Raw genomic sequence first — 144179 nt, 5'->3', positions numbered from 1 at the left:
TTTACAAGACTTCATAAAATTCTTAGGCAAATAGATAGAACTGGAAAATATCATCTTTAGTGAGGTAAGCCAATGACAGAAGAACACACATGATATGCACTTACTGATAAGTGAATATTAGCCCAAAGACTTAGAATTCCCAAGATAAAATTTGCAGACCACATGAAGCTTAAGAAGAAGTAAGAAGTGTGGATGCTTCAGTCCTTCTGAGAAGGGGGACTAAAATACTCACAAAAGGAATTATGAAGACAATGTATGGAGTAGAAAGTGAAGGAAAGGCCGACTGCCACCCCTGGGGATTCATCCCACATACAGTCACCAAACCCAGACACTATTGTGCATGCCAAGAAGTACATGCTGACAGGAGCCTGGTACTGTTGTATCCTGAGATGCTTTACCAGAGCCTGACAAATAAGGAAGTGGATGTTCACAGCCAAACATTGGACTGAGAAAGGGGTTCCCAATCAAGGAGTTAGAGAAAGGACTGAAGTAGCTGAAGTAGTTTGCCACTCCATAGGAAGAACAACATCAACCAACCAGACATGCCTGAGCTCCCAGGGACTAAACCATCAACATATGCAGTAACCCATGCCTCTACTCCCATATGTAGCAGAGGATGTCCTTGTTAGGCATCAATGTGAGAGAGACTCTTGGTCCTCTGAAGGCTTGATTCCCCAGTGTGAGGGAATGCCAGGGCAAGTAGGTGGAAGGGAGTGTGTGGGTGGGTGGGGAAGTACCCTCATAGAAGCAGGGGGAGGGGGGATGGGCTAGAGTATTTCTGGAGGAGAAACCACCTGGAAAGGGGATTACATTTGAGATGGAAATAAAGAACTTATGCAATTAAAAGTAATCTAAATTATAAAGGCTAAACTACAAAATGAGTACAGTTAAAGACATATGACCAATTTGGGATTTCTTTTTTAGAAAAAACACAATACATAAACAAAAATACTCATTGTAATGGTGTTCATAATAGAAAATTTCCCATAGATTTAGAATCATTTAACTTTAGTATTTATTACTAGGGCTTTAAAAGAATCTATAGTATCTCTAATTAGCAAAATGTTAGGGAAAAAATACACTAATTAAGATATATAATGAAAAAAAGCTTAGAAATTTTTCTTATGAAATTGTCAAAATTGGGGCCTGTACTATGCCTTATCATGTGAATGTGCTTGCCAAAATTCTAATAACTGGAGTTTGGTCCTTAGGAACCATATGGTAGAAAGGGAAACCCCACTCATGAAGGTTGGCCTCTGACTTCCACCATGTGCTCTGTCACACATGTGTAAGAAATACAAACAGGAGAACATAAATAATAAAACAAATTTGTTTAGATTCCTTCATTTTGTTTTATTTGTATGAATATTGTGGCCGCCTGTATATATGAGCACCACCTGAGTTCCTGGTGCTTGCAGAGGTGAGAAGAAGACCTTGGAATGTTGGGAACTGAAATTACAGCACCGTGTATCTGCTGGTAATGGCAGCCTGCTTTTCAACAGGAGCAACAAGTTACTTCACTGCTGAGGCCTCTCTCCATCCCTCAATTATTAAAACTTAGAATAACATAAACTAGCAAATATATGTATCTGTTTTGCCCTGGAGACTGCCAACTGACTGTTGGGCATGTGATGAGTACCATCTCTCTGGGAAAACATGCCTGGCTCTCCATCATGGTAAGTGTTCTCATTTAGTCATCGATACCCATTTGCCTTTACCACGTGCTACTTGAATAATTCATATTTACCAATAAGCATATTTGTGAATTTTTCTTAGAATTTTGGTTACTCTCATATTTATAAAGAGGACGCTATAATGGAAAAGCACAAGAGTTTTGAGATTTACTCTGCAGTATCCCTAACACTCTCCATTTATATTAAGTATATAAATTAATTATATGATTACTCTCTATGCTTCACATCTCCTTGTCCTGAACTAATCACACAAAATTTGTTTTCATTCAAAAGCAGAGTATAAGCTGGACTTGAATGACAACTAAATCAGAAAAAGTTACACTAGGATGTTAAATCATCCTAGATTGGACAAAATTCATGACTCAATGCACTTTAAGCAAGCAAGCGAGATCAAGGTCAGTGCAGCCAGGTGATATAACTTGAGTTGAGGAAAGTGTTAAAGGGAGAGGCCAAGGCAGAGCCCATTGGGAAAGCATTTGCTTAGTGAGTTCACAGACCTAGTTTTTATCACCAGCATGATGAAAAATAAAGGAAGAAAGGGAGATTACGTGAAGATGAACACATGTTTAGTAATTAAACAAGTTTGAAACATTGTATTAAAGGAGTCATTGTAGTTCATAGGTTATGTTCTATGACTGTTTGCTGTAAAATATTATAACTGATACAGTGCTCATAATAAAAAAGTAAATTGTTATAGTTATTCATTTTTTCACCAGAAGATATTTTTAATCCTCAAATGAAGAAAGAAAATGTTAGAATGAACAAGTTCTGATATTCTGTAACACAGTGTTCTCACCATGATTCACAATAAACTTTATGTTTTTCATGAAATCTGGAAAAGAAGAGATCTAGTGGTCCAAATGCAAAGAAATGTTTTGTTTTATCAAACTATATGACTTGGAGAGCAGTGACTTGGAACCATTGAGAGAGAAAATATACTGTTAAAATATGATCTATCTCAGGTTCCTTATGAGGACCCATCCACAGCTTAGAGAATCAAAACTTCTCCTGCTCCAGCTAAAAAGGAGGCTGTTGTAAAGAGTAAGAAAGCCAAACCATCATTTAAGTGGCTATTACCCCAAATGCTTGAATTTCCCTAGATGCACAGAACACATGAAACTCAAGACAGATGATCAAAATGCGAATGCTTCACTCCTTCTTTAAAAGGGGAACAAGAATACCTTTGGCAGGGAATAGGGAGGCAAAATTCAAACAGAGGCAGAAGGAACACCCATTCAGAGCCTGCCCCACATGTGGCCCATACATATACAGCCACCCAATTAGACAAGATGGATGAAGCAAAGAAGTGCAGGCCGACAGGAGCCGGATGTAGATCGCTCCTGAGAGACACAGCCAGAATACAGCAAATACAGAGGCGAATGCCATCATTAAACCACTGAACTGAGAACAGGACCCCCGTTGAAGGAATCAGAGAAAGGACTGGAAGAGCTTGAAGGGGCTTGAGACCCCATATGAACAACAATGCCAACCGAGGATGGGAAGGGAAACACCCACATAGAAGGGGAGGAGGAGGGGTTAGGGGGATGTTGGCCCGGAAACCGGGAAAGGGAATAACAATTGAAATGTAAATAAGAAATACTCAAGTTAATAAAAAGAAATAAAGAGCACAAGGTATTCTGAAAGGTATACAGGAATTATATGTTTAAACTTAGTGCTGACAAAGTAGAACACATCAACAGAGGATTGCAGTTGATATTATTTTCACACTTACCTTGAAATCATTTTCTTTTGATAGATATTTTATTTTCAATTTTATACTGATTGACGGTATAGGCTATATTCGATTTAAGTGTATTCCTATGTCTTATTGTGTTTAATGTTGTTTTGAATGCAATGGTATATTTTCTGCTCTCTGAGTATTAATATGGCCTAGGCCATCAAAAATAGGCTACTCAATTAAAACCCACCCACCACGACAGAATAGACAGTCATACCAACAGATGTACAAATGGAAACACAGAAAAACAAGAAATAAGAAAACAACAACGACCAAAACCATATGCCCCGCCAACCTAGAACAAAGACCAAAACACCTAAAGTTATGAAGTCAAAGAAACTTGTACAGGTAAAATCCCAGGTGCAGATTCCAAAAGGATTCTAATAAAATAATAAGTGACCTGAAGGAGAACACACAAGTAGCTGAATTTAACACAGAGCCTTGACAGGACAGTTAAAAACACAGGGTAAAAGTAAAACAGAAATAATGGTCAATAAGAGAGAATGATAATTCAGCGAGCAAATTGAGATTTTTGAAGAAAGGTGAATATAAGTTTTGGAAAATAAAAACAATTTGAATAAAACAAAAACTTTGCAGAAATTATTACTAACAGAAAAAATAACTGGAACATAGTGTATCAAGGATGGAAGCAAATTTGATAAAATAATATACAAATATCAATAGAGGAAAAAGTAAAATTACAGGGTTCAAAGCTCTGGAATAAAACCAAGAGATGAGAACAAAAATTCCACAGGACAGAAGAAACTGAGATTAAAAGCTACAGCACAGAGAAGCTTTTAAATAGAATCATATTACATTAATACATAAAATTAGAGGAAATAGACATTAAAACATTAGACACAATTATAAACCCAAATAGGCATGGTCACAAGAAATCCACCATATATGACAAATATATAAAGAAAATAAAATATTAAATTTTAATATAAATATACGAACTCAGATCAGATCACTAATCAGAAACCCACTAAGATAAAAAGCATGACATTTTATATATCAAGATCCAGAATAAATAATTGACAACTCAGATTGCAGTATCAGATAGAGTTTTCTTTTAAAAATTGGTAAATAAATTAGGAAACTTTAAGTCAATAACCAACTAAAGCAGCCCTGAGAAGATACTTACATGAGTACTGTTCATGTATCAGGAAGACAATCTTTAACATAGAAACAGTGGAAAAATGCATTTATAAAAGGAGTTTCTAAATAAAGGAAACACATCATATCTAATAGACTAATCAAACAAAATCTTCATACCAATACGAAAGAAAGTAACTAAAAACATTAATGCAGCAAACATGAAAACTAACAAGCAAGATGAAGGGAGTTAGTCCACATCTTTAAAAAAATATAACAATAAGAGTAAATTGCTTTAATTCATCAAGAAGGAGGCAAAGACTGCACGGTTGGACTAGAGAACTGAACAACTATCCATTGCCTTCAAGAAGGACAACACGTGGTAAACAAGCTTGCAGACTGAGAAAAAAAAAGGATAAAGAAAATATAACATATAAGAGAAACTGAAAACAAGCTGGTATACCATTCTAATTACCAGAAGTAGGTTTTCAATTGAAATGATTAAGAAGGAGGGATATGGTCACTCACACATCTCAAAATGTGAATCCAGAAATGTTCCTGTCCTAAGGAAAGACAGGGACCAAATATGGAACGGTGACGGAAGGAAAAGGCATCCAGACTGCTCCATCTTGGGTCCATCCCACCTGCAGACACCGAACCCAAACACTATTGCTGATGCCAACAAGTGCTTGCCCACAGGAAGTTGGTACATGGCTGTTCCCTGAGAGGTTCTACCACTACCTGACCAATACAGATGCATATATTCACACTCAACTATTGGACTGAGCCCAGGGATCCCAGTGAAAGAGCTAGGGGAAATACTGAAGAAGCAGAAAATATTGCAACCTAATAGGAAGAACATCATCTACTTACCAGACGACCCAGAGCTCCTAGAGACTAAACCACCAAGTAAAAAGTATACATGGAGGGATCTTGTCTCCAGATCCATGTGCAGCAGAGGATGGTCTTATCTGGAGTCAATGGGAGGGGAGGTCCCCGGTCCTGTGGAGGCTTGATACCACAGTGTTGAGGAAATGTTAGAGCAGTGAGGCAAGAGTGAGTGACTGAGTGGCACATCACCTTCATGGAGGCAAAGGGGAGGGGGACAAGAAATAATAGGCCAAGGAGTATACAGAAATGGGAATATCATTTGAAATGTAAATGAATAGAATGATTAAAAAATAGAAAGGATGAAGAAACTCTATATTAATAAAGAGACCAACTCATCAAGAGGAGATAGCACTTGTAAATACTTATCCACTTATGTATGTCATATCCACTTAATGTCCGAGCTCTCAATTTCATAAAAATGAATGTTGTGTTTTGTTGCTTTCCTCATTCCTTAGTTGCCTGTTGATCTTTGTATAGGATTCTCATGGGTTTTCCATGGTATATATTAATATGCCATATATATAATTTCATTAATGTAAATTAATGAAAAAGAGGATATGGATTTGAGACAGAGAATGGAATAGCATATAGGGAGATAGAGAGAGGAACTGGAGGGTAGAAATGATGTAATTGTATTATAAACTCAAAATATAAAAAACTTAAAATATAAATTAGGAAAAGGGTTTATAGGTCCTGATAAAAATAATAGAAATTTATTTCAATATCCATCTCATCTTGAGATAAGTCAGCTAATTTAAAGTAAACATGGATCTCTTAATTGATCTACAAAACAGATCAAATGGATTTAACAATTTCTACAGAATAGTCTACCTAACAGAAACAGAATACATATTCTTCTTAGGAGTCCAAGGAATCTTTTCAAAACTAACTACATTCTATTCTGTGTGTGAAGTATTATTACTTTATCATGTTCTAGTACAATAATTGCAAAATCAGAAATCTATAAACAGTACACAGTTGTATAGAAATGAAATAATATACCTTTGAATGGACATGGGATATGAATTAGAAAGTTCCTATAATCATATAAAAATGAAAGCTTACCTGAACCTTGTGAATACAGCAAAAAAAAAAAAAAACAACCCTGGTAAAGTGTATGTGTGTGTATGTATATATATATATATATATATGTATATATATATATATATATATATAATATATGCTTACATTGTAGAACAAGAGAATTTCATGCATAAGTTAACTTAAAAATCCACCCCAGGGTCTCATAAGAATAATTCCATTATAAATCAGCAAACATAGTATAAAAATCATGACAAAATTATTGAAGTGGAGAATAAAGGAGCACATCATAGATTCAATCATACAGAGAGTCATTTTCTTAAAGAAATAAGGAAGGTTGACAAAATTATAGAAAAACCAACTGCAAGAAACTTGATACATAAATTAGTAAAATATAGATGAAAAGGAATTTTCTCCAGAATTCCATGAAATACACACAAATTTTAAGGAATGCTTTGAAAACTTATGTTCAGAAACATAGAAAAATAGAAGAAACTATCAATGTCTTAGACAAAAGATACATCAAAATTAATTAAACAAAATGAGACAAATAGGTTCACCACAATCACTGAAGCAGAAATTAAAAAATTCTCATCAAACTGAAATGACTTCTAGATTGTATCAAAATTGTGGGAAAAACTGAAGAAGGAGGGCTACCAATGTTGCACAAATTTATTTGTAAAACAGAAAGGTATTGGGCACCACTGATTGCACTCCCAGGGGCTAGCAATATTAACTAGATAAAGATACAATTGAAAAGTAATTTCGTATCAATTCTTGCAAATCAAGCACAAGAAATATTGAGAATACATAGGTGATTTTATTAAGATGTACTAGGTGGGTCCACCATGTGAAAATATGTTCAGAGCATAAAGAGATTTAAGTACAAGCGTTCTATTATCATTTATGTTGTTACATAAAACACAAGAATGTTCCGCATTACTTCATGATAATATCATGACAGAAAAATAGTAAAAAAATGGAACATATGACAACATAATAAAGGGTGCTCAGCAAGTCTATGGCCAACACTAGGCCAAATGTGCAAAATCTGATATTTTCTATACAATCTGTAATGTTCTATGAGTGTCCATTCAAAGTCTTTGTTATGGAAATAAGTCAATAGAAAGAAATTGAAGGATGTAATAGGGCAGGAACAAGTCAAACTATCCCTATTTGTAGATGACCCAATGATTTCTATTTAAAAGCCATAACTACCAGAAAACTCTTGAATTTGATAAAACCTATTAGCAAATTTGCAGACATAAAATTAATATGCAAAAATGTAAAATTTTGAGTACGCTAAAAATGAACTCACTAATGTATCAGAAGAAAATCCAGTTTATATCAGCTTTGATTAAAGCTAATAATAAATATGTAGGGATAAACATAAGCAAGGAAGTTAAAGGCTTCTACCATTGAAGACACAGAAGAAAGAATTTGAAGAAGACAGTAGACGATAGAAAGAACTTCCATACAAATAGATAGGCAGAATTAACATGAGAATGGCCATGATATTAAAATCAATCTACAGATTAAATGCAATCACCATGTTATTGTTTATAAGAGTAGGAACAATAGCCCTAACATTGATGTAGAAACACGAAGGATAGCAAATAGCCAACAAGAGAAAGAAATGCTTAGAGATACTTGGTCTCCAATAGCAAGCATATCTGATCATAAAAGCAGTGGATGCCAGCATGAAAGCAGATATACACAAGTAGACCAAGAAACAGAATAAAAGACAGAAATAAACCTACATTATTACAGCCACCTAATTTTGGACAAAGGGGTTTACAAACACATTCAAGAGTCTGGTGGTGGTATTGCATGCTTTTAGTTTAGTTTTAGTTTAGTTTAGTTTAGTTTAGTTTAGTTTAGTTTAGTTTAGTCTTAGCACTCAGGAGGCAGAGGCAGGGGGATCTCAGAGATTGAGGACAACCTGATCTATTGAATGAATTCCAAGAAATCCGAGGCTACACAGAGAAACCTGTCTTGAAAACAAAACAAAGCACATAAACAAGAAAATACTGCTTTTTCAAAAGGTAGCATTGAGCAAAAAGGTTCCTACACGTGAAATAATGAAGCTAGAGCTATATTTCTCATTCTTTAGAAAAATAATCAATTTAAAACATATAAAAACAACCAGTTCATGAGATCTGAAACAAAGTAATTGTTAGAGGAGTATCTATGGGCAATACTTCATGACATAGACATTGATAGGGTTTTCTGTAAAGAATCCCAATAGCCCAGGAGATCATCCCAAAATTGACAAGTAGCATTTTATGAATTAAAGAGCTTCTGCTCAGCCAAGGAAACCACTGAAAATGTGGAGCAGCCTATCACCAGGAAGAATACTTTTCAACTACATGTTAGACAAGATTAATATTGAGGATTATATAAGAATGTCCAAATATTAAATGCTAAAGGTTTATCCATTAAAGATAGAGACTAACAAAGTTCTCAAAGGAGAAATGCAGATGACCAGTGTACACTTGGCCAGTGTCCATAATCCATCAGAAAAATGCAATGAAACCATCTGATATTTCATTTCTTCCCAATTAGACTGGATATTGGGAAGAAAACAGATAACAACAAGTGCTGGCAAGTATGGGGAGGAAGAATCACTTACTGGCTGCTACTGGAAATATAAACTTGTTTAACCACTTTGGAAATCAAGCTATGGCTTCTCAAATGTCTATAATTTAAACAACTTCAGTAGCCAGTCTTCACTACACAGGATATGCTCAAAGGACTCTCAGTAAACACACCACAGAGATGCTTGCCGCTACATATAGCTACTTTATTTCTAATAGCCAAAGTCAATGGTACAAAAACCGTCAAAGAAGGGAAGGGTGGGTGGGATAGGGGAGTTGTGGGGAGGAAAAACCAGGAAAGGGGATAATATTTGAAATGTAAATATATAAAATATCCAATAAATAAAACAAAAAGATCAAAGCTGCCCAGATGTTCATCAACATTTGAACACAAAATAAAATGCAGTACATATGTATAATGAAATTTAGATGAACATCATAAATGAAATCATGGTGTTTTCAGGAAAATTGATGAAAAAACCTAGAAAGAAAGATATTGCACGTTTTCTCTCATATGAGTAATATATTTAAATATTTAAATCTCAATCTCTCTCTCTCTCTCAGTGTGCGTGTGTATGTGTGTGTGTGCATATGTGTGTTATTGTTTCTATGTGTGTTTAATGATCATGGAACTAGTAAATGGAACTTGTGAAGCAAGAAAGAAATCAATAAGCTCCCAGACCCCGTGGGAGAGAGACCCCACTGCCTGGACGGGTGGGCACTCCTGAGACTGCAGAGCGGAAGAGACCACCAACACTGCCCACCCCAGCTCACATCCCTGGCCCAAGAGGAAACTGTATACGGCCTCTGGGTTCCCTTGGGTAAGGGCACAGGAGCAGGAAATCCACTGCCTCTGAGACACCATCGGAACCTGAAGGGACCGACCAGATAAACAGTTCTCTGCACCCAAATCCTGAGGGAGGGAGAGCTAAACCTTCAGAGAGGCAGACACTCCTGGGAAACCAGAAGAGTCTACACTCAGCCACATCTCTGACTCCAGAGAAAAACACCAAACGCCATCTGGAACCCTGGTGCACAAAAGCTCCTGGAAAGGGCGGTGCAGATCTTCCTGGTTGCTGCCACTGCGGAGAGCTCACAAGCAACACCCCACGAGCAAACTTGAGCCTCAGAACCGCAGGTAAGACCAACTTTCCTGCTGCAAGCGACCTGACTGGTGGTCTTGGGACACACAGAGGCAAAATTCCTCTAGGACCGGACACTTCCAGTTTCTAGCGGGAGTTCCAAACCCGTGGATCCCTGCTCGCAGCAGCTCCTTGCTCCCAAACCCCGTGGGAGAGAGACCCCACAGCTTGGACGGGTGGGCACCCCTGAGACTGCAGAGCGGAAGAGACCACCAACACTGCCCACCCCTGCTCACATCCCTGGCCCAAGAGGAAACTGTATACGGCCTCTGGGTTCCTTTGGATAAGGGCACAGGTGCAGGAAATCCACTGCGTCTGAGACACCCCTAGAACCTGAAGGGATCGACCTGATAAACAGTTCTCTGCACCCAAATCCTGAGGGAGGGAGAGCTAAACCTTCAGAGAGGCAGACATGCCTAGGAAACTAGAAGAGTCTACACTCGGCCCATATCTCTGACTCCAGAGGAAAACACCAAACGCCATCTGGAACCCTGGTGCACAAAAGCTCCTGGAAAGGGCGGCGCAGATCTTCCTGGTTGCTGCCACTGCAGAGAGCTCACAAGCAACACCCCACGAGCAAACTTGAGCCTTGGGACTACAGGTAAGACAAACCTTCCAGCTCCAAGTGACCTGCCTAGTGAACTCAAGACACAGGCCCACAGGAACAGCTGAAGACCTGTAGATAGGAAAAACTATAGGCCTGAAATCAGAACACTCAGTCCCCATAACTGGCTGAAAGAAAACAGGATAACAGGTCTACAGCACTCCTGACACATAGGCTTGTAGGACAGTCTAGCCACTGTCAGAAATAGCAGAACAAAATAACACTAGAGATAATCTGATGGCAAGAGGCAAGCGCAGGAACCCAAGCAACAGAAACCAAGACTACATGGCACCATTGGAGCCCAATTCTCCCACCATAGCAAACACAGAAGATCCAAACACACCAGAAAAGCAAGATCTAGTTTCAAAATCATATTTGATCATAATGCTGGAGTACTTCAAGAAAGACGTGAAGAACTCCCTTAGAGAAACACAGGAAAACATAAATAAACAAGTAGAAGCCTTCAGAGAGGAATCACAAAAATCCTAGAAAGAATTCCAGGAAAACATAAATAAATAAGTAGAAGCTTATAGAGAAGAATCACAAAAATCCCCGAAAGAATTCCAAGAAAACACAACCAAACAATTGAAGGAAATAAAAATGGAAATAGAAGCAATCAAGAAAGAACACATGGAAACAACCCTGGATATAGAAAACCAAAAGAAGAGACAAGGAGCTGTAGATACAAGCTTCACCAACAGAATACAAGAGATGGAAGAGAGAATCTCAGGAGCAGAAGATTCCATAGAAATCATTGACTCAACTGTCAAAGATAATGTAAAGCAGAAAAAGCTACTGGTCCAAAACATACAGGAAATCCAGGACTCAATGAGAAGATCAAACCTAAGGATAATAGGTATAGAAGAGAATGAAGACTCCCAGCTCAAAGGACCAGTAAATATCTTCAACAAAATCATAGAAGAAAACTTCCCTAACTTAAAAAAAAGAGATACCCATAGGCATACAAGAAGCCTACAGAAATCCAAATAGATTGGACCAGAAAAGAAACATCTCCCGACACATAATAGTCAAAACACCAAATGCACAAAATAAAGAAAGAATATTAAAAGCAGTAAGGGAAAAAGGTCAAGTAACATATAAAAGCAAACCTATCAGAATCATACCAGACTTTTCGCCAGACACTATGAAAGACAGAAAATCCTGGACAGATGTCATACAGACCCTAAGAGAACACAAATGCCAGCCCAGGTTACTGTATCCTGCAAAACTCTCAATTAACATTGATGGAGAAACCAAGATATTCCATGACAAAACCAAATTTACACAATATCTTTCTACAAATCCAGCACTACAAAGGATAATAAATGGTAAAGCCCAACATAAGGAGGCAAGCTACACCCTAGAAAAAGCAAGAAACTAATCGTCTTGGCAACAAAACAAAGAGAATGAAAGCACACAAACATAACCTCACATCCAAATATGAATATAATAGGAAGCAATAATCACTATTCCTTAATATCTCTCAACATCAATGGCCTCAACTCCCCAATAAAAAGACATAGATTAACAAACTGGATACGCAACGAGGACCCTGCATTCTGCTGCCTACAGGAAACACACCTCAGAGACAAAGACAGACACTACCTCAGAGTGAAAGGCTGGAAAACAACTTTCCAAGCAAATGGTCAGAAGAAGCAAGCTGGAGTAGCCATTCTAATATCAAATAAAATCAATTTTCAATTAAAAGTCATCAAAAAAAAGATAAGGAAGGACACTTCATATTCATCAAAGGAAAAATCCACCAAGATGAACTCTCAATCCTCAATATCCCAAATACAAGGGCACCTTCATACATTAAAGAAACCTTACTAAAGCTCAAAGCAAATATTGCCCCTCACACAATAATAGTAGAAGATTTCAACACCCCACTCTCATCAATGGACAGATCATGGAAACAGAAATTAAACAGAGACGTAGACAGACTAAGAGAAGTCATGAACAAAATGGATGTCAGTTATTTATAGAACATTCTCTCCTAAAGCAAAAGGATATACCTTCTTCTCAGCTCCTCATGGACTTTCTCCAAAATTGACCATATAATTGGTCAAAAAACGGGCCTCAACAGGTACAGAAAGATAGAAATAATCCCATGCGGGCTATCAGACCCCCATGGCCTAAAGCTGGTCTTCAATAAAAATAAGGGAAGAACGCCCACATATACGTGGAAGTTGAACAATGCTATACTCAACAATAACCTGGTCAAGGAAGAAATAAAGAAAGAAATTAAAGACTTCTTAGAATTTAATGAAAATGAAGGTACAACATACCCAAACTTATGGGACACAATGAAAGCTGTGCTAAGAGGAAAACCCATAGCTCTCAGTGCCTGCAGAAAGAAACAGGAGAGAGCATATGTCACCCGCTTGACAGCACACCTAAAAGCTCTAGAACAAGAAGAAGCAAATACACCCAGGCGGAGTAGAAGGCAGGAAATAATCAAACTCAGGCTGAAATCAGCCAGGTAGAAACAAAAAGGACCATAGAAAGAATCAACAGAACCAAAAGTTGGTTCTTTGAGAAAATCAACAAGATAGATAAACCCTTAGCCAGACTAACCAGAGGACACAGAGAGTGTGTCCAAATTAACAAAATTAGAAATGAAAAGGGAGACATAACTACAGATTCAGAGGAAATTCAAAAAATCATCAAATCTTACTATAAAAGCCTATATTCAACAAAACTTGAAAATCTGCAGGAAATGGACAACTTCCTAGAACAGATACCAGTTACCGAAGTTAAATCAGGAACAGATAAACCAATTAAACAACCCCATAACTCCTGAGGAAATAGAAGCAGTCATTAAAGGTCTCCCAACCAAAAAGAGCCCAGGTCCAGACAGGTTTAGTGCAGAATTCTATCAGACCTTCATAGAAGACCTCATACCAATATTATCCAAAATATTCCACAAAATTGAAACAGATGGAGCACTACCGAATTCTTTCTATGAAGCCACAATTACTCTTATACCTAAACCACACAAAGAGCCAACAAAGAAATAGAACTTCAGACCAATTTCCCTTATGAATATCGACACAAATACTCAATAAAATTCTGGCAAACCAAATCCAAGAGCACATCAAAACAATCATCCACCATGTTCACGTAGGCTTCATCCCAGGCATGCAGGGATGGTTTAATATACGGAAAACCATCAACGTGATCCATTATATAAAAAACTGAAAGAACAAAACCACATGATCTTTTCATTAGATGCTGAGAAAGCATTTGACAAAATTCAACACCCCTTCATGATAAAAGTCCTGGAAAGAATAGGAATTCAAGGCCCATACCTAAACATAGTAAAAGCCATATACGACAAACCAGTTGCTAACATTAAACTAAATGGAGAGAAACTTGAAGCAATCCCACTAAAATCAGGGACTAAACAAGGCTGCCCACTCTCTCCCTACTTATTCAATATAGTTCTTGAAGTTCTAGCCAGAGCAATCAGACAACAAAAGGAAATCAAGGGGATACAGATTGGGAAAGATGAAGTCAAAATATCACTATTTACAGATGATATGATAGTATATTTAAGTGATCCCAAAAGTTCCACGAGAGAACTACTAAAGCTGATAAACAACTTCAGCAAAGTGCCTGGGTATATGATTAACTCAAATAAATCAGTAGCCTTCCTCTACACAAAAGAGAAACAAGCCGAGAAAGAAATTAGGTGAACGTCACCCTTCATAATAGACCCAAACAATATAAAGTACCTCGGTGTGACTTTACTCAAGCAAGTAAAAGATCTGTACAATAAGAACTTCAAGACTCTGAAGAAAGAAATTGAAGAAGACCTCAGAAGATGGAAACATCTCCCATGCTCATGGATTGGCAGGATTAACATAATAAAAATGACCATTTTACCAAAAGCGATCTACAGATTCAATGCAATCCCCATCAAAATACCAATCCAATTCTTCAAAGAGTTAGACAGAACAATTTGCAAATTCATCTGGAATAACAAAACACCCAGGATAGCTAAAACTATCCTCAACAATAAAAGGATTTCAGGGGGAATCACTATCCCTGAACTCAAGCAATATTACAGAGCAATAGTTATAAAAACTGCATGGTATTGGTACAGAGACAGACAGATAGACCAATGGAATAGAATCGAAGACCCAGAAATGAACCCACACACCTATGGGCACCTGACTTTTGACAACGGAGCCAAAACCATCCAATGGAAAAAAGATAGCATTTTCAGCAAATGGTGCTGGTTCAACTGGAGGTCAACATGTAGACGAATACAAATCCATCATGCTTATCACCCTGTACAAAGCTTAAGTCAAAGTGGATCAAGGACCTCCACATCAAACCAGATACACTCAAACTAATAGAAGAAAAACTAGGGAAGCATCTCGAACACATAGGCACTGGAAAAAATTTCCTGAACAAAACACCAATGGCTTATGCTCTAAGATCAAGAATCGACAAATGGGATCTCATAAAACTGCAAAGCTTCTGTAAGGCAAAGGACACTGTGGTTAGGACAAAACGGCAACCAACAGATTGGGAAAAGATCTTTACCAACCCTACAACAGATAGAGGCCTTATATCCAAAATATACAAAGAACTCAAGAAGTTAGACCGCAGGGAGACAAATAACCCTATTAAAAAATGGGGTTCAGAACTAAACAAAGAATTCACAGCTGAGGAATGCCGAATGGCTGAGAAACACCTAAAGAAATGTTCAACATCTTTAGTCATAAGGGAAATGCAAATAAAAACAACCCTGAGATTTCACCTCACACCAGTGAGAATGGCTAAGGTCAAAAACTCAGACGACAACAAATGCTGGCGAGGAAGTGGAGAAAGAGGAACACTCCTCCATTGTTGGTGGGATTGCAGACTGGTACAACCATTCTGGAAATCAGTCTGGAGTTCCTCAGAAAATTGGACATTGAACTGCCTGAGGATCCAGCTATACCTCTCTTGGGCATATACCCACAAGGTGCCCCAACATATAAAAAAGACACGTGCTCCACTATGTTCATAGCAGCCTTATTTATACTAGCCAGAAGCTGGAAAGAACCCAGATGCCCTTAAACAGAGGAATGGATACAGAAAATGTGGTACATCTACACAATGGAATATTACTCAGCTATCAAAAACAATGCCTTTATGAAATTCATAGCAAATGGTTGGAACTGGAAAATATCATCCTGAGTGAGGTAACCCAATCACAGAAAAACACACATGCACTCCTTGATAAGTGGCTATTAGCCCAAATGCTTGAATTACCCTAAGTGCATAGAACAAATGAAACTCAAGACGGATGATCAAAATGTGAATGCTTCACTCCTTCTTTAAAAGGGGAACAAGAATACCCTTGGCAGGGAAGGGAGAGGCAAAGATTAAAACAGAGACAGAAGGAACACCCATTCAGAGCCTGCCCCACATGTGGCCCATACATATACAGCCATCCAATTAGACAAGATGGATTAAGCAAAGAAGTGCAGGCTGACAGGAGCCGGATGTAGATCGCTCCTGAGAGACACAGCCAGAATACAGCAAATACAGAGGCGAATGCCAGTAGCAAACCACTGAACTGAGAATAGGACCCCCGTTGAAGGAATCAGAGAAAGAACTGGAAGAGCTTGAAGGGGCTCGAGACCCCTTATGAACAACAATGCCAACCAACCAGAGCTTCCAGGGAGTAAGCCACTACCTAAAGACTATACATGGACTGACCCTGGACTCTGACCTCATAGGTAGCAATTTCATTGTACATCCTAGTAAGAGCACCAGTGTAAGTGAAAGCCCACTAGAGCACCAGTGTAAGTGAAAGCCCTGGGTCCTGCTAAGACTGAACCCACAGTGAACTAGATTGTTGCGGGGAGGGCGGCAATGGGGGGAGGGTGGGGAGGGGAACACCCATAAAGAAGGGGAGGGGGAGGGATTAGGGGAATGTTTGCCCGGAAACCGGGAAAGGGAATAACATTCGAAATGTAAATAAGAAATACTCAAGTTAATAAAAACAACAACAACAAAAAAAAACAAAACAAAAAACAAAATAGAAAAGAAATCAATAGGATGTAGAAAACACAATGCATAAAAAATATATTAAACATTAATCAGCGGACAACTTTCACGGGGGAAACAAGAAGCCAAAAAGGACATAAATCAAGACATAAAGAGGAGCAGTGAAGTAAAGGGTGCATTAATAAGAAGTAAAAATGATGGTATGTATGAAGACACAAAAATAAAACTCATTACTTTCTGTATAACTTAAATAAAACCCAATTTTAAAAAAGAAACAATGAAAAGTAATATTTCCTTACCTGGCTATACAATCAGTGTGTGCATGTGTGAGAAAATCATATTTCTAACTAATTCGTGTGATTAACTCATGTCACCTTTTCCTCCCACAAGAAATACAGAGATATAGCTCTATGTAAAATTGCTTACCTCAGATGTTCAAGGCTCTAGCTTGGTCTTTATCATGAAAATCAATAATAACAGAAACTACATACAACTGAAATACAGTCCTTATATTTATGTAGAATTTTGAAGAAAATTTTGATTTTATTTAATATATAAACATTTTATACAACAAACAACTTGAATTCATATGGGATGAAATGTTTCACAATTAATAAGCTATATTTTCTGTTTCTACACATATTATATGACTCAGGTTATGAATTTGCACAATAAATTTACAACTATTTAGGAACAGAAGAAAATAACTCATCCGTTGCTAATTTTGTTTCAAAACAACAAAATATTAATGTGGCCTAGTTACAATGTGCAATTATTAAGGAAGAGAGGTATCTGCTGATTGAGGCTGGGTATTCAGAACTGAGAATTAGAAGGAATGAGGAGGTCCCTTCATCAGAAATCTTGGCTAAAAATTGCATGTACAATTGGTTCAAATGGAACTTTGATATGAATGTCGATTTGAGGTCATGTATGTCCAAAACTGTAACAAATAGATAAGCTATTTGTTTATCATTTGTTATTACAAAAAATGACAGATGATATAATTCCAATAACATTTAGGCAGGAACGTCCAGGAAAATTTCACTCTCACCATCAGTAAAGGAAACAAGAACAATAAAGATACATTTCATAAACTCCAGATTCTGCTGGGTAAAAGCAGACATTATGTTACATATTAGCTATGTAAAACCATATATGCACATTAATACATTCCATTTTAAAAATAATATTTCAGTTTTATAGATATTTTCTCATATATCTTGTTAATTAAGGTATCCTTAATACAGGCAAATTGAGTCAACAAATACTGATACCAACTCTTTCTAACACAACTATGATATACAAAATTCAAACTATGGACTTCTAGTACTAGATTGCACAACTTTTAAAAAACTTTTATTTTTTATTTAGATTCGTGTGAGTGTGTTTTACTGTGTATATGTGCACTTGTGTGCTGGTTGCTGTGGAAAGAGAAGAGGACATCAGGTCTTCTAAAGCTAGAGTTACAAGCAGTAGCTACTTTCTCTATGTTGGTGCAGGAAAAAGAACTCCAGTTCTCTGAAAGATCAACAATCACTGAGCCACCTCTCCAATCTCTTTTGCATTACTTCCTGGCTCTCTTGCTTTTAATAACACACTTAATATCAAAGCCAATGATTAGCATATAGAATTTGATAGATAGAAAAGGTTACAGACTCAAGCAAAATGGTTCTCAAGTTGTGGGTCATGTCCCCTTTGGACATGGAAAGACACTTTCATTGAGCCACATATCATAAATTTGGCATAACAGTTATTTACATTATGAGTCATAATAGTAGAAAATAACAGTTATGAAGTAGCAACAAAATAATATATGGTTGGTGGTCAACACATATGAGGAACTATATTAAAGGTTGGCAAGATTAGGAAGGTTGAAAAGTACTGCCCAGGAATATAGAAATTTAAAACATTAGACGGAACAACTAAAAGTTGCCATTATTCCTGGTTATATTTATTGTTTTAAATCTGTTGATACTATAGATGCAAATATTAAAACCAGGAACTGTCAACATTAAAGGTTTAAAAAAATATTCACTCTAGATTGCCTCCAAAGTTCATTCTGTGCTTTAATTTTTAAATTTATTCCACTTGTGATTATATTTTCTATTTAAGGTATGTTAAATGTTACCTGATATAACTTTATCCATTAATACAAACTCTAATAATGTAGGAAACATATCATCCACTAGCCTTGGAAAACTATTTTTAAATGAAACAATAGTAAAAGCTTTTGACATATTTCATCTATTACAACTGCATACCCCATTTTCCTTTCTGAGCATATTCTAAGGAACAAACTTCATATTAATAGTAAGATACTTTGTTGAAATCTGCTGAGAAAGGCCCGCAATTTTACCAGTGACTTAAGAGGGAAAAAAGGCATTGCTTTATTTAGAAGAATAAGACTCAGCTAAATTACAATGAAAACTTTTTTCCACGGCAAATTTCAATTTGATGGTAGCACCGAATCGAATTTGCTTTCATTAAGTAGAAGTTAGGTCTCCTGGGGCACATCACTCTTGCAAGCACAATGATTTTAGAAATGGTTTGAATAGCAGCCGAAGGAGGTGTATAGGAGGACCATGGTTCTATTGTCTCTCTTCCACATAAAGTCTGACAGTGTGGCTGCTTATAGTGATGCTCCAAAATATGGCAGATTACTGATAGAGAAGATGAGGACAACTAGTCTGTCATACTCTTATAAGAAATGACAAGGATTATAAAGAAAAGTTTGCCTCTCAAGCTTATTTAACTTCTAAGCTCAAGTCACTATAATATTCCATGTTGTCAATGGGAAAATCACTGTAGCCAAATGTAGATATTTAAATGTATATTCTGATAAAATACAATACTCCAACTTTAACAGGCATAATTGTTGCCAATAATTATACATGATTGTGACAAAGTAAGGATCTAGAGTTCAATTACAAAGTGTCTTTTATTGATTACTGATCATCTGACTCTTAGGATAACTTAACATTACTGGGGACAACTGAAATTACCATTTTAATGTCTTGGACACAACTATGTCTTCCTACGTTGTCAGTATCCTTGATGTTATCATACAAAGCTATTTGTTCAGCAGATCTGCTGCTTCTTTCTTGAAATACAACACAAGTTTGTTCTTTCTTCTACACTGACATTACCTAAACTTCCTTTAAGCATTGACTAATGTTGAATACCTTCTGTGTCAGTATTTGTTACTCACCTGATTCTTCAAACTTCCCATCAAAGTCATGTTGTTCTACAGTAATAGTATGTTTTCACGCTGTTCATGGATAGACTACATATGAGAGGAACTATTTTACATAGTCAAAAATGTAACAAAATAGCCAGCAGAATTGAAATCAGATCTTCCTGATTCTAATTCTCCTTATAAATGCCTGCACTAATTAATTCTTATCTCCTTTGAAAGTTAAATTTAAGACAGTTGATATTTGCAAGAAATTGTGAAGTATGCAATCAATATATCTATTCTTCAAGGAACTTTCACTTAGGGGCTGTAACATATACAAATGCATTCACTAACAGACACTAACATACATTACAGACTAACTAGCATGCTAATCCAGCCTTTTGATGCAAAGAAGATTGAAATTATATATTTAAATGTCCATAATTTTATTAAGTAAAATTATGTATAATATAGTGACAACACAAAACAGTTATCTCCAACTTCAAAAGGAATAATAGTTCACTCTAGATCCAAGTATGAGTTACAATAGCCTGGAAATACAGATGTATATTGCCCCAAGTACCATGTTTCGACATTCAGGATATCTGTGAGCTTTTATGGCAACAAAAAAAATTCATCATTGTTGGAAATATCAGATAAGAGGGTAACCTCTGTAATATGCCTCAGATGCTGCCTGATGACATTCTTAGACTTTAGATTCACCAGACGAAATCCAACAGTATGCAATAAAGGGCTATCAAGTGAGCTCAACATAGTCTAAAATTAATCTGCTGTAGAACTGAAACATCCCAACTCTATAATATATAATATATGATATAGAAATGTATAATTATATTAATTATTATACTTAGTATACAATAAAACATATATTATTAAAAATTTAATATTAATTATATTAATATGGTTGATACAGAGTATAATTTCTTCAATTAATATACAATTTATATAATGATGTAGATATATGTAATTTTATAATTACACAAATATTACCTATGTAGCATATTATATACATTTTATGCATGTTATATACATATGCATAATAATATACATTATTTTATGAAATTGTACATATAATATGTTAAAAGATATACATATAAAATGTAATTATATATTTAAATTATATTCATTATAATGATTCAGTTTCATTCTTTCAAAGAATAGGAATTCTTATGAGATAGTTATATATAGTGAGTACCAATTGCATCAGTAATTTGACCAATGCAAGATGGAAGGTAATTAATTCAGGTAAGTTGGTGGATTAGTTACTTTTCTTATTGCTGTGACAAGAGGCAAGCTGAGGAAGGAAGGGTTTATCTTACCTCAGAGTTCCAAGGTCAAATCCAGCATGTTGGAAAGGCCATGGCAGCAAGAGCTTGAAGCAGTTGATCACATTGATTTCCATTTCATCGGCAGTCAAGAAACAGGAGACAGAATGCTTGTGGTACTTCTCAGCTCAAACTCCCTTCTAGTTTTTTTTCTTTTTTTTTTTTTTGGACCCTATCCTTTTGAAGAATGTAACTTCCTACTGCCAAGTTGGGTCTTTCCATGTCAATAAATCAGTTTCAACAACCCTTCACAGGCATACTAAATGAATAAGCAAAGCTATATGTTCTTCTTGCACAGGTACCTCATAAGCTTCTCTGTTAGCTGTTTCTAGATTCTGTTAAGTTGACGTAAATATTCACCATCAGAGTTAGTAAATAAGCATTGAGATTTGAAACCTTCTTATCATTTTCTATTAAATATATTCCAAATAAAAGAGTTTTCTCCAGGTAAAAATATAGTTCCATTTTTGTCATCAGTCTGTAAGTTCCTCAGAAATTTGTACATAGTACTACCTGAGGACCTTGCTATACCACTCCTGGGCATATACCCAAAAGATGCTCCAACATATAACAAGGACACATGCTCCACTATGTTCATAGCAGCCTTATTTACTATAGTCAGAAGCCAGAAAGAACCTAGATGTCCTTCAACACAGGAATGAATACAGAAAGTGTGGTACATTTACACAATTGGAGTACTACTCAGCTATTAAAAACAATGACTTCGTGAAATTCTAAGGCAAATGTGTATGGCACTAGAAAATATCATCTTAAGTGAGGTAACCCAATCACAAAAAACACACATGGTATCCACTCACTTATCAAGTAGATATTGGCCTGAAAGCTCGAACTACTAAAGATACAATCCACAGACCACATGAAGCTCAAGAAGGACGACAAACTTGCAGATGCTTCAGTCCTTCTTAGAAAGGGGAGCAAAAATATTCATTGGAGGAAATACAGAAGCAAAATTTGGAGCAGAGACTGAAGAAAAGGCCATTGAGAGCCTGCCCCACCTGGTGATCCAGTCCATATTCATACAGCCACCAAACCCAGACAATATTGCTGATGCCAAGAAGTATATGCTGACAGGAGTCTGATATCTCTGTCTCCTGAGAGGCTCTGCCCGAGCATGACAAATACAGAGATGGACGCTCAGTTCAATGGTTGCTCTTGCAGGCAACCATTGAACTGAGAACAGGGTGCTTAATCAAGGAGTTAGAAATAGGATTGAATGAATCTAAGGGATTTGCAACCCCATAGGAAGAACAATAAAAACCAACCAGAGCTCCCAGGGACTAAACTACCATCCAAAGAGTACACATGAACAGACCCATAGTTCCAGCTGCATATGCTGCAGAGGATCCCTTGCTGGGGATCATCCTGCCAAGGCTCAATGCCCCAGTGTAGGGGAATGCCAGGACTGGGAGTAGGGGAGGTGTGGGTAGTGAGTTGGGGAATACCCTTACAAAAGCATTGGGAGGGGTTTTATGGACAGGAGACCTGGAAAGGGGATAACATTTGAAATGTAAATAAAAAAAACTCCAATAATGAAAAAAACAATCCAATTCAAAATAAAAACGGAGTTTATTCCCTGCTCATGCTACAAACGTAAGTAGCCATTCTTTCATATCTTCAAGAGCTATGATCACTATCATAAGTCGGACTTTGATCATATTATTTTACAGACAGAAAGTGTGATCATTTCTCCTTTAGTGTAGACCAAAATTTATCCATAAAGACCTTCCATTATCAGTTTTCATAATATCTGTACAAACTGCTCATCTGCCTTTCCAAAACTCTGAGTTTATGAAGATTATTTCAAATATATTGTCATAAACTCATATTTTCAATCCCTAATCCCTCCTCACATTCTTTTACAAGCAACTTGAAGAAAATATATGCCTTTATGAGTGTATATTACTACGTTAAATTATTATGATCAATGTATTTTTTTATATTTATTTCTTGGGGGAAAGGAAGGGATTTACTTTGGCTTACAGCTTATATTCCATTACTGAGGTCAATCTGGGGCAGGAACTCCCGGTAGGAACCTGGAGGCAGGAATTGAAGCAGAAGTCATGGAGGAATGCTACTTACTGGCTTCCTGCTCATTTTTTTCTATTCTTTTATTTGATAATTTCTTTATTTACATTTCAAATGTTAGCCCCTTTCCCTGTTTCCCCTCAGAAAACCCCCATCCCTTCCCACCATCCCCTGCCTCCATGAGAGTGTCCTCCCACCCACCCACACACTCCCTCCTTCCTCCTGGCCCTGGCATTCCCCTACAGTAGGGCATCCAGCCTTCACAGGGCCAAGGGCCTCTCCTCCCATTGATGCCCAGCAAGGTCATCCTCTGCTACATATGCAGCTGGAGCCATGGATCACTCCACGTGTATGCTTTGGTTCATGGTTTAGTCCCTGGGAGCTCTGGGGTTTCTGGTTGGTTGATATTGTTGTTCTTCCTATGGGGTTGCAAACCTCAGCTACTTTCTCTAACTCCTCCATTGGGGACCCCTATTTGTCAGGCTCTAGCAGAGTCTCTCAGGGGACAGTTATATCAGGCTCTGTCAGCATGCACGACTTAGCATCCCCAATAGTGACTGGGTATGGTGGCTGCATGTACTAATAGAATCAGTTTAATGAGCCTGTGAACTAATAATGTTCACTTCTCTATATATTCCTTTTATACTGGAATAGTATTAGCATTTTGAGTATCCAGAAATTTTTACATGTAATAGTTAAAATTCATTTTGTATATTAAGCTTATTCTATAGAGCATACACACAAAGAAATAACCATACACATATGTATTAGTTGCAGAAAATATTGTGAAAATTCCTATACCAAACTCATCAAACTCCTAATATACTCTATGTTTTAACTCAATGCAGTGCTTTTGGTATATCTATTTCTATAATAATTGCATACCTATTTTGTTTAAAAATTTATTTTACAGATGACATGGATTCTCAGGTGGGCTGGTCTCTGGATGGCTTTTCCTTCAGTCTCTGCTTCATTTTTTGTCCATCTTTCCTTCAGGAAGAACATTTCTGGATTAAAAATTTTGAGATGGGAGGGTGGCCCCATCACTCGTGTTGGGGCCATGCCTATCTACTGGAGGTGATCTCTACAGGTTCTATCTCTCCTTTGTTATGTATTTTGCCTAAAGCCATCCCTGATTGGGTCCTGGGAGCCTCTTGCTTCCCTGGCATCTGGGCCTTTCTAGTGCCTAACCCCAGTTCCTCATTTTCCATTGCTACATATTTTATTTGATTTCCTGACACTCTGTACTTCTCTCCTGTCCCTTCCAGTACCTGATCCTGTCCCTCTTTTTTTTTTCCTTCCCCTGCCTCTCTCGCTCTCACATCTCTACCTGCCTCTACCTTCTGTCATTGTTTTGTTCCCCCTTCTATGTAGGATTGAAGAATCCACACTTTAGTCTTTAGTCTTCCTTCTTTTTAAGCTCCATTTGGTTTGTGGTTTGTATTGTGGATATTCTTAGCTTTTGGGTTAATACCTACTTATCAATGAGTATGAACTATGTATACTCTTTTGTGTCACCTCACTCAGGATGACATTTTTGAGTTCCATCCATTGCCTGCAAATTTCATGAAGTCGTTGTTTTTAATAGCTGAGTAGTACTCCATTTGGCTGAATGTACCACATTTTCTGTATCCATTCTTTTATCGAGGAACATTTGCGTTCTTTCCAGCTTCTGGCTCTTATAAAAAGGCTGCTTTGAACATAGTGAAGCATGTGCCTTGTGAGATGTTGGAATATTTTTTGGGTATATGCCCAGTAGAGGTATAGCTACCTTCTTCCCCTCCCAAGTTCATTCCCCCTGCTTTTGGTTGCTTTCTTCTCCCTCCCAAGTGGAACTTAGGCATCCTCACTTGGACCCTGCAGCCTGTTAACCTTTCTGAGTTCTGTGAACTATATCTTGGGTTTTCTGTATGTTTTTGGCTAATATCCACTCATTAGTGAAAACATATCATGCATCCTTCTGGGTCTGAGTTACCTCACTCAGGGTGATATTTTCTAGTTCCATCCATTTGCCTTCAAAACTCAGAATGTTTTTTTTTTTTGTTCTTTTTTTCGGAGCTGGGGACCGAACCCAGGGCCTTGTGCTTCCTAGGCAAGCGCTCTACCACTGAGCTAAATCCCCAGCCCCCAAAGGTTGTGCTGTAAGCAAGACCGTAGAGCATTTTTTTTCCTTTTTTCTTTTTTTTTGGAGCTGGGGACCGAACCCAGGGCCTTGCGGTTGCTAGGCAAGCGCTCTACCACTGAGCTAAATCCCCAACCCCTCAGAATGTTTTAATAGCTGAGTAGTATTCCACTGTGTAAATGAACCACATTTTCTGTATTCATTCTCTTGTTGTGGGACATCTGGGTTGTTTCCAGCTCCTGGCTATCATAAATAAAACCGCTATGAACATAATGGAACATGTGCCTCCGTGTCATGGTGGTGCATCCTTTGGCTATATTCCCAAAACTGGTATTTTTGGGTCTTTTTCCAATTTTCTGAGGAACCTCCAAATTGACTTACAGATTGGTCATAGCAGTTTGCAATCCCACCAGCAATGGAGAAGTGTTCCTCTTTCTCCACATCCTTGTCAACATGTGTTATCACCTGAGGTTTTGATCTTAGCCATTCTGACCGGTGTAGGGTGGAATCTCAGGGTCATTTTGATTTGCATTTCTCTGATCACTAAGGACTTTGAATATTTCTTAACCATTCGATATTCCTCTATTGTAAATTTACACTTTAGGTCTATACCCCATTTTTTGATTGGGTTGGTTGTTTTTTTGGTGGTTAGCTTCTTGAGTTCTTTATATATTTTGGATATTAATCCTCTATAGAATGTAGAGCTAGTGAAAAATTTTTCCCAATTTGTAGGATGCTAATTTGTCTTAATGTCCTTTGCCTTATAGAAGCTTTCCCGCTTCATGAGGTCCCATTTATCAATTCTTGTTTTTAGAGCATGAGCCATTGGAGTTCTGTATAAGAAACTTGTCCCTGTGCCAGGGAGGTCAAGGACCTTTCCCACTTGCTCTTCTATTAGATTCAATGTATCTGGTATTTTTTTGAGTTCCTTTATTCATGTGGGCTTGAGCTTTGTTCATGGTGACAAATATGGATCTATTTTCATTTTTCTACATACAGACAGCCAGTTAGATCAGCACCATTTAAATGTCATTCATACAGCTAAAATTTAGTTAGTCTTTTTGTTTTTACTACTTACTAAAAGCTACTCATATCATGTCACTTCAAAAGAGCTATTTCAATGAAGATGCCAACACATAAGAATCAAATCATGGATCTTTCAACAGAATGTGAACATGTCTCTACCAATGCTGTTCCAATACTCATATAAAGAATAGTATATTGGTGCTATTACTCTGAAGTAAAACTTTAGTATTTTTTTCAGTTAGCCACCATTCATAATAATTAACTTTCTATTATCTAAAGTTGGCAAGTCTATGAAAAATCTCAGTGAAGAAAGAAACTTACCATCGTAATGCAAATAACATTGAAAATTCTGTAAATTATTAATAGGTATTATAAAATGACAATGTATATTTGCACTTTATCTACTTGTCTATTTAATTTGTTTAATATATTCAAATAAAAGATTTAGTAATACAGAATCAAGATTGTTTTGCCAATGATCTTGATGTTTCTGTCATTAAAGTCTCCAAAAGAGCAATTTTCCAAAGTAATTTCCAAATTCTTCCAACTTCTGAGTTTTTTTTAAATGTTTGCTTTGTTTATGTTTTGTTTTGTTTTTGTATTTCTCTTTTACAGAAGATAACCAAGAACACTTCAGGAAATTCATTATTATCCTCTGTTATTGATTTCTTAATTTGTGACCAATTATTGGTCTACTACCTTGGACTTTCAGTTTATATGTTCTCCATTTAATGAATTCAGAGACAAACAACATTTTGTAGGCATGGAAGAGACTTATATAGCAAAGTGGGGCACCCTTAAGTGTACAAATGTCCAACAGTGTCAGATTTGAAGGTAGGGTTAGGGAAGGAAGGTGCCAAGTCATGTCTAGGACTTCATAGCATGTAGACAGGCAGCACAACACAGCAAGTGTTTAAAGGATGAGGTTTCGGTTCATCCAGACAAACTTAATTTGACTCTTACATATAGTTGAGGAGATGGAGGGAACTGCACTGTGAAAAGTCAGGTTCTGTTAATATGTGACCTATTCTATGTGACAGGGATAGAAAATTAAGACACATGTGACTCAGGCAATATGAAAGAAGTCACTCATTTGTGGGTAGGGTAATGGTTTTAGTGTACCATCCATATGTGTCTGCATTCAGGCTTTTAAACCCCAGGGTCAGGATCTTCGTTGTGTTCTTAACCTCCTCATAGATTTCTCTGTGTAGGGTTTGCAAGACCAGGCTGCTCTAACAAAAGAAACAGTTGCAAAAGAAATTGTCATGGTTGAGAATGGACAATGGGCAGAGTGTCTACATGTTAACCTACAGGTTCAGACAAGCTTAATACTATTTTCAGAAGTATCACATGGCTTTTCTAAATATTGTTTTCCTGGACAGATTGTTCTTAAAGTCATTTGGATCAACATTTAAGGGTTGATACAATAATATGCTTTTATTCTCTCATAGAAACCCTTTTTGATAAACCATTCTAATGTAGCATTTTTTTAAATATTAAGGTAAGACTAGTTTAAAAATCTATAAAATAAAGTATACATTACCAAAGTGAACTAGCTATTCACTAATAAAATATGGCTACCTGCTCCTTCCAGTTTGTTTTTTTTTTTTTTGTGTATTCTGTCTTCACACAAAACAGGTATGATAGTTAATCTCTCTTCTCACATGTGACATAAAAAATTGTGTGGATAATGGTGATACTTTCTGTTCCTTAAAATTGCTTTATAACAGTAGAGGCTAGAAGCATAACCTCTATGTCCTTTAAGACTACTCATTTCTTTTTTTAATTGGTTATTTTATTTATGTACTTTTCAAATGTTATCTCCCTTCCTGGTTTCTCCTTTGAAAACCACCCATTCCACCCAAATCACTGCCTCCACAAGGGTGCTCCCCCACCCATTCACCCACTCCTGTATTACTGCCCTATCATTCCCCTCTGCTAGGGCATCAAGCCCTCACAGAAGCCAGGGCTTCCTCTCCCATTGATGCCAGACAATGTCATCCGCCGCTACATATGCACATGGAGCCATGGGTCCCTCCGTTTGTATTCTTTGTTGGTGGTTTAGTCCTCGGGAGCTCCTGGGGTTTGGTTGGTTGATACTGTTGTTCTTCCTATGGGGTTGCAAACCCCTTCAACTCTTTCAGTTCTTCATCTATCTCCTTATATCTAACAAGCTTCCCAACAAAATTGCAGCCTCAGTACATAGAGACAATCAGTATACATGTAAGATGAAAATATATACACAGAAAGACACACACACACACACACACACACACACACACACACACAAGGGAATGTTATCATGGTGATTTCTTCTGGGACTACCACTATCAATGGCTATGGAGAAGAATGTATGTTCTATATTGTCTCCATGGTCAACACACTGCTTCTGGTGATCATAACAAAATAAAGACATCAATTTAGTGATAACTAGGTCCATTGCCTTGGCAATGAGTCATTAATACTCAATACTAGGAGAGTTGCAGAATCCTTATCCTTAATTCTGACATTGGCCTCCTGTCTCCCTGATACACAAGGCCTACAGGGTGATCTATAATATAAAGGAATCTAGCTGGTCAACTGAAGGCAAGATTCTATTAATGTAGCTGTCATGAGATGATGTCATCATCCTTGCTTGGTGTACTGATATCTAGTTCATTTCTCATAATTCCTGTTTTTGTAAGTGAGCCCAACAAATCATTGGTTCAGCAAGCTACACTTAGACTTGATCCTTTAGTTTTTTTCATTGTTGTTTTATCTGGGAGCTATTTACTCTCATCTCCAACAAGGAAATACGTCCTTTGAATTAGAAGAATTATTCACAGTGTACTGGAGGAAGCAGCAGTCTATTGGAAAAGCCATAAATTGAAATATAATAATACATATATTGTAATGTAAAATGTACTAAAATATTGTAGACATTGACCCCATTATTTGGGAAAAACAGGATCAATTGTTTTGATTTCAGGAGGATAGGAAAGTTTGGACTTTAAGAACAAGACAAAGAGGACTGTAGAATCCTCCTTTTTTGATGTTTATAGGATGAGAAGATGGATTTTAAAAAAATCTTTGCAAGAACTAAAGTAAATATATTAATGACTTTTTTTCTGGAACTACTCTTTCACAGATAATGTGGCCAAACTTGTCAACAGTTAGAGTCAACAATAGATAAAGATGTAAATCGGGTCTGATATGTGCAAACCTAAACTTGTAGTCTCCTTAATCTCTATCACCATGGAAAATAAAATAGGAAGAAAGACCATATAATATAGGAAAGGCCTACATATAGCCATATCCCTGCATTCATCCTTAAAGGTTTTCAATTCCTCTCATATTATGTATCAGTCAATAGTAGCATAATGATAATTTAACAGTAGCACCATGATCATTTATCCAAGACAGCCAACTAGGATTCATCAGCCTTTCCAATTCATTCTTTATTTACACTAGAAATAGGTTATCTAAATCAGGTTTCTCTTCTCTTGCTTGATGGTCTTAAATTCTTCCTTACTGATATGAGAATGGAGTATGGAGAGTTCGGAAAGACGTTCTCTCACAAAGGCTACTAAACTGGCATATGTCAAAGGGACAGGCTAGAACACCACCCACCTGCAGACATCTGCATGAAACAGTGAGTGCAGCCAAATGTCCAGAAAGCTGAGGCTTTGTCAAGGAGCCTAATCCTGTAGGCACCTTTGCTTCTATTTCAGCTTCTACAGTTCTTCCCACTCAGTGCACTTCCTACCTGGAAATGGGTTCCTTCAGAAGTAATTATTTTCTTCCCTGGATCCTCTTCTTGTTTCTCTGTACAATTCCTTGTTCCACAATCGAAAAACCCTAAAAGTGCCAGAATGTATCTGCTAAATGCCTATATCCACCAATGTCACTTTGCAAGCAATTAGCCAAAAGGTAGACTTTATTCTCTTAATCTCTTAGACATTTGAATCATCCCTTTACGGACCACTCCAAACTGTAGCTGAGTTGTGAAGGCAATCTGTGACCTTGGGCAACTATTTCACACAGCTCCCCAGTAAGGAAAAATAACTTTTTTCTGTCTTTTCACTGATGATTGACCATCAGGAACCCCAGCCGTATGTGTAGCCAGTTGTTTCTAGGCCACAAAATGACAATAGCCTCGACTCAATGACATATCATCCTGGTATCAACGCTGCTATATACTGCCACTCTTCAGAACTCCCATGTATGTCAGGGAGTATAACTTCACTTCCACACTTCCTTACTGTCATTTGTGTCCTCACTTTTGTTTACCTCTTGCTCACCATATCCTTTCTACACTCTTTTCCTTCAAACTCTTTTATTGCAGACAACCCCATGCCTGAGAAAACAGATCCTTTTGCCCAGCTGGTAACTCACTCCCTTGAACAGGTTGTGCATCACAATAAAAAGCTGCCTATTTGTATTGTTAACTTGAATGGCAGTCTAAAAACAAACAAACAAAATATCATACTGAAGAATTCATTTAGGCAAGCACGTACTTTGCTAACCATAGCAGCCTGGCCATTTGTGAAACCTCTTTGAAGCAAAAGGAAATATTTTACAAATATGCTTGAGAAAGATTCACATTCCAGTATCTAAATAGTACCAGAAAAGACAACACAAGTGGTCGGTTCCAACCTGAGCTAGAGATAAGTAAGTCTCACAGAGTTAAGGGCATACATTAGTTTTTCTAACTCTCTTCTAGACTATGGTCAGGTTTGCAGGAAGTTCCTAAAACTGTGATGAAATTGGTGGAAATGTCGTGAGGAATCTACCTGTGGGCAAGAGCTGCCTCTCCTATTTTTTTCTTTCCCCTTAGAAATTAAATTTTTTCTGACTCTCCTACATAGTAAAACAGTTGAATAATACTGACATTTTGTTGATAATGAAAGGGAAAAAGGGGGCTACTGCAAATAACCAAGGTTGATACAACATCTTAAAATGGTTTTGTTCATTAAAAAAAGACTAATATTTTACTGTGACACTGTCTTGTCATTGTACAGACTGGCTGATGGGGTGCTTGACTAAATGACAAAAGGATTTACACATGTTCCTACTAGTAGTTATGGGGAGAAACAGGGGAGCCAAAAGGAAGCTAAGAGACATTGAAGTAGATTATTTATTTAAAATCGTGTTGATCTGCTACGAATACAGACTTTTCCAGATTAGGAATCAGTGCTTGATATTACAACACCCCAACAGAGGCCTGCAGATGTTAGGTGAGATTAAGGGCATTTCTCATAAGAAACAAAACTATACTGATAAACTTGCTATCTGGGAGAAGATCAGAAAAGATAGCGAAACAGGGAAGAGGTATCCTGCCTAATCTTTAAGCAGGGTAGTTGTGGCTTTTAGAAAGTTAAGCTTACTTATTTGGTTCCCCTTCTGCTATTTATTTCTAAAAGAGAGAATGAGATTAACCTAAGTATATACAATAAGCTTCATTCTTGATCTCCTTTGCCTTCAGTGGACCTTTGTTAGCTCAAAGATGAAGAGATATAAACGTTTAACTTGGTTCAGTATGAAGCACACTGGTTGAATGTAACTACTGTGTGTGCTAGGGATAACTGTTTCATATGTATGGATAATTTTTATATGTAGCTATTGGAGTCTAAAAGAGCGTGGCCCCTATAATCATTGAAGATAATAACTAAGTAACATCTATGTCTACTTCATTATTTGTTATATAATATTTTAATTGAGAATTTCACACAGACATACAATGACCTTTGAGATATTCATTCTGACTCCCTACCTAACATTTCTTGGTCTATAGATGCCCCAGCCCCATTTCAAATTTATGTTTTTTAATAATATATTTTTCCAGTTCATGTTGTCAAAATATTTATGGATGTAGAACCCATAACCAGAAAAATGCTGACCTACCAAAGGCCATACATTTACCATTACTACATGAAAATACAGGTTTCCAGTGGAAATGGACATCTGAAGAATTCTGCAGTTTACACGAAACCAATATTGCGACAGGTGAGGTCAAGGAGTCTTTGTTTCTCAATGCTTGCTGAATCTACCAACTGAATCCACACACAGCATAACCATCAATGCCTTATAGCACAATGTACCTCATCAAGGCTGTGAAAGACAAACCTATCACCCTTAACTGATAGCTATACCCACATCTCTCTCCTTAGACATGAATTGCATTGTAGGAATAAAGGCAGAAAATATGCATAATGTATAGACTATGAACAGTCTAGAGAATACCATTTGAGACTCACTCCACAGGAGGAAATTTATGTCTGGCAATTAAAATCTGGTCAAAATCCATGGCTGAGGAAGTCCTGGGCCCTAGAAGTGGAATTAGGACTTTTATTTATATAGCAGGAAATGCTACTGTTATTAAGCTAAATGGCATGGTCCTAATTTTTCAAAACCCAAATACAAATGTTATGTTCAACCTTAATCAAAGAAGCTTCAGATTATAATTAACGGAAGCGAATAAAAAAATATGTGGTTGCTCACGGTGCTGAGACTATGTGATGGTCAAAGGCTCATCCCTAAGCCTCTTCTAAAGTGTCACAGGATCCAAAAAGAGGGTTACGAAAATACATGAGCTTGAAGAGCTGGAACCTGGATGATTGGGCAGTACAATGCAGCCTCCTGGGTATGTAAACAGGCTATGCAAGCAATGATGATCTCATACCAATTGCTTATTTATGCCTTTGCTCGGAACAACACAAGGCCTGGCATAAGTCAGTCATAGATCCAGGATTTTGCTATTACACCACTGATGACTCCACTTGGGTCAGTGAGTAGCTCCAGATGCTCAGGAGCACATCTGGCCCTGCTTAAGCTCAGTAAGTCTCAATACAAGAAGACCTGAATGTGAGAAGGCCCTGGTGGGATGAGAGGAAAGTAAGGGCACTGAGGGATAGTCAGGGTCGGGATAGTACTAATAATATCGTGCACTTACGACATGCATAAAGCTATCAAAGATCAGGTTCCACATTCTTTCGAAAGGCACCTACTTAAAGACACGGGATATCTTTAAGCTTACTGCTCGATGATAATCAGAGAAATTGTGATCCTTGTATGTGACTCATTATAAATTTGATTGTGCAGAATGGGTCAAAATTTCCAAACAACATGCATTGAATGGTTATATTTAGACTGAAAATAATCATTTCCCTTTCCTCCTATTTGTACTACATTTCCATTATCTCTTTGAAAATGCACAGACAATTACATTAATTTTTTTCTATAAAGACATAATGATATTAACAATAATTTTTATAATTCAATTCTTCTCTAATTGTGTTAAAATTTAATGTAGTCTGGCAATGGGAATTCTAGCAAAAACATAATCTACATAAAACATGAGGCAGCATGAAACAGTGATTCGGAAGAAATTCAGAATTCATTGTTAATGCATTATTGTTCCACACAGTGACACCCCTCACTGAAACACCCCCACACACACACAAATACACTTTCACAACTCAGAGGTAAAAAAAAGTTGTATTATTTCAATGAGTGTCAGATATATTCTTTCTTCTATGTAAATAACTTCATCTATTTGGATTTCAGATTCATAGGGATACTCAGAATGCTTACTAAATCTGACACTGTTAAAAAAATGTGCAGGACAAAATACACATTCATCTCAAAGCATATCATTTTGTGTGCTTAAATTAAAGATACCCTAATATTGAAATTGTTTCCACATTATTTTATGTGACTTCGGTAAAATTTCAACTATATATCTGTAGAAATATGCAATGTGCTATATTAATCCAATCATGGTGAGCCAATAGCAAATACCTATGCTATATTCAGTATTCTTGCTGTGCAGGAAAAATGCTGTTTCAGTACCGCAAACCTTTATTGTAAGACTTACCACCTGAAAAAAATAGTAGGGTCTAATTAAACATGAAGATGCCTAAGTAGAATAGAGACAGCTAAATAAACTCATTTATGAGTTATGCTCAATCTTGGTTGTCATATCAATGAGAAGTGAAGTCAACTAAGAGATATATATTTCTGGGCTGGTTTCGGGATAATTTTTTGAGAGGATTGATTAACTACAAGAAAATTCTTCTCCATCTTAGGCTGCATTTTCCAGTAGTGTCCTGCATATAAGGAGGTCACAATGAGAAACTGTGGTTCTTTGTCGTTCCATTTTCACTCCAAGATGGTGAGTGCATTTATTATGCTGTTGTTGTTGTTGCTGCTGCTGCTGCTGCTGCTGCTGCTGCTTCTCCTGCTCCTGCTCCCTGCCTTACTTTGAAGGCAACTGAACCCTTTTGTCTTCCTATGCAGATTAAATAGCAGTTGCTTTTCATGAATCCTCAGAGCCTTACTGCCTCATGCAGAGGCATCTAACCTTATGTCCTAGGAAGCTACATTGTCTTAATCTCACCAATGTGAGTCCATTGTTGGACTACCTGGCATACATTGCGTAAGTAAATTTAAGAATCCCTCTCTGAAGCTTTCACTCATGTGTAATATACAGTCATCCCATCAGTCTAGTTACTTGGAGAACCTTTGTTAATACTACAGTCATATATTTGGTATAGAAACAGTTTAGAAACCATGTTTCCAGCCCACACATTAAAAAAAAAAAACAAACGTAATTCAAACTCCTGCAGAACTTATTCAGCTGGGCTTTAAACTAAGTTTTTTATCATGTGATTGGCTTCTCAGTTGTCTAGAAAAGTAATGTAAGTGACATTTATTGGGTTTTTTATTTTAAAGGAAACCTATGATCCACCTGGGAGATCTCCTGCTCCCACAAATATAGTTTGCTTTACCACCATAGGTTTCTTATGTCAGAACTAAACCTAATTTTTAGCTGTTCCAGAAAAGAATATGTCAGCATAAAAAGTTTGCTTACACGTTTCATTTTATTCCAAGATTCCAAAATGTTTAAGAAGCAATGCTCAGGTATAAATCTCCTGGCTCCCTAGCTCAAACTACTTTAGAATCAAAGTTCACTACACTGCTTGGGAGTTAGGACTTACCAATACAGGAAACAGTCCTGCTTAAGAAGCCCAGATGAGAGGGCCATACCTTCTATAGGTCTTCCATTTTGTGGATTCATCATTCAGTTCAGAGGCTCATTCAAATCTGCTAACTTTTTACCTATGTTACAAAGTCTGCAATGAAACCTGGGTCCCAGAGAGCCTTGGGCTATTCGTATACTTTTATGCTGTTTCTTATTGTTATCTCTGAGTAAGACCTGCAGGACAATTGGGACTTGGATGAATAGTAAGAGAAGCTTAGCGTAGTACACACATGGTTATATTTCTATAAAATGTACTAATACCTATAAAGAAATGAATTGCTGTAATACAACATCATCCATTACAATTTAGAGGATGGACTAATGTAATATGAAAATGGAGATTTCATTAGAAATGAAATGGACACCCTTTGGGTTCAGCAGCCATGATAATTTCTATCACAAGTCTCAAGTGAGAAACTTTGCTGGTATACAATATCTTAAATCAGTGGTCCTCAATCTGTGGGTCAAGACCCCTTTGGCAATCAAAGGACTGTTGTTTCACAGAGATCACATAGCAGATATCTTGTATTTTATATATTTACCTTATGATTAATAATAGTAGCAAAATTATAGTTATGAAGTACAAACTAAAATAGTTTTATGGGTGGGGTCACCACAATATGAGGAACTGTTGTAAAGGGTCTTAGCAGTAGGAAGGGTGAGAGCCACTGTCTAAAGTGGTTCAGATATATGGCCCTGTAATAGGGTTTAGAATAGAACTAGCTACCTAGCTGAATCTTTTTGTCTCTAAAATCTATCTGAACTCTTTATTAGGGGTGATGCAGTCTCATTAGTTCTGAAAGTTTCCAACAAATACAAAAATACAAAAAAAATAGCAATACTTCCTGAAACGTCAGTTCTTATGTGATCTGAATGTTTAATCCTACTACAGATTCCAGGATTATTCTTGCTTCTAATAATTAGGAACTGAAAATTTATGGTTATTTAGGAACAGTTCATGTCTCTTGTAAAAAGACATTAGGCCTCACTACACAGAGAGTGACACCTGGTGCCTAGACATGGCAAACTGGGATCTGGAAATTTGATAATTCTGTTATTTGGCAGAGGAGAGATGGCTCATAAGATATTATTGCTAGTCTTTTTTTGTCACATCTAATAGGATTTTCACATAGCATCATTTGTATTAGAGTCTTTCATTCTTTATGCTATTTTATGGTAGAATTTAAACTGTATTCTTATTTGTAGAACTTCAAACATCTATTTTGATATCTGATACATGGTACATTTTAAGTACATGCTAATTGGTAAGTATATTGGCCTTAACCCTTTTAAATATACCTTCAACTTACCGGGAAAAACTTCCTAGATTCTTTTAAATTTAATACAGATATACTTTAGTGACAAAATAATATGGCAAACTATATCTTTTTACTGTATTTGTATTTATTGTATTTAAAATATAATCACTTCCTTTTCTTCTTTCTATTTCCTTCCTCCAGCTGCTTATCAGGCTCCTTCCTCAGTTACTTCCATTTCCCCATCTCTTAATAGTTAATTTGTTTAATATATGTTTATATTACACATATATATGTGTACATACATACATACACATACGCATACACACACACATATATATACATATATACATATGTGTATATATATAATATATATATCTTAAAGAAACATATATAGCGACTGTTGGCTGACAATATTCTCAACAAGAACCATGGACAAACAAAAATCCCATTACCAGACACAAGAAACATCCTTTTAAATGGCCTGTCAAGGTAATCCAAGTGACCTCCAAACTGTATAGACTATTTATGTTGGCCGTCATTGCCTCTCAGAGTTTAAATATAATCCCATATTGCTGAAGACACTTCACACTTCAGACACAATGCTTGGTTGATTCAAATTGGTTCCAACCTAAATGCTTCCTTCCTATGTTCTAGATTTCATGGCACCAGAAAATCCTATGCAATCTGCCAAAGGAAGGAAAGAATTAATACCACCTGTGAAACAAAACAAAGTCATGCATGGCAAATATCTATAACAGTGCAATAAGTTGCAATCACATGGTGGTGGTAAACAACAGGTCTCTAATCAGACTTACAGTACACTCAAAAGAAGGGAAATCATGGTACAAGAAACCTGGCTTATTTAACATCAAATTGTTAGTAAATTAAACTTTAGGAAATGTGGAATGCAGTATGTGTGGGAAACAATACTGCATTAATGTTTTCATTGTCCATCTCCATGACTGGCCAATGATTGTGTATATAATACTAAATTATAAAATCATGTAATAGAACAGGCAATGAGAAAAATTTCCCCATTACCACTGGTTAATTTCACTCAGTTACTCACAGCCATGTGCATATTTGAGATAACATACTCACTAAGTCATGTTGCTTCAGATGCTTCCAATTTGGTAATTTAATTTTAATCTAATTTAAAATTAGTTTAATTGCATAATTATTAAATTTAATGTTGCATTTAGAAACTCTGTTAGATAATAATCCCTACATTTCCCTAAAGCATTACTCTTTCATTTTCTAGAAAGGAAAGATAGCAATGAAAATCAGTTGATAATACTTTTTCTATAATCCATATGTATATTTTTAATGTAGATGTCTATCTATGTATGTATATATCTATCATCTATCACTTATCATCTATATATCTAGCACACACACATCATCTATCATCTATCTACATCTTTATCTATTTATCATTTATCTATTAATAATAATTGTGGTATAGTCTCTCACAATGCTTGGAACTATTAGCCCATACAAATCAGAAGTACTGTCTGATTAAATTTTTCTCTTTAGAATCATGGGGACAACTTCCTTAGTGCCTCACTTCATGGGAACAGTGCAACTGCTTTCTTAGGAAGTCTTGACAGTTTCGATAGAGCCCATTTAGGCACAAAGGACACAGGACTAAAAATTGTGCACGGTTGCAAAATTTTGATTGCATGAATTATACATGAGGGGTGACCAGCCATTTGTGCTCAAGGATGTTATCCAATCAGCAAATGTGTGGGACAGAAAGTAAATTGGGGTGAAGGAAAATCATAACTCAGAGAAGCACTTGTTCTTTTGGTCTCTGCCAGCTCACCATATGACATTATAAATCTCAACCAAGCACATTATACCACCTTAAATTTCTTAGGTAGATGCAGAAAAGAAATAAATAGGCAAGACAGGATAAGAAAGGAGAACAAAATCCACAATACTGCTTGCAAATTTCTGTGCATTTCATGGGCTTATGCTTTGTATGATGAATGGAGGGTAAGCCTCTAGAAACTTGTTGTGTCACATTTCCAAAGACAAATGTAGGCTCTGTGTCAACTGACTGACTGTTCTGTCTTCTGTTTACATTGTTAAATCAAGAGGTTTTACTACTTTTTAAAAAAATTTCTAACCTAGATAACACTCTAAAATTGAGAAAGTATATGCAAGTAAGACACAATAATATTTTTGCACGAATACATCTGGTTTAATGGATTTTTAGAAAGAATAAAAGAAAAATCTTTGGATATTATTATGTCCGTCCTGACCATTGCTACTTGCATTTTTGTTTGCTAAGCAATAAATAAGCAGGTCCAAGAAATTCATGTGATAAACTATAGAATGTATTGTAAAGGGAAAGACCAAAAGCTTTTCACCATCCTTGCATTTTATCACTGCATTTTTCTTTTTTTCCCTGTTACTTAAGGATGATATCATTTTTATGACCTTCTAGGTTAAGGAACGAGTTGCTCAAAACGGGCAAATCTCAGTGTCGTGTGGAAGCAAAACCACTCTTTCTGAAGGCTCCACAATGAAATGGTTTGCAGAGAAGAATGCTTTGGAAGCTTACCATCAGACATTGTAGGAAGGCTGATGACTTTAAGGACAGGAGGAAGCAGAGACCAGAAATGGAAAATGCTCTTTGCAAAGACAGTTTGTCTTCTAGTGGACTCCGCTCCTCTGGAACGTAATCCTCATTCAGATTATGGTAAATGGCTATACAATGAGGTCAGGCACAGCAAATCAATTCTAATATGATTTTTGCAACAGTCATGTTTCTCCTCAAAAAACTTTCCACATTCATGTATTCATTTTGTAAGAACACTTAATCTTTAACCTTTCTTTTCCTATTTTACTCTGCATCCATTCAGCAGAGGTTCTCCTTGAAGAAAATCAGGCAAGCCTCAGGATTCTCAAGGATGCCTATAGCTATATAGAGTACAATAAATTCTTCTCATCAAGTAAAGCTACAGATACAATTGCATCTCTATAGATAGTATTAAAATCCATTTTAATAAAGCCATCTTCATGTACCAGTGGAGTTGTTATGAAGAGGCAATTTTGCCTTATCTTTTGTAATTATTTATTGTTTATATTTGTTTATATTATATATGTATTATGTATTGTTTATTTTTATTGTTTCTATTTGTTTTTGGAGACAGGTCTCTTACAGTCCGGGCTGACCTTGAACTTATCATGCGGTCTAGGATGACCTTGAATATTCTGACTCTCCTGCTTCCACTTTCTGAAGGCTGATGTTAGAGACTTGTGATGCCATATCGGGACCCACAAATGCTTTCTAATATTTAAAATACTTAGCATTGTTCTCTAGTCCTTTCTACTTGTACCTGTATTGGTACTTTTCATATAGCACCTAATGGTGGAACACTTCCTAAAACTGTACAAAATTCTTGATTTAAATCAAGGACTAGATCATTGTCCCTGCTGTTTCCCTTTGCTTCTGCCTTTTTCCCTCTGTTTTTCTATAAATACATGGTTTCTGGGACCTTTATTTTTGCTAACATATGACTCAACATATTTCTACTTGTATCTAAATTCTGTAGTTTTAAATGATCAGGAGATTCAGATATAGGTCAAATTAAACACATTTTTCTTAGTATTACACACTGCCAAATCTTGTTTTCCTTATTTTTTCTACATAGATCTCAGTCTCAGTCTTTTGTGTTTTTTGATATGTTGAGGATAAATTTAAAATAATTAAATTGCTTATTGAGAATTCCCTCCATCCTTGATATCCATAATAAAGAATTATCATGCACTGTTTTGGGGTACATATTCTTGAGCTCTACTATTTTTCCTTTCAAAGAAATTCCCCCAGATTGCAACTGTCTGCTCACTGCAAACTCCAAAAAGAACTCAGGGGCCAAAACCAGACAAAAGCCAAAGCCATAGTGTGAAACAGAAACACCCCAGCTGAACCACAGATACATAAATATGAAATACGTGTTTATTTCTGTGTGTTATACAAAAAAAACTGATTAACACAAAATTGGTCCCAGAAGTCTGACACTGTCATAATTAAAACTTAAGATATGTAGCAATGATTTAGGGAACTGGCAAAAGAACCAGGAAATTGCTAAGGAAAATTGAGAACCAGGTACCCATTCCTACAACACCCAAAGGAAGCCCAACCCACAGGTACTCTAATATGTCCAAGATCACAGTGGAGGAGGCCACAACAATCGGCTCCAAGATCAGAGTAACTGGGACACCCAGGATCCAGGGATGCAGGAAAATGAGCCCGGCCAGTGGCACTGGTTTCTTCGAATTTGAACCTGCACCCCAGGAGACCTGGGGTGCTGGCTCTGCACCCACACCTACAACACCCAGAAGGAGCCCGACTCTCAGGTGTTCTGAAATGCCCAGAATCACAGGACCACAGGATCCCAAGATCACAGAGGAAGCCTGACTCCCAGAAAATCAGACACACCTGGGAGCACTGGAGCTCTGACATATTCAAGATCACAGTGGAGGCCACATCTTTCTGAACGCCCAGTGGATCTGGAACTCACACAGAAACCAGAGAAATACAAACCCCTGACCAGCCAGAGGGGCAGGTTTCTTCCAGCTCGAAACTGTGCCTGGAGTGAACCCAGGGATCTAGTTCCCCACCCACTCCTGCAGCCTCCAGAGAAAGCTAGACTCCCAGGAGCTTTAACACAACAGAATATCAGGATCCCAGAGGCAGCTTCACTCCCAGGAACTCTGACGCACCCAGGATCCCAGGATCCCAGGATCCCAGAACCAGCTGGAATCTGGGGAGTTCTGACAAAACCAGGATCACAGGAGGGACAGGTTGCAGTCAGAGACAGCAAGGGAAGGGAGTAATAGAGATAACCAGATGGTGAGAAACAAGCACAACAATATAAGCAACAGAGACCAAGGCTACATGGCATCATCAGAACCCAGTTCACCCACTACAGCAATTTCAGGATATCCCATCACACTGGAAAAGCAATATTTAGATTTTAAAATGGCATGGGAACCCACACTGATAAAATGGAAACAGAAACTAAACAGAGACACAGTGAAAGTAACAGAAGTTATGGACCAAGTGGATTTTAGAGATATCTGTGAAACATGTCTTCCTAAATCAAAAAGATATACCTTCTTCTCACCAACTCATGGTACCTCCTCCAACACTGACCATATAATTGACCACTAAACAGGCCTCGTCAGATACAGGAATATTGGAATAATCCCATGTATCCCATCAGACAACAAGAACAGAAAGCCCACGTACACATGGAAGCTGAACAACACTCTACTCAATGACAACACACTCAAGGAAGAAATAAAGAAATTAGCAACTTTTCAGAATTTAGGAAAAATGAACGTACAGCATACCCAGACTTACTATTCATATGTCTCGTGCGTCCAAAAAGAAACTGGAAAGAGCATAAACTAACAACCTAGAAGCACAGCTAAAAGCTAAAAGGAACAAAATGAGTCAAATACACCCAAAAGTAGAAGACAGTAGGAAATAATCAAACTCAGGGCTGAAAGCAAGCAAGTAGAAACAAAAAGAACTATAGAAAGAATGAACAAAACCAGGATCTGGTTCTTTGAGAAAATCAACAAGATAAATAAACCCTTAACCAGACTAACCAGAGGGCACAGAGACAGTATGCAAATTAACAAAATCAGAAATGAAAGGGAGACATAACAACGAAAACTGAGGAAATTCACAGTAGCTAATAAAAGAGCCTATACTCAAGAAAACAGAAAAATTTGGAGGAAACAGACAATTTTCTATATAGATACCAGGAACCAAAGTTAAATCAGGATCAGATAAACCATCTAAACAGACCCATAACTCCTAAAGAAATAGAAGCAGTTATTAAAAGTCTCCCAACAACAACAACAACAAAAAAAGCCCAGGATCAGATGGATTTACTGCTGAGTTCTATCAGACCTTCATAGACTACCTAATACAAATACTGTCCAAACTATTCCACAAAATAGAAACAGAAGGAGCACTGTACAATTGCCTCTATGAAGCCACAATTACCATTATGCCTAAACCACACACAAAACCAACAATAAAAGAGAACTTCAGAACAATTTCCTTTAAAATATCAATGCAAAATACTCAATAAAATTCTCGCAAACCGAATCCAAGAACATATCAAAATTTATCACGATCAAGTAGGCTTAATCCCATGGATGCAGGGATCATTCAATATACAGAAATCCATCAACATAATCTACTATATAAGCAAATTCAAAGAAAAAATATCATAATCTATTTAAATGCTGAGAAAGCCTTTGACTAAATTTAATACCCCTTCATGGTAAAAATCTTGAAAAGATCAGGAATTCAAGGCCCACACCTAAACATAGTAAAATCATTATACAGCAAAGCAGTAGCCAACGTTAAACTAAAAGGAGAGAAACTTGAAGCAATCCCACTGAAATCAGAGACTAGACAAGACTGCCCACTCTCGCCCTATCTATTCAGTATAGTGCTTGAAGTCCTAAGTAGAGCAATTAGACAACAAACGGAGGTCAAAGGGATACAAATTAGAAAGGAAGAAGTCAAAATATCACTATTTGCAGATGATATGATAGCATACTTAAGTGCCCCACAAAATTCCACCAGAAAACTCCTAATACTGTTGAACAACTTCAGCAAAGTGGCTGGATTAATAATTAACTTATCTACACAATGGAATACTACTCGGCTATCAAAAGCAATGACTTTATGAAATTCATTGGCAAATGGATGGAACTGGAAAATATCTTCTTGAGTGAGGTAAACCAATCACAGAAAAACACACATGGTATGCACTCATTGGTAAGTGGATAGTAGTCCAAATGTTCGAATTACCCTAGATGCACAAGAAGGATGACCAAACTGCAGATGCTACACTCCTTCTTTAAAAGGGGAACAAAAATACCCTTAGGAGGGAATAGGGAGGCAAAGTTTAGAACAAAGGCAGAAGGAACACCCATTCAGAGCCTGCCCCACATGTGGCCCATACATATACAGCCACCCAATTAGACAAGATGGATGAAGCAAAGAAGTGCAGGCCGACAGGAACCGGATGTAGATCTCTCCCGAGAGACACAGCCAGAATACAGCAAATACAGAGGCGAATGCTAGCAGCAAACCACTGAACTGAGAACCGGACCCCTGTGAAGGAATCAGAGAAAGAACTGGAAGAGCTTGAAGGGGCTCGAGACCCCATATGAACAACAATGCCAACCAACCAGAGCTTCCAGGGACTAAGCCACTACCCAAAGACTATACATGGACTGACCCTGGGCTCCAACCTCGTAGGTAGCAATGAATAGCCTAGTAAGAGCACCAGTGGAAGGGGAAGTCCTTGGTCCTGCCAAGACTGAACCCCCAGTGAACGTGATTGTTGGGGGAAGGGTGGCAATGGGGGGAGGATGGGAGGGGAACACCCATAGAGAAGGGAGGGGAGGGGCTAGGGGGATGTTGACCCGGAAACCGGGAAAGGGAATAACATTTGAAATGTAAATAACAAATACCCAATTTAATAATGATGGAAAAAATAAATTTAAAAAAAATTAACTCAAACAAATTAGTAGCCTTTTTCTACTCAAAGGATAAACAGGCTGAGAAAGTTATTAGTGAAATGACACCCTGCACCATAGTCCCAAAAAATAGAAAATATCGCAGTGTGACTTTAACCAAGCAAGTGAAAATCTGTATGACAAGAACTTCATGTCACTGAAGAAAGAAATTGAAGAAGGTCTAAGAAGATGGAAAGATCTCCCATTCTCATGGATTAGCAGGATCAATATAGTAAAAATGGCCATCTTGACAAAAGCAATCTACAGATTTAATTCAGTCCCCATCAAATTTCCAACTCAGTCCTTCTTAGAGTTACAAAGAGCAATTTGCAAATTTATTTGAAATAACAAAAAACTCAGGATAGTGAAAACTATTGTCAACAATAAAAGTACTTCTGGGAAAATCACCATCCCTAACCCCAAGCTGTATTACAGAGCAATAGTCATTAAAAAAAAAAGCTGTCTGGTATTGGTACAGAAAAAGGTAGGTAGATCAATGGAATAGAATTGAAGACCTGAACCCATTCATCTATGGTCACTTGATCTTTGACAAAGGAGCTAAAACCATCTAGTGGAAAAAAGACAGTTGAATCTGTCAGGGTGCGGAGGCAGGCAGGAAGGGATGGGTGGATGGGTGGCTAACATCCTCATAGAAGCAGGAGGGATGATGAGATGGGGATTTATGGACGGGAAACCAGGAAATGGGATAATATTTGAAATGTAAATAAAAAAATATTCAATGATGATGATGATGATGATGATGATAGATGAACATTTCCCAATGACTCATATACTTTCCAGTGCTTTCTTTAGCAATGACCAGGAAAATGCCAAATAATACTTTGCCTAGAGAGTGATTCCAATCACTATGTGAAAGTCTAGATTGAAAAGGGCTGAAGAAGGGGCTAGTGAGATGTCTCAGGAGTTAAGAGCACTAGCCTCTCTTCCACAAGCCCTGATTTCAATTCCCAGCAACATAATGGTGGCTCAGAACCATGTCAAATGGGAGTTGATGCCCTCTTCTGCTGTGCAGGTGTACATGCAGCAGAGCATGCATACAATTAATTAATTAATTAATTAATTAATTTACTCAAAAAAGATACTCTGAAGAAATAGGGAAGGAAGGAAGGAAGGAAGGAAGGAAGGAAGGAAGGAAGGAAGGAAAGGTCTGACAGAGAAGGATTTGGGATGTAAATGATCTTGCTTAACTGTGTAGTGGACAGCCAGGAAACAATTCACCTGATAAGACCCTTTTTTGATTTTAAGGTTAGGTGTCCTGGTCACAATTCCCAGGTAAGGGACCTTCTCTTGCAATAAGGCAGAGCCCAAGTTTGTAATGCTATGGGTCTCTGAATACTCTGTTCATGCCTTTCTAGATGAGGTTGTTTAGGGAGACTAAGTAGCCCTGGTCATATCGATTCCATCCCATCGATATGGTTTTCTGATATCCTCCCTCCCATTAGGAACCATCTCCTTTCTGTCTCTCTTCAAAAAGCAACTCGATATTTAAGCCATAATAATAAAATAAAGTAAGATGAAAACAATCAACTCAGAATAGGACAAAACAAATAAATAGAAGAAAAAAGTCAAAGACAAAAAAGAAAAACCAAGAGGCATAGAGAACATATACATTCCCACACTCAGGAATTCCACAGAAACACAAAACCAAACTCCATAACACATATGCAAAGGATATATAAGGTTAAAATGAAAAATAATACATAAAATTAAAATAATTAGATATGACTATGCATATCATATTTGTATCATACAAAGAACTTCCAAAGAGGCCATTGAGTTCTTTTTGTGTTAGCCATATACTACTGGGCATGAGGTCTGAGTTTAAGAGTGGTTAGTATACCCAGTGAGACTTCATTTGATAAATTTTTCATTTGTAACAGGTTATCAATCGGAGATAGTGTCTAGGTTAGAGATAGAGGTTTGTTGTCGACCTCTCCTCTCGATTCTTGAACGCATTTGCTACTGACTTGTGCAGGTCCCGCCCATTCTGTCCCAGTCTCTCTGAGTCCATATGTGATATATTTTGAAAGCTATCTTTCCTTGGTGCCCTCCATTCCCTCTGGCTCTTAAAATCTATCTGTTTCCACATACCCAGGATTCCCTCAACCCTGAGGAAAGGGATTTGAAGGAGACATTCCATTTACAAACGAGTGCACATTTTCTGGCCTGAGTCTCTATATTTGTTTCCATCTACTCTAGTAGGTAGCTTGTCTGATAATGACTGAGAAAGACACTGAAGTATGAATATGGTAGAACATTGTTAGAAGTTAATTCTTTGCTATATTTCTGTAGCTGAGCAGCAGTATTTAATTTTTGCCTAAGTTTCTGGCCTATCTAGTGTCAGGTTCTTGACCACTCAAGCAGAGTTAAGGCTAAGTTTCATCTCATAGATTGAGTCTTAAATTCAATCAGATATCAGTTTGTCTAATAAACTATTGACAGATATGAATCAATTAAACTGAAAATGCTAACAGACAACTGTACTTTAGTTATAACTCTCACCTTATATGGAATAAAAAGACAAGACAATTGAACTTTAATCTGTAACCTGAAACTATGTCGACTGTCAGCCACCATCTGAAGTCTATCTTCCCTTGGACCAAACCATACATGAGATCTAGAATGTAAAGACAATCCATTCCAAATAAGTGACAGACAATCAAAAATGAATGAAATACTTTACAAAACTATGTTACATTTCCCGTCATTGGAAAATTCCCCAATCAGAGACGTGCAGAGAATAAGACACTTTGGAGCACCCAGCCCTAAATGGAGTGTCTTCAGCACATCCCTTTCTGCAAGGTTTTGGTATTTATGCAAAAAAAGGGGGGGCAGATTGTAAAAGCCTTGATTGATGGGGGACCCCAAGAAAACAGTGTTTTCAAACACAACAGAGCTGATGAACAAATAAACTCATAGAGATTGTGAAAGCACAAGCTCAAGCAAGACAAAAATCACAGTTTGAGTAGAACTGGGCACTATCCAAAACTCCACTCTCAATGTTCATCTGCTAGCAGAGGGAAAATCAGTTTGTTTGTCTGGTTGTTTGTTTTGTTTTGTTTCCTGAAGGGTGTGACTCTGTATATATTATGCACAATCCAGGATAGGCCCTTGAACAGGAGTAATTGGCCAACAGAAAAGACAGTCCGTGATTGGGTACTATTTGCTTTGGGTTTTTGTTGTTGTTGTTGTTGTTTTCATCTTTATTAACTTGAGTATTTCTTATTTACATTTTGATAGTTATTTCCCTTCCCAGTTTCCAGGCCAACATCCCCCTAACCCCTCCCCCTCCCCTTCTTTATGGGTGTTCCCCTCCCCATCCTCCCCCCATTACTGCCCTCCCCGCAACAATCACGTTCACTGGGGGTTCAGTCTTGGCAGGACCAAGGACTTCCCCTTCCACTGGTGCTCTTACTAGGCTATTCATTGCTGCATATGCAGTTGGAGTCCAGGGTCAGTCCATGTATAGTCTTTAGGTAGTGGCTTAGTCCCTGGAAGCTCTGGTTGCTTGGCATTGTTGTTCATATGGGGTCTCAAGCCCCTTCAAACTCTTCCAGTCCTTTCTCTGATTCCTTCAACGGGGGTCCCGTTCTCAGTTCAGTGGTTTAATGATGGCATTCGCCTATGTACTTGCTGTATTCTGGGTGTGTCTCTCAGGAGAGATCTATATCCGGTTCCTGTTGGCCTGCACATCTTATCCAGTTTGGTGGCTGTATATGTTTGGGTTTTGTTTTTAATACAGAGAAAGAACGTACATCTAGATGGGTAGAGGATGGGTAAAGGGTATGAAAAGAGTTGAGGAAAGAAGAGAGAATATGGTTAACATATATTGTATGAACATTAAATATATATTATATATATTTATGAAATAAATAATATATATAAAAAATAAATGTACCTGGAGATCAGGTTATATACCTGTTACCTCAACACTAGGATGGTAACAGCAAAGGGGATAGCAGCTACAGAGTGAGACTGTATCAGAAAGGCTTTCTAGTAAATTATACCACTGCATTTTTGTGCTATTAATTTTTGTGATATGTAGCTATTAATATCTCTTGTCCACATTTATTCTAGACTCAGTTTATGCAGCTTTTCTTGTTCAAACTGAACTGGATTAATTTGGCAGCCACTGGTACTAATAATGTCTATGCAGCCAGACACTGCATGATCTTCATGGTACAAGACAAGATAAAATTTAGTTTGCCTATAAAATTCTTTATATACATTTGATTCACTGGTATAATTGTCTTCGAACTCTCTAACTTTAAACACCTTAAACCAATTAAGTGTAAGCAAAATTATCATTACATTTGGACAGAAAAATCACTTTACAAAAATAATATAAGCAAATATATGAACAATGTATGGTATAACGCTAGTTCATTACAAAAGAAATCATTCAAAACCATTTTTGAATGAACATTGGAATTACTTTTTAAAAGTAAATATTATGTTACAGTAGCTATAAGTAAGCACTAGTTTTCAGATAATCTGCCTCATATCGTAGTCACATGTACAATCACTATGTGAAATGCTTAACAACACCATCCATTTTTATGTGTAATTATAAAATCTAAGTAAATTACTGAAGAGAAAATTATAAAATTCATATTTTTCAGATTCTTCACACATTTTGTCTGCATGAGCAAAACTCTTAACTCTCAGTAGAGAACAATTGCCTTTCATGCAAACTTATTCTGTCTCTCTAAACATGCTTTCAGACAACAGAGCCAATCATGTTCTCAATCATCTGAAGGCCTCATTTTCTCTCTTTGATTGCCAATATTACTGTCCACAAAACTACAGATACTTGACTGTCACTAGCCTTTGTCCGTGAAACTGATAGAAAACATGACATGTTAAAGAAGACCTTTTTAAGAATCAGCACTGTCATTAAATTACCTATATGCTAGCAATGAATTGAGTTCTGCTAAAATTTATAGTGGAAATCCTAACTTCCCAATAGGGATGGCGATTTGGTGGGTTTAAGGTTAAATGGCACCATACTGATAGTGTTGATCCAGTAGAATTAGTGACTTTATGAGAAAAGGAAGAACGGACTCTTGGGTTACTGACAGTGATGTAATCAAAGGTTTGAAACAGAACAGAATGGGAATATTGAGCACTGGGATGAAATTTCCAATGAAATTTCCAATGACGATGTTGTCCAAGTTTCCACAAGAGAGCAGTGTTAGGGGTGCAGGCTGAGCATAGAGAATAACTTTCTTTTACGAATGATGCTGTGTCTGAAACAAGACTGATCTTTGTGAATTAAGGCTAGCCTGGTCTAGAGATCAAGCTATAAATAAAGCAAAACAACACACTGACTGTTCTTGAATATTTTTAAATGCCAATTTCGTCTATCCTTTTCTTTTCCTCTTTCTGATTTTTTGCTCTCATCCAATGTTTGTTTATACTGAGGAGTTATCAAATGGACTTGTCAGCAAGAATTGAAGAGGGAAATTTTTTGTTCCCTTCTTTAAAAAAGCTAAGTTTGGGAATGAGGTCGCAAAGGAAAACAGTGTTGGCATGACATCCCTAGGTTTTCTTGTTCATCTCTAAGCTCTGAAAGATATTTTTATTTCCGAATTTCCTAAGACATGCTACTATATTGTCTTTTGTAATCAATTTTGTGACACCTAAAATTGAGTATATGGAACGTGGCTAAAGTCTTAGGAGGAAAAGCTTTTAACCTTGTATCTACATCTTTTTCTATATGCTCTACATTTACTGGATAGCATACCTTGTCCCACTGTATTTCTGTAGCTTGCCTTCCAGAACCACTGTTTTTTCTATGAGCATGTATTTTATTTGTTTATCTTCCTGTGGATTTCTAAGCCTTTCAGTCAGATCAGCTTAAGTTCATTGTACTTAGAAAATGTTTTTCCTTTACTCATCCATGGTTTTACTCTTAGACTTGTTTAGTCATTTTAATGTGTCTTCTATGTCTTGGTGTCTTAGTAACTTTGTATTTGATTGTCCATGTCCTCTCCCTCGTCCTCAAGATCATAGATTCTTTATTTCTCACTTTAATCCATTCTACTGATAAGTCTTTCCATGAAGCATTTTTATTTTACTCACATTTTTCTTTTTCAGCCTTTCTTATGATTTTGTTTCAGTGTTTCTCTTGTGGACTACTCTCAAATATTTCACTCTGTACATCCTTATTTCTGTTGTATATCTTCTCCCCCAAATCTAATTTTCTTCTTTGAGGGTTCTTATCAGTCTTATCAATTCTCTGGCATTGCATGCAGCTCACTCTGCCTAGATGCCATTATTGTAGGAGCAGTAATATTTGAAGAAATTATGTTGTCCTTGAATTTTTGTGTTTCTTATGTGACTGCACTGGGATTTTTGTATCCTGTGTATGTCTTTGCTTGGGTTGTATTTTTGCCAGCTATAGTCTTTCAGTTGAAGTATTTACAATGTTCACATGGGGATCCAAGTGGCAGAGCTGAGCTAGTAGTTCAGAAAATAGTTTCTCTGCCAGAAGGTCAAGGTGCCTGGTATACACTCTATATTTTCTCTGAGTAGGCTATTAACTAACTTTGAGAGCAATCACAGCTGCCTAATGTCACCACTATGGGAGCATCATAACAGACGATTAATTGCTGTGCTACTTTGACTTTAATAACTGTTGAAGGATAAGTAGCCAGGGATAGTAAGGAGAATACAGGCACTCACACTAAGCAGACTGGAAGTGGGGAGGAATCAAAGTAAAAAGAAAGACTGAAAAAAAAAACTCAAGGTGAATGCAGTAGCTAGAAGGGGAAAGCTGGGGCATGTTTAGGGTTATAGATTTGAGAGATTGTTACAATTGTCACATTTTAGTTCATACAGAAAAGGAAATAAATAAGGATGGGAGAATAAAGAAGAGGCAGTAATAATCTAAGGTTCTTAGAAACATGCTAAGAACCCTCTAAAGGCTATTCTGGGTGTCAACTTGATTACATCTAAAAATAACTAAGGCCCAGTTGGCTGGCGACACCTGTGAGGTATTTTTCTTGATTAATCATAGTGGTTCTCAACCTTACTAGGATGCAAGCCTTTAATACAGTTCCTCATGTTCTGGTAACCTCTCAATGATAAAATTATTTTTGTTCCTACTTCATAACTGTAATTTTGCTACTTTTATGAATCATAATGAAAACGTTTGTGTTTTCTAATGGTCTTAGGAAATCTTTGTAAATGAGTCTTTTGACCCCAAGAGAGGATAAAACCCAGGTTGAGAGACACTCTTTATTAAGAGAGAAAGACCAACTCTAAATCTGGGCCACACTTGGCTTTCAGCCTATATAAAAACAGACTGAGGCACCTGGTAAAATGCAGAAGGAATTTGAGCATTGATAATTAGAATCTTTCAGGACCAACACCACACCTTTCCTTCTGCAATTTACCTGTTGCTCACCACATAAAGACCTGTCCTCCCAACTGCTGATTTGGAAGCAGTAAATGTGTAAGTGTATTTGATCAGTTAAGGAGGAACTGGAATCATTTGTTTGGTTACTGAGATGGGTTTTGTTTTTGTTGCTATTGTTAGAAACATGAGAGTGTCATTTTTATTTTTGAAAATATAAAAGAAAAAGATAGTATTATGGCTGGCAAGATGGCCCAGCAGAAAACATTGTTTGATGCCAAACTTGAACACCTCAGCTCAATATCCAGGATGTTTGTGATAGAAGGAGAAAACTGACTCCTTCAAGCTATCCTCTGACTTCCGCATACCTGTAATGACACGTGTGTGGACTGTGTGTGTGTGTGTGTGTGTGTGTGTGTGTGCATACAAACAAATGCAATAAAGTAAGAAAGAAGGATGATAGATATTAGAAACTCACAAGAGACCAGTAACACTTTTCAGATATCCATATTTAAAGTCTCTCATCTTGCAGTTGTAAAGATAATATACCGATAACCGGCATGTATAGAGGTTGTTATTTGTCTAAAGAAAAGCAACTATCATTGTTTAATAAGCAAAATTACTTTAAATTACATAAAAATGATTTCATAAACTTTTTATATTGGAAAATCAAGTTCCATGACTTTAGAGTCATAATTCTATCAAAGATCAAAATAAAGGAAGCAACATATAGTTTGTTGAACTACAAACAATAGAATCTACCAGGAGATAGGTAGCATGTATGAAATGCTTATGTGTCAGGGGTTATATCTTCCTATGTATCCTAGGTTCACCTTGAACTTTGAGTCTTTTGACTTAACCTGTAGTGAGATTATAAGCAGGAACCACATACCTGGTCAAGAAATGCCATTCTCTAGGAGTCTGGTGATGAGTAAGCAGGAGATATATTCTAGCAAAGAAATCTTATGGGATTGCGTCTTCATTACTATGGATTTTCCACATTTTGCAACATAAGAGGGAATCATTAGTTGAGAAAACTAATCCCAGCATTCCAGCCTCCTCATGGATTGGATCTATGTACATGTTGACATGGTTTATGTCACCTCGATAGGTTTTAAGCTCTTTTTCTTGATCATACATTTTGAATTGATGGAAGTAATGGTTGGCCCTTTGAAATGGATAATGGAGAAAAAACATAATTTAAATGAACTGAGAATAGGACCCCCGTTGAAGGAATCAGAGAAAGAACTGGAAGAGCTTGAAGGGGCTCGAGACCCCAAAAGTACAACAATGCCAAGCAACCAGAGCTTCCAGGGACTAAGCCACTACCTAAAGACTATACATGGACTGACCCTGGACTCTGACCCCATAGGGAGCAATGAATATCCTAGTAAGAGCACCAGTGGAAGGGGAAGCCCTGGGTCCTGCTAAGACTGAACCCCCAGTGAACTAGTCTATGGGGGGAGGGCGGCAATGGGGGGAGGGTTGGGAGGGGAACACCCATAAGGAAGGGGAGGGGGGAGGGGGATGTTTGCCCGGAAACCGGGAAAGGGAATAACACTCGAAATGTATATAAGAAATACTCAAGTTAATAAAAAAAAAAATTGAAAACGAACAAACTAACCCAGTATTTATAATTGTTTGCATGGCGTATAAATTCAGGTAAAAAGTCTTGGTTAGGAATGTGTCCATGAGTTTTCTAATGTTTGTTGGCACTTATGAACCACTATATTGTAGGAGTTCTTATCAAATTCAGTTTAATCTTCTGTATATTTTCTACCCCCCGCATACATACAATCTCTCTTATTCTCAACTCCCTTTATCACATTGGTGGTACGAAGGCATAGATTATGATGATAATAGCAATTCTCTGCCCTTTAGTGTCATAGAGAATCATTTCCCAAATTAAAATCACATTGTATTTACCTATTTTCTGTCCTATTCATTTATTTGCCACCTCAGTTTTTTTTTTGTTGCACCTGTTTCTTTGTGCCATATATTTTAAGTCATACAGTAGGAACCCCTTCATATTGCCCTTTCCACTTAGTGATATACACTTCAATATCTTTTTATGTCTTGATAGCTCATACTCTTCTTAACATATTATTCTTTGTCTGGATGTACCCCACATTATATTTGTACACATCGAAGGATGTTGTAGTTTGCCTTACCTTTGTGTAATTAGGAATAAAATACGTGCAAATTCCCATATGTGAATTTTTGTATACAAAGAGATTTTCACATCATATAAAGAAGCACAATTATTAAAACTTATGGGAAAAGTGTACTTATTCTTGTAAGAAACTGCAAAAAAATAAAATCTTCCAGAGTGACTTATGATTTCCTATTCAAGCACCAGTGTTAGAACACCATGACTAAGGCAACTTATAAAAGAAGTTGATTTTGACCTAAGGATCTAGAGGCATAAGAACTTATCATGGTATGGCAGAGGTAGAAGACAGATATGGCAGCAGGAGCTGGAGCTGAGCGCTCACATCTTGACAAGTTAACTACAAAGCAAACAAACTGAACACTTGGAGTGGTTGGAAGCTCAAAAGGTAGCTCAACGGTGCTGCCCTTCTTTCATAAAGGCCACACCTAAGTTACCCTCAAGGGTTCCAAGGACTGGGAACCAAGTATTCAAATACATGAGAGTGTGGAGGGAATTCCTATCAAACCACCACAAAATAAGTCCATATTTACATTATAATTCTACTCAACAGTGTTAGGATGCTTAACACTCTAATACATGCATAGTTGTATCTTATTCTGTAGTTTATAACCCCCAATAATATTGAACATATTTTTATTTAACTATATGCTACCTGGGTATCATTTTTCAACAAGCACCTGTTTAAGTCTTTATTTCTTTCTTGAACATTTTCTTTGCTTTTTGTATGCCTGAGTGTTTGCCTAAAGGTATGTATGTGTACCACATGCATAACCTGTGCCAATAAATGTCAGAAAACAGTGTCAGAATCCCTTTAAAAATTGACATTAAAATGTGGCATTAAAAATGTGTGCGAGTGGGGCTGGGGATTTAGCTCAGTGGTAGAGCGCTTACCTAGGAAGCGCAAGGCCCTGGGTTCGGTCCCCAGCTCCGAAAAAAAGAACCAAAAAAAAAAAAAAAAAGTGTGCGAGTCCTCTTTTAAGAGCAATGCAGAACATCTCTTCAACCCACACTATTTCTTGAGTTCCTAGTAAATCTTTGCTTTCTTTCTTTATATATATATATTTTTTTTATTAACTTGAGTATTTCTTATATACATTTCAAGTGTTATTCCCTTTCCCGGTTTCCGGGCAAAATCCCCCTCCCCCATCCCCTTCCTTATGGGTGTTCCCCTCCCAACCCTCCCCCCATTGCCGCCCTCCCCCCATAGTCTAGTTCACTGGGGGTTCATTCTTAGCAGGACCCAGGTCTTCCCCTTCCACTGGTGCTCTTACTAGGATATTCATTGCTACCTATGGGGTCAGAGTCCAGGGTCAGTCCATATATAGTCTTTAGGTAGTGGCTTAGTCCCTGGAAGCTCTGGTTGCTTGACATTGTTGTACTTTTGGGGTCTCGAGCCCCTTCAAGCTCTTCCAGTTCTTTCTCTGATTCCTTCAACGGGGGACCTATTCTCAGCTCAGTGGTTTGCTGCTGGCATTCGCCTCTGTATTTGCTGTATTCTGGCTGTGTCTCTCAGGAGCGATCTACATCCGGCTCCTGTCGGTCTGCACTTCTTTGCTTCATCCATCTTGTCCAATTGGGTGGCTGTATATGTATGGGCCACCTGTGGGGCAGGCTCTGAATGGGTGTTCCTTCAGTCTCTGTTTTAATCTTTGCCTCTCCCTTCCCAGCCAAGGGTATTCTTTTTCCTCATTTAAAGAAGGAGTGAAGCATTCACATTTTGATCATCCGTCTTGAGTTTCGTTTGTTCTAGGGATCTAGGGTAATTCAAGCATTTGGGCTAATAGCCACTTATCAATGAGTGCATACCATGTATGTCTTTCTGTGATTGGGTTAGCTCACTCAGGATGATATTTTCCAGTTCCAACCATTTGCCTACGAATTTCATAGACTCGTTGTTTTTGATAGCTGAGTAATATTCCATTGTGTAGATGTACCACATTTTCTGTATCCATTCCTCTGTTGAAGGGCATCTGGGTTCTTTCCATTTTCTGGCTATTATAAATAAGGCTGCAATGAACATAGTGGAGCACGTGTCTCTTTTATATGTTGAGGCATCTTTTGGGTATATGCCCAAGAGAGGTATAGCTGGATCCTCAGGCAGTTCAATGTCCAATTTTCTGAGGAACCTCCAGACTGATTTCCAGAATGGTTTTACCAGTCTGCAATCCCACCAACAATGGAGGAGTGTTCCTCTTTCTCCACATCCTCGCCAGCATTTGCTGTCACCTGAGTTTTTGATCTTAGCCATTCTCACTGGTGTGAGGTGAAATCTCAGGGTTGTTTTGATTTGCATTTCCCTTATGACTAAAGATGTTGAACATTTCTTTAGGTGTTTCTCAGCCATTCGGCATTCCTCAGCTGTGAATTCTTTGTTTAGCTCTGAACCCCATTTTTTAATAGGGTTATTTGTTTCCCTGCGGTCTAACTTCTTGAGTTCTTTGTATATTTTGGATATCAGGCCTCTATCTGTTGTAGGATTGGTAAAGATCTTTTCCCAATTTGTTGGTTGCCGTTTTGTCCTAACCACAGTGTCCTTTGCCTTACAGAAGCTTTGCAGTTTTATGAGATCCCATTTGTCGATTCTTGATCTTAGAGCATAAGCCATTGGTGTTTTGTTCAGGAAATTTTTTCCAGTGCCCATGTGTTCCAGATGCTTCCCTAGTTTTTCTTCTATTAGTTTGAGTGTGTCTGGTTTGATGTGGAGGTCCTTGATCCACTTGGACTTAAGCTTTGTACAGGGTGATAAGCATGGATCGATCTGCATTCTTCTACATGTTGCCCTCCAGTTGAACCAGCACCATTTGCTGAAAATGCTATCTTTTTTCCATTGGATGGTTTTGGCTCCTTTGTCAAAAATCAAGTGACCATAGGTGTGTGGGTTCATTTCTGGGTCTTCAATTCTATTCCATTGGTCTATCTGTCTGTCTCTGTACCAATACCATGCAGTTTTTATCACGATTGCTCTGTAATACTGCTTGAGTTCAGGGATAGTGATTCCCCCTGAAGTCCTTTTATTGTTGAGGATAGCTTTAGCTATCCTGGGTTTTTTGTTATTCCAGATGAATTTGCAAATTGTTCTGTCTAACTCTTTGAAGAATTGGATTGGTATTTTGATGGGGATTGCATTGAATCTGTAGATTGCTTTTGGTAAAATGGCCATTTTTACTATATTAATCCTGCCAATCCATGAGCATGGGAGATCTTTCCATCTTCTGAGGTCTTCTTCAATTTCTTTCCTCAGTGTCTTGAAGTTCTTATTGTACAGATCTTTTACTTGCTTGGTTAAAGTCACACCGAGGTACTTTATATTATTTGGGTCTATTATGAAGGGTGTCATTTCCCTAATTTCTTTCTCGGCTTGTTTCTCTTTTGTATAGAGGAAGGCAACTGATTTATTTGAGTTAATTTTATACCCAGCCACTTTGCTGAAGTTGTTTATCAGCTTTAGTAGTTCTCTGGTGGAACTTTTGGGATCACTTAAATATACTATTATATCATCTGCAAATAGTGATATTTTGACTTCTTCTTTTCCGATCTGTATCCCCTTGATCTCCTTTTGTTGTCTGATTGCTCTGGCTAGAACTTCAAGAACTATATTGAATAAGTAGGGAGAGAGTGGGCAGCCTTGTCTAGTCCCTGATTTTAGTGGGATTGCTTCGAGTTTCTCTCCATTTAGTTTAATGTTAGCAACTGGTTTGCTGTATATGGCTTTTACTATGTTTAGGTATGGGCCTTGAATTCCTATTCTTTCCAGGACTTTTATCATGAAGGGGTGTTGAATTTTGTCAAATGCTTTCTCAGCATCTAATGAAATGATCATGTGGTTTTGTTCTTTCAGTTTGTTTATATGATGGATCACGTTGATGGTTTTCCGTATATTAAACCATCCCTGCATGCCTGGGATGAAGCCTACTTGATCATGGTGGATGATTGTTTTGATGTGCTCTTGGATTCGGTTTGCCAGAATTTTATTGAGTATTTTTGCGTCGATATTCATAAGGGAAATTGGTCTGAAGTTCTCTTTCTTTGTTGTGTCTTTGTGTGGTTTAGGTATAAGAGTAATTGTGGCTTCGTAGAAGGAATTCGGTAGTGCTCCATCTGTTTCAATTTTGTGGAATAGTTTGGATAATATTGGTATGAGGTCTTCTATGAAGGTTTGATAGAATTCTGCACTAAACCCGTCTGGACATGGGCTCTTTTTGGTTGGAAGACCTTTAATGACTGCTTCTATTTCCTTAGGAGTTATGGGGTTGTTTAACTGGTTTATCTGTTCCTGATTTAACTTCGATACCTGGTATCTGTCTAGGAAATTGTCCATTTCCTGAAGATTTTCAAATTTTGTTGAATATAGGTTTTTATAGTAAGATCTGATGATTTTTTGAATTTCCTCTGAATCTGTAGTTATGTCTCCCTTTTCATTTCTAATTTTGTTAATTTGGACGCACTCTCTGTGTCCTCTCGTTAGTCTGGCTAAGGGTTTATCTATCTTGTTGATTTTCTCAAAGAACCAACTTTTGGTTCTGTTGATTCTTTCTATGGTCCTTTTTGTTTCTACTTGGTTGATTTCAGCTCTGAGTTTGATTATTTCCTGCCTTCTACTCCTCCTGGGTGTATTTGCTTCTTTTTGTTCTAGAGCTTTTAGGTGTGCTGTCAAGCTGCTGACATATGCTCTTTCCTGTTTCTTTCTGCAGGCACTCAGCGCTATGAGTTTTCCTCTTAGCACAGCTTTCATTGTGTCCCATAAGTTTGGGTATGTTGTATCTTCATTTTCATTAAATTCTAAAAAGTTTTTAATTTCTTTCTTTATTTCTTCCTTGACCAGGTTATCATTGAGTAGAGCATTGTTCAATTTCCACGTATATGTGGGCATTCTTCCCTTATTGTTATTGAAGACCAGTTTTAGGCCGTGGTGGTCCGATAGCATGCATGGGATTATCTCTATCTTTCTGTACCTGTTGAGGCCCGTTTTTTGACCAATTATATGGTCAATTTTGGAGAAAGTACCATGAGGAGCTGAGAAGAAGGTATATCCTTTTGCTTTAGGATAGAATGTTCTATAAATATCCGTTAAGTCCATTTGGCTCATGACTTCTCTTAGTCTGTCGACATCACTGTTTAATTTCTGTTTCCATGATCTGTCCATTGATGAGAGTGGGGTGTTGAAGTCTCCCACTATTATTGTGTGAGGTGCAATGTGTGTTTTGAGCTTTAGTAAGGTTTCTTTTACGTATGTAGGTGCCCTTGTATTTGGGGCATAGATATTTAGGATTGAGAGTTCATCTTGGTGGATTTTTCCTTTGATGAATATGAAGTGTCCTTCCTTATCTTTTTTGATGACTTTTAGTTGGAAATTGATTTTATTTGATATTAGAATGGCTACTCCAGCTTGCTTCTTCTGACCATTTGCTTGGAAAGTTGTTTTCCAGCCTTTCACTCTGAGGTAGTGTCTGTCTTTGTCTCTGAGGTGTGTTTCCTGTAGGCAGCAGAATGCAGGGTCCTCGTTGCGTATCCAGTTTGTTAATCTATGTCTTTTTATTGGGGAGTTGAGGCCATTGATATTGAGAGATATTAAGGAATAGTGATTATTGCTTCCCGTTATATTCATATTTGGATGTGAGGTTATGTTTGTGTGCTTTCATTCTCTTTGTTTTGTTGCCAAGACGATTAGTTTCTTTCTTCTTCTAGGGTATAGCTTGCCTCCTTATGTTGGGCTTTACCATTTATTATCCTTTGTAGTGCTGGATTTGTAGAAAGATATTGTGTAAATTTGGTTTTGTCATGGAATATCTTGGTTTCTCCATCAATGTTAATTGAGAGTTTTGCTGGATACAGTAACCTGGGCTGGCATTTGTGTTCTCTTAGTGTCTGTATGACATCAGTCCAGGATCTTCTGGCCTTCATAGTTTCTGGCGAGAAGTCTGGTGTGATTCTGATAGGTCTCCCTTTATATGTTACTTGACCTTTTTCCCTTACTGCTTTTAATATTCTTTCTTTATTTTGTGCGTTTGGTGTTTTGACAATTATGTGACGGGAGGTGTTTCTTTTCTGGTCCAATCTATTTGGAGTTCTGTAGGCTTCTTGTATGTCTATGGGTATCTCTTTTTTTAGGTTAGGGAAGTTTTCTTCTATGATTTTGTTGAAGATATTTACTGGGCCTTTGAGCTGGGAGTCTTCACTCTCTTCTATACCTATTATCCTTAGGTTTGATCTTCTCATTGAGTCCTGGATTTCCTGTATGTTTTGGACCAGTAGCTTTTTCCGCTTTACATTATCTTTGACAGTTGAGTCAATGATTTCTATGGAATCTTCTGCTCCTGAGATTCTCTCTTCCATCTTTTGAATTCTGTTGGCGAGGCTTGTATCTACAGCTCCTTGTCTCTTCTTTTGGTTTTCTATATCCAGGGTTGTTTCCATGTGTTCTTTCTTGATTGCTTCTATTTCCATTTTTAATTCCTTCAACTGTTTGATTGTGTTTTCCTGGAATTCTTTCAGGGATTTTTGCGATTCCTCTCTGTAGGCTTTTACTTGTTTATTAATGTTTTCCTGTGCTTCCCTAAGTGTGTTCATGTCTTTCTTGAAGTCCTCCAGCATCATGATCAAATATGATTTTGTAACTAGATCTTGCTTTTCTGGTGTGTTTGGATATTCCATGTTTGTTTTGGTGGGAGAATTGGGCTCCGATGATGGCATGTAGTCTTGGTTTCTGTTGCTTGGGTTCCTGCGCTTGCCTCTCGCCATCAGATTATCTCCAGTGTTACTTTGTTCTGCTATTTCTGACAGTGGCTAGACTGTCCTATAAGCCTGTGTGACAGGAGTGCTGTAGACCTGTTTTCCTCTCTTTCAGTCAGTTATGGGGACAGAGTGTTCTGCTTTCTGGCGTGTAGTTTTTCCTCTCTACAGGTCTTCAGCTGTTCCTGTGGGCCTGTGTCTTGAGTTCACCAGGCAGCTTTCTTGCAGCAGAAAATTTGGTCTTACCTGTGGTCCCGAGGCTCAGGTTCGCTCGTGGGGTGCTCCCCACGGGCTCTCTGCAGCGGCAGCAACCAGGAAGACCTGTGCCGCCCCTTCCGGGAGCTTCAGTGCACCAGGGTTCCAGATGGTCTTTGGCTTTTTCCTCTGGCGTCCGAGATGTGTGTGCAGGGAGCAGTCACTTCTGGTTTCCCAGGCTAGTCTGCCTCTCTGAAGGTTTAGCTCTCCCTCCCACGGGATTTGGGTGCAGAGAACTGTTTATCCGGTCTGTTTCTTTCAGGTTCCGGGAGTGTCTCAGGGACAGGGGTCCTGCTGCTCCTGGGCCCTCCCCCACGGGAGCCCAGAGGCCTTATACAGTTTCCTCTTGGGCCAGGGATGTGGGCAGGGGTGAGCAGAGTTGGTGGTCTCTTCCGCTCTGCAGCCTCAGGAGTGCCCACCTGACCAGGCGGTTGGGTCTCTCCTTTCTTTATATTTTTGAGACAGGGTCTCACTAGGTACACCAAGCTTTCCCGGAACTCAGTAAGTCTCCTTGTCTTTGCTTCCCAAGTGCTGGAATTCAAAGTGTGAGCCACGACACCCTTTTCTTTTAATTGATGTATTCAACAGCCTTTATATAAACTAAGTATCCTTTACCAGATGTCTTTTGAAAAGTATTTTTCTGTGATTCTTAAACTAGTCTTTTTATTCTCCTTCTTAGAGAGTATATCAATAATGTGATGGAGGGCATCTGGTCAACATTTTCTCATTTTTAATTTTATCGTTATATTTAAAAACCACATCCATATCCAACTTCACCTCTCTTTTCTCTTGTGTTATATTCTAGACATTTTATTATCAATATTTTATATACATGTGTATCACTGATTTTGCGTTACCATTCATGATATTGTAAGGTCCTTGTTGTAGAGTCTGCATCTGGACACTGAATCCTCCTACTGTCATTTGCTGGGTCTAACTTTCCTTTACTGAGTTGCCTTCATTCTTTCATTGAAGGTCAGTTAACTGTGTTTATATGAATCTCTTTCATTTGCATAAAAATAATTCTCCTATTATACCAACTTATCTTGATTACTATGTTTACTGTAAGTTCTGATTGATACTCGATTGTTTGGATTCTTTGTTTCCATTTTGTGGCACTGAGTTGGAGTTCTGGAATTTTCCTCTTTCATATAAATTTTAAAGTAACTATACATTAACTTTCAGTGATTGGGAATATTAATCTTAAGGAAAGCATACTGAAGGTGATTCAGAGAGTAATTAAAACATTTAAGAGTTTACCTATCCCTAATTCTTTACAGCTGTCCTGACCATTATTAAATTTTACCTTGAAAAAACAAATTAGAAAATGATTAAATAATGAATATTCAAAAGAACAACAAAATCCAAATATTCATTCTGTGTTTGCAACCTGACTTATAGTACTAAATGACCTGAAATAAAAGAAAGTTCAATATATTACATGTATAACTATGACTGTATACTTTAAATGACTGAGCATATCTCACATTTGGATTGTCATAAAAATACATTGACAATATCAATACATAGAATATGTATGGAAATACTTGAGAGGACCAAAGACTTACAGAAATTCAGAGACAAAAATTACAGTGGTTGAATATTAATGTTATATTTGAATAATAAAAAGTAATGAAAGAAACATATACCTTTAGCCATATCTGTATTTGTTATCTGAAATACTTAAAAGCTATTATAATTTTTATTGCAGAAGTCATAACATTTTAAGCTGTTTTGTTTTTATTTTAATTAGCCAGCCATCAAGAATGTTCTTGTTAAACAAAAGGTAGTACAAACAAGAAATTACATTATGTTTTCATTTTGTTTCTTGTAATAATAATAATAATAATAATAATAATAATAATAATAATAATAATAATAATAATTCTGTTTGAACAGATATATCTTCCTGAAGTCTTTTTCAAGACTTATCTCTAACTGTATTTCAGTAGCACAAATCACACAGCAAAGAAATCAGCATATTTTTTTGTTTCAAAGACAGACTAGGTTTTCTAAGCACAGAACAGCATGGAATTCAAACACACACACAAAAAGCATAAACATTGTAATGTTAGAAAATATAGCTTTTGCAGAAGTTGCCCAGCTCCACATCAACAAAGAATCATTTGAAGTAACCTGGAAAAAATTGGCTTTAAATTAAGCCTAAAGCATATACAAATCAAGTCTAATTAGTCCAGTCCTCTAAATATGATCTGCAATTATGTGATAAATCTACCCACCGAGATTTATTAAGCCTTATCATTTTTGAACTGAAACTTCAATGAGTCTGCCTTTAGCTGCACCCTGCAGTGACTGGCAAGGTTTTCCTAATCCTTCTAGCTCCCCAGGTACTTGTGCCAAATGAAATGCTATGTTAATATAGCCACTGGAACAAGAATGTGTCCATTAACTCCCTTTATTCTCTTATCCTGTGTCTCTGTCTTTCCTTTTTCCTACAAAGTGACAACTGGAAATCCACAGTGGAGACTTCACATTATGTGTTGAAAGAGAGAGTCTGTGGCTCTGTCATCCAGCTAATGTTATCACAAAGATGTGGGTCTTGCACCCATCACATCTTCTCAGTGAGTAGCAGATAACCATAGCAAGCTTGATACTGGATATACCTGCTGTGCTGTGTTCCCAAAGACGATGGTGCCCAGATGTCCTGCCTTATGAAATTAACAGCAGCTTGAAGTATATGCTACTCAGGGAAGTAATCGTGAGGGAAGTGGTGCTGTAAACAATAGTCTCTTAGTTCATCTTGACCCCCAAAGCACAATCTTCTAAAAAACATTGCCAAGAGCTCTATGCGTATTTGCCTTCCTTGATCAGGAAGGTCATTTCCCCATTCGCTTGCTTTTACCAGTGTTTCAAAGAAATTTTTTCTCAGTGTTATGATTTTCTGATTAAACTCAGTTAGTAGTACATAGCTAAGTATCATAATTAACCTTTTCTTTTGAAGCAGATTAAAAATGGTTCTCCGGGTTCAATTTTAATGAGGAGGATACTTTTCACTGTCTTGTTGGCTTCTGAGTTCTGATATTTATATTTGATGATGTGTTCTTCCTTTTCCTCTTCTGCTCACTAACGGAAGGTAGAAATAAAGCAAACTCAAATAACATGCATGCAAATCATAGATTAGCCCAATTTCATGCATAACTTGCACTTTTGATATGTTTGAATTTATTTGTTTACTGTGTATAGGCAAATAAATCTCATAACATGCTTGGCAATCTGAAGAGAAAACCTGAAGAAGTTAGTTTGTTCCTTCTATTGAGTAGATTCTTAGGGTCAAACTCAAGTTGTAAGGCTTGACCAGAGCACCTTTACATCATACCAGCTCATAATAATCATTAAAAAACTAAACACACAAAGAGAGGTTTTCTTAATGACCAGTGAAAACTGCACCTATCTGTGTGCATAAGGACACTGGTTGAGTGGGTCTCCAGTAAGTCCAGTTAGAGAGCTGTTGGTTACTGAAAAGCTATGTATGCTACTACTGTCTTCTTAGAATCCTTCTACTGTGCTGGTCAATGATGTGCTTCATAGCCACCATAGGAAGGTCAACAGGATGCCACCAGTAGACATGGCAAACGGGATGGGGAAATCCCATGAAGTTAACCCTAAAACAAAGTTTAGGCAGCTTAGAAAAGGTGGGAACATGAGAGGTGGTCTTCTCTAGGAAAGAACACATAAGTTGGTTGTACAGTGACAAAAGATCAAGTCTGAAAACATGGTATAAGTAACATTATATGTACTGAACAGACTATATTTAGAATATATATATTAGTAAATATAATATAGAATATATATATTAGCAAAAAAGGTCATGAATTTGAAGGATATTGGGGAAATGAATATGGGAGGGTAGAGGAATGAAACTGAAGGGGAAATAATATAATTATTTCATAATTCCAAAGGAGTGAAAAGAAACATAAACATACATAAGTGTGCAAAAGAATTAGATTGGAACATCTATGTCAAATAAGTAGAACATATATTCTTCATGAGGATTAGTCTGTTGACTTTGGCAGTAGTACACACATTTTATTACATGTGTGAGTACTTCTGTTATTACTGCAGAGGTAGATGCTTTGCATCCTATGTCTTAATGCAGCCTCTATCTTTACCAGAATGAAAAAGGTTATACAAAAGAGTGATATTAGTATACTATGCACAGAGCACCCACTCAGCAAACCCTTCTGTTTATACTGATAATGCTGCAAGATAGGAGAGCCCCGCATATTAACATTTATATTTTCCTGCTATCTGGCTAAGTCATCTGAGAAAACTGCATTTTTTCCCCTGCAAAACATTTAGATCATTACTTACTTGACCACCCTAGACCACCTAGAAGACTAGATACAAATTCTGTTCACATTGTGTACTCCCCTGCCAAAATTGTATTAGTTTAAAAATTGGAACATGCAATAGCTGTTACAGATGCTGAAGATTTTGATGTCTGCTATTACCGGTATATTGATTGATTCCCTTGGACTATTTCAACAGCATTTTAAGTCTGCCAGCATAAAAATCCTCCCACAGAGGGATGTACATAAGGAACTTTTACTCCATAAACTATAAAATCAGAAAAATGATCATCTTGTCTGTGTTGTTGTTGTTGTTGTTTTTGTATTTCATGCATTTTCATAACTTCCTGCAAAAATCAACTCTGGATTTTTATATTTTATTCACTTAAATCCTATATTTAAAGGCTATAATGCATAAGTGCTGTGCTGTGATACACAAATACTGCATCTGGCAGATGTAGTAACAGATATCTTCACACATACACACACACACACACACACACACACACACAGTCAAAGCAAACACAGTTACTTAGGTTTTGAATCCTTCTGTATTCTTGGTTCATGAAGGTAAGCAAAACTACTGAATAAAAGATTTCCCCAGATCATGTGCTTATTGTATCCCCAGTTCTGTATGTAGTCATGTCCCTTCCCTCCTACCTGCAAGAAAAAGCATAGTAGCTAGGTATGATTTTTCTGTGATATTTTACCCAGAGCTCATTCTTTTGTCACTCAGCTCTCTCTCGATGCTAGTTACCAAGCTGCTAGAAAGAGAAAGTACATGATCTGACTTGCCATATTATAGCTTTGAAACTCTATTTATTACATTAATTTCATATATTTTCAGGAGAAATGCACATGAAACATAGCAACACTGAAAGTTGGTGCATGGGGACATTATATGTGGCAGTACATACTACAACAAAGAAAAAAGGCAAAGAGAACAAAGAAGAAATCACAACGACACTTATCTGTGTATATTGACTGCAAGAAGGACACAATGTGTCTGCCACTCAGCTATAACTTGGGCCACATATAGAGAGAGCTGGGAGCTGATGCTGAAGAAATAGAAAGCAGCCAGATCCTTCTAAGTATCCCCATTCCACTTTTATTTGTCTCATCTGTATTCAAGTCCATGAAAATAATGGAAAGACTATATATTAGAGAAGAGATATAAGTAGAACTTTTTCTTAATGAAAACATTTGAATCATGCAGAGGTCGTGTCGTCAATGGGTAGGAGGTGGAAATTAGGAGACTGGTTTCCCACTGTCGCTATATTACAGGTGAGAGGTTCATGAACCAAAAGAGGAAGGAGATAAATACAAAGTTGAAAGTAGAATATTTGCTAGTGTAAGACAAGCCTGGGAAGAATTAGTAACTCGTCATGTAACAGTGACTAAAAGACAGAAGTAGACTGGAATGGAACTGAGATTTTTCTGCTTGGCAAAATCGAATGGTGAGTAGTTTTTCTGACCAGTAAAGCATTTCAAAGAGAGGCGGTTGCACATGGGGAGCTGGGTCTTGTTTCTGAACATTCTTTTTATAGTTGAATTCATTACATGAGGGCTGTGGGGTTGCTTCGGTTTTGATCACTTGCTTCTGGGATGCTTCCCTAAGACTGATTGGTTCTTGTTCATGGTTTGTAGCCAATCTCTGACAGTTTCTATCATGATCTAACTAGCAGTCACTGGGAAGCAGACATGGGCTATTTTCATGTGCCTATGGTGGTCTTTTACAAATAATCACCAAGTTAACACTGTTGACAAATATTAATAGTTGTAGACAATAAGCCTGTCTAACCAACTGAAGTTCTGTGCACTGAGTTTTCATTTTTGAAAAGTTTTAGAACCAAGTACACCAAAGAATATTGCTGTAATGATCACCATGGCCTTAAGAGCAGTTGATGCAGACTGAAATATACCCTTACAAAAGCAAGACATCTTGGAGTCTGTGTTGGTTTGAATGGTTTCCCCCTAAACTTCATAGTTACCCATAAAATCTTAAAAATGTAGCCTCATTTGAAAATAGACTATTTTAAAATATAATTTAAATGCCATCAAACTATATTTGTGTCTCTATATACAGTTCTTAAAGATTAATAGAATATTATATTTTAATATAACAATTTGGTTTGTAAGATATTAAAAATAATTGATTAGAATGGATTATGTGCCATGATTTTGTGTTCTTAGACAAGAGAGCAGTAGCAGAGAGAGAATAAATTTGCATAACACATGTAAATATATTTCACTATAAAACAATGGAATATATCAACACATTTCTAACAGATAATATTCTTCTTGGTAGTAAACTTTAGAAGATATTTATTTACCATAAGAACAAGCAACCTGTGTACCTCAATGTTTCCTATAAATGTGTAGGAAAGAAATATAATTGGTGTTCATGGATATGGCTCTAAGCCTTCGGGGAAGAGTTCAACCCAACGCTTCTGTTTTGTAAGCAGCAGATGTCTAATACACTTATAAATGGATGTAAGTGAGTTTGAAGAAAAAAAATGACTGACAGTTTTAGTCATGCCCAGTGTCAGCAGGAAAAGAGCTGGCAATATGACAGAGGACATTCAGGGGAGTAAGTAGGCATATGACAGCATGTTTGGGAGGTGGTAGGGGCAACAGAATGAGGGAAAAGGACATATCACTAAAAGCACAGAGCCTGGAAGTAACATTTTGAGAGAAGATATATTTAAAACAAAAGAGGGGAAATGCCAATTCTTGGCTGTATGGGAGCAACACAGGCTTAGAGGAGTGGAAGAACAGAAGTGGATTTTATTCAATATCTAATCATGTCTATTATATGCATAAGCAGCACCTGGTGTATCATTTCCTGTGTCAGCCAATGAAAAATTTCCATATACATTATTCCCTATTACTCTTCAAAACAAGTTATGAAGTAGGCATCATGGTGCCTCTTTTACAATGGTAAGGAAATGTGTGCCAAAGTACTTGGTTAATGAATGTTACTCATCACTTACAAGCAACTTTCCACCTCATCATTCTGTTCAGAAGCCCATGGATCTGAGCCTTGTAAGGATAGAGCAAGCATCTATGGACATTGAAGATTTGAAATATTTATAAATGGATCATGAAGAGTTATACATGTTTCAAATGCTTAACAAAACCCAAATAAGTATGGGATGGCATCACAGAGACACATTTAATAAAAGTGACCTACAATGATGCCTTGAGCATATGGCAGGACTGAAATCATTGTAGACACATAAATGATTGAAATGTTCATTGTCAGAGGTAATCTGCTTTCAAATGTCATATTTTGGATTTACTTACTTATGTCAGTTTAACAGTAATTTTTTAAATTATTTTTGCCAAAAGTCATTATTACCTATTTAAAAAAAACTATGTCGCATCTGTTTAAGTTTTTGTTCTTACTGTAATTTTTTTTTATCTTGAGTCACATCCAAAATTTGTAGTCAAAAGTTTCACTCATACGGTTAAGGGCTAGATCTTCAAATGCAAGCTGTAAAACGATGCCTACAGTTATAGAGGCAAAGCACCATGGAAAACAGTCATGTGTCTCAAAGTCTTTATTCTAGAAGACCTGTGGCTAGATTCCCTGAGGAACATGTTATATATTTTAGATATATTTTATTGAACTTGGTTAAGTATGGCTACTAGAAACAGGTAGAGAATGTAAACAGGTGTCCCTAAACAAACTAAATGAAATGTCATTGTCATTAATGTATTTATGAATATGTGTTTATATCTGGGACAACAAAAAGAACACAGTCTATTAAAGTTTCAAAAATTGCCACCATCTGACTGAATACAAATGATTTCTACTCATACAATAGAGAAATGAAATTATCAGTCACAGGCAGCTCCAATTCTGCAGCACCAGGAAGGTATTTTCTTGGTGTCCTTCAAACATGACATTGCTTGGTAGAGTTTCCAGATGTTGTGAAAAGTTTAGCAAGAAAGAACTTATGGGGCAAGTCTTTTGGTATCCTGTCTTTGATCCGAAAGCTAATACATTCATAAATATTCATTCTTAGTAGACAGAGAATTACATGGCTCAAAGTATTTGATTTTAGTGTTTGTATCGAATGACTTATCAAGGGAATCACTGAAACTGCCCTCGCCACACTTCACCTAAGAAAGCAGAGTCAAAATGGTTCACATAATGATCAATGGAAGTCCCTCAGCGTTGGGCTCACATGGCATGAAGGGCGGTCATTATCCAATGGAGGAGGGGTGAGATGCCTGGTCCTTCTTGACAGAATGACCTTGTTCAATGCCCTCAGTGCCACTCACTCCTCCATTCTTGATCATCAAGTTCCATTTATCATTCTAATTAGGCAGCATCTTGCCAGCTCAATCAGCCTCAATTACTTTAGGCCTCATTAGTGACTGACATTCTGGAACAAGTGCATCTTCAAAGGAGCAAGGTCAGAAAAAGATGTTGAGCCCAAGTAGAGTAATCCCATATCTATCTCTACACAAGGGGCCTTAATTTTATAAAAAACAGTCATAATATATGCAATCTCTGAGCAGTTTTATTTTGTGCTCAGATTGTAACTCTTGAGTCAAAGATATTTTTGTTTTTATTTAGACTCATCGATGCTGTCACAACTTGAGGTTTAAATCTCTGGCCAGAAAATCTGAAAATATATTGGGGTGATAACAGTCCACTAAGAAACTCTTCTTTGTGGTATTAAAGTTTGTGTCCCGTAAGGTGATATCGATGTTAAACAAATAATAGGAAAATAGAACTTAGAATCAGTGATCAGAAGATAAATATATCAATCTTCATGTATTTAAATCTAGAAAAACATATAAAGAAATCCCTGAATTTGGGTCTGGATAGCTGCCTTAGCTATCAGGAGTTATTGGTGCTCTGGCAGAAAAAAAAACATATTTAATTCTCAGCAGGTATACAATCATTTATAATTCCAAGTTCGTGGATCTAACACCCTCTAATGACCTCCACATTCACTAAGCATATATCTGGGCACATAGAAACATGCAGACAAAGTACTCAAGCATGTGCAGTGAAATAAATATATACAAAATCCTGTAAAGTATCAATGGTTCATTACCTAAGAGTCACTGTAATATTACATCATTTTGAAAAACAATAATTTGTTAATAAGTCTTTTCTGATTGTGAGGAATTAGGAGTTTGAATATATGCAAAATAAAATCTTTGCCTTCCAAGGCACAGAGATAAAATAAAAGAGACACTTAGAGCAGTAATTACAGTGTAATTGGATACAAACAATAGAACATAATTAGAATACTCAGGAGGGGAGCTCTATTCTATTCAAAGTGACCAAAGATAGAAATGAGATTTATAGACAATCTGTAAGACATGAAAAAGTTCAGTATGTACACAGTTGTAATGGGCATATCATTCACTGAAAAGGAAGAAAATAAAAACATACATTGTAAAACAGGGCAGCCTCTTTAACAAGTCCTGCTGGGTAGACTGGGTATGCATGCATAAGCGATTGGCACTTGATTCCTTGCCCTGCCCAAAAGTCACTTGACTCCTATCAAAAAATGTAAAGGTAAGACCACAAATACTGAAAGTACTATAGAAAACAGGAAACCCATTTATAATATTTGTTATGAACAACTATAGTGTGAAATCTACTTAAAAGGCTGTCAGTGGATGAAAAGATAAATAAAATATTTTTTATTTAAATGTAACATTCTTCAGTAAAAAATGATGTAATGTGATTTTGTTTTCTGAAACAAAGTGTGTAGAACTGGTTGAGTAAGTTAAAGTCAAGTAAACTAGGCATATACAGGTAACGATCACATATTCATATTCCATTGTGGAGATCAAAAACCAATCAACTACAATCTAAAATACTGATTGCTAAAGGTTAATGATATGGATGGTTAGGACTATAAAGAGGGCACATCTGACCAGTACACACTGTGCACATGTGTTGGAGTGACATATGCAAATGTATTAGTATGTACAGTTAGTTCATATTCATCAAACATAAATATTAAATTTGTAAAGTAAAAGAAAAAGAAATTAGTAACTACATGGGTGGAACCATAAAGAACAGCATTCTCTACAGGGATGGAGGGCAAAAAAGAAAGGAACAAAGTTGGTCTCTGACGAGAAGGAGAAGCATGAGGCAGAATGGTTCTAAGAAGCATGGAAACAGCAGCTAGACATGAATACCTTAGGCAGGAGAATAAAGTCAATCTCTTCTGGGTCTTCTCATTTCAGGAGTAGACAGAATCATTACCCAGCAACAGAAACAATTTATGAGGCTCTAGATTTTGTCTTAGTTTTTTCATAGTTTCCACTATATTATCTACCACAGACACTAGCCACTTACACATAGTTTTGGCTTCTGGTTTGGATTGAGTATGTACATGGTTCTTTTGTTTCAAATTTTTGGCTCAAGAATCAGCATGATTAATTGACCTTAGCCAAGACCCCTACTCCCAAGCAACAAAGGCTCGGCTTTTACTGCCCAGGTGAGCTAGAACCTACTTTTCAGTTCACCAATGGTGGAAAGTTGTGGACACTTGCATATAGCATGTTACATTATGCAGTAAAAATTATGTAACCCGATTAAACATTAATGCATAAAATTTAAAACATATTAATAGTCATTCATGAGGCTAAACAATATTTTAGAATGTTATAATAATCCCAATTCAGCATTCTATTGCAGATGCTTGTTAAAAAAAAAGTAAAAAACTAAACCATAACCTTTCTTCCTGGGTTATAACTGCTATTGTGTTAAGGAACGTGTCCTCAGAAGTATGGCTGTGCCTCAAGATGCAACTGAAATGAATTGACAAGCTTATAAATAGAGTTGATTTTTTTCTCAGAATAAATTCCAAGTATGATAATTTATGGAAACTTTCCATTTTTATGTGAAACAAGTTTAAATATGCTTTCAGTACTCTTCCCCAGAATAACTTATACATATTCAAATGTGCCCCCCAATGAGTAGGGGATTATCTACAATAATAATTATCACAACCCTGAGAATATTTGCAGTGAGATGTTGTACTTACTCAACAATCATGTTATCTTCCCCAGCCATCAAATTCAGGTCTGTGAAAGTCTTCAAACTGATAAAGAATGCTTGAACAAAGTCCAGTTTCTATATAGAGATTTAGACTAGATAACTCTTTATTATATATCCCACTTTCATCAAATAAATCAGCAGGCTACTTAGTTGTCATATATTACTACGGAGAATGTTTCTACAAATGACCTACAAATAAACTTTGTTCTCTTTAACAAGCAATGCCATGAGCAAACTGAGTGCTGGCTAAAGAGAAGAGGTAATATATGTAGCCACCTTCCTCTATTGTCCCCTTTCAAGTCCTCATTTCTTTAAATCCTGAATCTGACCTGGGAAAACATGGATTCCATTGCACTTCTTCAGAAGTTATCCTATTTTTCTCCCACGCTTGCTTCTTAGAACTCAATCTCAAGCCTTCACAATGTGGCAGTCTTTCTCTTCTTTCTGCCATGAATTAATTAATGTGATGCCCTCTTTATCTGTGATGCTACAAATTGTGTGTGTGTGTGTGTGTGTGTGTGTGTGTGTGTGTGTGTGTGTGTGTTTGTCCAAGTAAATACCTGGAACCAGTAGTATAGTTTATTTTTTAAAATTAATTAACTTGCATCCCAAATTCTTCCCCTCTTCCCAGCAAACCCTCCCATGGATATACCTAAACCTATAGTTCATTTTTTTATGTTACTCAAAAACTTTATATATGTTTATTTTTTAATTTTAGTAGTTATTTATTCACTATATATATATATATATATATATATATATATGGTTGAGTGCTCATTTGTATGTGTTTGCAACAAAGAATAGCAGCTGATATTAAAGTTCAATTTAATTGTATTATTTTGGAATATTTGCTGTTTTAGAAAATATTCTAAATATTTGTCAAGTTTCTACAAGGATAAATTTCCCAATTAATCACTGGAAAAATATTAAAATGATTTCAAGATAACATGAGCCACTTAACTAAAAAGTTCTTAGTACTATCCCAGGGCCACATTCTTCACTAAAGTTTTAAAGAAGGCCCACAGGAAAAACCATAGTTTCTGTTAATACATAATAAATTATTCTCTCAGATGTTGAAAAACCTTTCAAATATTTTCATCATTGGAAAAACAAATGCATCACCATTAAAAACATTAAGTATCTGTGTATACTAGTTTTATAGTCACAAGAGACCAAATGAAGACGCACAACATTGAAGAGAAAAAGTCAACAGAAATAGCAAGTAGATTCATCTGCTGCATCAGCTTTCTCAATGGGCTGTGGTTCCCTGAGGCTCATGGAGCAGGACTCCAGTGTCATGCCAAGTTTCTTCTGGAAAAAGTTTGTATCTATTGGTAATGTCTAACACTAATATGAATAGGTGCTGCTGGAGGTCTCCTGATCCTATATTTAAGCAGGAAATATGTTCACAGACCATAATTAATTATGGTTCTATGGTTAGTTTTTATCATCAAATTGCTATAAGCAAGAAGAGGCAATCACATGAGGAATAACCTTCAACATGATGGCCTGTGGGGATGTCTGTAGGGAATTGCCTTGATTGTTAATTGACTAGGCCCATTGTGAGTGGCACCATTCCCTAGGCTGGACCCTGAATGGCCAGAGTCACAGAAACTACCTGAGAAAGCAGCCATCCGCAAATAAAAATGTCCTTGACTGTGCAGGTGATATGACAAGCTGTCTCGATGTCCTGGGTTTGAGACTTCCTGCAACGTAGACTGTCAGCTGAATTGTAAGCCAAATAAAACTTCCCCCAGTCTGTGAAATTCCTTTACTCAGGGTAATTTGTCACAGTGACAGAAAAGAAACAAGAACAATAGTGAAATTAAGGTAGAGAATGGGTCATAGACTGAGAAAAATAGAAAAGATTTTCAAACGATTCATGCATTTGTGAGGATATAAATTTTAAAACAATATCATGTTTATTTTTTGTTAAAACCTGGGGAAACACCAGTAGAAACAAGAACTACAGAAAAGCTTGACAAATAGTTAAGAGACATAAAAAATATTGTTACCTTATAAATCCCCCAGCTAACTTCAGACTTTAGCGATTGCTTAAGCATCAGAAGTGAAAAATTTCTTTCCTCTTTGCTTGCCTACAAGGATAATTGATCAGAACATAGAAAATTCAGTCTTCAAATATTAATAATTGATTGGAAATCATGGAACTTCCAAGAAGTAATTCATTGACCTGTTCTTCAGAGGACAATACTCAATGTTACATTTTACTTATAATTCACTCTAAGAGCAACCAGAAAGGAAATACTGCCAATAATAACTAGAGGAACAATATCATATGCATGTCTTCTTAAGTTACAAATAAATAACATGTTTTATTATAACCTGGATAAAATAATCATTTGAAGTTTTGAAGCAATGGAAGGAAAAAGGGGAGCCGAGCCAGAGGAATAGTTTGAGGGAAATTTAGAATACCTGAGACTAAAATATCAGTTAAAACTGTACTGTCTACTTAAAATGGAAGATATATTTCACAAGAGTATTCACAGCAATATAAAAATAGTAGAGCATGCGTTTGTATGTGCTTATATGTGTGAGTGTTATATGCATATATATAAGGACACACTCATATTTATAGAAATGATTTGTGGTACTGGTCCAAAGAGTTATGGAGGCTGCCAAATACTAATACCTGTGACTAGACAGGGTGAACAGATGTTATAATCCACGTCTAAAGCACCATCTGTAGCAAATGACTTTCTGCTAGAAACAATGGTCTTTGTTCTAAGTACTCCATTGTTTAGATAAGACCTTCCCATTGTTTAAAAGACAAGATCTAAAAATATATTTGTGAAACCCACTCAAGTGAAATATTAAAAATAATATTTAACCGAATATCTAGGCATTCTTCTCCACATCAATTTGATGCTTGAAGTTACCCATAACTACTGTCAACTTAACAGAAAAGAAATACAAATACGTTCAGAGTAAAGTCTGACAAAATACCATAGGAGCATGAGATGCATGATCTCCTTTGCTTTAAGATTCGGTATTGGTAAGCTCAAACTATGCACTGGTTGTTTTCATAGACCATTCCTCAAAACTCTTACAACGTACCCCTTTTCCTATTTTACGGAGTGAGCACTCAAGTGGATATCTCTCATTTTTTTCTCCATGCTTTCTTAGTAATGGAACTGAAGCCAATAGAATTCAGCAGCAGTAGCATCACAGGGTGTGAGGGTGGAGATTCAAAAAGATGTGCATTCCCACCTTGGCCAGTGGAGCTCAAGGTCCCAGTATACCTCCTCCTTCTCTCTCGGTGTTCTGTGAGAAACAAAAGTTATACAGAGATGCCAAGTAGAGACTCCATCCAGCAAGTAGGAGCTGAGTCTTCACTTCATGCCAACCTAACTTAAACTTGGAACATCAGAGTGCAGACTTCTCCAATGATGTCAGCTCTGGGCTATTCTAGGCAGCTTTGTTATTTCTCAGCCAGAGTTCTAATTAACACAAAACAGAGGTAAGCCATTCCCAGAAAGTACTTTCCAAAATTCAGGCTACAGAATAGAACATCGTATTATAGCTGTCATTTTTGCACCACTGGGTAGGAGGTAATGTATTACAATGCAAAAGTAATTGGCCAACCAGGAAACAATCAAGTAGACAATAAACAAGATATGATAAAGAATTAAAAACAATTATAAAATAATAACTCATTGCTGTCACCTCTAGTAGTCAAAAGTGTAATTAAAATGATGACACAAAGAAAATGCCCAAGATATAATAGCAATACATTTATAATGCTGTGTCTTAAACATAGGTACTTCCTAACAGAGAACAACACTTACTAATGGGACATGCATAATAATATTGATGTAACAGTAATATTTTAAAACATGACATTTTTAAAGAAGGACAAATAGTGTGTTGTCTTCAAACTGTGATCATTGAATGTGCACTCTCTCCTTTTTGTAAATTCTCTTTTTATGCTCTTAGTGTACTTCATAAAAGTAACCAACCCTGAAACTGTCAGAGGCAATGTCAATCAAAGGCCACTACCACCAGAGGAGTAACGGGAAGATAATCAAAGACATTTCTTCTTTTTCTCTGTGCCAGGGGAGACAGAGGAGCAGGAGGCAATCAAGCAGAATGTTTCAATAATTCATTTTCTCTACTTCATGTCCTTCGTCCTCTAATAGAATAGAAATTTTTAAAAATCTCTCAGAGAACACCTCACATTATAAATCTTCCCTCAGTAAGTTGTAAACTCCTAAATGACAGGAAGTCTATCTTTTTTCTCCTCATGTTTTGAAAACTGTCTAGACCCTGACCTCTCACAAATTAAATTAGTCAGGCCACAGAACAAAAACTATTCAAAAACTTTTTTGCCCATAGCTTACAGGATCTTTTTGCTTCCCAGTGAGGATAATAAAAGGCCTTAATCATACAAATAGCAACTTTTCATTTTCCTTGTGAATTCCCTGGCAGTAAATCTAAATCAAATCCTCATTGCTGCAAAGTTAAGTTGTTAAGATGACCAGAGTAGCAGGTCATCTTAGCCGTCTTCTCCCATCTTCCAGAGAATAGATGATTGACCCATTAACTATCTTCTTTGATGCTCATCCAATCCTATTTTAAACGATAAGAGTAATGGACTAATAGTCTTGGCTTTATGAAGTATTTCGTGTTCTTCAATCCAGACTTTGAAAGTCTAAGGGGCAGCACTAAGACACAATTCAGGCTTTAGGCTTTGAGGCCATATTGAATTGCATTTGCAGGGTTGGGGTATCTTAGAGTAAGTAAGAAACTTTTCAAGCAGAGTCATGGAATCAAAGGCATAGCAAAGACATACCTGACCATGGAGAGTGTAAAGATTATGTACTGGCCTTTCTCTAAGGCTTTATAGAGCATCACGTGGCAGCCATGCAGGATATTGTCTAAGTAGATCTCTTTAAACTGAAGAAAAATAAAATGTGTCTTTACATGGCAATGTCCACTTCTGGCTGTTATTTTTAGGAAAAAAGAATAAGTGGGAAAGGAGAGTACACAAATGAAAACTAAAAACATGCAATAGAATGTTTGCTACTGCAGAGAAATTCAACCCAATAAATTGGTTCCATGTATAAAAGATCATCACATTAAGTTTGCCGGAATAAGGCAGACTATGTAAAATGTACAAGGTCACATATAAAACTCTCAGAATATATTCATGATATTTAAATGATCATTTGTAAATTCTTCCACTTCAATTACTTTATACAAGAAAATACATGAGTAGCCAAGGTTATATAGTTAAGTTGACCATACATCCTTTTTTATAATGTGAATGCTAAAAGCACTATTCCAATACCACAGAGAGCTTGTCTATCATTCCATTATTTCTCATAGACTTTATCACCCTATCATGTTGCTCTGTATTTGTGAAATGTTATTATTTGCTCACCTGATGCTGAAATTTCATTAAGTGTTGTAAACTCTCAGTCATGGGGAGAGTTTGAGGTTTAATATGGGCCTTAGAGACGCTGCCAAGTCTTTAGTACTGGGACAGCATTCATCTTACCTCTAGCATCTGATCCCAAGCAATGAAGACTGGTGACAAAGATCGCATTTCCATGATTATGAAAAATACTTAAAATTTAAGTAGAGCATAGAACACAAAGGATGCCAGACTAAATGTCACATAAGCAGTTACAAAATTGCTTTTATTGTGACTCTTACTAACTAGCTATACATATGCTATGCTCACATTGGGTGGTTGATAGAGTATTTATTTCATTGGTAGCAATAATGGTGTTATATAAAGAAGGCCAGTGGTAGCAACAGATTTAACTTAAGGTGTACCTAGAACTATTTTGTGAATGTTGAGTTTCAAGTGTATAAAATCTTGTTCATCTTGCATTTGCAAATAGTGAATGTTTTCTAGCAATTATTTAATATAATGCCACCACACTAGTCATTGGATAGAGAAACTATATATTAATAAATTCAGTGATTTAGTGGTAGATGAAATGCCTGCCTGGTGTCTTCTGAAGCGATACTTCTGTGTATGGTTAGAGATTTTTCTTTAATCTTTCTCAGGAAAAAACATACTAGGAATATTTGATACAAATGTAATGACAGAAATTCCTTACTTTTTTGCAAGTTTCAAATTTTATGTATGTGTATATGATGTGTGTATGTGTGTTAGCGGAGTTTACATCATGACATGCATGTGGAAGAAGGTCTGAGGATGCCTTAGTAGACCTGCTTGTCTCCTGCCATCTCTACAGAGACTTCTTTTATCTTTTCATGGGTCCTAGATGGAAATTTCTGCTACTCACAATTAAAGGCTTTGCAACCAGATAGTGTGAAGAAAAAAAAAACCTGTAAATCACAATATTTTCTAGCATTTGGTAAATTACCACCATCCTAATTTTGCCTCTTAAGGCCACAATGAGATGCATTTTAAATGCATATCTTCTGGCCATGCATATTTTAATAGGCTGGTCCAAATTATTCCTTAAAATCTAAGTGTCTTTGAAGCATAACCTCTTTCTTGAGTGTCTTTTCTGTGTTTCACAAGCAGCAAAGCTCTGCCTATCACTCTTTTTTAAGGCTGTTGTTGCATCTCTGGCTTCTTGAATTTTACTACTTCATAAGTAGATTTTGTGGACCGCACTGAACGCAAAGTGAAACAATACTTGCAAATGAATTTTCACCTCATTAAGTTGAGTTCTATGGAAAATATTTTCATGATCGCTTAAATCATATTCACATTTGCCAACGTTGATGCCTGTCACACACATGCTCATGGCTGTCTCTTCTGACACCAGTAAGTAGAAGGCTGAAAATGGCAAATAATCTCTAGAAATCAGTCAATGAACTATTGATTTATGCTCTCATGTTCTCCAAAGGAAATCATCAACTCAGGAAAAGACTGGGAAAAAAGTAATTTCATTTACTCTTAGAAAAGAATTTAACACACATACACACATACATACACACACATACACACACACACACACACACATACACAGAGTCACACACATTTGTATGGAGAGTAATAAAAATTATATTCCTAACCATATAGTGACATTCACAGATTATACTAAATCATTTTGACTTAATATTCTTAGGAATACATATTAAAATAAAATAAGGTAAAACTGCTAACAGCAGAGTGCCTTGTGAGGAAAGACAAAGTCATTATATAGTTACAGAGTATCACTATTTTTTACTAAATATCTCCTGAATACCCAACGTTCATCAAGTGACATATTAAGTACACAATAGCACACACTATCACTTATAGAATAATTGAGCATGAAAAGAAAATATAAGGAAGAATATATGGTTTCTACATTTCAAGGTTAAAAAAAGAAAAGAGTCATTCATAGCAGAAACAATAAAATATGAACTGGTCAAAATTGTGAGAATCCTACAAGCATTAATGTTTATGTCTATCAATAGGCAGAGTTATATTTCTAAGGATTAGTATAATCTGATCTGACCAATCCTTGCTAAGAAATTATCCAAACACTTGTTACTCCTTTGTAAATTACTGATATTTCAAGTAGTTTACCACACAGAGGAGAGTTTGAAGAATCCAATTCCTGTGTCCTGCCTATCATCCATTTATTTCCCCAGGTCTATAACAAAAGAGAATGTTTTAGCTTTCTGGGAAAAAATGGGGATTTTCTTTTCATAAATATATATTAAACTGAGCTCCCAGATGGGAAAAGAACCCACTACCCATTCAGAGGATTTTCTTAGGCAGAGGAAGCAGACAGAATATAGCTCACAATCTTCACAAGTAGGCTTTTGAGATTGGTATTAAACCAATCTGACTGAACACATGATTCATCTAGGCCGATAGTAAGAGAATGTACTGACCCAAAGCTAATAAAAGTTTGCAAGGAGTTATATAATAACTAAGGCTTAGGATTATGGCAGCCACTAAGTATTTGTTGTAGAAAGTTGTGGGGATGTGTAACTTTTTTCTCTGAAGTGAAACATCCAATCTTGAGAAAAGATTTGTTAGGACCACAGAAGTCAATGAAACTTGATATTCATGGAATAAACAAAATGCATAAGTCTCAAAAAGTGTGCGACACTCAAAACATTCACAAGACTACTCTGCAGTGTTGTGTTAGCATTAACAGCTGCTGGGAAGAGGGGACTCTGGCTGGCCAGCTACCTGCAAGTTAGGCAGAGAGGAATCACTAGCTATGGTGAGAGGGCTTCATTGCTGATGCATCCATCTTTCTTTGAGTCCTTTATATCCCTGCACAACCATTCATCCAGACTCCTGTAAGCGACTCCAGAAAACTCACTTGTTCACCAAATACATATATGTGAGATTACTTCTCTGACCTCATGCCTTGTCTAAGGTTAGAGACAGTTATTCTCACCTGTGGTTATTGGTATGTTAACATTAAAAAGAAAAGAGAAAGATTGGTGATTTGAAAACTCTTCTTGTTGTAATCTCAAAATTCAAAAGGCATTAATGGTAGTGTGTAGTGTATGATTCTATAAGAAGTAAAATCCGCTGATCAAATAAATAAAGAGGGAATTCTGAAGTGTTTATTACAAATATTTAAAGAGAGGAAAATATGCCTCTATACTTTTAGAGTCAGAGATGGAAGTTTTATGGTCAAAACTTGGAAGGTTATATGAAAGCGTTACCTCTCCTTCTCCTACTGCAATAGACTGGACCAGAAAGAAGTATTCAGAGCCTGCCCCACATGTGGCCTACATATATACATCCACCAAAACTAGCTAAGATTGATGAAGCTAAGAAGTGCGTGCTGACAGGAACCAGATATAGATCTCTCCTGAGAGACACAGCCAGAGCATGCCAAATACAGAGGCGAATGCTAGCAGCAAACCATTGAACTGAGAAGAGGACCTGCAGTGGAGGAGTTAGAGAAAGGATTGAAAGAGCTGAAGGAGCTTGCGAGCCCATAAGAACAACAGTGCCAACCAACCAGAGCTCCCAGGGACTAAACCACTACCCAAAGACTGTACATAGATTAACCCATGGTTCCAGCTGCATATGTAGCAGAGGATGGCTTTGTTGGGCATCAAAGGAAAGAGAAGCCCTTGGTCCTTCCAAGGTTGGACCCCCAGTGTAAGGGAATGTTGGAGGGAAGGAGGAGTGGATGGGGAGGGAAAAACCTTTATAGAAGAAGGGGAGGGTCTTATGAACAGGAAACCAGGATAGGGAATAACATTTGAAATGTAAGTAAAGAAATATCCAATTGAAAAAAGATTAAAATATGCAATGAAAAAAATGAAGTAAAGTATTGTATTTACCTGTTTTCTTCCCCAGATTCTCGACCTAACTAGAATAAATAGAGTCTAGAAGAAAGTCAAGGGAGCCAATGATGGCATATGTGTTATTTTATCCTGAAGATGCTATGCTAACACATATAGTCATTGGTGTATTCCTCCTGAGTATTCTCATTCAAGGCAGATTGAATTTTTCATACTCAAGACTTGAATTTTTCATTTCTCATATCCATCAAGACACAGAATGCTTTAAGGTTTCAAAAGAAGATTGAGTGTCTCTACCTATGAAAACCTTTTGTGATAAATTCTTCAAAATTTGGAACGAAAATGAAGTAACTTTATTGAGTAATTTTAGTGACTAGGAATTTCTACATGATCCCTATGGTAAGAAATCTGCAAACTTTCTGCACCTAGCATCCAGGGTATATCTTGAAAGAGGGGACATAAAAATTGTAAAATCTGGAAGGTGACAGTATATTCTGAGCTTTGTCTTCTAGAGTATACTTCTAGCTGTGTCTTACTGTCTACCCATTTTAGAAGACACACGCTCAAATGTACTTCTAAGATATTATAATGTAATATAGTATAATATAACTAATAGAGTAAAATGATAAAATATAAAACAAAGACAAACATACTAGAATTGGACAGAAAAAGCAGAAAAATAGCCCAAGAGAAGACACCAGAATTAGAGACCCCCCCTCCTAAAAACACTAAACTGGAAGCCATAAGATATATGTAAAGGACATGAAGGATTTATATATAATATATAAAACACTAGTTTTAAAAAAGGAAAAAGAAAAGCCCTGATAGTACATTGTGGGAAAAAGAATCCCCCAAACTGCCATTGAACACACAGGCAACTCTAGCCAGGGAAGCACATACACTATATTGTTTAATACTCTAAAGGTAATGAGACCTGGGAAAGTAATGCCTGTGAGTGAGGCATACTAAAGTCTTATGCAATATCCAACTTTATTCAGAGTATCATACAAGTCATACTCTCAGGGCCAAGAGTCAGATGAGGAAGTGTACAATTTCAAGGGAAAACTAATTGTGGCATACAAGCCATGGTAGACAAGGCCCAGCTGGAGGGAAAGCCACATATGGCAAGAGTGTGTTTTTCTATAGGAAAATGATAGGCAGATGTGATGAATTATCTGAAGGAAACTGATTCTTATCTACTACAACTGGTAGGAAAACAGAAATATAATCCAAGAGCAAGTGCATGTTCTGGAAGATGCTTGTCTGTTTCCTTAAAGCACTCAGCAATATCCTCACAAGACTCATTTCTTGGACGATTATGCTATCAACACTATATTAAGTTTTTATGGGTGTAAATACTAAGAGGAGTCTTTCCTTCCATTTTAGCCTATTTTTTCGGAGCTGGGGACCGAACCCAGGCCCTTGCGCTTGCTAGGCAAGTGCTCTACCACTGAGCTAAATTCCCAACCCCTCTTTCCTTCCATTTTAATTGGGAGTATTTATTTAAGATATTGCTTCTCAGCTTCCTAAAACATTTTCTAAAGAAAAATACTTAAATTTTTCAGTGACCTTTAATATCAACATAGACTTTGATATTTTAAGGCAAATAGAAAATTCTAGAAGCTATAGAGGTAAAAAAAAATCTCTACTTGCAAATGGCCTTTTATTATTATTATGCTTACACATGGCCTGAGGTAGCAAACATGTGTCAGTGAGTACTATGGACATAGTCATGTTTTCAGATGGTGATTATTTTCAGATTTTGAAGTTAAAAAGGCATTAGAAAGTAATTGTCATATAAAGATGTAAGAACCTAGGAAAAAATTACGGTATTGTTTTGGGATTGCTAGAGCCCTGTAGAAGCAGCATTAGAATGAAAATAGGGCTGAGTCGATGAGTAAACATTCGGAGGAAGAAAATACTGTTACTCAGTTCTTTCTGGCCTTTGTCTAGTTTATATATACTCTGCTATTCCCCATTTATTTCAAGAGATGTTGGGACATTTGTTTATGCATAGTCTTGAAATTAAATAGTTTAACTGTTTATTATAATTCTTATTCATAACATAGGTTCTCATCTTTCATGTTCCATGATAAGTATGTTTCATTATCATTATCACTTCCCAGAGCAACATAGATTTTTTATTGTATATTTTATTTATTTACATTTCTAATGTTATGCCCTTCCTTGTTTCACCTCCAGAAACTTCCCATCCTACACCCTCTCCCATGGATTATATGAAGGTGCCCCATACTCCCACCTTACTGCCCTGGCATTCCCCTACAGGAAAATTCACAGGAACAAGAGCCTCTCCCTCAGATACCAGACAAGGCCATCCTCTGCTACATATGCTTCTAGAGCCATGGGACCCTCCATGTGTACTCTTTGTTGGTGGTTTACACCCTGGGAGCTCTAGGGTACCTAATTGGTTGATATTGTTGCAATATGAGTTTTTAAATTTCCAGAAGACACACGACAACACAGCATGATATGGAAAGAGTCTCTCCAAAAAGCAATGTGACTTATCTATATTCCTAAGCAATAGAGCATTGAATGAATTAAATGTTTTGATCATGACTCACCTAGCAAGGCTCCTAAGTGTTGAGCCCAAACTTCCTGGAGAGTAATGTATACTAATGAAACCAAGGAGACAGAGGGTAGCTGCAAACAACTACTATAAATAGGAGATGCTTTTGAGTAGCCATGTTGATGTGTGCAGGAAGTAATTATTATCACTGTTGACCAAAGAAGATATCTGTTCAGTTACAGCTTGATTCCGAAAGAAATTTTATACCATGCATAGATCAATGGCTCTACAAACAGATACGTTGTGTCCCTTAATGATTCATTCAGTATTCTGGTAAGTAAACTTACATTTGTATCTTGATTTAACTACAGAAAAGAGCATCTGGAATTAATTTAGTGTTCAGGCAAATAGAAAATTGGATTATTTCAAAAATAGTTTTTCTAAAGTAACCTTTAACTTTTGAATTACCAGGAATTAGAATAATTTTGATGGTTTATGAATACCAAGAGGAAGCTGCATTAATGTAATATCTTCTGTAAGACCTCTTGTATGGGAAAAGTAACAATTTTAATGTGAATATTTGAGACATTACGAGTCTCAAAGTAATGGATGACAGAACAGGACAGTGACTACTGTAATCCTTATGTCTTACAAAAGTCCACCATATGAAAATATAAATCTTTGCATAAGATACAGGATAGGTGTTGAAAGAATGGCAATGCCCCCCATATGGACTTCTTCTCTTTAATCCTTAATAACATAGGATCCAAGAGGTCTGTACCACATTATCAATTCTTTATAATCACGTTATAACTTACTTTCATCATGACATAACTTTACAGCATAGCTAAACATTCCATAAGGCCATACTGCTAAAATATTCTAAAAGAACCTGTACATTTAATCAGCATATGTATTTGTCCACTAATATAAAAAAGCAACATGCTATGGATTAAAAAAAAGTTATTTTTACATAATTTCATTAATATTTACCCTTAAGGAACTTGTAATCTAGGAAAATTATGTGATATACATAAAAATACTTTATAAATATTGCAAAAAGAATACCCTGACTGATATTAGTACATATAATATTTTCAGTGATGGTTTGAATGAAAATGCCTACTTCCACCCCAACCTATAGGATCATATATTTGAATGCTTAGTCCACAGTTATTGATAGGACTGTTTGGTAAGGATTAAAAAGTGTCACTGTGTTAGAGGAGGTTTGTTACTGAGAGTGGGCTTTGAGGTTTCAAAAGCCAGAACTACTCCTGATTACCATCCAACTTTGACTCATGCATGTGGATCAGCTTTGAGCTCACTGCTACTGCTCGAGTTCAGTGCCTGCCTGCTGTTGCCATGTTCTCTGCAATGGCGGTTACGGACCTTAACCCTTTAGAACTGTAAGCAATGTACTAAATGTTTTCATTTTTTAATAAGTTGTCTTGGTTATGGTGCTCTGTTACAGCAGTTGAAAAGTAACTAAGAGTTTCATGTGTGAAAGAAAAAGTATATAATCCCAAATAACCTTTAAGGAAATAAAGTAACGAATGCCTTAAATGATGTACCCTTTATTTATTTCTTAAAATACTGTAACAGATGATCTTCTGTCTTCATTTTACTAGACCATAAAGCAAAACTAGCATTCAGTAGCCATATTACAATTCATGGCTTAGTTATTTTTCTCTCCACACAGAACTACTTCTTTTTTTTTCTTTTCTTTTTTTTTTTTTCCGGAGCTGGGGACTGAACCCAGGGCCTTGCGTTTGCTAGGCAAGCACTCTACCACTGAGCTAAATCCCCAACCCCACAGAACTACTTCTGATAAATAAATTAGCCTCCCAAATATTTAGTCAGTGACTAGATTGCCAGGAACAAAATAGGTTTCTTTAGCAAAGTCATTGTTTCTTAATAATGTTCTCTGACAAACTTGAATATTCTGCAATGTACCTCTAATTCTGAGAATTACTTTCCAAACATATTTGCTTCCTACACAACTTGAATTATAATTAACCAACTTTGTAGGTAGTAAAAGCACTGGTCCTGTGATTCTGGGACATCAGGACATCAGGTGCTGACTGTAGTATCTCTGTAGCAAGAGACACTAGGTTCTAAGAACATACAGTTTCTCAGTGAATTATCTTCCAGACTATATCTCCTGCAAGTGTTTACAGTGTCTAATGATTAGACAACAGACAAATTATACTGCCATGTTTTGATAATATTTTATGCTTAGTACAGAGAAGAGTGATACTTCTTCATACATCCCTCATACTGTTATATATAATGTTGGTGAAAAATGTTGTAGATGGATGATTACAATATTTAAGATCTTTGTTGGTAGTACATTATGAAAAATAACTTTTTATATACAAAATTGGTCCTAATTTGGAAAATAAATTATATGGTCATTATGTTTATGAGATATTAATATCTTATGACTATATAATCACATTGTATTTGTTCTTTCTAAATCATAGTCTATCTTATTTTGCTTTAAGTCTCAATTTTACATAGCCCAGATAGATACCTGACAAGTGTATCTCAGTTAAGAGATAAGATTATCCAGATTATATTGTTTTATAGGTGTGTCAGTGAGTGATTGTCTTGATCAGTAATTGACATATATGTCCAGGCCAGTGTGGGTGGTGTATTTCCTTGACATATAGTCCTGGTATGCATTAGAAAGCTACCTAAGCAAGAATCTGTGAGCAAACAAGCAAACCACGTCTCTCTATGGTTTCTGCTTCAAGTTCTTGTCCTTACTTCTCTCAAAGATGAACTCCAACTTGTAAGTCCAAGCAAAACCTTTATTGACATACACTGTTATTACACAGAGTATTTTGTCAAAGCAACAGAGATGTAAGTTAGCAGTCATACAATGGTCGGCTATTGCACTGAACTATCTCTTTAAGGGTTACCTAAGTGTATAGTTTCATCTTTTCATCAGGGTAGAAAATAAGAATGAGAAAGACTGCTAAACCACAATCAACCTCTCTTCGTGACTTATTGGTTGATAAATTGGAGTACAAGTAGCGTTCAATGGCTTGATTTAGCATCTCTATATCTCTTTCCAATAAGTTATTGAAGTATATCTAATGGATCATGCAGATATTTGATATATAATATATATATATATATATATATATATATTATAGCTTGCACTATGTACTAGGCACTGTGAAAAGCACTTCAAATATAGATTCTTTCAGTTAGTCTTCATCATGAATAGTTATCTATCTTTCAGGGAAGAATGGTACACAAAGCCTTTTTGCTTGAATAGCCAAAGTTTAACAGCTGGCAAATGAAAACTGTCAGATTTGTATCTAGGAAGCGTGGTTTAAACCACTTGTGAGACATAATGTATGGCATGCATACAGGTTTATAACTACAGACCTCAACTTATTTAAAAGAACATTTCTGAGGACTTTAAAATGGCCCATACATGTTATTTCTTCTATCCATCAGTTCGTATTCATCTGTGGCATCCCAGGAGGCTAGATGAACCTGATATGTATGTTACATTGACTTTAGCTGACTGAGCTGTAAAATGGGGTCTTGTAGCCCTTAGGCAAGGTGCGTTCAGAAAAAAAATTAACTTAGACATGCAGATCTGGTATGGTGATGTGTCCACATCATGCAGTGTCAGAAAGTTTCTATGTTATTTTAAAAGTGAAAGCTGTCTTAGAGTGTTTAAATAAAATTTTTATGTAATTTATCATAATTTTAAAGCTCGAGTGATAGCTAGAATATATGAGAGAGTATCAAATTAGGGAGAAGTAAAATCATTTGTCTTAATACAAAACATGGTCCTCTAGAAGTCACTGAATTTTACATCAATTAACAGTGATGACTCTCTGCCCCTATTTTGTTTGAAAAGTTTTTTAGACCACTAGGGAAGGGGGCCTTGAAGCATTACAATTTCGAACAAATTTCATTGATTCAAGTGGCTTTTGGGGCTCTTTGAAATTCTCCATAGTGTAGTTAGAATTTTTCAGTCATGTTGATTAAATAATCCCATCTATTAGAGACCTAATAGTTACCCAAAAAGGACCCTAGTTCTTACTGAAGTGTAAGAACCAGGGGATTGACATGGAGAAGTAGGTAGGTTATGAGATTCCTATGAAGGACCCTAAGGGCTTTCGCCAGCTTTACACCCACACCTCAGGTCAAGATTACACCAAGTACCAGCTTCCTGCCTTGAATCAAGGCTAGGCCAAGTTCCATTCTCCACCCACAGGTCTTGGGAGGAGCAGGGACATTCATGAAAAACTGGTGAATGTACTGACAGCACCTGATTGTCTGGTCCTAGAAAGAGTGTGAAGGCATGTCATATGCTTGCTAACCAATAGATTAAAAGGTCAATATGCTTAGCCAATAAGTTTAAACTCTAACCTTGCTGATGTAACCTGTATCCCTAAAAAGTATAAAAACTGCTTGTTGTAGCCATTTGGAGTCACCTTCTAGTCAGTCGCCAGGAGGGTTGGATTGAAGGTCTACCCCAAGTGCCGGAAAATAAACCTCTAGCATTTGCATTGAATTCCATTCTCATGTCTCACTTTGAGGGTCTCCTGGTAGTTAAGACTCATGTCGAGCCTTACAAGACAAATATATAAATGTGGTTGAATTTCCAGATGTTAAAATGATGGCATTGTCTTTTAGGCTTTGATCATTGCTTTTGAACTGTAGGGTATACACAGGAGATGCTAAGGTGTACACACAAAACACCTGAATATTTCGCCCTTCCCTGAAAGAAATCTAATGAGATTCACACATAAGAGGAAGAAGTGTTTTCCAAAATAACTCTGTCCTCAGACCGGCTAACTGTGGAATTATAATAAAGTGTGTTGTTGTTTTGTTGTGTGTGTGTGTGTGTGTGTGTGTGTGTGTGTGTGTGTGTGTGTGTGTGTGTGTGTAGTTATTATCTTAAGAAAAACCTTGCAAATGGAGTTGGTGGCTCAAATGGGAAAAACACCAACTACCAAGCCTCACAACCGGAGTTCATTCGTCTAGGACCAACATGGTAGGAGATGACCAACAACAATCTCTGGCTGGTTGTCTTATGAACATCTCACAGGTGAACATAAAGACACATACATGCCTGCTCACACACTAAATAAAATATAAAAAAATTTATATGTTTTTAAAGAAAAGAACAATTCTGTAAATGGAGAGACCGTATGTGTCTTTAGCATATTTAAAGGCTTAAGAATTTAAGTTTAGAAAAATTAAACACACTTTGAATTTTGCATATGGCAGTCACAACGAATATGCTTATGTTAGCAGTTCAAATGGAATGAGGTGAGAAACAGGTAATAAAGGAAAGAAGGAGTACTTATGGGATATGAGGCTCATCTTGTTTGGAGAACACAAGCTAGGAAGAAAATCATACTATCACTGTAACCAACAAGACTTCTGGCAGACAGTCAGTGGTATATGACAGAGATTGCCATTTGAAGATGGCTACAAAACTATGGATCTCCCAGCATGGTTGCCTAATACAATGCAACAGGGTAGTGGGAGCAGAGGGAGTTTGGAAACCCTGTGAATAAGAACAGTGAATAAACCACACCGGGACCAGCTGTGAGTAAACAGATCAAATTTACTCAAGGTTATTGGAGGCTTACAACGTTTTGGGGGCTTAGGGCAGGCCTCATCAGCATGGGGAAGCATTTCTGGAATCTCAGGTGAAGACTGAATAGGTCTTGTCAGGACAAAGTAGATGATCCTCTAATCTAATTGAGGCTGCATGACATTCCTCAGGTAGAGGTGTAGGGAGTGGCGAGGGGTGGGGGTAGGGAGAAAGCTTAAACAAGGTCAGAAAAGGATGAGCCCTGCCAAAGAGAGGAGTCTCCCACATTGGACTGAGCCCACACTAGACTTTGACCTTAATTAGCAAAGTTTACCCACATATAACATTTCACTGTGCAGCCTTCTTTGAACTCCTAATGTGTCAGTAAAGTCTACATGCAATTTCATTGGTGTACTCCGTAAGAATGAATGTGTCTATGTATGTGAGAATGGACATTATCATATGTACATGAACATGCGAAGGTTCATCTATCAGAAAGCACACAACTGAGAAAATACAAAAGTATCAATCTGCTCTTGCTCTCAGTGCACACAAATGTCTGGGAAGGTTATGGTTTCAAACATGCTCTAAACTTAGCGCCATTTAACACTAGTTTTAAGAGACCATTTTACACTAGTTCTCAAGGAATGAGGTGCTATGCCATGAACTCTAAAGCAAAATTTTTTGATGTGAAAGAAATAGAATTGAGCAGAAGTAAATATCTAGGAACAGAAATGTAGAGTGAAATGCTAAAAGAAATAATGCAAGTGCTATAGCAGAAAATATCAAGGCTGAGATCTGATAAGTTCAATTCCTTATACTTTTTGGGGGAGAGAATTGCATTAGACTGCCAAAAATTGAGGCTATTAAAAAGTCTTTGAACTAAATATCCATTTTATTTCATTTCATGTTTAGCAACATGGATTATAGTGCTCCAGTTATAATTTGGCTTCCTCATGGGCTGTATTGGAAAGTATACTACTTAATAGAAGCAGAGCAACTTTTTATATATAATACTAAAGAACTTCTTTTTCTAATTAGCAAAATGAATATTCCCAAAGCTGAAAAATCAGTTTTGTTCACATGCAAAGCTGAAAGGTAGACTTTGAACCTTGGGAAATATGCTTCTCAGTACACAAAGTACAAAAATCTTTTAAAGAAAAAAAATGAAGTTGATTATTTTTGTTAGAACTAATCGTTCTCAACATGAGACTTTTTCTTGAATATCATTGTTTACTTCCTCATCTATTATAAGTAAACCATAGTGTCCCACAGCAAATATATAGACATACAGTTGTACTGATCTATAACATGCCTAGAAGACATGCTGCTAGTAAAAAATTTTATAAACACTTGAAGAGTCAATTGAACAAGCATTCATCATTATTTTATTGATAAACAATAATGTGGGAATGGCCAAGAATATGTTAATTTATTTTACTTCCTTCTTTAACTATTCTTGAAAATAAATTTAAATATTATTATTTGAAAATAAATAGATAGGGTGCTGCACACCTATAATCTCAGAAGTTTAGAGGAAGGAGGATCAGGATTTCAAACTCACCCCTTTTTACATGGCAACTTTAAGGCCAAACTTGGCATACATAAAATACTGACACAATTAAAAGTAAAATGAATCACTATTTGATCAAAACTTTTTGATTCTTGGCCTAAGACTTTCTGTTTAACATGAAGTGAGTCTTATAAGTTATTTTCTTGGACCCATCTTTAAATTAGGTAGACTTCAGATGGTGATAAACATCCTAAAGGGGTTATGTAAGGGAAGGAAGACAATGTCATTAGCATAAAAAAGTGGATGAAACTGGTAAAACGTACATAGTCTAGAATGATAGACTGAATTGGCCCTCTAAAGACATTGATGACATTACAAAACAAGCATATTTGCATGAGTAAATAACAGACAGTGATAATAATTGTGGTTGGACTTCAAGAAGCTAGAGGAAGCGTTAAGGGAAACGAAGGTAAGATTCACAGAGTCTTCAAGAAATTCCTAACAAGGGGTAGGAGTCAAAGAAGCTCCCGAAACTCAAGGCCAAGTTTCAGAATAGAAAACTACATTACTCTCAGAAACTGGTATGATATAAGTCGACAAAGAGGTCACGTGTGAGAAGCAAAATCTTCACCAAAGAGTGACAGAGCTACAGAAAGCAGAGGTGCTTATCAAAGATGTCTTTCACAGAGAACAGAGTACTTGAAATGCCACCACAGCCAATCCTATGCAGTACTCCATGGTGAGCAGAGTACTAGGAAAAATGAAGACCTTTAGAGATCTCTGGTTCCAAATCACCCCACTTATATTTTTCTCTTGCACTTCAAAGTTAGGACTCTATGATGTCTGGTTCACACATTGAAATTGACTATGTGAACTATCTCCCTGTGTTGCTAAAAGATTGAAAAATATATAGCCAGATGTTTGACACAGAGTTTCATTGTATAATTGCCAGTAGTAATCTTAAAAACCAGTGGATTTTATAGCATGGGAAGAAAATGCAAGGAATATTTTCAAATTTTGGACAATTCATGCCTGGAGTTGGAGACTGAGAGATTATGCTTGGCCTTAGAAAGTTCCCATTCCCTCACAGAATATCATTCTAAATTGTTAATGTATCATAGAACACAGTTTTCCCATATAGAAGTCCTACATATGATAGTTTTCATAGTTGGGTCTTAGATGTTGCTTATGCACATAAGCATTGTTCAGATTTGAAGAATTTGCAGCCTCCACAAATGGTATTTCCTGATTGATCTCACTAAGACTTCAGACCAAGCTACAATTATACCCCACTCCCTTTCCCTTACACTGGTCTCACTCTGCCTTCCCTCAGAGAAAAGATAGTTGACAGTACTGATTTTATCTCATTTTCATACTGTCACTCATGATAGATACTGTTAATTTTTGCTGTTCTGTATATGTATCGGATTTTGTCATTTATACCATTAATCACCCGCATAAATAAACAAAGCCTATTCTTATATGTTTTATCCTAAAATATAATTATTCCAGATAATCCTGCTGTTAATGGCATTGAATCCTAATTACTTCAAAATGAACCCATTAGTCATAAATATAGACCCTAATCCATGAATGTTTACAGTAAGTAGATGCAACAGTATTATAAATTTACCATCCACAAGAAAACCCTTTTATATTAGATTCAGTTATTTAACCCTCTCAAATTCTTTTTGTCCAATATTATTAACATATGATAAAGTTTCCCTTTTTTATCTAATTTAAAAATAAAAATATAAATTGTCCTTTATTCTGTACTATTGGGCAATCTGCATAGCTAAAAATAAATGTTCTCATAACACCAAGTGGACTGTTGGTGGAATGGCGTCTACATTATGACCCAGTGAAAAGTAAATTATTTCAGCAAAGTGAAACAACAATTTTTTTTCAAATGACTTGTGATGTAGTGATAGGAATTGTGACCTAATAATCATTTACTGTGTTTCTATACTCAATAAATAATTTTTTTCAGAGTGTTTTTCACATACTTTGTAAGAAATTGATTCTAACATATTTATTCATATAACATTTGTTTTTAAAGATATTTTACATTATAAAAACCAAGAGACTCTCTGTTTTTTCCTAACTAATATACCAAAAAAAATCAATAGTTTTAGGCATTTGTTTCCTTTGCCCTGGCCTTTTCTTCTTTATTGAAAATAATTATTTAAACTTCAGCTTTCTACTTCTCTTGCATTTATCAATATGTGCAGTTCTGTTAACTCGGGGCCCTTTTGCCTTAAAATTGATAGTTTCATCATCTCCTTTCCAATTTCTGTCATTCATTTTCAAATTTCATATTCATTATAAGGATCACATTATTGAATATATAATCTAAATTATGTTTCCCTCTGTTGTCCAATCCATCAATTGCACATTTATCTAAATTTACTGATTTCTGGTGTTTAATTGTGAAATTCAACTCCATAATTGGATCTCAATTAATAAATGATCACATATGCAAATGTGGGACAGATAACGATGTTGAAGCTCAGAGTTCCATGTCACCTACGTACAGTCATGGTAGCTTGTGCTCTTGCTGGTGTCAGTGTAATTGCTATACAAGCAAACAAAGCAGTACGACTCTGTAAAACACATACTGCCTAGTAAGAAACTGTAATTTCTGATCTATGTACTTGTTATTCCTTTGTCAGAATCTTCCTTTGACTTTGTTTTAAGGTAGTAAGAGTAAAACACTGTCCAGCCAGTCTCCTGGAGGTATTACTGAACGAAGTATTGTTAGCATAGAAGGCAGCAACCCTACATACGTTACCGCCCCTATGACCTTCCACTGGAGAAAGATATAGTGGTAGACAATGGGAATATTGATCACACTGATTCCATGAGAGTCTAATATGAAAGTAAGAGGAGCATTTAAAAATAAAATTAGGCAAATGCTTACAGAATAAGAATACCTTATGTGGAAACTCAATTTTTTGAAAATGGGCATAGGGCAGAAAATAAGGATATTGTATAGAAAAGTGCTGGAACTTAAGTGAGGATCAGTGATGCTGAAGAAAGACAAGTATGTAATATTTTCCTCTCAGAAATGGAGTTCTGATTCATGTACAAATGATAGGAAAGCAGAACAGGGATCTTTGGACGGCTGAGGGGGCCAAATGGTGGAGAGGGTAAGGAGGGCAATGCACAGGGAGAATGGGAGCAGAGGATAATGATATATCCGTATGAAATGATGATGAAACTCTTTCTTTTATAGCCTCACTGAAAAGTAATTTGAAAAAGAAAATAAGAATAAGAATGTGAAGGAACAAAATGCTTACATACAGTTATGCAAGATGTTTGTGTTTTAAGTTAAAATTTGCCATTATTTAAAACAGACGTTTTAAACATTCAGTTAGTGTATCCTTATAAAATATTTACAAATATACCACTAATGTTCTAGGTTTGAATATGTACTCATCTCAAATAATCATGCAAGTCCTGTTCAGATGAATTCCCATAAATGTATACTACATTTATCTCTCATAAAGTATTTTTATAGTAGGCTTTCTGTTTAGATATTCTAATCTACTGTGTTTGCTTGCATTGTCCAGTGTAGTGATATGCTAGGTAGGTTTTTAGCAATAGATTATACCATGTAAGGTACGTATGTCCCAAGATATGTCTCATGGGTTTGTGAAGTACAGTCATGCACTCCTTTCCAGTGTAACTGTATCTTACTAGCTTTCCAAATTAATGCTTAATGTATACACTTTATGTATGATTTGATTATATTTTATGTTCATGGTATCAAGGATTTCTTTCTCTGGTGAGGAGATAAATCAGTTTTCAATATGTATCTCAATATTTTTGGTTTACTACAGGAAAATTGCCTAATATGCAAGCAAAGATTTAAGCACAGCAAAGTTGATCACATCATTTTTAATAGAGAAATTTGAAAACCAAAACACTTATGTAACATTACTTTGTTTTCTCTTTAACAGTTTTTTTTTCCAGTCCAGTCATTATCCCCCTCTGATTCTGCCCACCAACCGTTCCTCATCCCATACCTCCTCCCTGGTCTACAAGAGAATGTTTCCACCCACCACACCTACCCCTGTGCCCCTCTACATCCCACCACACATCCCCACTCTCTGGGGGACTTAAGCCTCTCATTGAGACCAGACCAGGCAGTCCTCTGCTGTAAGTGTGTTGGGGGCCACAGATAAGCTAGTATATGCTGCGTGGTTGGTGGTTCAGTGTCTGAGAGATCTCGGGAGTCCGGGCGACTTGAGACTGCTGGTCTTCCTATGGGGTCGCCCTCTTCCTCCTCACTCCAGCCTTTCACTAATTCAACCTCAGTGGTGTCCAACTTCAGTTCATTTGTTGGGTGTAAGTATCAACATCTGACTTAGTCATCTGCTTCTTGGGCCTCTATGAGGGCAGCCATGCTAGGTTCCTGTATGTAGCCTTAGTATCCGTAATAGTATCAAGCTGTAGAACCTTTCTTTGAGCTGGATCCTAATTTGTGTCTGTCACTAGACCTCCTTTCCATCAGGCTCTTCTCCATTTTAGTCCCTGCAGTTCTTTTAAACAGGAACAATTCCGGGTCAGAGTTTTTGACTAAGAGATGGTAGCCCCATCCCTCTAATTGATACCCTTTCTTTCTACTGGAGATGGATTCTACAAGTTCTTTCTCTCCATCGTTGGGCATTTTATCTAAGGTCCCTCCCTCTGAGTCCTGAGATTCTCTCATCTCTCAGGTCTCTGGTACATTCTAGAGGGTTCCCCACCTCCAGAGAAATGTTCTACTTCTACAGTCACTGTGAAGGATCCCTTGATAGCTGGGCACCCATGTCTACTGTATTTTGTCTTTCTTGTTGCTCCCAATGCCACTACTACTTCAAAGCCTCCATGATGTCTGTTCAGTTTCCAAAGCTTTTACTATCCAACAGGGAGAAAAGACAGGTGAAATGGGTGGTTCAGTCTTAGCTAGCTAATAACAAAATTGACTAACTCCCTTCTTTAGTAAATAACAAGATATTGGATTAGTATCACAAAACTTCATGGAAACTCATTTTCACTTGATTGCAGACTGTGCAAGATGTTATTAATGGTATTTCTTAGACATTGCAATCTCTTCCTTAGAGAATGTAGAATGTTTCAGTATCATTGTCTAAGAAAGTATATTTGCCTTTTCTTCATTTATTTTTAATATGTTTTTCATTTATTTTCTCTATAAAGGGTCTTTATAAAAGTGGAACCATTGGTGAAATGATATCTCTATTATAACCCACTGGAAAGTAAATAATGTCAGCAAAGTGAACCAACCGATTTTTTTCCTCAAATGACTTATATGTAATGGTAGGAATCATGACCTATCTTTAATTCTATATTTCCTTTCCATTTATCCTTGGAATTTTTAGACATCTTTAATGGATTGAGGACAAGCATGGCTATAAATGTCAACCTTCATAAAATATGCATGTGTATTATACAAGTGTGTGTGTGTGTGTGTGTGTGTGTGTGTGTGTGTGTGTAAGAGAGAGAGACGGGGGTATAAAATGAGAAAGAGAGAGTAATATAATATAATCAGAGTGAGGGCAAGACAGGGAATAAATATATTCACACATTCTTTCATGTATACATCCATTCATTCAATAGTACATAGTTGCCACTGCAACATTCTGAGTCTATATTTGACTAAGGATACACTCCATTGAACAGAGAGATTAAGTTACTAATGAAATCTCTATCTTAGATAAACAGATAAACATTTGCTGTAAATAGCAGTGCAAATGAACCTTACTTTTATAACAAATATGTGGGGGACCATTGAACATTTAAGCAAGAAATATTTAGAAATTTGCTTTCATTTAGAATGGTCGAATACATGTCTTTCTGATGTTAGACTGTGAAGGGGGCCAGTCAGCCAGCATATGCATTACACAAATGATGAGTATCTGAGTGGAGGAGAAGTACTTATCAAAATGCTTGGTAAATGTGTTCATGCACATTCCTTTCTACAATTTAGCTGTCGAAGTCTTTATTACTAGAGACCTAATTGAATCGAAATTCGTGTTTCCTTAACTCAGTGGTTCTCATTCCGTGATGTGCATCCCCTGTAGGAAGAGGGTCAACTGTTCCTTTCACAGGGCTTGCCTCAAGCTATCCAAAAGCACATATATTTACATTAGGATTTATAACAGTATCAAACTTCAGTTATGAAATAGCAACAAAAATTATTTTTGACCTGGGGTCACTGTAATGTGAGGAACTATGTTAAAGCATTAGGAAGGTTGAGAAGCACTGCCTTAATTAAAAGATAGCTCTATCCTCCTTTCTTAAGATGCAAGTCTAGAATCATACAAATATTTTTTTACTCCTCTCAGGATTCATAATTTTAAAAATATAAGTTATTTATATTTCAAATAAAGTTTACCTTGAGTTAATTTTTCTAAGATCACAAGTAAGTATTGAATATTAAGCTTCCCCTCTGTCACTAAAGCAAATGTTTTTCATATTCATAGCATCTAAGCAAAGTAGTCCTCTTTTACAGTTTCATGAATTGCTACTTAAACTCCATAACTACTCTTTACTATGAATTGTTTCCATTAAAACCTTACTGTATTATGGAAAGTGTGTAATACATGGTCAGATATAAATCTATCTGCACAGATGAAATTCCATCCCTCATGTCCAATCTGTCTTAAGAGCTGGGAGGACAGCAACCCTTCTCATATGCCTATGCACTGGTCCTAAGTTGAGTCATTATATCATCTCCTGAAATATGTCCAAACATGACACTTATTGTATACAGTTAAGATTTTTTTTTAAATTCCTAAACATACTGTTTATATTTTCTACTGAAAAAAAATACCCAGTGGTCATTAAGACAATTAACAACAACAACAAAACAAATAAAAACAAAAACTAGAGTAAAGGAAGTCAAGAGATAAATAAATGTGCCTTATAAACATACAAGACCAGGTTACTTTATTCCAAAGGTACCACACCAATTTGGCACCACCCTCCTCCTCACATTTCTTCCTTCTCCCTTTGCTGTTGTCGTTGTTACTTGCTACTCCTGCTGCTGCAGCAGTGTTCTCGTCCTACTTATCCTCCTGTTCCTCCTCCTCCTCCTGCTTTTCTGTTTCTGCTGCTGTTGCTGCCAGTTCTTCTGCTTCTTCCTCCTCTTATTCCTCTTTACTTCTCTTCTTTTTCTTGTACATCTTCCTTTCAATGGGTTTTTATATAGTGCAGGTTGCCATCAAACTTCCTATATACTGTAAGATAATCTTAAACTCCACATCCTCTTGAAGATCCCAATTCCAATCCCCAGGAAGAGGGACTATGGTCATATGTCATCTTGTCTTTTTTTAAAAAATTCTTTCCTGATGTTTCTATTCAGGCATCCCCACAATAGCTTTCTTCATTCACACGAGCTAATTGCTATGAGGTATCTATGACTTACAGGCTAAAGAGTTCTCCCTATTTCAACATTTACAGTATAATCCTATTAAGGATAAATATACATATATGTTCTAATGATTTTTCATGCCCCAATTTCTGCATGTTTTCTCCTGTGAATAAGAATATATGATATTTCACAGTTGAGAACATGGGTAAAGTTTGTATTTCTAGAGCTCCTGAAGAGCAGGATAGAATAGTAATCCAAGGTAATCCAAGTTATCTGCTAAAGGGAGATGGGAGACAGAAACAGGAGAAATCTCTGGGAGCTCTCATCAGCTTACCTGGCAAATACAGCCACTGACAAGAGAACCTTTTTCCAAAGTAGAAGGTGAGAACTAAACACACACACACACACACACACACACACACACACCCTGCATTCTAACCCTGTGTTCTCTGATTGGCATTTAGTCTTTCACAATGGCTACTACATTCTATTTGTGTGAAGCTATCTCCTTAGATAACACAGAATAGTCATCAGAAGACCCACAAGGATGGATGCCATTGCATAAAAGTGACATTGAGACTGCTTTGCAGTATGATCATTTAGCGCTCTCTTTAATGGCTGTTGCTTCACTCATTTATTGATTACAACAGATGGTGCTTAAAATGTAGGTCTATGGGATGTCAGTATTCACATATCTCAAGTCAATTTCTGTTTACAGCACCATTTAATGGGTGATCTTATTTGGAAGTTTTGGCTAAGGCTTTTAATTACAAGAACATCTTTATAGCCTTCAAATTTAAAATTAGGAAGATATAATTGTATTTTTACTGCCTGACTCCATTTCTCTCGTAATGTCTTCATTTGCTGCTCCAATGTTGCAGTTAAACCTGAATGTTTCCTTAGCCTATAAGCACAAAGTCATTAGATGGTTTTCAGATAAAATAAATTTTAACAAATAAGAAATTTAAAAACAAAAATAAGTTATGATCTTGTGTCTGATCTCAGATAGAAACATTTTTAGACAGAGTTTAATTATATAGTGTGTTGCTCTGACAAGCTTAGAACTTACTTTGTAAACTAGGTCAGCCTCAGACTCCACCTAACTCTGTCTCTCAAGTATTATATACTACAATTCCCAGTACACAGATCTGATTTTCAAAAACTAGAAAGTATGAAAGCATATATTATGCATTAAATAATAGAAGAATTTAACCAGATACTAAATTTTCCCAAACAATTTATTTATTTGTTCACTTCACATCCAGATGGGAGCACCCCTCTCCTCCCAGTAGCCCTCTCAAATGATCCCTCCTCTCCTACTCCTCCCACTGATCATTGAGAAGAGCAAGGTCCCCATCTAGGTGACAACCCACCCTGGCACCTAAAGTCAATGTAGGACAAAGCACATACTCTCCCACTGAAGCCAGACAAGGCAACACAATTAGGGGGACAGGATCCATGGGCAGGCCACAGACTCAGGGGTCAGCCTGTGCTCCAGTCGTTGGTAAATGCACATGAAGAACAACCTGTACATCTGCTATATATTATCTGAGGAGCCTAGATTCAGACCTTGTATGCTTTTATGTAGGTCATTCGGTCTCTGGGAGCTCCCAAGGGTCAAAGTCATGCAATATCCCCCCACCATGAGATTTCATCTACTCCGAAAAATTTAAACATCTCACAGTTTATATGGCATACTATGATTTTGAAAACTATTTGGCAATATTCATTATATTTCTCAAATGATATGAGCTGTTTTAAAAAAAGATCTAGTATCCTAAACTCAGAGAGCAGTGAATGGACAAAGAGTGGAACAGGAATAAGCAATGGAAGAGTAGCTGTACATTACACATGCCTTTCTGACACACATCTAATTCCACTAATAGAATCCTTCCTCACACCTCACCTTTTTTCCACTGTCTCAAAATTTTGATAGAATAAAGAAAAAAATGCTTTCTCACTAACTTTTCATTCCAAATTATTTTTCAATGTTAACTGCAATGAGCGTTGTCCATTCAACTTCTGAATATCACAGCTATAGCTGGTTATTTGTCTGTAAATCTCAAAATACTTCTCATCTAGAAGCTCTCCTCGTCACCTAAATCACGGTGACAGTTTTACTGTGAGCCCTCAGATCTCCCCAGAGATGTATATATTACTGACATTACATAGTATATATGAACAGATTACCCAACTGAACAACTTCCTCAGAAGAATCTGCTCATTTTCTCTTTACTATTATATATATATATGCATCATATACATACACATATCATATACATACACACATCATATACATTCACATCATCATCTACATCCACATCATCATCTACATCTACATCATACATACACTCACATAGCACAAAATACATGTCAATCTAAATTGTAGCCCATTCTCCAATCTGATAGTCAAGTTTAATTTGTCAAAGTCTAAACTGTAACACAGGACCATTTCCCCCACATCATCTCAGGCACAGCACACCTTACATTTAGTATGAAGCCCTCATTTGAGAGGAAACAAGTGTAGTGCTGTATTTTCTATAAATTTTGAAAATTAAAAATGTCCTTTTAGTACATGGCAAAGACCTATGAACTTTACCAAGCACAAATAAAACCAGTAAAAAAATATTAATATGGAAAAGCAATACCTCTGTATCAGAGAGACTGCATGAAAATTAGTGTTTCACTGATTGAAAAGAGCGAATTTGGGAAGATCAGAGTTTTTATGTTTTCAAATTTCTTCTAGAGGTTTTCACCAATAAAATAACTGACAAAATTAATATTTATGACATGGTAGTTTTTGCAAATCATATTTAATTAAGTATCAAGAAATATATGATTCATTTCTCAGTGTACACATGGTTGCCCTAATAGGCTTTGTTTGTCCTCATGTGCTGGATACATTTCTAACAAAATGTTCATACATTTTGAACCAGGCATAGTGTTACCTGCCCATCATTCTCAGGAAGATGAGGTCAGACCTCTGAGGTTCACAGCACCGAGACTGCATAACACAACCTTACCTAAAAATAAAATAAATTAAGATGTTAAAGGTTTTTTTTTTAAGGTTGACAAATCTTTGGTCTTTACTATAGAATCCAATAGAAGTACTATATTAATTTAATCTCTCATTTTGTTTTTCCTTCATCTTTCCCTTTATTTCTAAAATTATTTTGATAGACAAGTTTGACCCTGAAAAGTCAGAGTACTTGGTTTTTCTATTGCCTCTTCTATTTTATGTGTGGTGGTTTCCCTGCATAAATGTCTCATGCCTTTTGAATACAGTACCTCTGGAGACCTCAGAGGTGTGATATCTGCTGGGATTAGAGATACAGAGGGTTGCGGGCCACCACGTGGCTTCTGGGGGTTTGAAGTAGGATCTTCTGGAAGAGCAGCCAGAAATCCTAGTCATTTCAGCCATCATTCCAGTCCCAAGTCAAAGGATTTGAAACAGAAGGGATGTGGGAATTGGTTCTAATCAGTGTCCACTGACGTTCTAAACAGCAATGTTGTTTGGTTTTGTTTTCTTGCTACTTTGCTCATTTTGGCTCTTAAAATGTTAATGGTTTTAAACCAGAATAACATTATTAGGTTATATAATTCAAATATCTTGCTATTGTCTTAATTTTTTATACTACAGGTTGGTGTTCGTGTGTGTGTGTGTGTGTGTGTGTGTGTGTGTGTGTGTGTGTGTGTGTGTGTCTTGGTGGTGAAATTACATATGAAATCATTTGTACTTAGAATTGCACAATAAGAAACAATAAGCTTGCTCATTGTCTTTCTTGAAAATAAAAGATGTTTCCAAAATAATGTAAATTGTACAACTTTGCACCCTTGGGCAAGGATGAATCTGACCACATAATGTAACTTCAGTGTGATCTGCTGTCCTGGAGCTGGGATCCACTTTGTTCATGGAGGAGCAGCCATGGACATTGTTAGAGGAGTGGTGACATAAGAATGAGATGAAACTGAGAAGTAAGAGAAACCTTCAGAACCACTGGGACTGCATTCCTGAATGCATTGGTAGGACTGCAGCAAATCTGTGTAGGAGGGAAGAGATATGTGCTGGTAATTTCTATAAACCATTCTCAGGGCTGTGCTCGCAAGCGTGGATTTAAGGAGAATGACCAAGGACAATGCTCAATGAAGTTGATTTAGCCTGCAAGTCAAGAAATGAAATTTGGATCATATGAGGGGAAAAAAACCCCACAAACACGACAATTTATCATCCGAGGCATATAATGAAAGGAAGGGTAGGAGGAAAGAGAATGAAAAAAGGAAGAAACAAAGGAAGATCATCAATTTAACTGCTCTGTTTGAAGGCAAGAAATATATGACAATTTTTTTTCTGTACTTTAGAAAATACAGCCATTGGCCAAGTTTCAACCGCAGTTTTATTTTAGAGTGAGGCATTATTTTTCTTATTATTATTTTTATTTTAATTTTTTTTGGAACTTAGGATCAAAGCACCTGTCCTGCTTGCCTTCTTCAAAAGAATTATAGTCAGCCCTCATCCTCAACCTTTTCATCCATAATGGTAAAAACCCATTGTTTCTTGCCTCTGAAGGATTGTATGACATTAAAGTGCTGTCCTGTTCAGAAAATACCTGTGAAAAGAGCCAAAGCTAACTGGAAGTTCTGAAACTTCCATTAGTCATCACATTTGATGTGGAGCCCTATTTACAGACAACTCCTGATGTAACTTTTACAAAGAGTAATTGTTATGATAGAAATACCAGGGATGGTGGACAAGAAAGCCATCACACCCATCCACACAGGATCTGAAAATGACAAGCACAGCTTGCCATATTTTAATTGTATTTATGGTCTATCTGCAACCTACAGAAAATAAGCCTATTTAATTTACTGAACTATGGCTAGAAGAGAACTTAATTCTTTTATCACAGTTCCTGTTCTGTGGCAATTCCATCCAACAATTTTGAAGTTTGATTTTGTGTATAAACACCAAAAGCTCTAGAATTTTTCCAAGAAGTCTTATGACACTTGTATTTACTTGTTTTTGTTATTTATTTTTTGAATATTTTCTTTTCTGTTTTGGAGCTTTTACACAATTAATTCTGAATAGATTTAATTCCCCTTTTCCCCAATTCTTCCCACAATGACCCTATCTTCCTTTCCCCTTCCTATAGAAGTTTAAACAAACCTTCTCCCCAAATTGAGTCCAGTTTGTATTAAACAACTGATATTAGGAATAGACTATGTCCTAGTACATATGATAGTTGATATATCAGTCAAATCATTAAAACAAAACTTGCTGTTTCTCTCCCACCAGCTATCAAATGGTGATAGCTCCTAAAATAGTGGTAGGATTTCATGCCAGTGTACGTTAGGAATTTGTCTGACCTATGCTTGCATAGGTCTTGCGTTGTTCCAATCATATTGAGTTATATGTACAACTACTACGTTGTAGCTTATAAATACATTATTTGATGTTTTGCACTATCCCTGGCTCATACAATCTTTCTGCCATCTTTCCCATGAAAATCCCTTAGTCTTGGGGAAAGTGGTGTGGAATATATGTTCTTTTTAAGACTAATCACTCCATGGTCTCTTACTTTTTTCCTCAATGATGCATTAAGGGTCTTGATACTAACTAGCATATTCTGGGAAAAAAAAGCTTCTTTGATGAAGATTGAGAGGTGGTTTGATCTATGAGTATTCCAATACATTATTGGAAGTCATTACAATGCCATAATCCTTTAGCAAAATGATAGTATTCACTTCTTGATGAGGGCTTGTGGTCTCTCTAGGCATGAGTTCTGGTTGCTTTAACTATACTGTGTATGGATTCCATCCCATAGACCAACCCAATCAGAAAGTGGTTTATTGCTTTTCTAACATGGCCTCTACTATTCTACCAGGGGACACATACTGTCATGCCAGTCATTGCAATTTGAAAGTTTCGTAGCTAGGTGAGACTGGTGGTTAATTTTCTTCTCTAGTAGCATGCATACAATGTCTAGAACCTTAAAAGCTAACCAGTAGAGATGCAGAATCCAGGTTATTCCCATATTTTATATTCTGTGACTCAAATATATAGTGTCACCAGAAAGAGGGTATAATTGTCAAATTGTATATAGACAAGGGTATAAATTGTCTGTAATATTTGAATATCTGTATTATTGTCTAACAGTTAAAAAAGATGTAGTTAGTAACAGGTACTAAGGTTTTTATTTCTTATCATAAGTTGTCTACTTATGGTATTACTCCCACATGTCGGATAACGAACTCCATTTTACTTCTTTAAATATATGCGTATTTGTAAACTTCAGGACGTTTTTTGTAGTTGTAGATTTCCATATGGCTTTTTCAAAGTTCCTTTAGTGTTATTTGTCTCTTATATGATGGAGCACATATAGGAAACCTGAGACCCAGTGTACAGAGTGGGCTGTCCAAGAACTGTCTGCTTAATGATATGAGGTAGCCACATATCTCCTGAGTTCTTACACTGTTTCCCCTTAATGATAAGCTATAACCTATAAGCCACATACACATTTTTCTCTCTTAGAATTTTTGGTTGTGTTATTTACCACAAGAGCAAAGAAGCAAAATAGAACAAACAAATGAAGAAAGTGTGGTACATATGGACTACTGAATCGTATTCATCTATAAAAACAACCCCCCCCACACACACACACATTGAAATTTGTAGGGAAAAGAATGAAACCAAAGGTCAGGATAGGTGAATATGCCAGGCAGAAAGAAAAATCTCAAATGTTTCTCTCATATGCGTTAATTAAATTTAAGTGTAAGTACACACACACACACACACACACACACACACACAGAGAGAGAGAGAGAGAGGGGGGGGGAACGAATTACAGGAATTAAAGAGGAAAGAGGGTAATGGGAAAATATGAAAAAGAAGTGTGGAGATGAGAATGGGCCTTGTATATTCAGGTGTCTTGGTCCCAACTGATGGACCAGTTAGGGAGGAAATGATAGGAAGTGTGTCACTGGGGTTGGCTTTGAGATTTTAAGTCCTGTGCTATTCTATTTTCAGTGTTCTATTTATTTCTCTCTCTCATATAGTAGATTTGAACTTGTTGAAATTTTAAGCCTAATTAAATATCTCTCTTATTTTTGAAATTATTTTTTAATTTCATCATTGTCCCTTTAATTTTCCCTTAAAACCCTCCCATAAAACATTCCCACTGTCCTTCATTATGACATCTTTTTCACACCTTGTTATTACATGTGTTTATGTATATGTATTATACATACATAATTGTAAATATAAGCTGTTCATTCCATAAGGTGTTACTTGTATGTATATTTTCAAAGCTAACCATTTGGCACTGGAAAACCAAGTGGTATACCCTTCCTTGGAGAAAACTACCTTGCCCATTCTCAGCTTTTCTCAGGTGCTTATAGTTTCTTATATAGAGGTTGAGGCCTTATGGGCTTTTCTTCATCCACTTGGGTATCCTCATTGGTGTCTTTCTTATTCAGCTTAATTTGGGCAGATTTATATATACTAGTCCCTATGAACATATCTACAAAACATTCCCACATTATGGTTCAGGGCACACCACAGAAGAGAGAGTGAAAAGTATTTAAGAGCCAGAGAATCAGTGAGCTTTCTTTGAGACTGTGTCTCCTAGGAATATTGGATGCTATCCCTATAAAGTCTTATCAATGTGAAGGGTCAAATGTGAGCTGAAAGGGGATAACAATGGACGTGCCAGGGGTTGAGGATTTAGCTCAGTGATAGAGTGCTTGCCTAGGAAGCGCAAGGCCCTGGGTTCGGTCCCCAGTTCCGAAAAAAAAAAGAACCAAAAAAAAAAAAAAATGGCCGTGCCAGAGTAGAAGGAGGAAACCCACGTGGAGTCAACCTTATGTGAAAAACTATTGGTACCTATAGAAAGTGTGGTACGAGAAAGATAGTCTTCCCTAGAAAAAGTACACCAATTAGGTGAAGAAAAGTCCTTTAATAAAAATTCATCCATAATAAAAGTCCTGGAGAGAAGGCCCTGCCAACTCAAAGGCAAGTTCTAGACAAGTCAACAGTAGGGAGACAGCATACCACACCTCTATTTCTGCTTTACCATATCCAATCCTCTCAGACTCAACCCAGCTCTGTATCAGAAAACATGCTAAAGTCTCCCATTTCCCTCTGACCCCATCCCCAAGGGATCACAAAGATCTTCTTCCATTAACACCTTTCTGGAACTCATGCCATCGTCCAAGCCTCAAATACCAGCAGGCTCTCACTTGAAACATTCCAGCTAAGCAGATAAATATGTAAGCCAAGTGAAGAACATAGAAAATCACAACTTCCTTCTCCCTTCTAAATCCAGTCTCCCAGTCTCATCCCAAATTCTACGACACAGCACCAGATGCAACAACCCTCCTACCCTCCCTGCCTACATCTTGTGTGGGGCCCACAAAATACCATCTCCTAACATCTCTCCCCCTACTTGTCACTTTTTCTCAGGCCCCAACTCCTACAGGCACCTCTGCTAAGCTATAGTCCAAGCCACCAGAAAACCACTTTTGCTGCCTGCAGATCAGTTCTTCTTACTCTGTTCTCCGAGACTCAATCTCTCAGTCTCAGCTCCAACTCTATCTCAGCACAACTATGGCACCCATGCCTGCCAAATGTTCCTTCTTTTGTGGATCCCACAGATCTTTCCCCTTCTAACCTCCCTGTTCCTACTTCTTGCTTTGTACCATCCACCAACCCAAGCAAATACCCTTTAATAATTCAAGGACTACTCCTACTTGGCCAACAAGCAGAATGAGGGCAGACATAAACCTCTTCTGATCCATCAGATCAGTCCACTAGTCTCGTCCACACCCTTGTAACAGAAAACCTGCTGTGATGTTCCCTTACTCTCTACCTTTATCACCAATGGCTCACAAACATCTTCTCCCATACTTTCTTCTCCCAACTCATTCCAACATCCCAGCCTCTAACACCCACAGATGCCTCCTATGAGTACAAGACATAGAAGTAGTACAAGTTATAGAAACAGATAAACTAGATTAAAAATGTCTTTACCCCCAACTCCTCTCCAAACCCAATCCCCCAATCTCAACGCTCTCTCTGCAACAGCAACACCTGCTGCCACCTTCCTTCCCCTCTTCCCAACAAATCTGATGTGGATCCCACAGACCACTGCCTTCTAACTTCCTTCTTCCTACTTGACGCTTTATCTTAGGACTGGACGCCATCAGGTATTTCCTCCTTACTCAAAAACCACTCCTACCAAGAAATCAGATAGACTGTAAATCTTCCCTCCTATTTCTGTTCCTCTAGACCAAAGATCCCAGTCTCATTCCCTGCACTATAGAAGACTGTGTGAGCTGACCTTTCAGGTAGTTCTGGGTACAGAGAGCTGTGGGACCGGGTCAGTTCAGGGTGTAGGCAAAAAACCAGAACGGTCCTGTCCCACATTGTTCCTGGGTTCATGTGTCCTGAGGCCACCAGTAGGGCCACTTGGAGCAGAAAAGTTTGTCTCTCTGGTTTGTCTGTGCTCCTTGTGACTGGCTTTCAGCTCTGTGCACAGGCAGAAACCGGAACGGTCCTTTTCCTGACTGCTCCTAGGTTCCTGTGCCCAGAGGGCACAGAGGGCACTAGGTGGGTTCCTGGTGGGCTAGGTATGTGAACAGAAATAGTTGTCTCCTCTGAGTTCTCGATTGTTCGCACTTCTGAGAGTCCAGCTCTCTCCCTTTCTCCCTCTCAGGATTTGCGTACAGAGTGCTCTGAGAAATGTTTGGGTCTGTGCAGAAACTGGAACGATTCTGTTCTTAGGTTCCTGTATCTAGAGGGCACTAGGCAGGTTCCTCTTGGGCCAGGAATGTTAGTGGAAGTTGCCGTCTCCCCTGAGCTCTCAGCATTGTGCACACTTCTGCGAACCCAGCTCCCAATTTTTAATGTGGAAACTGAAGTGAAAGTTTCTGGATATGCCAGGTGATATAAATTCACTGATATTTAGCTAAGACAAAAATCAAGTGGTGTTTTTGCTAAGGCAAGACCTGTGGGAGATCATGTAATATTTGGAGAAATTATAAATAGGACTCAAGAACAGTTGTGGCATGCTTGCATAGCTGGATTTGTTACACTTTGTTTGTCTTACATTTTCATCTTTACTAATCTTCAATTCATTGAGAGAGGCAAAGCAGAAAACTTTCCTGGAGTCCAGGCTGGTGCTGATACTGGTCACTGCAGCTGACTTACACCATTTTGGCAGAAAACTGGTGGTTTCGTCTGGATTGTACCATTGCTGATTTGTGTTTGCTATCCTGACACCATTGAACTGGACTACGGGTATCCCGGCAAATGAAGATTGGAATCTCCCCCAAGGAATTACTTCTAAACTGGTCCGTATCCCTTTGTCCCATTTACCATGGTTTCTCCCCTACCTTCGGGTGGTGGGCTAGAAGAGGATGGAGGTCATAGCATCTGAGAAGCTTTATTAAAATTAGGTTTAAAAATATCTAAGCCTCAAGAAACAATAATTTGGGGAAGAAACAATTATCAAAAATAAAATCCTGAGAAATCTAACAGCTAGTTAAATTCAGTCAAAAAAGGCAGTAAATGTTCTATGTGGAGATAGGCCTGAAGTTGACAGTTCAAAAGACTTTAATATAGAGATGATACATCAGTACTCAAATCTTCCTAAATATTGTTTCTAGAAATGCAGTCTTCAGCTATTTGTATACTTTATTTATTTATTTATTTATTTATTTGTTTATTTATTTTTGAGAATTTCATTGGTACCTGATATATCATTTCTGCTCACACCTCTTTCCCACACCCCTAATTCTCACATCTCCCACAATTCCTTTCAGATACATGACAACAGAAACTTTCCTGACTCAAACAAGCTTTCCTCCTCCTTATTTGGTAAGGTTCCTAGTGGTCTCAGGTATATAAAGTCATTGTACATATATTATGTGGGGTTGGGCCTGCCACAGTTTTTTTGTTTTGTTTTGTTTTGATTTTGTTTGTTTTGTTTTGTTTTCTACATCTTGAGTAATCTTGGATTTCTGTAGTGATCTCTCATTCCTGCAAAGAAAAGCTTCTTTGACGAGGGCTTAGAAAGCTTCTTCTCTGTATGTATTAGGTTACATTAAAGCAAATAACAACAAAGCAAACAGGGAACATGGAAGCCTGCAGAATGGAAAGGGCTCTTTTTTTAGCCACACATCTGTTAGAAGATTAATAGTCAATAATGTACAAAGAACTCAGAAAATAAGAATAAAGAAAATCAATGACTCAATTACAAAATGGGCTAGAGATCAAAACAGAAAGTTCTCAAAAGAAGGAGTAAAATTGCCGAAGAAATGTCTTTAAAGGTGTCAGCATCCTTACCAATTAGGGGAGTGCAAATTAAAACCTACTGAGATTGTATTGTATCCCAGGCAGAAGATCAAGAAAACAACAACAGCAAATTTTAGTGCAGATGAGAGGACTGGGAGCTCTTTTTTACTGCTGATGGTAATGCATACTGGTGGAGCAACTCTGGGCATATGTGGAGAGACTGTCAAAAAGCTCAAAATAGATCTACCATAGGACTCTTATACCATTCTTTGGCATATGTGCAAAATACTCAGCTTCTATTCTGCAAATAATTACTCAGCCATGTTCAATTTTGCCCTATTAACAACAACTAAGACATATTAATGACCTGTGTTTTTCAACAGATGAATGGATGATGGAAATATTGTAAATGTACACTCTAAGTTTGCATTGAGCTGTAGGAAAAAAATGAAATTTGCAAGTAATTGATGAAACTAGAAACTATTATACTGACTGAGACAACTCATACCCAGAAAGACAAATACCACATGTTCTCTCTTATTTCTGCATCGTAGCTCTGAATCTTTGGAGGTGAGTAAATAATGAGTAGTAATGTGCATGTCTTATATAACATCTTTTTGATAATAAGAATAAAACTTTTTTATCAAGAAAGAAATTTTGTCTTTCCTATAAGGCAATATGCTAAAAATAAAAAGCAAATGTGCTGACTGAATTGTTTTGTTTTGTTTTCTTCCAGGGCAGGCATTCCCTTTTCTGCTACATTTCTCTACATCCAAGTTATAATTTGCACATTTTCTCTTTTGATAGCAGAACTCATTGACCAACTCCCACCTATGAATGTGGCTAGGACCATAAGTATTCACATGAATGTATTACTCCAAGCCGTGGAATTTTTTTTTCAGAATACACAACTATAGTATAAATAGGCATTAAGAAGTGTACTGAGGGTGTCTCTGCAAACATACAAAAATTTAATACTCTCTTGCAACACAATTAGACTTGTTCTTGGGTTCTCCAAACCTAACACTGAATGATATTGACAGATTTTGTGAAGTTAAAAATTAAAGTCATAGGTCTAGGGGTAGAATAATTCCAAATTTACTTAAAACTTAACCAGAATTTTAGTTCATGAATTTATAGGAACAAATGTATGAATTTATACATTTTTTCAATTGACCTGCATTAATTTTCTCAATTCTTTATATAATAACTGGACCCATATTTTGAATACAAATTGTTTTATTTAAAACAAAAATTGTGAAGCCATATCAACACTATCAGGAATATGAATATAAGGTAATAAAATTCATGAATTCCTATCAAGTGGACTGATCCAAGCTCTGTTTGCTTGAAATCCTTGACATTGCAAGCCAGGAAACATGAAAACAGCTTGAGAAACCATTTCCCATGTGATTTTATATTTCCAAATATCAAGCCAGTCTCCTTGCCTAGCTGGGACCCACCTGCAGATTCTCATTCTGGAAAGTTCAGCCAAAGCTTCAACAATCACAGCAGATCCTTCTCTTCTCCTCTTGCTGCCCCTCAGCATATATGTTGCCTGGGGAACAGAAGAATGCTCTCAATCCTGATTGCATTTTCCTCACACAAGCAGTGTCCCATCCTGTCACTTGACTTCAGTTAAAAGAAAACAAGCTTCATGGCTACATTTGTATTCAGATGCAGCAAATGCATTCTTTTAAATTATTGTCTCGGGCACCATGCAATCAGCTCTGACTGGTTGCTAGACGAGGAGGGCTGTCTTAATGCAACTTGCGAATGAGCTAGAAGATACACCAGCCTGCAAAAATTCTGACAAGCCCTTAGCTAAGGCTCTAATAAAACATGACTACAATTGTTAGAAATTTAATCTGTAGCACTTCTGAAGTTTTGCAAACTAAATAGGACAGGTCATTTTTTTCTATTTTTAAATTTAAAAAGACAAGTAAATACTTTGAAATAGTGGGTTCTGTCACACAGACTTCCTCAGAGTCATCCATCATCATGAAGTCTTTTAGTAAAGGTTTTGCAACATGCTCTTGTTCTTAAATACAGTTTGAAAAGAGTCTTAAAAGTTATTTTTGAGATCAAGGACTATATCTTCTGTGAGTCCTATGAAACCTTTAGCTACTGGAGGATACAAAACACATTTAATTATAACCTCAAGAATAATTATGTGCAGCTTCGAATGGGACATTGGGAGGTCAAAATCCAAAAACCCACCTCCAGGCTGTATATCTAATAAACCTTCTCCAGAGCTAAAATTTCATCTTATTTTTTTTCTTCTGAAACAGAGAAGTTGTTTAATATAATTCAAAATCTAGATGACCCTGCAATCAATATAGGCAACAGTATAGTAATGAACAATACTAAGTGGTATAGTCCACTGTGGAGTGTGGTCTTACTCATTTTGCCAAATAGCCTGAATTGGTTAAGGTTATTTAATAAAACCTGAATTTCATCTTATTTAAATGAGTTTAAAAAGAAACCCCAATGGTTTTCAAACTCTTCCACTTAATCTAAGTTGGTTAGAATGTTTTTGACGTTGCTTTGTTTTTGTTTTCGTTTGTCTAGTTTGTTTTTTTGTTTTGTTTTGTTTTGACTTGTTTTCTCTTTAACATTTAATCTTTTCCAATGGCACAAGCACTCATTCTCAAGAATAGAGCATTGCTGAATAGAAATTTGATGCCAATGTTTTATCTCTGTACTTGTGATTTGTTAGCACTTAGAATATGGTTCAAAAATAATGTACACTTATTGATATGTTTAAATGTAATACATTTTAACTCAAGTTTAAACAGCCACATGGCTGATGTTTAGCAGGTCTGGAGTCAAAATACAACCCAATGTTTATTTGAAAGGATGGCTTGCAGTTTTCATTTGTTGAACTTAACAAATAGAAGATTCCTTCAATATGCAGTTCAACGTGAAAAGAAAGAAAAAATGAATAACCTTTAACCTTATAGTGAAGGTAAGACTCAAGCAAGCAAACAAATAAAAATAGAAATGAATGTAATAACGGGAAACAACAGGATCACCTGGAGTATAGTAGCTGACATTGATAAGATTTTAAAGATGTTGATCTACAAAATGGTCAAATAAGTCCTTTCAAGAAAGATTACACTTGAGATAAAATTTGAATCAAGAAATAATTTTTAGAAAAGTATTCCTGTTTAAAGCCAGGAAAAGCCATCCCAGAAAAAGACCTCATACAAGACCTATCTTGATTCACTATGGAAATAGAAATAACATACCATAGACTCAAGGAGGAAGTGAAAAGACCAAGTATAGTAAGATGATAGAAATGAGTTAGATCACATTAGAGATCATAGGAAGAGCTAAATGTGTATAAAGTCCCAGGACTTCCATGAATGCTGCAGTGTACATGGCATAAAGGTAATCTCAGTGCATTGGCATTATCAGGGAAGAAAGAAGAGACTTGACAAAATGGTGGTTCCATTGTTATCAGTGGCAACAGAGGCTGGATATTCCGAAGCACACTTTACCACAAAACCCGATGGTTGAATGAAGAAGACATGTAAATGCACAAGTTTACATACAGTCCAGAGGTAGTCTTCATTATTTTGTCCTTAAGGTGTCAAACAAATGATGATGGGACCTAAGTTGCAGATCTGGAACTGAGAAAATATGTACCAAAGTACTCAGCAGAGTGGTTTGAAAGGGGTAGAGCAGGGGAAGTTTTTTTAGCATTACAGCTTTGAAATTATTCCCCATGCAAGAGAGACAGGAGCCAAGAAATACCAAAGTCACATCACAACACAACAAACCTCACACAAGAGATTTATTGGAAAAACACAGGAGGATGGTTGCCTGTGTTTGGACCAGAAGCAGCAGCTTTGGGTGGTCTACTATTGGTGGAATGTCATGTGGCCTGATTTGGCTTATTTATTTATTTATTTATTTATTTATTTATTTATTTATTTATTTATTTTGGCTGTAGAGCTAAGGTTGGCAACCTGCATCTTGAGGAGATGGGTTTGATCTTTATGTCCCTTAGAGTGTTCTGTTGGCAGAGCCTAGTGTTTAGAGGTTCTTAGAGATGGCAGGGGTGGGGCCTAGCCACTGTCTGTTCCAAGGCACTCACAAGGTTTCCTAAAGAGAAGAGTATACAAAAAGAAAAGACATTAGAGTAATTCCAGAAGGTAGTATGTGTGGTTGGTTACGTTTGGCGACATAGATTCATATGTTTGAATGCTTGGCCATATGGAGTGGCACTATTAGGAAGTGTGTCCTTGTTGAAGGAAGCGTGGCCTTGTTGGAGGAAATATGTCACTGTGTAAGTGGGATTCCTATGCTGAGACTGTCCCCAGTGCAGAAGAAAGCCTCCGGCCTGTCTGTAGAGAAAAGTATTCTCCTAGCTGCGTTCAGATCAAGATGGAGAATTCTGGGCTCATTGAGTACCATGGCTATCTGCAAACTGCCAAGCTTTTCACCATGACGATAATGAACCAAACCTCTGAAACTATAGGACAACCCCAATTAAATGTACGTCTTTATGAGAGTTGCCTTGGTCATGGTGTCTGTTCACAGCAGTAAAACCCCAAGTCACAGGGACTAGCAATAGATGGGGCAAATTAACTCTTATCCAAACCTGTCTTGAATATGTACTGAATTATAGTCATAATTTGTCTAGGAACAGAAACCAAGTAATGGATGGTTTACATCACACTACCCACACTTCATTAAATGCATTCCTCTCCTTCCAACATTCACAGCTACATGCATATTGTCATTTTGCCCAAAAATTATTCCTATATAATGATCCATAACACAAGTCTAAAAATTCCAACTAACCCTTCTGACTTTAATGTATTCTTTTCTGGCCTCACCCTCCATTAGGATAGTCTTGGTTTCAATTTTGTTTCACACTTATTTGCTTATAAGACAGTAGTCAAATAAAACAAACTCCATGAGGTTAATTAATATGTATTATTCACCTTTGAACCCTAGTCTATTGCACAAAATATTGCTTGTTCATAGATGTGGGAGTAAAACCAGGCCAGGAAGTTTGGTAAAGTAGAGCAGGTTTAGACCCAAAAACTCGAAGGGTACACACCTGAGACTTAGGTGACTCCCAACTCCCTGCCAGACTCCTGACTTGGAAAATGTGTCACATTGCTAACATAAAAGAAATGGTGTCCTATGGTGACACTGGGCCAACACACAGTTCTCCATGTTGTTGAGTAGTCCTAGAGTCCCGGAGGGCTTAGACAATAAGCTTCCTTTCCCAGAAATTCCTCCCTGCAAAAGATATTTAATCTCAGGCTCACCCTGAGAAGGGCGGTATGGTTTTTCTCCTCCATTTTTCATCACGAACAGCCAGTAAACTGTTTAGAACCATAGACTGTCTCTTTTATCAAGATTTGTAGTGAGCAGCCATGGAGAGAGCATTCGCCTAAAGGGCATCAGTTTAATTCTCCCTTAGAAGGTCTCTCTGTGCTCCTGGCCATAACCAAGCCTGTCTCTACCAAGCTAAGGACAATCACCATTGGGACAAGCTGGAGTTCCCCGTTCCCCTTATCCCTTCCCCCCAAGGATAAATGCTGTCCCCCAGCTGCAGCTCTGCTTTTCCTTGGGACTCAAGCGCATCTGGATGTCCAAGAGTCTGAGAATCTCAGAGCCTCAGCCTCAGCCTCGTCACAGACCTGTGTACCCCTGAACCAGCTCTGGCTTTCCCACATCTCAGACTGTGCTTTCTCACCCCCCCCACTCCTTGAGCAGTATCTCTGAACTTCCCCATAGCCCTGTGGGATAAGCACCTTCAAACTCCCCTAATTCCTCTCCAGGAGGCCGTGATCAGCAACCAGCCAACACAGACCCATACATAGATAGTAGTATTATTTTATTTATTTTTTATTTCTTTCAAATCTTTGATGTTAAGGGAAGTTGACTCCAATACCCTTCCTGTCTTTGAAATACAAATAAAAAGAAAACTTTTGACTTTCTAAGTTCTGACACTAATAGTAAATTTTTCTTTAAATCAAGAATTGGAAATTTTACCTATATTTTCTCCACTGCAGTTTTAAGAGTTACCTATCCTATTGGTAACTTTTCCAGAAATATTAAATAAGATTCTCAATCCAAAGTAATTTCACTGCTTTTCAAATAATATTTTGTTTCTGATATGGATGTAGATATAATAGTAACACCTGAAATTCTGGGTAAAGTACATGTATTTTTCTAAGTGGTAGTTTTCAAGCTCTATCACAAGACCCTTTTTTAATAAATTTGTTTGAACTGCTCATTTCCCAGAGCCTACCCAGGCTGATTTCAAAGGTAGACTTTCATAGCTTATATATTTATTTATTTATCATGTGAGGAACTGCTGATATAGATAGACACTTTAGAGTCTATTGGCATAATAGTAAAGTTGTTCAGAAAGCAAGACCCATCCATATTTGACCTCAAACTCACCCAAAGATAAAGAAGAGAAATAGTTTTTTTTTTTAATTACAGATTTTTTTCTGAAGGTAGGCTATTTAGAAAACAATTTAAAATTGACTTACACATCAAAACATTATAGGTTGATTATACTTTAGAAAGAGCTAGCTACAAAGTTTTTTGTTCCTAATATTGATATCCCTGCAAAAATCAAAGCAGGACAATACAAAAATTCTGATATTTATCATGGAAAAATTGATAGGAGTGGTTGTTATATTCCCTCCCATTCTGTAGGCAACTTCTGGAAGTCTATTGCATTAGTTGTAGTGATCTTCATTCCATTCTGAAATAGAACAGCAGATTCCTCATCATCTTTTGATATTTCTAAAATAACCAATACATCAATTAATGTAGTGAAAGCATAAGAAAGCTAGGTAACAGCATGATACATCTAGCTACTGTGAGCAGTGATCATATGCATGCCAGAGACAGGCAGAAACAACTGTTGAAGTACTGTTCTTTAGCCCAAAAGGCTGATGAATCTGTCATAGTCAGTTGCAAGCTCAGGAATCCTACTATTTGTACATGTTGTTCTGTTTTCCACCATGGTGTTCCTGAAAACTTCAAATAGCTATTTCTAACCTGGGATAGCCACTCTGTTCAAAAGATACATTGACATATTCTCATTAAAAACTTGCAAATGAAATTTAATTATTTTAATTAAAACATAATTATACATCTGTCAGATGAATACTGAAAATTCCTTTCCCATTCTGCATGCTGATGTTTTGACCTTTGTCTTATAGAACCTTTGTGGTTTCCTGAGATCCCATTTACTAATTGTTGATCTTAGTCCCTGTGTTCTTCATGTTCTGTCAGGAAGTTATCTGCTGTACCCATGCATTCAAGGCTATTCCACACTTTATCTTTTATCAGGTTCAGTGGTAGTTGGTTTTATGTTGAGGTCTTTGATCTACTTAGACTTGTATTTTATTGCATCTCTTTGCACCTTCTACATGCAGAAATCCAATTGGACCAGCACCATTCGTTCAAGAATCTTTTTTTCCATTGTATATTTCTCATTTCTTTATAAAAATATCAAGTATATATATAAATATAATATATATAAATATATATATATATATATATTTACACCTAGGTCTTTGATTCAATTCCATTTTTCAATCTGTTTGTTTTTATGCCAATTGTGAACCAGTTTTTATACTATTTCTCTGTAGTACAGTCTGAAATCAGGAATGGTGATACCTCTGGATTTTTTCTCTTATTTTCCAGAAAATTTTTTGATATCCTGGGTTTTTCGTTTTTCCCAACAAAGTTGAATATTGGTCTTTCAAGGTTTGTAAATAATTCTATTAGAATTTTGGTGGGGATTATATTATTTCCATAGATTGCTTTTGGTAGATGACCATTTTTACTATGCTGATCTTACTGATCCATTAATATGGAGGATCTTCCCATTTTCTTCTTTCGCCAAAGACTTGAAGATTTTGTCAAATAAGTCTTTCACATGTTTGGTTAGAGTTACAGCAAGATATTTTATATTCTTTGTGGCTATTGTGAAGGGTGTTCTTTTCTTATTTCTTTCTTAGCTTGTTTATCATTCATATATTGGAAGGCTACTGATTTATTTGAGTTAATCTTGTCTCCAGACACTTCACAAATGGTGATTCTCAGCTATAGTAGTTCCCTGGAACTACTAAGAATACTTTGTCTACTTCCTTTCCAACTTGTTTCCCCTGGTCTCCTTCAGTTGTGTCATTGCTCTAGTTAGAAACTCAAAGCAATTGCACTCATATCAGGAACAAGACAAGAGTGTATACTTTCTGCATATCTATTCAATATACTACCTGAAGTTCTAGTTGGAACCCCCCCCCAGAAGACAGGGTGGGAAGAATGTAGAAACAAAGGGGTCAAGGACACCAGGAGAACATAGCAAATAGATTCAACTACGCAATGCCTATAGTGCTCATGAAGTCTGAAGGACAATCATAAAGCTCACATGGATCCAAGCTAGATCCGCTGCATGTATGCTATGATTGTATACTTGGTATTCTTGCAGGACTCCTAACTGTGAGTGTCTGTGTGTGTGTGTGTGTGTGTGTGTGTGTGTGTGTGTGTGTGTGTAGGGGATAAGAAGAGGTGTCTGACTCTTTTCCCTGTTCTTATGACCGTTTTACTCTTACTGGACTGTCTCGTCCAGCCTTGGTATGAGGATTTGTGCCTAGTCTTCTTGTATCTTTCTATGTGATATTCAGTTGGTATCTCAAGGAAGCCTGCTTTTTTGGAAGGAAAATGGAGAAGGTGAGGAGGAGTGGATCTGGGGAAGAGACTAGATAAAGGAAGCAGGGAGGAGTGAAGGGAGGTGAAACTGTAATCAGGGTATAGAATATGCATGAATAAACTAAAAATAAAATAAAATGTAATTACATCACTTACTCCCTTCCATGTCCATGTTCTAGCACTTTCCATGCTCATATCCACACATTTTAAAACAGAACATTTTTACAAGTATGTTCTCCTCTCAAGAGTAAAATTCAGAAGCAAATACATATTAAAGAATCATGACTGGCTGTTGCAGTGCTGAGGTTGTTATCAATTAGATAGCTGTTGTAAGTGAACCTTAGAGCCTAAGTCCTTAGGAGAAACGGAGACAGCTAATTTGCATAGTCCTACCGATGATTTTCAGGCATGTATTTTTTGAAATTGTCCAGTTCCCCATCTGTAGTCCAATAATGGTAGACACACTAAAACATCTGATCAATAGTCAAAAGCTAAATAAAATCCCAGAAGGAAATCTCTTTCTGCCAGAAACATTTGAATCTTTTCCTAAGTGGTGGGCCCTAATCACTGCCAGAGTATTTACCCTAATTAGCTGTTCAAGTATAGTTCCCTCAGGATGAATTCAAAGTACATTCTAACCAATATTCTGAAAGAAAAATCCTCTATTTTTTTCCCAAATTATTGTCCCATTAGTGAACTGACCAATCTCTTGTAAACTGTGTGTAGGATTCTTTCTAACAATTTCAGAAGGATGTGTTAAGTCTTCAGATAAGAAATGACCAGACGTTTGCAGAACAACTACCTCTGTCTTTGCTTTGGTGCATCTAGCTGTATAAACAATTAAGAAAAGGTGCATAATTTTCAATGATGCTTCACTTTCTCAATAGTGGTTAATACCAGAAACACAACTCGGGTAAAATACATGGTAGTATGTAGAAGTTGCTGACTCCCAGGGTCACTCTCACAGCAGTTCTGGGGACATAATCAATTCTGTGCTGAAGTTAGGCATACAGTATGGCTGCCATTAGCAGGGACATAGCATAGAATATAAAATCATACTCTAAATGTGACCACTGCTTTGAACTCTAATTTTATCATAGGCTAGGTGTATAATTTGAGGCAAGTTATTTAAGTATGCAATAATTTAATCATGTATAAAATTATTTATATATAACTAATTTTATACATGATTAAATTATACATGACTAAATTTTGTACATATATATATGTATATATATATATATATAATACAATGTCAGAACATAATGCCATTCTAAACAAGGTTTATTAGTAGTGTTTCTAACAGAATCTGATAAATAAAAATCACTAATTATTACTAATGTACCACATTGTAAAACATACTCTTCTGTGTTTATATATATATATATATATATATATATATATATATATGTATATATATATATGGTAATATCAATGTAAGAAATTAAAAAGTACTTAATCTTACCTAGCCAGTAATGCACTAATAACTAAATTCTGAAACAGAATCCGAACTCTACATCATTATTCTCTTTCTCTTTGAGCAACCTATTTAATTAAATTAAATACAAATTAAATTGGATTAATGAGAAGTGCATGTCTCCATTTTTCACTTCCAGTTAAAGAATGGATGGCACTAGAAAGACCTGTAGACCCATCTCAATATGCTCTCTTGCTGGCATTTTTATCATTCTTTCTTGTAAGGCACACATATCCACCCAAAATTCTTAACTCTAACGGTTGTTAGCTTACTTACAAAGATTAAACTCAGAAGCCTACTTCTGGTTGTCTGTCAACTTTACATCTCCTTTTATCTCCTAGCTCTAATCTATTTTCTCTCATAATGGGCAATCTTAGGGCTGAGCTTTAGGCAGCTGCCTCTGGCAATTCGAGGGCCCTTAGCTGAATCACAGAGAAAACTGTAAAGGAGATGAGCTTAGAAGCCATGATAGCAATTTAGGAGAAAAGGTCTGAAATATATATATATATATATATGTATATATATATATATATATATATATATATATATATATGCAGTGAGAGCAAGAGAGCAAAAGGGAAGTCAAAGTATTTAAGAGAGAGAGAGAGCAAGAAAAAAAAAACAACCTGAACAAATCTGACAGTTGATTCTATACAATAGATGTGACAGGACAGCAAGGAAGATTGGTCGAAGATTGATCAAACTTCTCTGAAGCCCTGATACCGATGTGTTGTGATGCATTCATGAAATACTAGGGCTTTAGTATGCACAATCTAGTCTAAAAACTAAGCCTAAATATGACAAAGAATCACAAAGTTGCTCGGAGTTAGGATGCGATTTCAGGTTTGGATCATTTTAGCTTTTTCTCTGTTCTTATCTAAACTCCACAGACCATTTGTGACAGCTAATGGCTGCCTCTCTTCATTCCTTCCACTGAGAGCATGGACCAGACATTCAAACTTCTCAACAATGATGAATTTCCAGTTCTTGTTCTGAGTATAACATGGAAAATTAAGAAATCATAATAGATTGCAAAACAGAAGATAAACATGACCTGTTCTGAGTAGAGACTGAGTATACATCTGTCTGGTAAAGTGGTCACAGCAATATGCGAGGAATTAATAAACCATGCAAATCAATTCTATTTTTGCCACATAATGAGGAGAAAGCTAGAAGAGATGCCATCATTTCCTTTAGGAGACAAAGTAAAGGCAGTTCACTATGAGGTTGTTTACAAATTCCTGTATAAACAGCTACCAAGGAGGAGCCCTCAACCTGGAAGAGATCTCCAGAAAAGCTCCCTAGTGAAGGGTTCCCTTTCTTTCTCAGTACTGCAGTATTTCAACTACTTAGGTACTATAGTGAAGGCCAGCAAGATGTTAACAATGAAGGTGATTGGCCTGTGGTTGCCTATAAAATTTTACGAAAAACTACAGGACTGGGCCTTTGCTCTTCTGTACTTCTGACTGCTCACTGGATGGTGGTTGTCCAATCTTCCTTAAATGTACAACTAGTATTTTTTTCCAGTTTGATAAAACTATGACAAATTTAAGAAGTTACGTATAATATTTACTGCAAACTGCGTGTCTACTGCATGTAGCATTTTGTGAACACAACCTAATTTAATCATAACAGCCTTGAAACCTGAGTAATGACTTCTCAGAAGGGAGCACCCTGGGGTGAACTGGGATATAAGCGCATGTCTGAATCAGTTCATCAACATACAGTTTTAAAAAAAATGGGAGATTTTCAAAGATATACATGTATGGGTACACTTCAAGATCTTCTCACTCTCAAACTGTACTTGCTATGCATTTCTTTAGACAGAGACAACAGTGGGTTTCTTTTTAGTTTTTGTACTTATAAAGCAGTATACACCTGCATTGGTTTTGACTCTTAAATGCATTTTATTAGGGGAAATTACATGTATAAAATAAGAGGTTCCATGATTATGATTCCTACATTTACATAATGGATTTTGGTCATATTCAACACCAATATTACAGTTCTTCCAAAGATAAATGCAAGCCTTGGACAAGCCTTGGCTCTGTGAGACAGGCCCATAAACAGTGTCAAAGCTTGCTCCGGTGCTGTTTTCTAGAACCGTCTTTGTGAAAAATGAGTTAAATTATAACATGTGCCCTGCTGATGGAGGCTGAAGTTTCTGCCTCAAAGCTTCCAATCGTGGTTTATGCTTTTAAAATATCATAAACTATGATTGTGGTACTCTCGCAAGCAGGAAATAATTGTCAGCAATGCCCATTGGTTTGAAGGAAGCCATTGCTTAAGAAGTCCAAAGTGTTTTTTCCTCTCTTAAAGAATGCTTGCCTTTCCTTCAGTAGTCATTTCATATAAAGTCAAGGGAATGACATTTTGAAAGCATGCTCCTTTGCAGAGAGATGCATGTTTGGCTCAATCAAGGAGTGGAAACCACGACTGTAAGCTTTAATGGGATTCTCAGGCAGGAGGAAGGTTATCTGAAAAGCGGAACTAATAAACACTTATCTCCTGCTTGTGACCTAGAAAGGGCTTCAATTTGGTGGGCAGGGAGAGTCTGCTGCTGCTGGGTCAGTGACATTGCTTTAGAGGGACATCTTAATTATGATCTTGTGTCTAAGAGTACTGAGCACAATCTCTGAATAGCTCTCGCTTTCTGTGCTTTGGTCCACTGAATGATGAAGTTTGAAATTCTGATGTTCTTCCTGATACTCCTAATGAGATAAAAGTACTGTCCATTTCCTAAGAAGAAAGAAGAAGGAGGGATGGACGAAAGGAAGGAAGGAAGGAAGGAAGAAAGGAAGGAAGGAAGGAAGAAAGAAGGAAGAAGAAAAGCAGACAGGACTGGTATTATCAGGGAAAGACAGCTTCACTATTACTTGAAGGAACAAACCCTTGGCTTTTGTTTTTTCTTATTTTCACTGTTTGTGAACATTTTGTTTGCTCTACCTGAAAATACAAAAACCAGGATGATTAAACACACAGCAGAAAGCCCTGTTGTATGTTCCCTAACGTGCAGCTCCTTGAATACAGGTGATTATAGCAGTTGTAAATTAAAAGAAAAGAAAAGAAAAGAAAAGAAGAGAAGAGAAGAGAAAAGAAAAGAAAAGAAAAGAAAAGAAAAGAAAAGAAAAGAAAAAGCACAGAGTGATTTTTCTTGTCTTATTTTAGGGAAGTAAAAGATTTGATTTGATTATAGCTTTAGGTCTCAATCCATCGATGAGAAAAGTCAAAGCAAAACCTCGAGCATGAAGTTAAAGCAGAAACCATGAAACAACAGAATTTGGTGGTTTCTTTCAAGGCCTTGCTTTACTTACTTTCTTTCTCTTTTCTTTCTTTCCTCCTTTTGTTCTTTCTTTCTTCTTTTTTCTTTGATTTTTGCTGAGAATGCTGTTTTTTGAGGATTGATTTTAATGCAACATTTTCTGATTATAGTTTTCCAACCCCAACTTCTCCAAGATCCTCCCCTTCCCTACCCACTCAAATTTATGCTTTCTCTTCCTCATTAAAATAAAAACAGGCACCTAAAACAATAATGATCTTTAATAAATAAAATAAAATAAGAACAAACTAAACAGAAGGAGACAAAACAACAGAGGAAAGGGAGCTAAAGAAAAAACACAAGAAACACATATAGACACAGAAACATGCAATTGTACACTCAAAAATCCCATAAAAATACAAAGCCAGAAATAAAGAGCCTATAAGGAGAAATAGGAATAAAAGAAGAAAAGAAAAATTAAAAGCAAGCCCTAACAAAGCAGTATGAAGCAGAGCATCTCCAACAATGGCACCGAGCTAATTTCATGGACGCTGCCTATTACTGAGCACACACTTTAGATGTGTTTGTATACTCAGTGAGACTCTGAGAAAACTAAGTTTCCATTTGCAAGTGATTATGAATAGAGATAGCTTACGGATTTCAGATAGGGGTTTGTTTCCACTTCCTCTCTCAGCACTGAGAAACTATCTGATACAAATTCGTGCAGGCCCTGTGCATTCTGCCACAGTCTCTGTGAATTCATGTGTTCATCGGTCCTACTGTTTAGAGGGCTGTATTTCCTCAGTGTCCATCCCCTCTGGCTTTTACAATCTTTTCCTCCTCCTATTCTACAAGGTCTCCTAAACCTTGAAGGAAGTGTTTTGATGGAGTTACCTCAATTAGGACTGAGTCTTCCAAATTCACTTTCTGTACAGTTGTGGGTCTCTGTAATTGTTCCCATCTACTATAGGAGGAAGCTTCTTGGATAATGGCTGAGCAAGACACTAATCTATGTTTATAGCTGAATACAATCGGGAATCATTTTATTGTCATTCCTTTAGGACAACAGTAGTATTTGGTTCCCCCACCCCCACCCCAGGTCTCTGGCCTATCCAATCTTTGGTGCTCGGCCATCCAAGCAGTTTTAGGGTGTGTTCTGGTTCATGCAATGGGCCTTAAATCCAATCAAATGTTGGTTGCTTGCTCGCACAACTTTTGTGCCACTGCTGCACTAGCACATTTGCAGGCAGGTCAGAACTGAGGATTCAAAGCAATTGCTGTTTTTGTATTTGCCTTTCTCCGTTGATAGCGTGTAAAGAGTACCTTTTAATACGATGAATACCAGTTATGATGGGGTAAAGGCTTTAGGTAGACATCAACTTGACTTCTATGTGTTTCATGAGTTTTGTAGGCATTGTCTTTAGTAATAGAGCCCCATCTTCAACTTTTGAAGAGCAATCGGTAGCCTTGCCAATATCCTGGGTTGTTTGGGGTTTGGTTAACAACTCAATCAAATATAACCCATTCCTGGGACTGGAGACTTCATTTGTTTCCATACAACTTCTCAAATGGCCCTCAGTTTAAACTGTTTTTCCTATTCCCTACCCCCTCTATTGTTCTCCCTGTCTGATCCTCCTTTTCCAGTATCTCTGCCTGTATATCCATGGCAATCTAATCTAGTTCCCTTTTGTAAAGAAATGCAAGTCCCCCTCCCCTAGTTTATTGCTCTATACCTATTCTCTGTGGTTACATAGAATCAACCACATGTAAGCAAATACTTACCTTATTTGTCTTTTAGTGTATTGATTACATCAATCAGGATTTGTTTGTTTGTTTTATTGTCTTTGTCCGAGCTCTATGCAGTTTCCTGTGAATTTCATGATTTCATGTTTTTAAAGGAGAGAAATAGTCCATTGTGTAAATGTAACACACATTATTTATACCTTGAACTAGTCTGATTCTAGTTTCTGGCTATTATAAATAGAGCAGGAACAAATGTGGTTGAGCAAGTGTCATAGGATGCAGATTCCTTTGGATATATGCCAAGAGTTGTAGATGGATCTTAAGGTATATCTATTCCTACATTCTGAGGAAACACTATACTGATTTCTGTAGTGGCTTTACACATTTGCAACCCCACTTACATTAGAGGTATGTTCAAATGGTAGATAGAGACCTAATTACCAAAGGTAAATGTCAAATTTGGTATAGATGTCCTTAGATCAATCAGTTCTTAGGTCAAAGAAACTGAAAAAAATACTAAAAAATATTAATAAATTTTGTTCAACTTTCAACACTGAAAGCACAAATATTTAGTTGTATACATGTGCATATTTACTAAATAGTACACATTTTCGTTTCTGATACATAAGCATATTTTAATTATCAATGTTCTTCATGTGATTGACATTTGGTATATTATATAATCAAATTATCAAATGGCCTTTTATCCTTATATTATACAAGGTAAATATTCCAAATTCAAAATACTTGGGATTTTCTGTTCACCTTTTTATTTTAGTATGTATTGATATGTATGTAATAGGTTATAATACCATGAATACCAGTTATGATGGGGTAAACACGTAACACAAAATTCACTTGTTTCATGCTTATCATATACACATAGCTTGGAGGTAATCAGGAAGAGCATTTTAGTGTTTCTGCATTTGTTGTTGTCAAAACAGACTTTCACTGCTTAGCTCAGGCTGGTTTAGAAATCAGAATACATCCTCCTACTTCCAGTTGTCAAGCACAGGGATTCACCAAAGCAGGTATAAACCTGAATTTTATTGTTACTCCTTAAAGGAGGACAGATGTAGATTCTGCCACTTATATTGTTTGGTCAGTCCTCAATTGCTTCATATATTATATTTAATATTAAGAATATTCAAACTCGGTTTCTGCCTGTGCCCAGAGGTAAAAGTAAGTCTCCAGCAGCACTGACACATTTGAGAACAGAGGTAAGACCACTACTTCTGCTCTGAGAGACCTGCCTGGAGCCCTCAGGACACAGGAACCAAGAAGCAGTCTGGGACAGGAAACTTCTGGTTTCTGCCTGTGCACAGATCTGACCCAGTCCCACAGCCCTCTGAACCCAGATTCCCTGGGGAGAGAGTAAGACTTTCAGAAGTGCAGACAATCCTGAGAGGACAGAGGAGACCACCACTTCTGCTCACATTCCCGGCCCAAGAGGAACCACCTGAAGGGCACTGGACACAAGAACTAAGGGGCAGTCTGAGACAGGATACTTCTGCTTTTTGCCTGCACCCAGAGCTGATCCTGTGACACAGATCTCTGTACCCAGATCCCTCTGAGAAAAAGCCAGTCTCCAGGAGTGCTGACACACAGGCTTACAGAAGGGTCAAGAGAAAGCAAGACCAGCTAACACCAGAGATAACCAGATGGTGAAAGGCAAGAGCAGGAACCTATACAACAGAAACCAAGAATACCTGGTATCATCAGAGCCCAGTTCAGCCACCAAAGCACATACTGGATATCCCAAATCACCAGAAAAGCAACATTTAGATTTAAAATCACATCTCATGATGATAAAGGACTTTAAGAAGGACATAAATAACACCCTTGAAGAAAATACAGAACAACACGGGTAAACAAGTAGAAGCCCTTAAAGAGGAAACATAAAAATCCCTTAAAGAATTATAGGAAAATACAACCAAACAGGTGAAGGAATTGAACAAAACCATCCAGGATCTAAAATGACAAATAAAAACAATAAAGAAATCACAACAGGAGACAACCCTGGAGATAGAAAATGTAGAAAAGAGATCAGGAGTTACAGATTCAAGCATCAGCAACAGAATACAAGATATAGAAAAGAGAATCTCAGGGGCAGAAGATACCATAGAAAACATTGACAGAACCATCAAAGAAAATGAAAAAGGTAAAGGCTCCTCACCCAAAGCATCCAGGAAATCCAGAACATGATGAGAAGATCAAACCCAAGGATAATAGGTATAGAACAGAGTAAATGTTCCAAACTTAACACTCATAAACATACAAGAAGCCTATGGAACTGCAAATAGATTGGACCAGAGAAAAAAATTACTTCTGTCACATGATAGTCAAAACACCAAATTTAGAAAACAAATAAAGAATATTAAAATTAGTAGGGGAGGGGGAGGAGTTAGGAGGATGTTGGCCTGGAAACCGGAAAGGGGAATAACAATCGAAATGTAAATAATAAATACTCAAGCTAATAAAGATGAAAAAAAGTAGTAAGGGAAAAACATCAAGTAACGTATAAAGGCAGAAGTAAGAGAATTATAGTGGACTTCTCAACAGAAGCTATGAAAGCCAGAAGGTCCTGGGCAGAGGTCACGTAGACTCTAAGAGAAGACAAATGCCAGCCCAGGCTACTATATCCAGCAAAATTCTCAATTAACATACTTGGGGAAATCAAGATTTTCCATGACAAAACCAAATTTACAAAATATTTATTCACAAATTCAGCCACATAAAGGATAATAAATGGAAAACTCCAAAACAAGGAGGGAAACTACACCCTAGAAAAAGCAAGAAAATTATCTTCTTGCAATAAAACTAAAAGAAGAGAGCCACACAAACATAAATCCACCTCTACCAACAAAAATAAGAGGAAATAACAATCACTGTTTCTTATTATGTCTTAATATCAAAGGACTTAATTTCCAATAAAAAAACATAGACTAAAAGACTGGATATGTAAAGAGGACCCAGCATTTTGCTCATATAGGTAACACACTTCGATGACGAAGACAGATACCCCCTCAGAGTAAAAGGCTGGAAAACTAATTTCCAAGAAAATGGTCCCAAGCAACAAGCTGGAGTAGCCATTCTAACATCAAACAAAATCGACTTTGAAACAAAAGTTATCAAAAAGAAAAGATAAGGAAAGACACTTCATATTCATCATAGGAAAATCCCCCAAGATAACTTCTCAATCCAGAATGTCTATACTCCAAATGCCACGGCACATATATTGATAAAAGAAACCTTACTCAATCACAAACACACACTCTACCTCACACAATAATAGTAGGAGACCTCAAAACCCCACTCTCAGCAATGGACAGACCGAGGAAACAAAACTAAACAGAAACTAAACAGAGACACAGAGAAAGTAATAGAAATTGTGAACCAAATGGATTTAACAGATATCTATAGGACATTTTATCCTAAAACAAAACCCAACCTGTACAAGAAGATTGAAATAATCTCATGTATCCTATCAGATCACCACAGAATAAGGCTGGTCTTCAATAACAATAAAAATGACAGAAAACCTGCATACACATGGAAGGTGAACAATGCTCTACTCAATGATAACTTGGTCAAAAAAGAAATAAAGAAAGAAATTAAAGACTTCTTAGAATTTAATGAAAACGAATGTACAACATACCCAGGCTTATGGGACACAAGGGAAGCAGTGCTAAGAGGAAAACTCATAGCTCTGAGTTCCTTTGAAAAAAATTGGAGAGAATATACACTAGCAGCTTTATAGCACACCTATAAACTCTAGAATAAAAAGAAGCAAATATACGCAAAAGGAGTAGACGGCAGGAAATAATCAAAATCAGGGCTGAAATCAACCAAGTAGAAACAAAAAGTACTATGCCAAGAATCAAAACCTGGAGCTGGTTCTTTGAGAAAATCCACATGATAGATAAAGCCTTAGCCAGACTAACCAGAGGGCACAGAGTATATCTAAATTAATGAAGTCAAAAATGAAAAGGAAAACATAACAAGAATTTGAGGAAACACAAAAAACATCATATCCTACTATAAAATCCTATATTCAACAAAACTGGAAATCTGGCTGAAATGGACAATTTTCTAGACAGATACCACATACCAAAGATAAAACAGGATCAGAAAAAACATCTAAAGTGTCCAATAACTCCTAAAGATATAGAAGCAGCTATTAAAAGTCTCCCAATTAAAAAAAAAAAAAGCCCGGGAACAGATGGGGTTAGTAGAGAATTCTATCAGACCTTCATAGAAGACCTAATAAATTACTGTCCAAAATATTCCATGAAATAGAAACAGAAGGAACACTCCCCAATTACTTCCATGAAGACACAATTATGTTTATACCCAAAACACACAAAGACCCAACAAAGAGAGATCTTCGGTCAAATTTCCCTAATGAATATCAGTGCAAAAATACTCAATAAAATTCTTGCAAACTGAATCCAAGAACACATCAAAATGATCATCCATCATGGTCAAGTGGGCTGCATCCCAGGGAAGCAGAGATGGTTCAATATATGGAAATCCATCAACATAATCCACTATATAAACAAACTCAAAGGAAAAAAACACACAATCATCTCATTAGATGCTGAGAAAGCATTTGACAATAAATATTCAACACCCCTTCATGGTTAAGCTTCTTGAAGATCAGAAATTCAAGGCCCATATCGAAGCATAGTAAAAGAAATATACAGCAAACCAGTAGCCAACATCAAACTAAATGGGGAGAAACTTGAAGCAATCCCACTAAAACCAGGGACTAGACACGGCTATTCAACATGGTATTCAAAGTCCTAGCCAGAGCAATCAGACAATGAAAGGAGGTGAAAGGGATACAGATTGGAAAAGAAGAGGTCAAAATATCACTATTTGCAGATGATATGATTAGCCCATACACACACACACACACACACACACACACACACACACACACACACTCCAAAGATTGTAACAGAGAACTACTAAGCATGAAAAATAACTTAACAAAGTGACTAGATATAAAATTAAATCAAACAAATAAGACTTCTTCTACTCAAAAGATATACAGGCTGAGAAAGAAATTGGCGAAATGACACCCTGCATAATAGTCACAAATAATATAAAGTACTTCAGTGTGAGTCTAACCAAGAAAATGAAAGATCTGTACAAGAGCTTCAATTCTCTAAAGAAGGAAATTTAAGATGATCTCATAAGATGGAAAGACCACCAATGCTCATGGATTGGCAGGATTAATATAGTAAAAATGGTCATTTTGCCAAAAGCAACCTAATGATTCAATGCAATCCCCATAAAAATTCCTACTAAATTCTTCATAGAGTTAGAAAGAGCATTTGCAAATTCATTTGGAATAACCAAAAACCCAAGATAGCAAAAACTATACTCAACAATAAAAGAACTTCTGGAGGAATCACCATCCCTGACCTCAAGAAGTACTACAGACCGATAGCGATAAAATCTGTATGGTATTGCTACAGAGTCAGGCAGGTAGATCAGTAGAATAGCATTGAAAATCCAGAAATGAACCCAGAAACCTATAGTCATTTGATCTTTGTCAAAGGAACTAAAATCATCCAATAGAAAAAAATAAAGTATTTTCAACAAACGGCACTGATTCAACTGAAGGTCAGCATGTAGAAGAATGCAAATCAAAGTATTCGTTTTGGCCTGTACAAAGCTTAAGTTGAAGTGGATCAAGGACCTCCACATCAAAACAGATACACTCAGACTAATAGAAGAAAAAGTGGGGAAGAGTCTCAGTCACATGGGCACTGGGGAAAATTTCTTGAACAAAAGAACAATGGCTTATGCTCTAAGACCAAGATCAATAAATGGGACCTCATAAAACTGCAAAGCTTCTGTAAGTCAAAGGACACTGTCATTAGATCAAAATGGCAACCAACAGATTGAGTAAAGATCTTTAGAAATCCTACATCTGATAGAGGGCTAATATCCAAAATATACAAAGAACTCAAGAAGTTAGATTCCAAAGAGCCAAATATCACTATTAAAAATAGGTAAACAAAGAATTCTCAGCTAAGGAATATCGAATGGATGAGAAGTACCTAAAAAATTCTCAACACCCTTAGTCATCAAGGAAATGCAGATCAAAACAACCCTGAGATTCCACCTCACACCATTCAGAATGGTTAAGATCAAAAACTCAGGTGACAACAGATGTTTAAAAGGATGTGGAAAAAGAACTCTCCTCTTTTTTTGGTAGGATTTCAAGCTGGTACAACTACTCTTGAAATTAGTCTTGAGGTTCCTCAGAAAATTGGACATTGTACTACCTGAGGACCCAGTTATACCACTAATGGACACATACTCAAAAGATGCTCCAACATACAACAAAGACACATGCACCACTATGTTCATAGCAGCCTTATTTATAATAGCCAGAAGCTGAAAAGAACCCAGATGCCCTTCAACAGAGGAATAGATACAGAAAATGTGGTTCATTTACATAATGGAGTACTACTCAGCTATCAAAAACAATATTTCATGAAATTCATAGGCAAATGGATTGAGCTAGAAAGTATCATCTTGAATGAGGTAACCCAATCACAGAAAAACACACATGATATGCACTCACTGATTCTTGAATATTAGCCTAAAAGCTCGAATTACCCAAAACTCAATCCAGAGACCACATGAAGGTCAAGAGGGATGACCACAGTGCAGATGCTTCATTCCTTCTTAAAATGTGGAACAAAAATATTCACAGGAGGGAATATGGAGGCAAAATATCAGAGACTGAAGAGACTGACCATTCAGAGTCTGCCCCACATTTAGCCCATACACACACACACACACACACACACACACACACACACACACACACAAGGACGCATGCATGCACACACACAGCCACCAAAGCTAAGTAGGATTGATGAAGCTAAGAAAGTGCATAAGAAAGTGCAGGGTGACAGAAGCTGGATATAGATATCTCATGAGAGAAACAGCCAGAACATGTCAAATAGAGAGGCAAATGCTAGCAGCAAACCATTGAACTGAGAACGTGACCCCCATTGGAGGAATTTAAAAAAAAAAAGGATTGACAGAGCTGAAGGGGCTTGCAACCATATAGAAGCAACAATGCCAACCAACCAGAGCTCCCAAGGACTAAAGCATTACCCATAGATTATACATGAACAGACCCATGGCTCCTGCTGCATGTGTAGCAGAGGATGGACTTGTTGGGCACCAATGGAAGGAGAAGCCCTTGGTCCTGCCAAGGTTGGACTCCCATTGTAGGGGAATGTTGGGGGGATTAGAAACAGGGGGTGGATGGGGAGGGGAACACTCTTAGAGAAGAAGGGGAGGGAGAGGGGAAAGGAGTCTTATGTCCAGGAAACTCAGAAAGGGAATATCACTTGAAATGTAAATTTAAAAATACCCAATAAAAGACAAAATATGAACTTCATGTCTCTGAAGAAAACTTAAGAAGATCTGGGAGAAGATGGAAAGAGCTCCCATGCTCATGTATTGGCAGTGTTAATATTGAAAAACTTGTTATCTAGTCAGAAGCAATCTACATATTCAATGCAATCCCCATCAAAATTGCAGCTCAATTCTTCATAGAGTTAAAAAAAGCTATTTGCAATTTTATTTGGAATGAAAAAAAGCCCTGGATAGTGATAACTATCCTCAACAATAAGCAACATTCTTAGGGAATCACTATCCCTGACCTCAAGCTGAATTACAGAGCAATAGTGATCAAAACACTATAGTATTGATACAGAGACAGGTAAGTAGATCAGTGGAATAAAATAGAAGACCCAGAAATGAACCCACACACCTATGGTCACTTTATCTTTCACAAAGGAGCTAAAAACATCCAGTGGAAAAAAAGATAATATTTTCACCAAATAGTGCTGGTTCAACTAGAGATCAGCATGTAGAACAATGCTAATTGACCCATTCTTATTGCCCAGTACAAAGCTCTAGTTCAATTCAATCAAGGACTTCCACCTAAAACAAAATACACTCAAATTAATAAAAGAAAAAGTGTGGAAGAGCCTCAAACACATGGGCACTGGGAAAAATTTACTGAACAGAATATCAATGGCTAATGCTCTAAGATTAAGAATCAACAAATGGGACTTCATAAGATTGCAAAGCTTCTGTAAGACAAAAGACACTGTCATTAAGGGCAAAATGGCAACCAACAGATTGAGGAAAGATCTTTACCAATCCTACATCTGATAGAGGGCGAATAGCCAATATGTATAAAGAGTTCAAGAAGTTAGACTCTAGACAATCAAATAACCCTATTAAAAATGGGGTACAGAGCTGAACAAAAAATTGCCAGCAGAGGAATAGCATATGGAGATGTACCTAAAATGTTCAACATCCTTAGTCATCATGGAAATGCAAATCAAAACAACCCTGAGATTCACCTCATACCATTCAGAATGCCTAAGATTAAAAAAAAATGTCTCAGGTGACAAAAGATACTGGGAAGGATGTGGAGAAAGAGGAACACTCCATTGTTAGTGGGATTACAAACTGGTACAACCACTCTGGAAATCAATCTGGAAGTTTCTCAGAAAATTAAAAATTGTACCACTTGAGGAACCAGCTATACCTCTCCTGAGTATATACCCAAATGATGCCCCAATATATAACAAGGGAAATACACTACTATGTTCATAGCAGCCTTATTTATAATAGACAAAAGCTGGAAAGAACCCAGAGGTCCTTCAACAGAGGAATGGATACAGAAAATGTGGTACATTTACACAATGAGTACTATTCAACTATTAAAAATAATGACTTTACAAAATTTATAGGTTAATGGATGGAACTAGAAAATATCATCTTGAGTAAGGTACCTCAATCAAAAAACAAAAACAAAAACAAAAAAACCCACACATGGTATGCACTCAATGATAATAGCCCCAACGCTTGGATTACCTAAGATACAATTTGTAGACTACATGAAGCTCAAGAAGAAGGATGACCAAAGTGTGGATGCTTCAGTTTTTCTTACAATGGGGAACGGAAATATTCATAGGAGAAATATTGAGACAAAGTTTGGAGTGGAGTCTGAAGAAATGGCCATTCAGAGACTACACCACCTGGAGATCCAGGCCATATACATATAGCCACCAAACCCAGACAATATTGCTGATGTCAAGAAGTGCTGTTAGGGCTGGGGATTTAGCTCAGTGGTAGAGCGCTTACCTAGGAAGCGCAAGGCCCTGGGTTCCGTCCCCAGCTCCGAAAAAAAGATCCAAAAAAAAAAAAAAAAAAAGAAGTGCTGCTGACAAGAGCCTGATATAGCTCTCTCCTGAGAGTCTCAGACAAAGCATGACAAATACAGAGGTGAATGCTCACAGCCAACCATTGAACTGAGAATGGGGTCCCTATTAGAGGAGTCAGAGAAAGTATTGAAGGAGCTGAAGGGGTTTGCAATACCATAAGAACAAAAAATACCAACCAACCAGAGCTCCCAGGGACTAAACCACCATCCAAAAAGTACACATCGACCAACCCATGGTTCTAGGTGCATATGTAGAAGAGGATGGCCTTGTTGAGCACCAATGGGAGGAAAAGTCCTTGGTCCTGCCAAAGTTGAACCTTCCAATGTAGGGGAATGTCTGGGCATGGAGGCGGAAAGGGGTGGGTGGTTGGGTAGGGGAGTACCCTCTTAGAAGAAGGTATAGAGGATTGTCATAGGTAGTTTATAGACGGGAAAATAGGAAAGGAGATAACATTTGAAATGTAAATATAAAATGTCTAATAGAAAAATGTTCAAACTGAATTAATCTTCCATCAACTCAGTATTTTGAGTTTATAAAATGTACTCAAATAGAAAACATGTATTGTACCTTTATATCATTATATAATCCTACCTTAATAATCCAAATAATGTTTCCTTTTATATTTTTGACAAAATTTGTTATGCAAGGAGTAGTCCAGTAACAAAGGTTTAGATAATTTTCACATTTCATTTATCATGTTAAAAAGTATACCATTCTACTGATCTGTGATATTTATATAAGGAGTGTTCTAGTTAAAATTACATATCAGAGAATTATCAACAAATGACAGTTTTTCAAGCACATGTAAAAATAGAAATAAATATAAAGGAAAATAAATCTTTATATTTCTAAACACGGCTTGAGAGCCCTATTCAAAATAACTTTGCAGGTACCATAGATGCTTTATGTATTTCCAGACTGTGCTTATTGGGAACAAAATGTGTGATGTATTTTGCTAGTGTGCATGTGGTAATTTTGAGATTAGCTTATATGCCAGTGTGAGTGTGAGTCTGTGTGTGTGTGTCTGTATTTGTGAGCACACACGCTTGTGTGTTATCAATCCCTTAGTTTTTTTTTTCATTATGTACAACATTGTCTGAGTGTGGTGTAACTTATGTATCATATTCTTGAACACTATGTTATTTGTGGTGGCAGGCTATTAGAAATCTATTTGCTCTCTCATTCTACTTATTTGGTCATTTATACGGATCCAGCCACAATGGTTATACCAAGCACTTAAGATTAAAATCTAAAGAACTGTATATTGGTTTACAATTTTCCTGTCTTGTTTGTATTTTGTTTAGACAGTTGGCAAACATGTCCGTGAGGAACATGAGGACTTACTATTCGTATTCATGAGTTTTCTGGTTAGCTTTGGAAAAGTATACATCTATTCACTGATGATTCAGTTTCTCAGTAGCTTCTTAGTTTATTTTCCTGATGTCTTTAGGACTTCCATCAGCATCATCTTTTCAGTGCCCACATTGGTGTGTCAGACACCTCTAGTTGTTTTAATTTTCATATAAAATTTATTCAAGAGCATAGTTTTCTACTCATATGTGGCCTATTATAATTACATTGATTTAATTTCAAATGCTATATTGTGTTTTTCTCATTTGGACCACAGACTATTTAGATGTATGTTATGTAACATCTCAAAACCATATGGGGCTTTTCTGATTGCTTGCTCACAATTAACTTTGAAGTTAACTCCACTGTAATCAGAGATTTAATACTTTATGGATTAACATTTGTAGCCATTTGTTTTCTAGCCAACAAATATGCATTTTTATTGAAAACATTTTTCATATAATATATTCAAATCATGCTCTCTGCCCATTATCCAACTCCTTTCATATCATTTCCAATTCCCCACCCATCCAACAAAAAACACATGCACAAAAAAACCTACAAAATGGGGAACAAAATATAGAAACAAAGGACCAATAACAGAGGGCAGGGGAGGAAGGGGGAGGGAAGGAGGAAGGGGGAGAGAGAGAGAGAGAGAGAGAGAGAGAGAGAGAGAGAGAGCAAACAACCAAAATGAGAAAAATGACTACAAAAATATTTTCAAGTTAATTTTGTTGTGTTTGGCCAACTATTTGTGGGCATTATGCCTACTGTGAAGGTTGGTTAATATACCCAGTGAGACTCCGTTGGAGAAAACTAGTTTGCTGTTTTAGTAAATGTCAATTGAAGATAGACTCTTTGTAGCGTGTAGGAGCTTGTGTCCACATCCTCATTTTATAAATGCAAAGCAATAATACACATTCAGTCATTATTGGAGGTAATTCCATTATGTTAATTGAACATATTTATTCATTGTGTGTTTAAATCTTTTACAAAGTTATTGAATTTACATTATGCTTTCTGATCATTTACTGAGATTGGTATAAGGTAACATAGCCCTACTATTATGTCAATTTGTATAATAATCCTTATTTCACTAATTTTGTCTTACAATTTGGACAATAGGAGATAAAAATTTAGAATGGTGATATTTTCCTTGTTAATTTAAAATTTTACTATGATCTAATATACCTCTATTTCTAATGAATTTCAACTTAAAATCTTCTTAATTATACATTAATATAGTTAGATTGTTTTTTCCTATATTCTTTTATTATAAAACTTTATAGTATGATTTTGTAATGTCATCTGATATTTTTATTCACTATGACTTTCTTTTCATTGAAGTACATTGGTGATTTATACTTATTCAGAATACTAATAAACATTGCATTAATCTTTTTGATGGATGAAAAAGAAGAAAATTATGTAATTATAATCTTAAATAAAAAAGTAAAAATTAAATCCATTTAAAAAAGAAAAACACATGTTCTGTTTTGATGGTACTTGATTCATATTCCTATTGCAATTTCTGATTATTTTGGTTTCGTTTTTGCTTTGCTTTCTTACCTTGTCTATTCATATTCTTTTACTTGATATTGGTTTTACTTGTGCTGAATCATTCAAACTATTATTACTCCGTTAGTATTTACACATTAATGGATTCCCTGATTCCTTGATTCATTAACTTTGAATAAAAATGAATACTCTTAAAGTGGAATCTCATAACATCATCCCAGATAGAACACTGATGATGGGGTGGGAAACTAACATTAATTATGAATAGATTTTATTCAATACTCTATGAGTCACATTTACTTTTTACTTACTCCATATTCATGCTCTGTATTTACTGTGTATTTTAATCTTAAACCTATCTGAAATACAACATTCATTACTGTTGTTTAAATATACTATTTTGTGTTCTTTACTTGTTCCTACATATGTGAGCTTCTGACTCTGGTTATTTTTCATCATTGAGTGTTTCCTCTACTGCAACCATGAATATCAATTATTTTGGTGGCTTTCTGAAAAAAATTTTTCTAAGGGATTTTTCAACAAATATGAAATTATAGTGTAGAAATAATTTCCTTTTGGGATTGTTATATCATTTAATTTCTTCTGACTTCCATTATGTGTCATAAAATAGCTGCCAATTCTATTCTGTTTTTTTCAACTTTTCTATCCTTTGACTGATTATTTGTTATCAGTGGTTTATCTATACTACAGCAGCAAGCTTCTCCTTAAGTTCAGTATACTTACATGCTTAGATTTCCTTCACCGTATCATTGAATTATGTTACTTTTTGTTTACCATTATTTCATCAAAAATACCCTTTGTCCTAAAGTCTCTTTCCTTCATTTTTAATTTCAACAAACTCATTTTCAGCCATATCTTGTTTTTCATATTACCTTACTTCTGCTGTACATCCTTTTGTGTTCTACATTGCGTTATTATTTTCTTCTGAACTGTAGTGTTTTTCATCATTTTTATTTCCTGCTCTTTCTTTTTTTAATTTTTTTATTGGTTATTTTGCTTACATTTCAAATGTTATCTCTCTTCCATGTTTCCCCACAAAAAAACACATTCTACTCCCCCTGCATCTATGAGTGTGTTACCTTACAACACACACCCACTCCTGTCCCATGCCCTAGCATTCCCCTATGCTGGGGCTTCAAGCCTTCACAGGACCAAGGGCTTCTCCTTATATTAATACTCTTCAGCTTAATTACTACCATTTTCTTTTGTGTTGTTTTTTATTCTATAAATTACTTTCTATATTTCATTTAATCTACAGAAATTATGCCATCTTGCTCAAACATATGGAAGTATAATGCTTAACTATTTAACAATATGAGGGTTGAGCATAATAACAGGCCATCAAAGATGTCCACATATAATTCATTGTAATTTCTGCCTATGGTAAAGTATCTAACAAAGAGGGATTAAAGTTAAAGATGGAGCTACAGTTACTGACCAAATGCCTTTGAGGTAGAATTATTATTCTGGATTATTTTGTATATCAAAATATGATCACAAAATCTATCTAATAGTAAGAGTGAAACAAAACAAAGAGAGGCAGATATGTACAGAGAGAAAATATTTGCCTGGTATTTTCTGACTATGAAGATAGAGAAGGAATGAAACCAACCTGACTACCTTAGAAATAATTAACCAAGGACCATATGCTTTTTTTAAAATAGAACTTTCAGAAGTACCTCAGTCCTGACAACCCCTATTTAACCTAATGTAACTCACTCCAGACTTTCTTCCTTCATAACTTAGATGAGAAATTGGTGTTGTTCTACATTTTTGAATTTTCCATGACCTACAAACACACAAGTAGAAACTAATACACTCCTATAACAAATTGTCAATGTATTTTAGCCTTTCTTTTTCTCTTAGGTAAATGCTATCGGATAAGACTACCATGGCAATTTCACCTACATATCTGACATTGTACATAAATATAGAGAGATATGTCAATGCTGTAAAGGGAATTGGCATTTGGTTTTAACAGATGGCTGGGTTAAAATGTCTTTAGTTCAATCAAGGATTGAAATCAATCACAATTTACATTCAGTTTTGTTAAGAAGATTGTGTTTCAGTTTAATCTGTATTCAGATTTATTAATTTAATCCTTCATATTTAGCAGGGATATCTCTTTAACCCAACTTACTTCCTGATGAGATTATTCTGGTCAGCTTTTTGACATGGGCTGAACTATAGAGTTCAGAATCGTGTTGAAAAGAACACGTGCACCAAATAGCAGATCACCACCAGGAGTCACTTTTCTGCATATACTTGCTACATTGGTTGCAGCTTGTTACCTATTAAAATTATACCTGGAATACTGTGTCTGATATTTTTATTGGAACCAATATAAGAGTTATTCCAAACACTTTAAATCTCTATTTCCCAAGGTATAAATTTATCAGTGTCCTTTTGTAAAGCCCATGGTTTATACTGGGAACAGTATGGAGATCTTACTTCTTCCAGATGCTCTACTAGTAGAGAAAATCAAAGTCAGTGATGCATTGGCAAATGGTTAACAATCATCTAAGCTTTTGCATTTATGTACCTTCCTATTATAAGCATTCCTGTTTGCAGTAGTTTCTATCTCCCTTATGGTTTTACTGAATTGCAGTTCAAAGTAGATAAAGAGTGTGAGCTGTCTCAGGCTAATGTCAGTAGCTTCAACCCGAAACTGCAGAAATATCTCACTCCTGAAAGCTGATAAAATTTTAAACTGATTATGGAAGCTCCTTTACACTTCATTTTGGAGGCCAGATCTAAAATGCATTTCTTAAAATGTATTCAGGACAGCACTGCATACTAAGAACCAGATTCTCACTAGAGTGCCAATGATGCAAGTGTGAACAAAGGAAACAAGTCTTCTCTTCTTACATCTTGAATTCAATTAAATCCGTCAATGATTAATATGCATTCGTATTTTCTTAGATGCTTCCTCTTGGTGCTGTAAAGCACCATGACCATGGCATTTTACAAGGGAATACTTATTTACAGTGTCAGATGGCAGGGAAATATGGTATGAGCACTAGATGAGAGGTCACATCTTGAGGCAACAATCAGGACTTAGAGCGAGCGAAAAATAAAATAAAATAAAACAGATATTTGAAATCTCAAAACATACCACTAGTGTATGGGAACCAAGTATTCAAATACATAAGCCTGTAGGGGCCATTTTCATTCAAAATACCATGCATAAATATTCAATGTACATGATGATAAACACCGAATTTAAAGAAAGGATGTTGCAAGCTGGTAAAACCAATCTATATATCAGTCTGGAGGTTCTTCAAAATATTTCAGCTATTCAACTCCTAAGCATATACCCAAATAATGCTCCAACATACAACAAAGACACATGCTCCACTGTGTTCATAGTAGTCTTATTTATAATAGCTAGGAGCTGCTAAGAACCCAGATGTCCTTCAACAGAGGAATGGATATAGAATATGTGGCACATCTATACAATAAGTACTACACGGCTATCAAAAACAGTGACTTCATGAAATTCATGGAAAAATAGATTGAACTGGGAAATATCATCTTGAGTGAGGTAACCCAATCACAGAAAAACACACATGGCATGCACTCACCCATAAACATATATTAGCCCCAAAGCTTGAATTACCCAAGATACAATCCGCAGACCACATGAAGCTCAAGAAGAAGGACAACGAAAGTGTGAATACTTCAGTTCTTCTTAAAAGGGGGAACAAAAATATTCATAGGAGGACATATGGAGACAAAGTTGGTAGCAGAGACTGAAGGAATGACTATTCAGAGCCTGGCCTACCTGGGGATCAGCGCATATATATAGCCACCAAATGTAGACAATATTGATGAAGCCAAGAAGTGCATTCTGACAGGAGCCTAATATAGCTGTCTCCTGAGAGGCTCTGTGAGATTGTGACAAATACAGATGTGAATTTTAGCAGCAAGCCTTTGAACTGTGAATGGGGACCCCAGTGAATGGGGTCTTCAGAGAAAGAACTGAAGGAGCTGAAGGAGCTGAAGGAGCTTGCAACCACATAAGAACCACAATATCAACCAACCAGAGCTCCCAGGGTCTAAACCACTACCCAAAGAATACAAATGGACAGACTTATGGCTACAGTTGCATATGTAGCAGAGGATGGCCTTGTTGGGCACCAATGGGAGGAGAAGCCCTTGGTCTTGCCAAGGCTGGACCCCCACCCCAGTGTAGGTTTTGATGGTAAAAATTTATAATGCAAGTGTGAACAAAGGAAACAAGCCTTCTCTTCTTAGATCTTGAATTCAATTAAATCAGTCATGGTGGGGAAGTGGGTTGGGGAGGGGTAGCACCCTTATAGAAGAAGGGGAAGGGGGATGAGACAGTGGGCTTATGGTTGGGAAACCAGGAAAGGGAACAGCATTAGAAATGTAAACAAAAAAATCCAATAAAAAAGAAAGAAATGGGCTACAGAGCTAAAGAAGAATTTTAAACCGAGGAATATCGAATGGCTGAGAAGTGCCTAAAGAAATCGTCAACAATCTTAGTCATCAGGGAATTGCAAATCAAAACAACCATGAGATTCCAGCTCACACCACTCAAAAAAGTTAAGATCAAAAATTCAGGTGACAGAAGATTCTGGTAAGGATGTGGAGAAAGAGCAACACTCCTCCATATCTGGTAGAATTGCAAGTTGGTACAACCACTGTGGAAGTCGATCTGGAGGTTCCTCAGATAATCAGACATAGTGCTACTTAAAGACTGAGCATATATATCCAAAAGATGTTCCAGCATACAACAAGGACATATCCTCCATTATGTTCATAGCAGCCTTATTTATAATAACCAGATGCTGGAAGGAACTCAGATGTCCTTCAACAGAGGAAAAGATACAGAAAATGAGATACATTTACACAATGGAGTTCTACTTAGCTATTAATAACAATGACTTTATGAAGTTCTTATGCAAATAACCACATGAATCTCAAGAAGAAGGAAGAACAATGTGTGGATCCTTCTGTCCTTAGATGGGGAAAGAAAGAAGTCACAGGAGGAAATATGGAGGCAAAATGTGGAGCAGAGACTGAAGGAAAGGCCATCCAGAGACTGCCCCACTTGGTGATCCATCCCTTATACAGTTATCAAAGTTAGAAAACATTAGGGATGCCAAGAAGTGCATACTGACAGTAGCCTGATATCACTGTCTTCTGAGAGGTCCTTCCAGAGGCTGACAAATACAGAGATGGATGCTTGCATCCAAACATTGTATTAAGAACCAGATCCCAATGGAAGATTTAGAGAATGGACTGGAGCAGCTGAAGAGGGTTTGTAATCTAAAAAGAATAACAACAATATCAACCAACCATCTACCCCAGAACTTTGAGGGTTTAAACCACTAACTAAAGAATACACATGGAGCAACAAATGGCTCCAGCAGAGGATGTCCTTGTTGGACATTAGTGGGAGTAGAGGCTTTTGGTCCTGTGAAGGCTCAATGCCCCAGTGTAGGGAAAAGCTAGGGCAGGCAGACAGGTGGTAGGGAATGGGTAGATGTGTGTAGGGCACTCTTAAAGAAGCTGGAGGAAGGAATGGTATAGGGGCTTTCTGGAGGGGAAACCAGCAAAGGGATGATTTCTAAAGAAAACATCCAATAAAAGAAAAGAAAAAATAAAAAGGAGGAAAAAGAAGAAGGAGGAGGAAGAGGGGGGAGAAGGAGGAGGAAGTGGAGGAGGAGGAGGAGGAGAAGAAGAACAAGAAGAAGAAGAAGAAGAAGAAGAAGAAGAAGAAGAAGAAGAAGAAGAAGAAGAAGAAGAAGAAGAAGAAGAAGAACAAGAAGAAGAAGAAGAACAAGAAGAAGAACAAGAACAAGAAGAAGAACAAGAACAAGAAGAACAAGAACAAGAACAAGAAGAACAAGAACAAGAAGAACAAGAACAAGAAGAACAAGAACAAGAACAAGAACAAGAAGAACAAGAACAAGAAGAACAAGAACAAGAAGAAGAAGAAGAAGAAGAAGAAGAAGAAGAAGAAGAAGAAGAAGAAGAAGAAGAAGAAGAAGAAGAACAAGAACAAGAACAAGAAGAAGAACAAGAAGAAGAAGAAGAAGAACAAGAAGAAGAACAAGAACAAGAAGAAGAAGAACAAGAAGAACAAGAACAAGAAGAACAAGAAGAAGAAGAAGAAGAAGAAGAAGAAGAAGAAGAAGAAGAAGAACAAGAAGAACAAGAACAAGAACAAGAAGAAGAAGAAGAAGAAGAAGAACAAGAACAAGAACAAGAACAAGAACAAGAACAACAAGAAGAAGAACAAGAACAAGAAGAAGAACAAGAACAAGAAGAACAAGAACAAGAAGAAGAACAAGAACAAGAAGAAGAAGAAGAAGAAGAACAAGAAGAACAAGAAGAAGAAGAACAAGAACAAGAAGAACAAGAAGAACAAGAACAAGAACAAGAAGAAGAACAAGAACAAGAAGAAGAAGAACAAGAAGAAGAAGAAGAACAAGAACAAGAAGAAGAAGAAGAACAAGAAGAACAAGAAGAACAAGAAGAAGAAGAACAAGAACAAGAAGAACAAGAACAAGAACAAGAAGAACAAGAAGAACAAGAAGAACAGGAACAAGAAGAACAGGAACAAGAAGAACAGGAACAAGAAGAACAAGAACAAGAAGAACAAGAAGAACAAGAAGAAGAACAAGAAGAACAAGAAGAGCAAGAAGAACAAGAAGAACAAGAAGAACAAGAAAGAGCAAGCTGGACACCTGAGTTCACTTCTCTTTCTGCTTTCTGACTGTGGAAACAATGAGCACTCCTGGTACTGTACCTTCCTCAAAATGATGAACTATAACTTCAATCTGTGACACAAAGCAGATTCCTCATTATTTAAGTTGCTTATAGGCAGAAGTTTTTGTCACAACCTTGAGAACTATGTAGCAATATTCACGTATGATAAAATATTTGGCCCAATAAAATACTCGAGAATTTGCTTAAAATAAAAAGATATTCTAAACTGATGTGGGGAAGCATGAGTACATATGTATGCTAGAAGCACTTACAATTTTTAGAAGTTTTTTTTAAAATGTATGTAGTTAGCAACTGGATAAAAAGAAAAGTATG

The 144179-nt window shown here is 36.8% G+C and overlaps 1 non-coding gene across 1 annotated transcript; it reads right to left on the bottom strand.

The window, feature by feature from the left end:
• Positions 1 to 112094: 112094 nt before the first annotated feature.
• Positions 112095 to 112230, bottom strand: LOC120099067 (small nucleolar RNA SNORA4). Its single transcript, XR_015646046.1, has one exon. It is a non-coding gene; the product is annotated as a small nucleolar RNA SNORA4 (small nucleolar RNA).
• Positions 112231 to 144179: the final 31949 nt, after the last annotated feature.

This window comes from Rattus norvegicus, chromosome 20 (assembly GCF_021556685.1).
Source record: "Rattus norvegicus strain SHRSP/BbbUtx chromosome 20, alternate assembly SHRSP_T2T, whole genome shotgun sequence".
In the NCBI taxonomy this organism is placed as follows: domain Eukaryota; kingdom Metazoa; phylum Chordata; class Mammalia; order Rodentia; family Muridae; genus Rattus; species Rattus norvegicus.
Note: the sequence above shows the minus strand (reverse complement) of the source record. Positions and strands in the feature narration are given on the sequence as shown.